Below are 135056 nucleotides of genomic sequence, written 5' to 3'. Positions count from 1 at the left end.
ACACTAAACATTTTGCTTACCCTTCTGGTTGTTGATGTTTTTTTCTTTTTATTTAATCCACATATGGGCAATGACAATTATGCTTCATCCCATAAATATAATTTCAATGGTGTTATTTATGAAATGATTTCGTATGATACTAATTTGAGTTCTAATTTTTAGAAATTAATCGGTAAATAAGTGATAAGAATGAAATATTTTAAAGACAAGTTGTGCATCTACCAAAATCACCATATTAACCAAGATATAACGCAAATTTATTTCGCTTATTATATGATAGGGACGGTTCTACGTCCATGCTAGCATGGGCTATAGTTTCGACGACTTGATATTTTATAGTCCAATATTAATACTCAGCTCACCAAAGCACACCTCCACTCCACACACCCCATCCTAGTGGTCCCACCCACAGAAAATCTCTTTTTTTTATAACCTTTTCTAGTGTACATAAAACGTCAATTCATTTTTTTTCCTTATAAATTTTGGCTACTTCTTCTCATTTTTATTTTTTAAGTTGCCTTGGATGGATTAAAATGGTTCTTTTTTTTTTTTTCTTCTTCTTCTTTTGTAATGGATAATAAATGCTTTCAATTATTTTCCTTTCATGAAGAAGTTTATCATGTAATTGTATGTAAGATAAATTTGGCCCACTCTATTTTCAAATTCTGAGTCCGTCCCCGTTAGATGGGGTATACTAATTACGTTTATTATTATGATAAGTTGTTAATTTATTATAATTTATACATTAACATGCAATTGTTGTTCAAATTAAAGCTTAACACTCTCAACGTGGCCAAAATTGAAAACGGTGTAGGTCTAGCAGCGCTTCCCTCAAAGCTGATGCAAGAGAGCCCAACCTCAGGTCAACAATTGAAATCAATCAATTAGAGTAAAGTGTTCCAACAACATTACACGAAAGCTGTATGCATCTCCTGCTGTCGTTGGTTTTTGTCCAAAACCATACTCTACATTGTAGTTCAATCTCAAAATCAGCAAACTAAAACCAACCATAGTAATTAATTGCTACCGATTATCAACCTACAATACTTGAGCAGATTTTAAAAGATTAATCATGTATATAGAAGCAGCCAGATGATCATCTTTTATGGTCATAGAAAAGATTGAGTCTCTCATATGGAGAAAACATGATAAGAGCTAAGCTACATCAACATCACAAAGAACAGAGAGTTCATAGGCTTTCTTGAAAAGTCTCGAGAAAATGACTTGTCTATATTAGTCGTATTCTCAATCCCTCTTAAGTTGAAGCTTCACTCTCCCCATTCATTTAATTTATTCCTAAACTAGCTTTTACAACAACAAAAAATTAACTCTTGCACCTTTTCCTTTTATATTTTGTTATGTTGGGAAACCTAGCAAGATACATGTATGAGAAGGTAACCAATATGATAGAGAAATAGGATGAATCTTTATCTGTCACTCACATATATACCTCAAAATATAATTACATGTATGAACCAAAATATAAGTCATGAGAAGAAAACTAAATGAGGAAGATAAGAACATCATATGACTAGAGTTTTTTTTTTTTTTTTTTTTGTCACCGTCAGTTATCAGAGTTTTGTCACTGTCAGGTCATCTGATCATATACAATATACATATTAGAGTAAATATATTAAGCATAAGAAACATTATGTTCTTGAGGAAAATTGTATTTCATTTATTTTGATTGAGTTATTAATAAATTGAGTTTGTTTTTTTAATGCTTGCAATGGCTAAGTCTACACTCGGGAAAAATGGGAAACTGGGTAATGGGCCTCTAGATGTGTAGCCTGTTGTATGTAAGAGCAATTCCACTGGTGAGCCCTTGTCAGGGCAAGAAGGGGCCTAAGCCCCATTTTGGCGTTTTAGCGGGCCTAAGCTGTCAGGGCAACAGTTGCCAGCTGGATCCCAGCAAATCGGGCCAGCCCAAAGGCAAAAACAACATGGGCTATTGCCTGGGTTTGCTGACATCAGTGATGAAGTCAACACCGAAAAAAAATTAAATACAAAATATTACAAAATATTTCAGAATTTTTTTTAATAAATACTTAGTTATATTCTTCACTTCTCACACCAAAACTCTATACAAATTCCACTCCTCATATCTCATATGAATAATGGTTGCCCTTGGGTTGCCATGACAATGGGTGGAACACCCCAAGCCTTTTGCAAGGGCTGCTACTATACACATGAATAGTAACAATTATTGCCTTACCATGACAAATGGGTGGAAGTGCTCTAACCGGTGCTTGTTTGGCACCAAGAAGTGTGTCGTGAAATTCCAAGTTTGCTTTTGGCCGAGGGTACCAAAACCAAGTGAAGCATATATTTGAGGCTTATTTACACAAATGCCTCTTGAAACTATGGTCAAATCTCACTTTTCCCTCCTAAACTTAAAGTGACCCACTTATTCCTCTTGACCGTGGTTTGGTAACCCACTTTATCCCATGTTGTCAACTCCATCCAAAACCCTGTTAAAACTGATGATGTGGCATGGGTGTTTGTGTAATTTTGGACCTATGGTTCATTATTCACCAATTGAGTGGGTGATATGGCAAGTGGAGGCCACCTCCACATAGATTAAAAAATAATTAAATACTTTAATAACTAAAAATTAAAAATAAACTTAAAAGAAAAACTTAAAAACCATCCTCCTATCCTCTCATTTCTGCACCCCAAACCCAACCCACACCCATCTACAGTCGCCACCACTCCACCATCCCCTTCCACAAACCCAACCCAACCCACCACCACACCATCCCTTTCCACAAACCCAACCCCACCCAGCACCTGCAATCACTTAGCACGACAGTGGATTGGGCTTGCCCCAAAAATCCCCAAATTAAAATTTGCCAAAAATGAAGAAGTCGACAGCGACAGGGTGGGAGCAAGATCTGATTTTCTGGGGTTGACCCGAGAAGATCTTGGGGTGAGGCGCGATTGTTTGGGAGTCAAAGTTGTATGGGGCAATTTTGGGTTTTTAAATTGTATGCATTTGTAGGCTGCCATTTTGGATTTGGGATTAAAATGCCCCAGCAACTCTGCCTGCTGAAATGGGCAGCCCCTCATCTAGACTACCATTCATCATGAATTCATAAACCAAAGTTTTGAAATCGTTTCCTTGAAAATCGATACTTGCACACGCGGTCAATAGTTTGACAAGATTTCGGTGCCTAATGTTTTTCAAGGCTTCACATTCAGCTATAAAGCTCTCTTGAACTCTGAACATTGAGTACTTTGACTGCAACAATTTCTTCTTTCTTCCTCATTGAGAATTCCCCTGTACACAGAACCAAAACTACCAGCACCAATCAAATTCCGAGAAGACAAACCATTAGTTGCTTTGAGGAGATCTGCATATGACACTTTCAAGAGTGAAACCCCCCATGCTGATCCTGAAGTTGGCTTCACTCTTGCTTTTCTTGATGGATAAAGAAGCACAGAGAGCAATGCTTTTTTTGATAAATAAAGAAGCACAAAGCACAAGAGTAAGCCAAGTCCAATAACTCCCCCAATAGCAATTGATGTAAGTACTTTCCGCCATGGAAATAATTCTGTCTTAGGTTCTTGCTTAGATTGATTGGAGATGCATCGGCGTTACGGCAATCCTAGCAGAAGTATACCACCACATAGCCTTTTGTTTCCCATGATGGAGTGGGAGTGGAAGGTGGAAGGTGGAGGGGAAGGAGAAGGAGGGAGGTACGAAAGGGAGATGATGACTTGCATGTTTTTTTTTAAAATAATTTTTTTTCATGGTTGTTGAAGAAAGGAGGAGGAGAGGGAGCGATTTGGAAGAGAGAGCAATGGTTGGTGCCGCTGGGTAGGGGGATGGGTGTGGGTGGGATCTGAGAGAGAGAGAGAGAGAGAGAGAGAGAGAGAGATATATATATATATATATATATATATATATATTTTTTTTTTAGTTCTAAATTTTTTAATGTTTTATTTTAAATTTGAAATTAGTTTTAAATATTAGAATATTTAATTATATTTTTATCCATGTGGAGGTGGACTCCACTTGACACGTCACTCTTCAATTGGTGAATAATGAACCATGGGTACAAAATTACACAAACACTCATGCCACGTGATCAGTTTTAATAGAGTTTTAAATGGAGTTGACGACATAAGACAAAGTAGGTCATTAAACCATGGTCAAGCGGAGTAAGTGGGGCACTTTAATTTTATGGAGCAAAATGAGATTTGATCGTAATTTCAGGGGGCATTGATGTAAATAAGTCTGTATTTGATGTACAAAAGACAGAGAAGTACTCAAATGTATATGCATGTACTTGTAATGTCTTATTTCTTTGGTAAATACCATAAGGTGTCCTCACACTCGGATGGTGGGATTAATCCTTGCTCGGGGTTCGGCTTCTCCCTGGTCACAAAATACTTCCAACGAGTTTCGAACTCCTGTCATTGAAGCATCAAATAACTCGCCAATTAAAGATAACAATTTATTAACCGCACCACACCTTGTGGTTTGTAATGTCTTATTTCATCCACAAGCATATTAAGTTTAACACTAATTCAATACGTTATTTTTTTATTTAACATATTGTGTCATATTTGTGTTGGTGTCAAATAAAAGTTAATTGGAACTTACTTGTTCATATGTCAATTTTGACTTGTGTAAAAAAATAATCACATGATGGGTGAAGTGTATGTTACACATGGGCCATGACCTCGTGGACACGCTGACATTTTTGCATGCCATCAAGTGTGTGTTTGGTTTCCATTCAGAATTTAAGCTTATCCATATACTTCAGTTCAGTTTAGTAAAGGAGGTAAGACTTGAATTGTGAATTCGAGTATTGCATTAATTGATAATATTGGTACACAAGGTAAGATTTTATACAGAACCTATGTGCTATTCTAAGTAAGCAGATCCTAGAATAAAGCTAATTATATTTACATCCTATAATCACTCTATCCCAAGAGTTGACAATATCGGAAGCTCCAATCACTCTCAATCAGATTGTGTAATTGATTTTCCTTTAACACTCCCCCTCAAGTTGGAGTGTGGATGTCAATGACACCCAACTTGCCTAGATGTGTATGAAAAATAGGCGCACGTAGTGGCTTAGTAAATAAGTCTGCAACTTGCTCCCCTGTTCTGACATAGGAAGTTTTGATTTCTCCTTTTTGAATCCTCTCACGAACAGTGTGACAATCGATCTCAATATGCTTTGTACGTTCGTGATACACAGGATTTGAGGCTATGTGTAGGGCGGCTTGGTTGTCACAGAATAATCTTGCCGGTTGGGGATGCTTAACACGCAAATCTTCCAATAAATATCGCAACCAACTTAATTCACAAGTAGCTGCGGCCATAGATCGATACTCCGCTTCTGCGGATGAACGAGCTACTGTAACTTGCTTCTTGCTTTTCCAGGACACCAACGAGTTTCCAAGGAAGATACAATAACCAGTCACTGATCGACGTGTAATGGGGCAACGAGCCCAATCTGCGTCACAGTAACCAATTAAATGTAATTCACTTTGGGAAGAAAACATCAAACCTTGTCCAGGAGCTCCTTTGAGGTATCGAAGAAGTCGATACGCTGCATCAAGATGATGTCGTTGTGGATCTTGCATGAACTGACTCAACGTGTTGACAGTATATGCTATTTTTGGTCTTGTGATGGTCAAATAGATCAATTTTCCAACTAAGCGTCTATACCTCGCAGGTTCGTGAAGTGAACTGCTACCTGCATGTGTTAATACCAAATCTGCCTCCATTGGAACCTTCGTGGGTTTAGCACCAAGTAACCCAGCTTCCTCTAATATGTCCAGTGTATATTTCCGTTGGCAAATTGTGATTCCAGCTTTTGAACGTGCGACCTCGACTCCAAGGAAATACTTTAGAGTTCCAAGATCTTTAATTCGAAATTGACTGCTAAGGAAAGCCTTTAGGTTCTTAATTTCTGCCTCATTATTGCCTGTAATCACCATGTCATCAACATATAACAATATAATGGTGAGTGAAGTACCCTTGACTTGAGTGAACAAAGAGTAATCTGCCTTAGATTGGCAGAAACCGATGGTACATATTGCCGAAGAGAATTCTCGAAACCAACTTCTGGACGCCTGTTTAAGACCATATAAAGATTTATGGAGTCGACACACGACGTTCTCCCCCTGTCGACGACAACCCGGGGGAGGCAACATATAGACCTCCTCTTGAAGTTCACCATGAAGAAAAGCGTTTTGGACGTCCATTTGATGTAAGGGCCAATCGCGGACAACAGCGACAGTCAATAGGCAACGCACGGTAATGAGCTTGGCCACCGGTGCGAAGGTCTCTTTGTAGTCGATACCTTCACGTTGGGTGAAACCTTTGGCAACGAGACGTGCTTTATAGCGTTCAAGAGTGCCATCGGACCGGTACTTGAGTTTGAAAACCCATTTGCAGCCGATGGGTCGTTGTCCAGGCTGAAGAGGAACAAAACTCCAGGTTTTATTGTCTTCGAGGGCCGTGAGTTCGGCCTGCATTGCAGCAATCTAGTGGGGATTTTGACAGGCCTGCTCATAGGTAGTAGGCTCCACCAAGTGGGAGATATGAGAAATAAAACACTGATATCCAGGAGATAAGCAGGAATAGGAAACATACCTATGTAATGGATGACGCGTGCTGGACATGGATCGTGAGGGGGCCTCTGTGGGCGTGAGCAAAGTTGAGTGATGAGCCACATAATCTTTGAAGTGGGCTGGTGGTTTGGTGAGACGAGTAGAGTGGCGAAGAGGGGCTTGGTGAGAAATGGGTGGTGCAGATGGTTGAGGAAGAGAGATGCTGGAAGGGATGGGTTCAGGTGATCTGTCGGCAAGTGGTGTGTCAGCAGGTGAGATAAGAATTGGTGTTGGTGGTGATGAAGGCTCGAGGTTGGTTTGGGAAATAGGGACAGCGGTGTGTGGTGAATCAAGCACCATGTGATGTAGGCCAAGAGTGGAGGTGGTGGGGTCATGTGAATTGGAGCCATGTGCTGGATGGATGATGGGAGTAACATGCATGTCTTTTTGGCCTATAGTTGGTAAGGAAGTGTAAGGAAATGTATGCTCATGAAAGATGACATCACGTGAGATAAAGAATTTATGTGTGGCTAGATCATATACCTTATAACCTTTTTGGCCAAGAGGATAACCAAGGAAAACACAACGGCGAGCACGGACGTCAAACTTATTGGTGGGTGTGAGGTTGGTGGCATAGCTAAGGCATCCAAAAACGCGTAAGTGCGTATAAGTTGGTGGTGTGTTGTGCAAAAGTTTGTATGGAGATTTATGAGAGAGCAAGGGTGTTGGCAAACGATTGATGAGATAACAAGCAGTTTGGATACTTTCCCCCCAAAATTGTAAAGGTAAGTTTGCCTGAAACCTAAGAGCACGACCAACATTTAAAAGGTGCCTATGTTTACGTTCAACCACCCCGTTTTGTTGTGGTGTGTAAGGACAAGAATGTTGGAAGAAGGTGCCACATGAGTCTAGGTAAGAACGCATGGAAAGAAATTCACTACCATTATCCGTACGAAGAGCTTTAATGTCACTTTGAAATTGTGTTTTGACCCAAGAGAAAAAGGATTTCAAAATTGTTTGTGTGTCAGATTTGAAATTCATAAGATGTACCCAAGTAAATCGAGTGAAATCATCCACAATAGTGAGAAAATATCGTGCCCCAAAGTGTGTTGGGTTCCTGTGAGGTCCCCAAATATCACAATGAATTAAGTCAAATGGTGCGGAAGTTTTAATTTCACTACGATGAAAGGGTAAACGAGTTTGCTTTGCTAAAGGGCAAACTTCACAAATGTGTTTGGAATCAAACATTATTTCAACATTATTCTTGGCTAACAAAAGTGAAGGTGCGGATGATGGGTGCCCAAGGCGCCGATGCCATAGGCTGGTGGTATGATGGATGTGGTTGGCGAGGTGAGGGTTTTGTCTTGGTGTAAGATAATAGAGCCCATCAAAATGTTTGCCCAGGCCAATCACCCTCCTCGTATCCATGTCCTGCACAACACAAAAATCCGGATAGAATGTCACTATACAGCACAAAGCTCTTGTCAATTTACTAACATACAACAAATTGACACGAAACTTTGGTACATAAAGAACTTTATCAAGAGATAGATCATGTGACAATTTCATAGAGCCAATATTTTTTATTTCTGCTTGCCCCCCATCTGGTAAACCAACGGAGTCATACTGAGCATCAATGATGTTGTGTGTTGGTGGTGAATGTGATATATGGTCGGTTGCTCCACTATCAACAATCCAATATAGAATCGAGTGTGGATCTGTTTGTGCGATATTGCATTTAGGCGAGAAGATACCTGTTGCGTTTGCAAGTGGTTGTCCATTACCATTACGGAGCATGGCAATGATCTGATTATACTCCTCGGTAGTGAACATAGGACAGTCAGAAGCATTAGACTTGGTGGTTGCAGCAGCGTTGATAGCCTCGACATTGTTGACTGTGGATCTCTTATTCTTGGGCTTTACGTTCTTGCCATGCCATTTGTGTCCTTCTGGAAACCCAATAATGTAGTAGCAATGGTCCACCAAGTGTCCATCTCCGTCGCAGAAGGTACATTTAAGTGACTTACGTGAATATGTGTTGGAGGACTGTTTGTTGAATGACGGCGGCGCTGGGGTTCGCTGCACTTGCATTGCGTGAGAGTTCATCCCTAGATCTCGGCGACTGGCCACATCCATCTGCCGTTCATGTTGGAGAATGAGGCCATGAACTCGGCGTGTGTCAGGGAGTGGATTCATCATTAGAATCGAGCCTCGTATAGTCGAGTAGGAGTCGTTCAATCCCATCAGAAACTGCATAACTCTTTCTTTTTCTTCCCGTTCAGCGAGTTCTTTCAAGCCTGCACAAGTGCAAGTGAGTGGGTCATGGCAGGACGCTAACTCGTCCCACAAGGCTTTCATCTTGGTGTAATAGGAAGATACTGAGAGCTGCCCTTGACGATTTTCAACAATTTCTTGTCGAATCTGGTAGATCCTTGAGTCACTGCTCTGTGAAAACCTGTCCTTGAGATCGTTCCAAACTGCAGCAGCAGATTCAGTGTACATGATGCTGTTGGCAATGTCTGAGTGAACTGAGTTCACAATCCACAGTGTTACCATATCGTTGCATCTTTTCCAAGCTGCATATTTTGCATCCTTGGATGATGGAGCTGTAATGGTTCCATCAATGAACCCAATCTTGTTCTTTGCGCTGAGACCCATGCTTATGGCACGGCTCCATTGCCCATAATTGTTCCCATCAAGTGGTTTGGAAGCTAGGATAAGTCCAGTATGGTCTGAGTGGTGTATGGTGTATGGGTCTGAGAATTCCATGGTATTCTCATCTGGTTTCATGTTTTTGGTTGGTTCTGTCATGGTGTTTGTGAGAGATCTGTGGTGGTTATGGGAGGACTACGGTGGTTATGGTGGCGGAAGCGTGATAGAGTCACCAAGATCGGTGCTCTGATACCAACTTGAATTGTGAATTCGTATATTGCATTAATTGATAATATTGGTACACAAGGTAAGATTTTATACAGAACCTATGTGCTATTCTAAGTAAGCAGATCCTAGAATAAAGCTAATTATATTTACATCCTATAATCACTCTATCCCAAGAGTTGACAATATCGGAAGCTCCAATCACTCTCAATCAGATTGTGTAATTGATTTTCCTTTAACAGTAAGGAGCTGTCAATTGATGCTTGTGTACAGTTGCGGTTCATTCCTCTCGAGAAGGCAATTTCCTTGCGACAGCTTCTTCCTCTATTGGGCTTGTTGTGAGCATGGGCTGCAGGGTGTGGGGTAGGCCTCCCCAACTGGGTTTGGGTCATATATAACAGTTGAGGCACATGACTATTGGTCGCTAAGATGAGCGAATAAGGGAAATGCGACACTGAATTATATATTATAACATACTATTAATTAGTACATAAATAAACATGCAAGCAATTTCCAGTTTGTAGTTAAAATTCATGCTTGGCACTCTCAGTCTCAACAAGAGTATGCTTGAAAAGGGTCTGCCGAGCGGCTTCAAGTTTGTGGAGGGCATCCCTCAAGCTAATGCGTCCCTCAGGCGAAGCAGAGGTGCAAGATAGCCCAACCTCTATAATTGAAGTCAGGCAATTACGTTCTAATTCATTGGGCGGATGCTGCATGAGGTGTAGCAGCTCAGAGTCTAGTACTTGGGCAATGTTTTGAGGGAAGGCTGAGTGCACCCATCTGATAATGTTTTCGTCTCCTGTGAAACTTTCATGGGTTGGGCTCTTCCCAGTAAACAGCTCCAACAACACTACTCCGAAACTGTATGCATCTCCGGCCGTCGATGGCTTTGGTCCAAAACCATACTCTGCATCATAGTTCATTCTTAATAAACCAAACAAACTAGAAGAAAAAGAAAAAAAAACAATCATAAAACATAGCTAACTAGACATATAAGGTAAACCAAATACTTCAAATGAGAACTTAATACTGACCTGGTGGCATATATCCTATGGAACCCTTTAGCACATCTGTGGAGCTGAGAACGTTATTGCTTGTTCTTTCTATCAGCAACTTGGCCAGCCCAAAATCTCCAATCTTTGCAATCATATCTCTGTCCAAAAGAATGTTGCTGGGCTTTAAATCACAGTGCGCCACTGGAACTTCACAATCATGATGCAGATAATCCAATCCACAAGCAACATCAATGGCCACATTCAGTCTCTCCACAATGTTCAATCCATCTCCGTTAGCATTCTTTCTCTTACCCTGAATCCAATCTTCCAAGCTCCCATTACTCAGATACTCATACACCAAAGCCAAAAAATCCATGTTCTTGAAGTCCAAGATGGAGCATGATGTGATCAGTTTGACAAGATTGCGATGCCTCACGCTCCTCAAGGCCTCACACTCTGCCAAAAAACTCTTCCACGATCCTGTCCTTTTCATATCAAGCACCTTCACTGCTACTTCAATTCCATCTCTTAGGCACCCTCTGTATACAGACCCAAAGCTCCCGCTTCCAATCAAATTTTCCGTGCTAAAATTCCCAGTTGCGACACGTAGCTCTTCATATGTGACCATTTGATGCTGCCCTTTTATTAACAAATCAGAATTAGTTTCCGTAACTCTTGCTTTGCTTTTGCTGACATAGAGCAAACAACCAACTATGACACATACTGCCAATGTTGCCAAAACAGTCGAAATAAGAACTGGGATCAGTACTTTTCTCCTATGACCGCCAGGATTCACACATGACGAATGCAGGCAAAGCTTTGGGTTGCCTTCAAGATGGACACTAGAGCTATTTTTAACAAAGATTCCACCTTTAGGAATTACTCCTTCCAAGTGATTAAAGGAGAGGTTCAAGTAGCTCAGGACCTGTAGGTCTTCAAGTTTGTCAGGAATGGACCCAGAAAGCTGGTTTGAGGAGAGGTCTAGAATCTCAAGACCTCTCATATCTCCAAGAACATTAGGAAGAGGACCAGAGAGTTTATTTCTAGCCATCAACAATCCTTCCAAGCTTGTACACTTTCCAATTGTGTTGGGGATCAATCCAGACAAGCGGTTGTCTGAGAGGTCTATAGTGACCACACTTCCTAGGAGCCCAATTTCTTCAGGCAAAGGACCACTCAGAAAGTTGTTAGACAAATTCAGAATGGTGCTCAAACTAGGGAGGTTTTGAAATATTTCTGTAGAAATGCTTCCATTGAGCAAATTGTTGGATAAGTCCATGGAAAGCAACTTCTGAAAGTTTGCAAAGGAAGGGGGTATATGGCCAACAAAGGAATTTCTGGATAAATCAATGTTGTTCAGCTTTCTGAGATTACCTAAGGAGTTTGTAATATGACCAGACATTTTGTTTGCAGCTAAACTAAGCACTTGCAATTCTTCCAGCTGGCCTATTTCAGGTGGGATTTCGCCAGAGATCAAATTGTAGCTTACATTCAGCAAAGTCAAGCTACTGAGTTGACCAATTGAGGAGGGTATGTGACCGAAAATGCGGTTCCCTCCCATGTACAATTTTTCGATAACCTTGGAGAGGTTTCCAATGGACTCTGGAATTACACCCTCTAAATGATTACCATCAATGGCAAGGAATTGGAGACGGGTGCTGTTTGTTAAGGAAGTGATGAAACTGAGACCATCACCACCGTAGCTAACAATCCGATTGAAACCAATGTTGTACATTTCAATGAATGGCAAATTCCCTAGGCCTGGTGGAACCGTTCCTTCAAGAAAGTTGTTGGACATTCGAATTGATCGAATGCCGGAGATATTGTGCAAAGACACTGGAATATTTCCGGTGAATAGATTAAAACAATTTCTGAAGTATAGAAGATTTGGAAGTGTGTGACCAATATTGCTTGGAATCTCACCCCACAGTTGGTTTGAAGCTACAGTGAAGAGAAGTAGAGAAGAGATGTTGTATATGGACAGGGCAACAGTCCCAGTGAGTTGGTTACCTGCAAGATCAAGTTCCTTGAGTTTGTAAAGGAAACCCAATTCACTGGGTATTGTACCACTGAGACTATTTGTGCCTAAGTTCAAATGTGTGAGGGTGGAAGAGAGGTTGCTTATGGATGGTGGGATTGGACCATGGAGTTTGTTTCGTGCCAAATTCAAGACTTGAAGATTTTTCAAGCTGTTGAGATTTTCAGGAAGTGTTCCTGTGATGTTATTTGAGGCCAGGTCAAGTGTTTGGAGGGCAGTCAATTGGGTCAGGTTTGATGGCAGGGGACCTTGTATGGTGTTGGAGCTCAAGTTTAGAGATGTCAAGCGGAAAAGGTGGAGAATTTGAGAGGGAATGTTTCCTGTTAATTTGTTATTTTGAAGTTGAAGGGAACGGAGGAAGGAGAGGTTACCAATATGGGGGCTTATGGAGCCTGTAAGTCCCAAGCCGGAAAGATGAAGAGCAACAACTCTGTTGCCAAGTTTGTTGCAGACAACTCCAGTCCAGTTGGTGCATGGAGATGAGTTTTGGTCCCAATAAGATGGAGGGAGACTGACCCCTGACTTGAATGAGATCAAAGCCTCCTTGTCCGTGGCAATGCTTGGCGTTGGTCTGGCTGTCTCAACGCTCACAAATATGCATAGAAGAAGAGAGAATATAATGGCAAATGTTTGAGGCAATAGATGGAATTGGGAAACCATATCTCTTAGGTTTCTTTTTTCTTTTTCTGTTTTTGAACTCTGATGGAATAAGACAAATTTATAAGCCCGAATCCTTGGTCGGTACTGTATATATGCTACGTCATTTCTGGTTGTCCAACGTTGAACTTGAATTTTGGTACAACGCTCACAAATATCTCTTTTCTTGGTTTGTTTCTGTTTTACAAGTCTTGGAAATGGAATAGGTGATGTGATATTTATAAGCTTTTGTGTTCCACTAGCAGCTTTTGTTTAATTTATTTGGTAAACAAGAGAAAAAAGTCTCCACTGGGTTGTGTTGGCTTCATTTTCTCCATCGTATCGTATTATCTGTTGACCCATCTCCACTCCATCCCCTCCCCTTGAATTAGTTAGTTGCAGCCTAATGGGAAATGGGAAATGGTCAATGGTCATTTCTAGACTGAAACAAGTCTAAGGGAAAGATATTTGTCAATTCGTCTTTGTCAAGTCCACAAACTTGTTCGTCGCACATACAGACGTCCCCAAGACACAACCGTGTAGATAAACTTTTCACAAACCTACAAGTTGCAACAAAGCGCACTAATGTTGGGGGAAGACTTTTCAACTTAAAATATTATTTTCACTCATCTCAATAACTTCACGTAATTTCTCTCAAGTCAACATCAAAGAAGATGAGACTTGTAATCGGAGAGGAAAGATAGGTGCTACAAATAGTATCATTGAAAAAAAATTATAATTATTTCTTCTTTACTACAAGTCTACAACTACTAATTTAAATTCAAACCTTAATGAATGTATAGTTTATTTTTAAGTGCTAAACTTTTTCTTTTCCTTCCTGTTAGACACCCTTTTATTTACACCTAATCCCCACGCATTCCCATTACTTTAACTTTCCAAATACAAAAAAAAAAGGAAAAATGATCATTCTTAATTTGTTTAAAGGAATCTCTGAAAACGCACTGTTTAAAATTATTTATGAGGGGGTTATTTTTATAACCTCAAAAAAGGGGATGACTTGCTCGCAGTCTTCTCCTGAGAGAGAGAGAGAGAGAGAGAGAGAGCAGAGACCCATTTTCTTGCTCAACGTAGTGAGAGTGATCTGAAATCTCACATGCATTGTTTGTAAACCCTAATACTCGGAGAGTTCAACCCAACATTTTCACAGCAAGGAAGAAAGCTTTTCGGATACAGCTGACATAAATATATTCAAATATTTAAATAGTATAGCCGCGCGGCTATACTTTTTAATTTAAATTGTACTCCTGGGCGGCTGTACCTTTAAATTATACCCTTTAAATATAATATTAAAAAAATATAGCTCGCAAGTCAAGAGAATCAATAGAAGGGAAAGCCGGATTGGACCATGGAGATTGTTTCGTGCCATATTCAACACTTGAAGATTTGTCAAGTGACTGAGATTTTTAGGAAGAGTTCTTGTGATGTTATTTGACAACAACCCATTATTCACGGTAAACCTGATCCCCCATTGACAAAACATTAATAAGCCCTAATTTAGACAATTCACAGAACTACTATACCCATAATCAAAATTAAACCCAAAAGTTCAGGCTTTATAGCCAATTTCACTATCCAAACTGTTAACTTATTATAATTTCTACATTCAACAACATGCAATTGTTGTTCAAGTTAATGCTTAACACTCTCCACGTGACTAACACTGGAAAGGGTCTGTCTAGCAGTTTCCAGTTTGTAAAGGGCTTCCCTCAGGCTAATGCGGGCATCAGGCAAGGCACAACTGCAAGAGAGGCCAACCTCCAGAATTGAGATCAAGCAATTACGTTCTAGTTCTGGGATGGTTCTTGGGTCTTCATTGGGCAGACAGTCTAGCATCCGAGAGTCTATCACTTTGGTCATGTTGTGAGGGATACTTGACTGCACCCATCTGATGAGGTTTTGGTCCCCTGTGAATCTTTCATGGGTTGGGCTTTTCCCAGTAAAGAGCTCCAACAGCAATACACCAAAACTGTATGCATCTCCTGCTGTCGATGGTTTTTGTCCAAACCCATACTCTACATTGTAGTTCAATCTCAAAGTCAGCATACTATATGACCAACCACTACATGGTGATATTAATTGCTACCGATTATCAATCTACAATACTTGATACATTAACAATACTTAATCGATGTTACGAATATTGATCAAACATCAATGCCACCATGCATAAAATTTCAATAATGTAGTATGTACTGTAAATTAGAACTTGACACAAAACACTATTTATTTTTTTTAACATGATAACTTAGTATGATGGAAGATCATGAAATATTAAACCTAACTAAATAACTTTTCAAGAGTGGAAATAATTCAGAATTGAATTATTTGAAGTAATGACCACCAAAGTTATATCAACTGCGGCCTCATTCAGTAACGTTTTAAGGGGTTGTTTTCATTTTCAGAGAATAAAATGAGGTAAAAACACGTTCGGTGACCCAAAAACATAAAACACTAAGAATGTTTTCATAAAATGAAAACAAGTTCATGTGTACTTGTAGAAAACAAAAAAAAAAGTTGTTTTCATTCTCATGGGAAACGTTTTCATAAAAATAACTCACATATTATTATTTCAAATTGTACACGTTTTTATTGTTTTTGTTTTCTGAAGATGTTTTCTAATTAATCTACCACACGCATTTTCATTTCCTGAAAATACAAATTTGTTTTCTTGTTTTCATTCTCTGAAAATATTCTAAAAAAACATTCTCCCAAAACGTTACCGGACGGCCCTAATCAAAAGAGGGCAGTTTGATTAGTACTAACCTGGGGGTATGTATCCAATAGAACCCTTTGGGAAATTTGTGGAGCTAAGGGAATGTTGAGTGCTCATTGTTCTCCCCATCAGCAACTTAGCTAGTCCAAAATCTCCAATCTTTGCGGTCATATCTGTGTCCAAGAGAATGTTGCTGGGCTTTAAATCACAGTGCACCACTGGAACTTCACAATCATGATGCAAATAGTCCAATCCACAAGCAACATCAATGGCCACATTCAGTCTCTCCACAATGTTCAATCCATCTCCATCTGCATTTTTTCTCTTGCCGTTTATCCAGTCTTCCAAGCTCCCATTACTCAGATACTCATAAACCAAAGCCAGAAACTCCATGTTCTTGAAGTCCAAGCTGGAGCATGATGTGATCAGCTTAACAAGATTTCTGTGCCTCACACTCCTCAGCGCCTCGCACTCCGCCAAAAAGCTCTTCCAGGAGCCTTTAATTTGTACATCAAGCACTTTCACTGCGACTTCAATTCCTTCTCTTAAATACCCTTTACACACAAACCCAAAGCCCCCACTTCCAATCAAGTTTTCCTGGTTGAAATTACCAGTTGCCATACGTAGCTCTTCATATGTGACCATTTGATGCTTCCCATTTAATAAGTCAGAAGATCTAGTTTCTCTACTTGTTGCTTCGTAGCCGGAGCCTTTGTGTTTCCCAAAATAAAGCAAACAACCAACCACAGTACATACTGCTAGTGTAACCAAAGCAGCAGCAATGAGTACTAGGACCAGTACTTTTCTCCTCTGATTGCCACTCTTCCCACATGGTCCGTGCCGGCAAAGTTTTGGGTTGCCTTCTAGATGGACATTAGAGGTATTTTTAACAAATACTCCACCATTAGGAATTACTCCTTCCAAGTGATTAAAGGAGAGGTTCAAGTAGCTAAGGGCATGTAGCTCTTTAAGTTCATCAGGAATGGACCCAGAGAGCTGGTTTGAGGAGAGGTCTAGAATCTCAAGACCTCTCATTTCTGCCAGGGCATTTGGAAGAGAACCAGAGAGTGTATTTCTGGCCATGGACAACTCCTCCAAGATTGTACACTTTGCAAATGAGCTGGGAATGGATCCAGATATGGCATTGTCAGAGAGGTCTACAGTGACAACATTTTGTAGTAACCCAATTTCAGGCAAAGGTCCACTTAGAAAGTTGTTTGACAAATTCAGAATGGTGCTCAAACTAGAGAGGTTTAGAATTTCTCTTGGAATGGTTCCGTTGAGCAAATTGTTTGATAAGTCCATGGAAAGCAATCTCTCAAAGCTTGCAAACGTAGGGGGTACATGGCCAACAAAGTAATTTCCAGATAAATCAACGTGGTTCAACTTTCTGAGATTACCTAGGGAGTTTGGTATTGGGCCGGACATTTTGTTTCTTGCTAAACCAAGCATTTGCAGCTCTTTCAGCTGGTCTATTTCTGATGGAATTTCACCAGAAATTGAATTGTAGCTTACATTTAGTAAAGCTAAACCACTGAGTTGACCAATTGATAATGGTATGTTACCATAAATTCGGTTGCCTCCCATGTATAACTGTGAGAGAACCTTGGAGAGATTGCCAATGGACTCTGGAATTACACCCTGCAGACGATTTTCGTCAATGGAAAGATACTTTAGACGGGTGCTATTTGTCAAAGAAGTAATGAAACTGAGACCATCATCACCATAGCTTACAATCCGATTGAAACCAATGTTGTACGTTTCAAGGAATGGCAAATTACTCAGGCCTGGTGGAACCGTTCCTTCAAGAAAGTTGTTGGACATTCGAATTGATCGAATGCCGGAGACATTGTGCAAAGACACTGGAATATTTCCGGTCAATAGATTAAAACAACTTCTGAAGTATAGAAGATTTGGAAGTGTGTGACCAATATTGCTTGGAATCTCACCCCACAGTTGGTTTGAAGCTACAGTAAACAAAACTAGAGAGGAGATGTTGTATATGGAAAGGGCGACAGTCCCAGTGAGTTGGTTAACAGAGAGATCAAGTTCCTTGAGTTTATAAAGGAAACCCAATTCCCTCGGTATTGTACCACTGAGACTATTTGTGCCTAAATTTAAATGTGTGAGGGTGGCAGAGAGGTTGCTTATGGATGATGGGATTGGACCATGGAGATTGTTTCGCTCTAAATTCAAGACTTGAAGTTTTGTCAACTTACCAACATGGTGGTTTATGGTCCCTGCAAGTTCCAAGCCTGAAAGATTAAGAGAAACAACTCTCTGAGTCTGCCCAATTTGGTTGCATGCAACTCCAGTCCAGTTGGAGCAGGGGGATGAGTTTTGGTCCCAGAAAGATGGGGGGAGATTGACCTCTGACTTGAATAAGATCAAGGCCTCCTTGTCTGTGGAAATATTGCTTGCAATGGCTGAGTCTATAGTCGGAAAAATATTTACAATAACACATGATATTATGGCAAACGTATGAGGCAATAGATGGAAGTGGGAATTCATAGCTATCTCTTAGGATTTCTTGTTGAACTTCAATTCTGCAGGTACATATATTACATGCTCCTCGTCAAATTTGGAGTGCTGCGGACCATTATTGGACTTAAATTTTGCTTTCAGTGATTTGGTCAGATCAGGTGTCTAGTGGGATTCTTTCAATTTCCTGATTTGTTGACTATTCTGACCCGGATTTCACTTCTAATCACCCATCAATGACATATCATCTTATGAATATATTTGTTCATAATGTGCTAGGCTTCCACATGATTTGATGCTTGCCATAGATCTCAAAGTTGATCAACAAGTATTAGGGGTACCAAAAACGAGTATAGCATATATTGGTGTACAAAAGGCAGAGGAGCATGTACTCGCAACCTCTTATTTGATCGGCGAGCATACTTAGTTTGACACTAATTTGATATGTTATTTTCTTGTTCAACAGTCATGTCATATTCGTGTTCATGTCAAACAAAACATAATCCGAACTTGTTAATTTCATGTCAATTTCAAGTTGTGTACAAACATTATCACATGATGGTTGAAGTGTATGTCACACATGGACCATGACCTCGTGGACACGCTGGGACACGCTGAAGAAGAAATTTAGAAGATAGTCCTGAAAAACGACCATGAAACTTTAAAAAAACTACAAATGAAGAGGTCATATGTTCAAAGTTTTTGTTTTTTTAAGGCATCTAACCAGAGTTTTGTCACTGTCATATCATTTGATCAGATTCAGAGAGATCGTACTAAATAAATTAAGCTCGATAAACATTTTATTCTTGAGGATAATTTATATTGATTGAGCTATTAGCAAATTCAGTTTTTTATTATTATTAATTAATTATTATAAATATGTTTATTCATAGAAGAGAAAATGAATAAAAAAGAAAATAAGATAGTTCAAGACTTTCTTTGATTTGAACTCGCCCAATCAAAAATCCTTTAATTCTTAAATCAAAAGAGAATATAATTGAAAATTGGTGTGGTTTCCATTCAAAAGCTTATCCATAATCATATCATTACTTCAGTTGAGCAGGGGAGCGGTCAATTGATGCTATACAGTTCGTTCCTCTCTAGAAGGGCAATGACATTACCGACAGCTTCTGCCTCTATTGGGCTTCTGTGAGCATGGGCTGCAGTGCAGGATGTGGGATAGGTCCTCCGACTCTTTTAGGCCCAAAACGAGAATATAGTTCTAGAGATTCAAAATTAAATAAGAGAAATGCTAGCAACCTTCTCTCTAACCTTTTCTTTTGGACTTTCTCCATTCTTCTCATGACAAGTGTCATTTTCCTTACACTTAAAACAATGCCATTAATGCATCACACAAGTTAGTTTTTGTTTTCCAAATTTACCATTTTAAAATGTATTGGCTTTTATATTTCCTTCAATTTATTCAAATTTTGTTACAACTTCTTTAGCACATTATTAAAAATTAAATAAGGAAAACGTCATTTTTAAGAATTTAAAAAAAAATATTTATTACATGACATTGTTATCATATTTATTTTGTTTTTAACAAAACACATGTTCTCTTTGGAAAAAAAAAAAAAAAAATTTTAAAAACTTCAGTTTTTATTTTCTTATTTAATTTTTTAACAAGGTGATAAGAAAGTTGTAAAAAAATTAGCTTGTTATTAAAATAAATTAATACATTTAATAAGGGTAAACTTGGAAAACAAAAATTAGTTTGTGTGATGCATTAATGACATTGTTTTAAGTGTAAGGAAAGTAACACTTGTCATGAGAAGAAGAGAGAAGGTCCAAAGGAGAAGGTTAGAGAGAAGGTTGCTAGCACTCCCCATGAAATAAAACTCATCTGCATTCTCATCTCTGTTATTGCCTTTATTGTTTGAAAAAGAAAAAGGGAAAAAGGTGCAGGAGTTTTATTGAAATTTGAATGCCTAGCCTCAATTGAATAGCCAGCTCCTGTATATCAAAGAGTAATGCTATATTATCACATTTTTATCTCATATTTTTATACTGCATGATGTGACATGTTCATATCATATGCTATACGTAAACTCCTTAACGGCAAAGATAAGAATTTTATTTGCAACACCGGCAGACTTTTAAACGTGTTTTTATTGGTCTAAGGCCTCGTTTGGGATTACTGCCGCTTAAAAAAAAAAACTGCTTCTACTGTACTTTAAAAAGAATCAGCTGTAAAGTTAAGCAGTTAAACGTTTGGTAAACTGTAATTTTAAAAGTGCCATGAGTATGAAAAATAGTGTCAGAGCGTTTGATAAATTTTACTGTAAAAGTGCTGTAACTATTTATAATGACTAAAATAGACATGATGCTGAATGTCCTTATATAAATATGATGTATTGGGAGATGAACATGTTATAGCAAATAATGTTTTTACTAAAAACATGCATAGTAATTACCTATAGGAAAACTTGGGCAAAACTACATACATCGAAAGCAATACACCAAGTCGTACAAGATGACAAGGATTCAACCATTGCTAGACTATTTTACGAGAGAATTTCCCATAAAGGGAATTAAAAGTTTGCAGCAAAACTAGTTTATCATAGAGGGAATTAAAAGAAAAATGGAGCTTGTCGTAGGGTGATGATGTTTATTATCAAGTTAACTGCATGCCAAAAAGGATCACAACCACAATGAGGAGATATGCATTGTGCACTCCACCTAGAATAAAACCACCAGGTATGAGCCCCATCACGATAAACTCTCAAGAAAATAAAAATAGCAGATCAGATGGGTCTTCAATGGTGGCTAATAAAAATACCAGTTATGGGTCTTCAATGGTGTCCACACGAAAACTTCCTGGCATGGACACCTTTATGCTTAAAGAAAACATGGACAACCAGTAGAAAAAATCTGGACATATATAAAACCATGGACGTATATAAAACCAGTAGAAACCATGGACAACCTTGTATATAAAACCAGTAGAAGCCAGTAGAAACAAAAAACAAAAAAACAAGAGCAGCACGTATATAAAAAGTATGAGAGATTGAAGAGATTGAAGAGATTGAAGAATCTAACCTTGTCAAAGAGATTGAGAGAGATTGAGCGAATGGTTGTCTCCAAACTTGGGAGGCTACGTGAAGAAACTTGGGAGGCTACGTGAAGATGAACTTTGGTGTCTGCAGATTTGAGAGAAATAAGTGAGGATAGATTTCTAACCTAATAAGGGTATTTGTGGAATTGAGAAAATTTCATTAAAGGGAACGCGCTGCTTCAATTAAAAGCAGCTTTAAAAAGCAACCCCGATGTTGCTTTTAAAAGTTGCCGTCAAAAGACCATTGCTTTTAAAATAAGCATGATATTTTATTTTTACCAAACATCTTAAATTGCTTAACTTTAAAGTTAAGCAGGTTTTTGGTGAAAAAAAGCAATCCCAAACGGGGCCTAACGCCTTAGGGAGGCATGCATTATATAAACCTTCTATTAGAGAAACAACATTCGAACAATTTTCTCACTCCTCTACATTGTGGTACTCCTCCTTCACATTGTTCTTTCAATTTTTAGTTTATTTCTCAAGGGAAAATTCAAGTTGTTCATTTGAACCAAATGTTGTGAGTGTTTACTAAGATATTGTCTCGGATGGGTGAAATCTCCTTTTAAGAATAGTGATCACACGCCTCAACCATAAACAATTATTCTAATGAAGCTTCCATGAAGACCAACTTCTACATTGGAAAAGATAAGATATTGTATGAAAGTATGATTTATTCTTTTTTTTGTTTTTTTGTTTTTATAATTGAATGATTTTTTATTGGGTGAGTTCAAATCAAATAAATTTTTTTAGTCTATCTTATTTTCTTTTTATTCATTTTTCTCTTCTATGAATAATAACATATTTATAATAATTAAATAATAAAAAACTGATTTTATTAATAATCCAATAAAAGTAAATAAAATACAATTATTATGATGAACAAATTGTTTGTTGTACTTAATATATTTAGCTCGATATGTATATCTATGACTTTGATAAGATGATTTGATAGTGACAAAAATTCTAATAAGAACACCTGATAGTGACAAAAACTTTAATAAAATGACCTGACAATAACAAAACTCAGTTGTTTATGTTGCTCATTATCTTCCTCTTTTGTTTTCTTCTCCTCACTTTTATTTTGGTTCATCCATATAAATTATATCTTGAGGTATAAATATGAGTGAGAGCGAAAGATTCATCCTATTTCTCCATCATATTAATTACCTTCCCATATAGGTAGCTAGTTAGGTTTCCCAAAATAGCAAAATAGAAAATGAAATATGCAAAGTCTATGAAAATAAAATTTTAAAAAAGCTACTTTAGGAATAAATTAAAAGAATAGGGAGAGTAAAGCTTCAAATCAAGAGGATTGAAAATACGACTTAGAGAGTTGTTTCTCTTTATCTTTCAAGCTTTACAAGGTCCACTTGAATTTGGCATGAATAATATGAGGGTTTATGTCAGACTGCCCATATTCAGATGAAGAGAAACAACTATTTGAGTCGTATAGTGTCAATCATAAGAGTCACATATGTACATATCAAGCTAAATATATTGAGCATAACAAACATTTTGTTTATCAGAATAATTGCATCTTATTTATTTCGATTGAGTTATTAATAAATTGATTTTTTTATATTTAATTATTATAAATATGTTATTATTCATAGAAGATAAAAATGAGTAGAAAGAAAATAAGATAGACAAAAAAAAAAAATCTTTGATTTGAACTCACTCAATAAAAAATCCTTCAATTCTCAAATAAAAAAATAGAATAAATCATACTATCATACAAATCTTTTTCAATTTAGAAGTCGGTCTAAGTTATTATATATGGATGATTTGAAAAACTATTGTATAGAGGATTTCTCATTATTGATTAATTTGATTTTATGTTTATCAGAAGGCTGAAACTGTCATTGTCAACCACTGTTATAAAACAAGATTGTCAAGATATAGCATATATGAGTTTAGTTAAGTTGGCTTAAGCGGATGTGCTCTTCACCTACATCCGAGTTCGAATCTCCCTTCCCATAATGTATATTAAATTAAAATAGATTATGTTTAGATATCGAAAGATTGTCAAGATATAATGTTGAATAATAAAGTTTAATTCGAAAGAAATTAACATGGCAAAAAAAAAAAAAAATCGTATAAAAGAAATTGTATGGATAAATCGAAAGAGAAAACAAGGCTGGTGAGCTAATGCATGATATATGATTTATCAAGCATTACCAGAAGGTACAAGGGGATTGAGGGAGGGTCCCACTCCCACGTATCACATAGAGTGAGCTTGCGGTGTTCGATTTCTGCGTCAACAACGAGGAGGATTTTCTACCACATATATATATGCGAAGTCGCAAATTAAGCCCTTCTTATTTTCTTTCTGAATTGTAAAGGGTTTGGGGAAGTTTTGATCAGAGTTGCCATATCAATTACAATGAAGCTTTTGTTTTCCTTGATGCATTCCCTTGTGTTGATTCTCTGGCGGCTGCTGGTTTTATCATGGTTTCTGAATTTCTAAAATATGGAATTTGTTTTTGCTTTTATTTTTGTCTCTAAGGCTGCTGATGTCGGTACATAATTCACTGATTGTCAGCATGGTAAGGCATGAAGGAAAAAGTGAAGTAACATATAGTGTTTACATACATACTGTCATGTTTGATGTTGATCATAATGCAGATGATTGGGTGTGAAGATGGTTGGCGGATTGAACTGATCAGACGACATACATATTTCCTGGAGTGCTCCTCCTCTCGGATGCGAAGGAGGAAACAGTTCATTACCTGGAAATAAATATACATATATCTAATTAATCAACCGTGGTTTACTCTTACTTTAATAATAAAAGAATGATACTCCTCAAGGACTTGCTGCTTTGCCATAAATTGTCCAGTAGTTATAAGTTCAGCAGGTATTGATATATATATTATTATCATGACAATAGAATATGTATATACATACCTTGCGCACATGCAAACGTTTTAGAGTTTCCTCAAGGATCTGCTCTCGGTACTCAGCCTCATGCAATGTCGTGACTTCAGAGAGATCGCCTTCAAAGATCCTGCAATGGACACTTAGCTTATAAGATGAATGCATATGCTTCCTAATTGTAAACTAATTATTTAAAAACATATATAGGAGAGTTTAGGGTTTCAAGGTGCAAACCTCAGTTGATTTTCCACTTCTTTTACTTGTGACTTGCAGCATAGGATTTCTTGTTGAATCTCCTGTAATTGATATCAAATAAATCAATTTTATGGTAATTAAAGAATGTATTAAGCTGCCAATCAATCAACTGCTTGCTTGCATGTGCTTTGACAGCGTAATTCTATTTCATAAGGTACCTCGAGTTGATTAGAATCAGTACTGATTCGGCTGCATCCATCAGAATGACATGGGAAATTGTAAATACAAACGTAAATGTTTATATATCCTACTTTCCATTATGCTGCCACGAATCTGATCTTCAAATATTAATAACCCTCCAAATGAGAACATCTCACATTAATAAAAGAACAGGGCCATGACCTGGTTGCTTGATATGTTTGATCAGCTTCCCTCCTCAACTTAACAAGAACGCGTTGGAGAAACTGAGCATTTAAACACACTCAAATGAATAATATTTTTTTTGGGGGTAAAAAACACTCAAATGAGTAAATAAAACAAGTAAAGATTGATATTAGAAAACCATAGAAGTTCATAAGATAACATGGGGTACTGCCACTGCTCTTCGGAATGATATATGTACTTAGCACTAGCTGCTTACCTCTTGATTATGGAGACTTTATAATTTTAAAGAAAGTTGATAGAAACCAAGAACAAGAAGCATCGAACAAGAGGAGGAAAAGAAAAGCCATTAGCACAAGCACTATAATGAAGATGACAAGTTCATACACAATCAGATCATCTCCTTACCGTCCCCGTTCATGCTCAGGAAGATTAACATAGAGTGCCAGAATCTCTTCAATGCTTCACAAAACAACAAAAGAAACAGGAAAAATAATCATTGTTTAATTTATTATTAGTAAACCAGTAAAATAAAATAATACTTGTCCAGCTTTACCAATATTGAGCAGCTTATACAAGATTAATCATGTATATAGAATTAGCCAGATGATTACCTTTTATTGCCAGAAAAGAGACTGGGTCTCCCAGATGGAGAAAACATGATGAGAGCTACATCAACATCACAGAGAACAGAGAGTTCATAGGCTTTCTTGATAAGTCCGCTTCTTCTTTTTGAGAAAGTGACTTGTATATTAGTCGTATTCTCAATCCTCTTGATCTGAAGCTTCACTCTCCCCATTCCTTTAATTTATTCCTAAACTAGCTTTTACAATTTCTTTTAGCTCTTGCACCTTTCCTTTTCTATTTTGCTATTTTGGGAAACTAGGTACGTAATAGGTATTCCTGTATTACTTGTTGCAGGTAAGGGATGAGCTTGAACAACTGTTGGATGATGACAATGATATGGCTGTGGGGGTGTTTAAGATTATTAAGCACCTGTCATGTCAACCGAAGTGTCAAAGAGATGTCCAAATTCAATTGCTGCTGCTTATATGGTTGAGAATCTCATGGCACAAAGGTTCTTGATGATATTATCATCAACAAATCCGATGGCTTAATTGAGTTTTGTTGTTGGTCCTTCGAATAAGCCAGCCTTGCTCCTCACTTGAAACTTCCTAGCACACCGACTCTTCTCTATCTAATCCATATAGCACCCAAAGCAGTTATAAAGATTCTGAAGGAGAAATTAAGAGGAAGAAGAAATGTAGAAGATATCCCTAAAAGACTGCTCTAAAAGCCACCATGGAATTGAAAAACACCAATTGAAGAGGTCATCTAACTTGAGTTTTTGTCACTGTTAAGTGTCAGAGTTTTGTCACTATCATGGACCAGAGTTTTATGTTTGTCAGGTATCTGATTGAGGATAGAGTTTTTTTGTATATTATGTTTTTACAAATATATTATTATCCATAAAGAGAAAAATGAATATTAAAAAAAAATGCCAAAAAACTTTCTCTGATTCTCAAATCAAAAGATAATAGAATTGAAGATGAAGTACATCCATATAATTACTATGTGAGCATAGGTTGCAGAATGTGGGATAGGCCCCCCGACTCTTTTTGGGCCATATAGCAGTTGAGGAACAAGGTCGGTAACTTTTGTCAGCTCCAAATTAAACATTTTACCAATTTTTCTTCACGGACCGACAAAATGAGTAAATTTTACTGTATCGAAAGAGGTAAAAGAAATCATTAAAAAGGATAAAAATTTCCTCGTTATCTGCATTCAACATGTTCAAGCATGAAGGAAGAGAAGTAAAATACTATCGTCTGAGCAAATATACACATATAATGTCATATTTGTTGTTGATCATCATGCAGATGATTTGGTGGTGTACTCAAGAAAGTTGGTGGTTGATTGATGAACTGATCAGACGACAAATATATTTCTTCAAGTACTCGTCCTGTGGGACGTGAAGCAGAAACCAGTTCATTACCTGGAAAGAAATTTAAATTTCTAATCATCAATCTACCAACCATGGTTACTCTCTTACTTTAATAATAAAGATAAATGAATATTTAAAATTTATTAATATAACTCTAACGACTAATTTGCATGTAGAGCTGAGAGAATTAAATTTCTATTTCAAGGATCATTAATTAATTTCATGCAAAAGAAGTACTTGTCTGGTAGAACTCATTCCACGGGGACAAGTTGACATCAATAACTTGTCCCAACTCTGGACGTTGCAAAGTAGTGTTGTTATTCTCATCTTCTAAACCACTGCCTCTGCCTGGGTTCATCTGATCTTCAAGATTTATGCCATGAAGGAGTGTTGATGAATCGGCCGCTGCTATGACTTCAAGTCTACTTTGCGCCTCACCTCTGAATTCCAACAACAACAACAACAAAAATTATATAATTTGATTAAAAAGAAGAAATTGATTAATTTCCATAGCTAATATATAAGATATATATAAACACCTTAGGGGAAGAAGGCCATTTGCATTCAAGAAGTTGAGGATCTGAACTACTTGTGGGTCTCTTTGTGGAAGCCAGTCAACCAGAATATTGTGTGGACTTGCTGTCACAAATTCATCAACATTTGTTGTAGCTGGAGGTGCATGTACCTACATACACAAATTCATATTTGATATTTTGTCCTTGACATTCTTAATGCATTAATTCTTCGTTCTTAATAATAATGATGCCAAATAACACACACCTGTAGTACTGTAGGAGAAGAATCATACTCTTCCAGGATTTGCTGCTTTGCCATAATTAAATTGTCCATACTCCATTAGTTATAAGTTCAGCTAGGCTTGATATTATAACGACAATATACATACCTTGCGCACATGCATACGTTTCAGAGTTTCCTCAAGGATCTGCTCTAGGTACTCAGCCTCATTCAATGTCGTGACTTCAGAAAGATCACCTTCAAATATCCTGCAATGGAAACTTAGCTTATAAGATGAATGCATATGCTTGCTAATTGTAAAATAATTATTTAAAAACATATATAGGAGAGTTTAGGGTTTCAAGGTGCAAACCTCAGTTGATTTTCCACTTCTTTTACTTGTGACTTGCAGCATAGGATTTCTTGTTGAATCTCCTGTAATTGATAGGAAATTAATCAATTTTCATGTACTTAAAGAATGTATGCCAATATCAACTGCTTGCTTGCATGTGCTTGACCTCGAGTTGATCAGAATCAGTACTGATTGGACTGCATCCATCAAAATGACATGGAAAATTGTCAATATATCGTTTATGTTTATATATATTCCTACTTTCTTTTATGTTTCCGCGAATCTTATCTTCAAATATAACTGAAATATTGACAATTTTAACTCTGCAAATTGTCTGATCAAAATGAGAACATCACATTATATAATAAAAGAACGGAGCCAAGACCTGGTTGCTTGATGGGTTTGATCAGCATCCCTCCTCAACTTAACAAGAACGCGCTGGAGAAACTGCAGATTTAAACACACTCAAATGATCAATAATTAAAAGAAGTAAAGATTGATGTTACATAAAAGTTCATAAGATAATATGGCTCTTTCGAAAGATATATATATATATATATATATATATATAGATTTATGTACTTAGTGCTAGCTGCTTACCTCTTGATTATGCAGACTTTATAGTGGTAAAGAAAGTTGATAGAAACCAAGAACAAGAAGCATCAAACAAGAGAAGGAAAAGAAAAACCATTAGCACAAACACCATATTGATGATGACAAGTTCAATACATAATCAGATGATGATCTCCTTACCGTCCTCCTCGTTCATGCCCAGGAAGATTAACATAGCGTGCCAGAATCTCTTCAATGCTTCACAAAATAACAAAAGAAACAAGAAAACTAATCATTTTTAATTTATTGATATTATTGAACTAGTAAATAGGTAATAGGATATAAAATAAAATAATTATTGTCATGCTTTACCAATATTGAGCAGCTTATATTGAGAAGCAGTCAGATGGTCACCTTTTATTGCCAGAGAAGAGACTGAGTCTCCCAGATGGAGAAAACATGATGAGAGCTACATCAACATCACACAGAACAGAAAGTTCATAAGCTTTCTTCATAAGTCCGTTTCTTCTTTTTGAGTAAGTAACTTGTCTATTAGTCGTATTCTCAATCATCTTGATTTGAAGCTTCACTCTTCCCATTCCTTTAATTTATTCCTAAGCTAGTTTTTACAATTTTTTGTAATTCTTCTCCCCTTTCCTTTTATGTTTTGCTATTTTGGGAAACCTAGCTAGCTACCTATATAGAAAGATAATCAACATGATGGGGAAAGAGGAGGAATCTTTGGCTCTCACACCCATATATAGTTCAAGATGGAAGGTACAAGAAGAAAACTAAGGGAGAAGGATAAGGAGATATGTAGATAATTGAGTTCGTCACTATTAGGCTATTTATGGAATTATCTGACATGTACACACAGATATAGCGGTGTAAGGTTAAACAACTAACGAGAACTCTTCAAGTATGACGGTGAAATCATGTGATAACCTAATTTTATGAGTCGGTCTAAATTATTACGTGTTTAGCGTTAATAATATCTAAACACTAAACCCATTAAACATGTAAACTTATTGTGTAGCGGATTTATCATTATTGATTATTTTGATTTTATATTATCAGAAGGCCGAACACATGAAATTAGATTGTCAACTAATGTTGAATACTAAAGTTTAAATTTTGAAGATAATCACAAAGAAGATTAAGAGGAAAAAAAAAATATATCAGATAAAAGAAATTTGTATTTTGTAACGAGCTATAGTTAATTTGTATATATCAAAGAGAAAACAAGGATGCAGAGCTAATACATGAGGCATGATTTATCGAAGGGGGACGAGGGGATTGTGGGAGGGTCCCACGTAGCACATAGAGAAAATGCGATGTGTCGTATTTTTCTTGCTTGCGCCGAACCTTTGATTCTGCGCTCACTCACACCCACGACGTCTATCTGCATGTTCCTCGACGACCATCCCGTTGCGTAATTGCAGAGACTCTGGTGAGAGTTTGTCTCTGGTTGGGCTTCAGGCTTCATAACTTGCCTTGAGATTTGAGGGTTTTTGCAGATCATCCCGTGCATGGAGGAGAAGCACTTGTCGATCATGCAAATTCTTGGCGTTTTCACTTTGGTTAAAATTAGTTTATTTTATTTTCAATTTTGTTAAATTATGTTCTTGCCATGCAACCATCTTGTGCCTAATCAACTCACCGTTTCCTAATTCAATGAACCTTTCATTTTCCTTCATGACTTCCCTTATGTTGATTCTCTTGCGGCTGCTGCTTTGATCAGGTTTCTGAATTTCTAAAATGTAGATGTCAAAATAGTCCCTGTGTTTTAATCACTTGGCCAATTTAGTCCCTGTATTTTTAATTTGGCCGATTTAGTCATTGTGTTTTACTACGTTAACTAATGTTGTCCATTCTGTTAAATTATTGTTAAAAAAGTTCATTAAAGTTTTAAAAATTAATAAAAAAACTGTAATTGTTTTAAATAAATAAAGAAATTACAAGTTCACTTTAATAATAAACAAAATAAAGGCTTGCAAGTCTCAAATTCTTCAATTGGTCACCACCGATTCAAGCCCTCAAATAAAAAACTTATCCTATTTGCATCAACGCTGCCAGTCTCTTCTACATGCCCATAATACAATCTATGAAGTGGATGAAAACATTAATTAGCAAGAGCAAAAGCGTCCTGACAACCATGAAAAAGAAGGATGAACATAAACAAATGGATTGTTAGCTCTTGCAATCATGCTTATCCTTTATCTTATTAAGCTTACCCACTAGCCTACTATTGCACTACCTTGTGCTTATTTTTGTTTTTATTGAAAAAAAGATTAACAAAATAAGAAAATTTTAAATAAATAAATAAAAATTTGGACACCCAACCTCTAAACCCTCTTCTTCTCTCCAGCAGCCGACACCAAACCACCATGAGCCATCCTACCCAACCACTTCCTCCCGGAATGTGGTGGCTGGCCTTTTATTTTTTAAATTGAAATTTTATGTTTTATTAAATAATTAATTTTTTAAATTAGTTTAAATAATATTTATGAATTTTTTAAACAGCAATTTAACGGAATGGACAATATTAACTAACAGAGTAAAACACAAGGACTAAATCGACCAAATTGAAAACACAGGTACTAAATTAGCCAAATAGGTAAAACACAGGGACCATTTTAACATTTAAGCCAAATTTTTTTATTTATGTTTATGGTACAAGGGATAGTACAGCCTAAAACAAAAGAAGCAGAAACATCTTTCTTAGAGCAACTCCACCCGTTTGCCCTTAGCCATGGCAAGGGTGGAGCTAGGGCGAGCACTATTCATTAGGGCTGGGCACGGTTCGGTTTGGACCGGTTTCGGGGAAAAAATGGAACCTGATCCGATAGTGCAGACCGGTTCGGTTTGGACCGGTTCTGCTCAACATCCATACAGAAATTCGAACCGAACCGGACCTATCCGGTTCCGGTTCGGTTCCTGTGGTTCCGGTTTTTTTAATTTTTATTTTTTTTTATAATTTAAATTTTAACAAATTTCAACACATCAAAATGAATCCAACTTCAACAAAAATACAATCCAAATTCAAATGAATCCAACTTAAACAAAAATTCAATCCAAATTCAATCCAACTTCAACATCATCAAAATGAATCCAACTTCAACAAAAATACAATCCAAATTCAAATGAATCAAATTTCAACAAAAATTCAATCCAACTTCAACATCATCAAAATGAATCCAACTTCAACAAAAATACAATCCAAATTCAATCCAACTTCAACATATAAATTACAACCCAAATTAAATCAAACTTCAACAAAATAAGTTCCAAAATAAATTACTAGCCAAATACAACCCAAATTCAACCAAATATACATTACAACCCAAATTAAATTCCTCCTAACATTGAAAAGTAGTTGGAGCTATGGTGCTAGGTGTGGATGAACTCATAATATCTACATAAAAAAACATAAACACATTAAAAAAACATATATAATATTTAAAAAATATATAAATTAATTCTATTGGACCGGTTCGGATTGGACCGGTTCCTTAGGATGGAAAACCAGAACCGGAACCGGTCTGAACCGGTTCGGTTTGGATTTTTCTCGGTTTTTGACTTTTTTGGTCAACACGGTTTTTTTCGGTTTTTTCCGGATTGGTTTGGTTCGGTTTTGCGGTTCAAATGCCCACCCCTACTATTCATGTGAATAGTGCTTGCCCTTGCAAATAGTAAATTGTGTCTCCACCCGTTGCCCTTAGCCATGGCAATTACTATTCATTTTTTTGTTTTTTTCACAAATGTTTTAATAAAAATAATTAATTTAGATAATATTTTTGGATAATATTTTTGGGTTCGTACATATCAATATTTATTATAAAATTCATATCTCAATCGGAAAATTTTTTGGTATTTATAGAAAAAAAAAAAGAGTATTTTTTTGGTATTTTTTTTATAAAAAATTCAATTTTTTTATTTTTTTATTGCACAAAAATTGGCTGCCGTTGGATTGGAGAAAAAAAATCTGATCGGAGAGCTCAGAGTGCGACACGTGGACTTTTAGTGTATTGTAGCGGGCACTGTAGCACTGCGGCACTGTAGCGGGTACTGTAGCGGGTACTGTAGCGGGTACTGTAGCTAGCTGACGTCAGCAACCTCGTTTTGGACCTGGGGCTAGTTTGGCCTTCGGGCTGGCCCTAGTTGGTGGGTCCCACACCAAACCCGGGCCTGGGCGCAACGCTGGAGCCACTTTTTCTTCTTGGCCTGCCCTCGCCTCGGGCTGGGCTGCACCGCTGGAGTGGCTCTTAAGGAGAGAACTAAACCTCTTTCCTTGAATTATTGAAACTTAATCATATTTGTATTAATTTCTATTTCTTGGCTAACTAAACTACAAATACTTTATTTTTGTACATTTTCCCAGCAAATAACTTTTTAAAATTTAAATTTCAAGCATCAAATTATCATACTTCAAAAACTCTTTTGATACACGCAAAGTTTATGCCAAGAGGCTAGTAGTTATTATGTTGAAGTCTAAATTCTAAATTCAAAAGTCAATGTTTGACCCTAAAAAAATTCAAAAGTCAATTCATAAATAGAATAGGCTCGTAACGTAAAGTGAACATGTGATTTTGCATGATGTTTGTAATTATTTATTTATAATGAAAACGTTTGGAATAACATTCTAAATTGAAGATGATAGATAAACACACATTTTAAATTGAAAAGTCGTCTCCCAACAATAATGCGCTTAAACGAATTACAAAACAAGACTTTTATCATTCACTTTGAGTATTTCATTCCTAAACTATCATTTCCCAATTGTAATTTTATTCTCCATTTATAAAAAGGATGAATACTTAATTGCTGTACGTTCATCATATAACACAGTATATGCCATGTGTTACGTAGTATATTATATATTGATAAGAATCTAATTAGGTCAACAAATAAAAAGAAAATAAATCTGTCCCACTTGAGGGTATACGCCGGGAGAAAATGGAATTTTATGACACAACTACAATTTTTTTTGTTATACTAATAGAGAATCAAATCTCTTCATATTATCATAATCATAACCCAAATCTTAAACTATCTTAAACTATTGTAATTATAACCCAAATTGCGGGATGCAAAATTCAAGTCCAGCATTGGACAACCACAAATGACGTAGCATATATATTGACCAAGGATTCGGACTTCTATATTGGGTATAATAGTAATAGTGAATCTCCCTTATAAATATGACTTAAAACTGGTATACCATAAGCATAACCTATTATTCCATTAGAGTTCAAATTCAAAAACAGAAAAAGAAAACATAAGAGATATGGTTTCCCAATTCCATCTATTGCCTCAAACATTTGCCATAACATTCTATGTTCTTGTATGCATATTTGTGAGCGTTGAGGCAGCCATTACAAGCATTGCTACGGACAAGGAGGCTTTGATCTCATTCAAGTCAGGGGTCAGTCTCCCTCCATCTTATTGGGACCAAAACTCATCTCCATGCACCAACTGGACTGGAGTTGTTTGCAACAAACTTGGCAACAGAGTTGTTGCTCTTCATCTTTCCGGCTTGGGACTTACAGGCTCCATAAGCCCTCACATCGGTAACCTCTCCTTCCTCCGTTCCCTTCACCTTCAAAACAACAAATTAACAGGAAACATTCCCTCTCAAATTCTCCACCTTTTCCGCTTGACATCTCTAAACTTGAGCTCCAACACCATTCAAGGTCCACTGCCATCAAACATGACCCAACTTATTGCGCTCCAAACACTTGACTTGGCCTCAAATAACATCACAGGAACTCTTCCTGAAAATCTCAGTCGCTTGAAAAATCTTCAAGTCTTGAATTTGGCACGAAACAATCTTCATGGTACAATCCCATCATCCATAAGCAACCTCTCATCCACCCTCACACATTTGAACTTAGGCACAAATAGTCTCAGTGGTAGGATACCGAGTGAATTGGGTTTCCTTTATAAACTCAAGGAACTTGATCTTGCTGTTAACCAACTCTCTGGGACTGTTGCCCTTTCCATATACAACATCTCTTCTCTAGTTTTATTCACCGTAGCTTCAAACCAACTATGGGGTGAGATTCCAAGCAATATTGGTCACACTTCCAAATCTTCTATACTTCAGAAATTGTATCAATCAATTCAGGGGAAAAATTCCTGCTTCTTTGCACAATATCTCCGGTATTCGATCAATTCGCTTGGCCAACAACTTGTTTGAAGGATCAGTTCCACCAGGCCTTGGAAATTTGCAGTTCCTTGAAATGTACAACATTGGTTTCAATCAGATCGTTAGCTACGGCGACGATGGTCTCAGTTTCCTCACTTCCTTGACAAACAACACCCGTCTCCAATTCCTTGCCATTGATGATAATCATTTGGAGGGTGTAATTCCAGAGTCCATTGGCAATCTCTCTGGAGTTATCAAAAAGCTGTACATGGGAGGGAACCATATTTACGGACACATACCCTCCTCAATTGGTCACCTCAGTAGCTTGACTTTGCTTAATGTAAGCTACAATTTGATCTCTGGTGAAATCCCACCTGAAATAGGCCAGCTGAAAGATTTGCAAATGCTTGGTTTAGCAGCAAACAAAATGTCTGGCCATATTCCAAACTCCTTAGGTAATCTCAGAATGTTGAACAACATTGATTTATCCGGAAATTACTTTGTTGGCAATATACCCTCTTCTTTTCCCAACTTTCAGAAGTTGCTTTCCATGGACTTATCCAACAACTTGCTCAATGGAAGCATTTCTAGAGAAATATTTCTAAGCCTCCCAAGTTTGAGCACCATTCTGAATTTGTCTAACAACTTTCTGAGTGGACCTTTGCCTGAAGAAATTGGGCTCCTAGGAAATGTGGTCACTATAGACCTCTCCGACAACCGCTTCTCTGGATCCATTCCCAGCTCAATCGGAAAGTGTTCAAGCTTGGTGGGATTGTTCATGGTCAGAAATACACTTTCTGGTCCTCTTCCTAATGCTCTTGGAGAAATGAAAGGTCTTGAGATTCTAGACCTGTCCTCAAACCAGCTTTCTGGGTCCATTCCTGATAAACTTAAAGACCTACGAGTTCTGCGCTACTTGAACCTCTCCTTTAATCTCTTAGAAGGAGTAATTCCTAATGGTGGAATATTTGTTAAAAATATCTCTAGTGTCCATCTTGAAGGCAACCCAAAGCTCTGCCTACATGTTCCTTGCGTGGAGAGTGCTGCAAGTAGTCATAGGAGAAAAGTACTAGTCCCAGTTACAATAATATTGGGAATATTGGCAGTATGCACTATGGGTGGTTGTTTGCTCTATGTTAGGAAAAGCAAAGCAAGAGTTGCAGCAACTTCTGATTTAGTAGTAAAAGGGCAGCATCGAATGGTCACATATGAAGAGCTCCGTGGGGCAACCGGAAATTTCAACCAGGAGAATTTGATTGGAAGTGGGAGCTTTGGGTCTGTGTACAAAGGGTGTCTACGAGAAGGAATTGAAGTTTCACTGAAGGTGCTTGATATAAGAAAGACAGCATCCTTGAAGAGTTTTTTGGCAGAGTGTGAGGCATTGAGGAGCACAAGGCACCGAAATCTTGTTAAGCTGATCACATCATGCTCCAGCATGGACTTTAAGAACATGGAGTTTCTGGCTTTGGTTTATGAGTATCTGAGTAATGGGAGCTTGGAAGATTGGATTAAGGGTAAGAGAAAGAACGCAAATGGAGATGGATTGAACATTGTGGACAGACTCAATGTGGCCATTGATGTTGCTTGTGGGTTGGATTATCTGCATCATGATTGCGAAGTTGCAGTGGCACACTGTGATTTAAAGCCCAGCAACATTCTTCTGGACAGAGATATGACTGCGAAAATTGGAGATTTTGGGCTGGCCAAGTTGCTGATAGAAAGAACTGGCAATAACGATCTCAGCTCCACAAATGTCCTAAAGGGTTCCGTAGGATATATGCCCCCAGGTTAGTATTAAGCAGCCCTCTTCTCATTTGAAGTATGTGGTTTACCTTATACATCAAGCTAGGTTTTATGATTGTTTACAAAGAATAAGAATGAAATCTTATGCAGAGTATGGTTTTGGACAAAAACCATCGACAGCCGGAGATGCATACAGTTTCGGAGTGGTGCTGTTGGAGCTGTTTACTGGAAAAAGCCCAACCCATGAAAATTTCACAGGAGATCAAAACCTTATCAGATGGGTGCAATCAGCCTTCCCTGAAAACATTATACAAGTACTAGACTCTGAGCTGCTACACCTCATGCAGCATCTGCCTAATGAGGGCCCAATTAATATCATCCCCGAAGCAGAACGTAATTGCCTGATCTCAATTATGGAGGTTGGGATCTCTTGCACTTGTGCTTCGCCTGATGGACGCATTGGCTTGAGGGATGCCCTTCGCAAACTGGAAACTGCTAGACAAACCCTTTTCAAACATACTCATGTCTGAAAGTGCCACTCATTAATTTCATAATTCAACGTCTAATAACCGGCTTGTAACTCAAGTGGTTAGAGCAACATATACTCCTATAGCCGAGATCATTTGTTTGATTCCCTCTTCCTTATTTATTGCTTGTATCAAAGAAAACATTTACGTTCTGATAATTTATGTGGTAGATAGTGGAATGCAAGATTTTGATTCCATGTGACAATGTAACTATCACAAATACATAACCAAACTTGAAAATCTTGCCTAAAACCAAAATAGGTATTATCATATCCAATACCATCTGAAGATAATGTGTACATATGACATGAATTAGCAACCCAAAAATGCCCAATAGTTATTCTCAGAGTTGAGAGAGTAGGTTCAGCATTGTTGGGCGTGGCCTGCACTTTGCAAGTAAAGGGTGAGCTCTAGGCATGGTGAGCCCAGGCCCTTCACTCATGTCCACCATCTCCTCACCAATCCTCTCCCAATCAAAACAGTGAATCAGTGATCCCAATGCCAGTCCAAGAATCCGATTTGCTAACCCTTCCCCAGGACAACCCCTCCTCCCTGTCCCAAATGGCAACAACGAGAAACCATCTCTTTCCCCTTGTACATTCAAAAACCTCTCTGGCCTAAATTGTTCAGGCTGTGACCACAACTTTGGATTGTTCTGTATGGCCCAGATATTCACCAACAGCATTGTTCCACGTGGAACATTGAAACCTCCCACGGTACAGTCCTCCGATGACTCGTGTGGGACCAGCAGTGGCCCTGCTGGGTACATCCGGAGGGTCTCATTGATGATGCCATGGAGATGGGGAAGCTTGGCAAGGTCTGATTCTTCAATTAGCCTGCTTTGTCCAATGTGAATATCAATTTCACTCTGAGCTTTAACAAGGGCTTCTGGGTTGTTGAGCAAAAGCGATAGAGCCCATTCCATGGTTCCAAATGAGGTCTCTGTCCCTGCTGCTAGCATCACCTGTGTGCAATTGTGCAAAAAGCCTTTAAACCAACCAGTTCATTTCATATTTCAACCTTGGGACACAAGTTTGATTATTTGATCTGAGTTTTGCATATAGCCCTTGTTTTGCGTTTGTTATTGGATTTCACAAATTGCGGGTGAGAGAGACTACTTACTTGCATTATGCCTCTTATGATTTCATCTGTATAATATTCAGGTTCATTTCCTTGAAGCGATAACAAAACCTCCACCATGGTCTTGCTCCTCTGTTCAGTAGCAGAGCCACTCTGTTTTTTTCTATGTTCTTCAATCAAATCCTGCATGAATTTATCCCTCTTCCTCTGCAACACCACCAGCTTCTTCTCCAGCCCACTTACTCCCAAAAAGTTCAAAGCTGGTACAAAATCTCCAATATTAGTAGCCCCACTCAATCGAAAGCTCTCTATCATAATTTCTTCAAATCGCTTAGCTTCCTCCACATCTGCCACATGCTCCCCATGATATCTCTTCCCAGCAATCATCCTCATCATAACATTAAGAGTCAGCTCAAAAAACGTTGACTTCATGTCCAAACTCTGAAACTCCCCACCACCCTTAGAGCCTCTAAAAAGCCGGCAAACCAGTGACCTGACTTCATCGACACGGATGCTATAAAACATCTGAAGGCGGTTCGACGACAATAACTCAAGGGAAGTTATGCGTCTTAGGTTGCGCCAGTGGGAGCCATATGAGGCCCAGGTAAGGGAGGTGTAGTTATATCCAAGGTGTTTTCCGGCGAGCAGCTTTGGACGGTTGGCAAAAACGATGTCGTTTTTGGTGAAGCATTCCTCAGCTGCAGAAGGAGAGGACACAACAATGACAGAGCGGGAGCCAAATTGGAAGTATGCGATGGGGCCATATTTGTTGAACAATTTGGCAAGTGTTCTGTGGAGGGGTTTCTTGAAGAGGTAGAGATGGCCTATGATGGGGAAGGAGAGAGCAGGGCTTGGTGGGAGTCTTTTGCTAAATTTCTGCAAATAGTTCTTGAGGAAAACAAAGATGACGAAGGGCAAAATGTAGTAGTAGAATGAACTTTCCATTGCTATTGATATGAGATCAGATAGTTCTGCACTACGATGAATCTGTTTGTTTTGTACTTCTTGATATCGAAATCAAATATCAACCTCTCATGTTATTTTCATTGTTGCGTCTAGGGGTGGACACTCAAACCGGCAAACCGGAAATCCGAGCCGAATCACACCGAACTAAACCGGAAAAAAACCGAGTTGACCAAAAACCGGTCAAAAACCGAACCGGACCGGTTTGGACCGGTTTCGGATCCGGTTCCATGTCTTCAAAAACCGAACCGGGCCGAACCGAACCGGTGAAACTAAAAAAATATATAATTTCAATATATATTTATATTTAATGCTATATTTTTAATTTCACTAAAAAAACTTAATATTTATCCAAGTTCAATGTCAAAATATCTCTCTTTTCTCACTTTAATATTTATTTTTTTATATGAAATTGAATAATTTGTTAATTTTCAAGTAAAAAAATAATATTTCAGTTGAGAATTGTATTACAAAATAATTTTTAAAAATAATTTTTATAATCCGGTTCAAAACCGAACCGGAATCGAAATCGGTTCAAACCGAACTGAACAGTTTTTGAATTTTTTTAATTAAAACCAAACCGAACCAAATTGCATGAATAGTACCGAATCGGTTCTAATTTGAGGCAAAAACCGGTCCAAACCGAACCGTGCCCACCCCTAACTTGCGTCATTAAAATTTATTACTTAATCTTGGATTTTAATCAACTAATGAAAATCAATAAGATACAACGAGACAGTATTGAACAAGACACCTATCCAACTCACATGTATTTTCATAATTAAAAAAATCTGAAAAACCCAACTAGTGGCAGCTGGCCACAACTGACAATAAATCAATTTTGCCCTACAAATAATAGAGTTCAAGCCCCTTGGTTGGTATGTTTGCTGATTGGATTTTTAATTTTAATTTTTTTTTCATTTTAGAATTAAGAAAGAGAAAATGGATTTGGTTGTTGTGTGGTGTCAAATGAAAATACCCATGTTTTTATTTAACTTTTTTAAAATGAAAAGCTGTCAACTTACTATATTATGAAAGTTTCACTTCTTAATAAATTTATGACTTATTTATGTACATGCTCTTTGTATTTTTAAAGTTGTGTTTGATTACCACTTGTATTTTAAAACGTCTCAAAATACTATCTACATTTTTAAAAACTGTCTTATGTGACCTATTCTGTCAGTATTAAGAGACATTTCGTTATATGGTGTGGGGCCTAAATACCCCCTTTTTTAAAACTGAATAACCCTTACTCTCCATTGTTAAGTGATTGAAAAGAAGTGGGGCCCACATCACGTAAAGGAATTTCTCTTAATACTGACGGAATAGGTAACGTGAGACAATTTTTAAAAATGAAGGTGGTATTTTGAGACGTTTCAAAGCACATGTGATAATCTAAGACAACTTTGAAAGCACAAGGGCATGTACATAAATAGCTAAAATTTATTAACCAAGTGCACTTTTTGATATTTTGAATATTTCACCATCTCTGCATCTGCCTTTATATATATATATATATATATAGATAAATATCTTGCTTTGTTGACAAAAAAAAAAAATATATTAGGATCTACTTTAAATAAATCAAGAAACAAAAGTTCTTAAATTATAAAATAAATTACAATACATACAAAAATACTAGAGCTATTAAATTAGCTCATCAAATAATGAGCTCGTATAGTAAATGAGGCACAAAGGGGTAGAAACCCATTGAAAACTATGGGTTAAGTTACTGTACAAGGCTGCCATGAAATAACGAAAATAACTAACACCTAACATTCAAAAAACAACTTGCCATTCAAATTTTCCGCCAACTACATGAAAAAACGGTTAGTTGAGCTGATGGAAGAACCTAACAAAACTACCAGACACAAAGCTACTAGTCTTCTTCCCCCCAATCCCAATTCCTCTCCTCCAGTAGAACAATTGAAACTTCTTCTAACAACCACCACTCTCTGTAGCTTTCGCTCTCTCTCTCTCTCTCAGCCCCATCCTTCTGCTCGAGCCATGTACCGTCCGATGTGGACGCATCCGACTCCTCCCGCCGGCCATCAGCGGTGGCAAGAGACTTGGGCGCGCCTCCTCACTCCTTTGACCCTTTGGATATGCGGCATGTATACATAAGTTTTTCATCTTCAATGCCAATTTCTCTTCCACTGACCCCTGCATCTCAAACAGAGCACTTCACTTGTTTTTTTGGCAGTTTCGGTGAGTCTCCGGTACGGGTATTATGGCGACCGTCGGATGGAGATTGGGCCGAACTCCTCTCGCTTGATGAAGGCTAGCGCTGTCTTTGTAGAACATGTTGAAGTGAGAGATGTTGACAGGAAAGGGGTCTCTCTCTATGCTTTCTCTGCAGAGCCTGAATTGAGCCACCAAACCAATTGGACTGTCTCCAATTACTTGATTGTTGGGTCCTATAGTCGCAAGGTATGTACCAATTGAAAATTTTAATTTGATTTAATTTGTGTAATTACGGTTTCTTAGCTCCCAAGTTTATGCATTGGCTCCAAATTATTGATTTGGATCTCTAGAGAGGTTGAAATTTTCTTTTCAGGGATTTTCCTTTTGGTTAAACAAGGGTTCAAGGATATCCATGAGAGTGGAAGCTCATGCCACTACATTAAATAAACTCCAAGTTGTTATGCTTAAAGGTAAGTTTCAATAAATTTTGTCACAGGTGTTATAAGTAAATGAGGTCCATAATGAACCCAAATTTTGAATAAATGAGGAACTGTCACATTATTTGGTGAACAAATTTAATGAGAGTAGCATAACTCTATTTTCTCTTTACGCTGCATCTAATTTACGTTTCGGGTCTCATCCTATAGCAAATGTATTCATGTTTTGACAGGGGAACAAAAGATTGAAATATTGCAGCCGGAACATACAAGTTCTCAAGATGGCCTTGCCTCTAAGGAACCCAAAATCGGTAACCAATTCTACATTTTCAAAACTAGTGTGGTACAAATAGATTGCATAAAAAAGGAAGTGTTTTAGGGGCATGGAAAAAATGATCACAAAACTTGCGTGCAAATGTTCATCATATGTGTGCTTGTTCAGGTAAAGAAGCTGAGTACAATATTGAGGAAGATGACAAGTACTACCTTGACATCATAAACACAAAACCTAGAGGCATAATCATAACACTGAATGTAAATGTTTCGTCAACGATGTATGACATTACGAAAGCTAAGGCCATCTGCTCAACAACAAAGGGTTCGTGCCGGCTCAGACTAGTATTCCCCAATACTCACTATGTCATACTAACCACACCTAACAATGTAAGGCCTGATCCCATACTTATCTCACCTAGTTACAAAATTTGGGGCAACATAACCAACAAAGTCATTGCAGGGGGATCTTGGTGATTGGTACATTGAGCTTTCATTTGTGGCCCGTGTCGTAACCTACATTGCAATTTTAGGTACAGAAATCAGAAAAATACCTAACTTCTGTTGATCTCCTAGTACTTTTTTTCAATAATCTTGTGATTTCAATCATTGATCTCAATTATGTTCAACTTTCAGGGTTTATTGTGGTGACTATTTTTCTTATATTGAAATACCTTGGCGCCTGTGATGGTGAGAGTAGTACTGTAGTAGAAAGAGTAGAGGAAGAAGTTAATGAGACTTACCCTATAGTGCCACAGAAGAATATGCGACGGACATATGGGACAAATGAAGAAGATGAAGAAGATCCAGGAGCATCTAGTAGCTCCTCAGAGGAATTATATGATGAAAAATTATGCATAATTTGTTATGATGAGCAGCGCAACTCCTTCTTCGTTCCCTGTGGTCATTGTGCCACCTGCTATGACTGTGCTCAGAGGTACATAAACAAAGAGTTTCATATTCTTCTTTTCACATGTTATTTTATTTTATTTTATACAGATTTTGACTAAAATGAATCTTGCAGGATTATGGATGGGGAGAATAAGGTGTGTCCAATATGTAGAAGGCTCATTCACAAAGTGAGAAAATTGTTTAACCCTTAAAGCAAAGGCCTTGATCGTGAATTTTTGTGATTAGAAGGTTGAGAGGATTTTATTTTTTTTGTGAGTGTGGAAAGAGAAAATTTGTATCTGTAGAGTGAGTGCCATCAAACTCTTGTGCTCAAATCCACTGCCTAATTTCTCAATATGCCTCATGAATTGTTCTTTCTCGGATCAAGCTGCACAGAAGAGAGTGACTCTGGTGTGAATTATTTATCGGCCGACACTAGTGCACGAAGGAAAAGCTCTGTTTAGTATACTCTAATGCTTGAGAAAGAGATCCATGAAAATGTTAGATGAGACCCTGTTAAGTGCTTATGTTAGATACTTGTTCATTGAGAGAATGTAGATTGCATCAAGTCTTTGAAAATTCAATCACTTGAAGAGAGTCTGTTTATAATTTCTTCCAACTTTCTTGAGAAGAAAGTAAAGAACCCACAAGGAGACTATTTTAATATTCTTTTTTATGCTGCCATGACATTGCTACATTCCTATGATATGGAATTTTGAGCTCCCACAAGACAATGGTGTGTGATATCTAATTGGACAACATCAAATGACAACAATCCAGTCAGTCACGGTATTTCTGTATACAATATATGTGAATCTAATATATGTGTGGCTGGGCTAGGCAGATACCTAAGGTGATTATACTTGAAGCCCTTAAGTTGATGAAGTGTCAGTTTGTGTCCAGCTGCTATTACTTGGGATTTTCAGCATCTCCATATATAAGTGATCTGGATGGACTACATATTGGAATCTCAAGCGGCTGTCTTGTTAGATAGCATCCCCAATTTTGTACACTTACTGTTGTATACTTTCCAACAACCAATAAAACTGCCCAGCAATGAAATGTACCAGATGATTTGATCATATATTAGCAAGTACATCAGTTTCAGCATTGCAGGCAATATTCACCATATCCATGGAAACTTCATTTTACTATTACATTTTGCTCTTCATCATCTTCCTTTTCCTCAAGAACTATTTGCAGAAATTTAACAAAAGACTCCCACCAAGCCCTGGTCTCTCCTTCCCCATCATAGGTCATCTCCACCTCATCAAGAAACCGCTCCACAGAACACTTGCCAAATTGTCCACAAAATATGGTCCAATATTGTACATCCAATTTGGTTCCCGTCCTGTCATTGTTGTCTCTTCTCCCTCTGCAGCTGAGGAATGCTTCACCAAAAATGACATTGCTTTCGCAAACCGTCCTAGGCTGCTTGCCGGCAAACACCTCGGATACAACTATACCACCCTTGTCTGGGCATCTTATGGCTCTCACTGGCGCAACATGAGACGCATAGCTTCCCTTGAGTTATTGTCATCTCACCGCCTTCAGATGTTTCATGGCATCCGTGCAGATGAAGTCAGGTCATTGGTTTCCCGGGTTTTTTGAGGTTCTAATGGTGGTGAATTTCAGAGCTTAGACATGAAGTCAACTTTTTTTGAGCTGACTCTTAATGTTCTGATGAGGATGATTGCTGGAAAACGATATTACGGGGAACATGGGGCAAAACTGGAGGAAGCTCAGCTGTTTAAAGAACTTGTGATAGAGACTTTTGAGTTGAGTGGGGCTACTAACATTGGAGATTTTGTACCAGCTTTAAAATATGTGGGAGTAACTGGGCTTGAGAAGAAGTTGGTGATATTGCAGAAGAAGAGGGATAAATTCACTCAAGATTTTATTGGAGAACATAGAAAAATGCAGAGTGGCTCTGTTTCTGAACAGAGGAGCAAGACCATGGTGGATGTGTTGCTTTCCCTGCAAGAAACTGAACCTGAATATTACAGTGATGAAATCATAAGAGGCATGATACAAGTAAGCTCTCCCAACCAAAATCTATGAAAACAACTCAATAACAAATGCAATGATTTTTTGGTTAAGGCCTTTTTTGCATAATTGCACACAGGTGATGTTATCAGCAGGGGCAGAAACCTCAGCTGGAACAATGGAATGGGCACTCTCACTTTTGCTGAACAACCCAGAAGCCCTTGCAAAAGCACAGACCGAAATCGATATCGAAATAGGACAAAGCAGGCTCGTTGAAGAGGCAGACTTTGCAAGGCTGCCCTATCTCCATGGCATCATAAATGAGACCCTGCGGATGTACCCAGCAGACCCAATGCTGGTACCCCATGACTCATCAGAGGAGTGCACAGTGGGAGGGTACCATGTTCCACGTGGAACAATGCTGTTGGTGAACATGTGGGCCATACAGAACAATCCTAAGCTGTGGTCACAGCCTGAACAGTTTAAGCCAGAGAGGTTTTTGAATGTACAAGGGGAGAGAGATGGTTTCATGTTGCTGCCCTTTGGGACAGGGAGGAGGGGCTGCCCTGGAGAGGGCTTAGCAATAAGGATGGTTGGGCTGGCCTTAGGGTCATTGGTTCAGTGTTTTGAGTGGGAGAGAATTGGTGAGGAGAAGGTGGATATGAGTGAAGGGCCTGGGCTCACCATGCCTAAAGCTCACCCTTTGCTTGCAAAGTGCAGGCCACGCCCAAAAATGCTGGCCCTGCTTTCTCAACTCTAAAGCACCTGTTGGGCTTTTTGGGTTTGCTATTTCAGGTCATGTTAGTTCTGTTTGTGCAGATTGTTTTGTTGATTGTCTTTATCTCTGTGTCATTTTAGCTTTTAAAGAACAGATGCATAATGTATTTTTCAAGAAGTAATAAATATGATGATTAGGACACAGCAATTTTTGTTCAATGTGGTGGTTCAGGGGTGAAATGTACATGAACAACCCAAATAAATGAGCATTATTGTGTGTAATGCAGACTAGGCTTTGGTTATGCACAAGTTTTCTTTTTGTAGCAGGTACTTCTATCAGAGAAAGTCCCCAGATAAGAAATAAAGGTTTCCTATATTCTGCAAAAGTTTCTCTCTCTCTCTCTCTCTCTCTCTCTCTCTCTCTCTCTCTCTCTCCCCGATGAGTTTGTCCTAGCAGTATAATCTGCTAATTGTCTATTAGTTGATGTTCAATTTGCATGGTAATAACACATTCCTAAACCCTTCACCTACCCATCATTGCTTACCATACAATTTACAGCCCACAACACTAAATATTTCATGTGTGCCTTCAGTTCATGACTGCAATTATGTTGGCGAATCCTTACTTAGTTAGGATTTTGGTTTCTTATTTCATTAGAATTTTGGTTACTTACCAATTATTATTTAGTCCTATTGTAATAGAGATTTACTTCATATTGTAATTTAGATATATTATTTCCTATTTTATTTAGGATTAACACATCTTTGTATTTGTATAAATACCTCCATATTGAAGAAGAATAAAAATATGAGCATATCTGAATATTTGCCCTACTTTGTTTGACTAATTCTACCTGAACAGACATATATATCACCCTCTCTTTCATCTTTATTCTCTCTACTTCACAAAAATGGAAGCAACCCAAGCGATTGTGATTATCAATTCTTAGCTCTATTTTATTCGGGAACGATAGTCTAAGGTTTAAGACCAAGCAATTAAAGCAAAACAAAATCCATTTGGAAATTATAAGAACCTAAGAATCAGCAAGAGAATCAAGAAAAGATAAGGGCTTGGATTGGATGGTGTTGTAGCATATTAGTAACTTTTATCATTATAAATCCATCCAGTGGTTGAGGTATGAGATTCGACAGCCTAGCTAGCTATTATCCTGGCCAGCCTTCAACACCATCTTTGACAATATTTGCAACCTTACCTCACTCACAGTGTTTCAAAGATCAAAAGGTGCAAAGGGAAAACGAAAGGTTCTTGGCCATGGCACCTCAATTCAAAAGGGTTTCCGAATATCCATATATTTAGCCAAGAGCAGTACATGCTCATGCTGGCTTTGGCAAAAGGCATAAGCCCGTGTGGCTGATCACTTGAAGAGTTCTATGCTTTGTGCGCCAAATGGCATGCGTTATCACCTATAACGAAAAGAGTGGTGCCTGTCCTCTTCATCAAGCTAAATTCAGCCTAAATTTAATGGTTTCTTTTTGACTTTGGAATGGTTCTATGCTTTATTATTTCAAATACTTTTTTTTATTAATACTGATGCCCAAATATTATCATAATTATAGTTGGTACCAAATCTTATGATATTGTTTAATTACATCATCTCATCATATTATTTTGACACAAAAGTGATAGTGTTTTATTAATTATGAAGAATGAAACAAGTACAAAAACCGGGGTATGACTTAGAGGTTTTTTTTTTTTTTTTTTTTTTTTAAATGAAAGGAATTTCATTCAATAAACAAATAGTATTGAGAAGAAAACAAAAAGATGTGCAAGCTTTTGCCTCTGTAAAAAATCTTTAGCATAAAAAACCCCCAAAAAAAGGAGGAAAATCCACCAAAGGAAAAAGAGCACCTCCCACTTGCCATCAAACACAAAGATCAGCCATTAGCTTCTAGATCTGCAGAAAGAAAACGAGTTAGCCATAATGGCTCCTCCTAAATCCATGTGAAAAAACCAGCGTTCCTAGTGCCATATTGAGCTAGCTCATGGGCAACCTTGTTACCATCTCGTTGTTGCCAGTTACACGAGAAAGATCTAAACCACCCTCTGCATCTCATTGATATCTTCCACTAGATTCCCTTTAGCTTCAAAACACTCTTCATTAGAATTGATTCTATCTACCGCCCCCTGCGCATCCATTTCTAGCACAATATCATGAAAGCCAAGATCATATGCGAACTGAAAACCTTCCTTTGCAGCAATTAGTTCCATAGCTTGTACACTAAAATGTCCCACCACTTGTCGAGAACAAGCAGCCATAAACTCCATATTTCCATTGCGAATCACTGCTCCAACTCCCTGCACTAACCCAACAAGTTTGATTGCCCCGTCAACATTAATTTTGTACTGACTATCCAATGGGGCATGCCAATTAACAGAACTCTAATTGCGCCCTTGCCTACTATAGGAGCGTAGGGGCAAGATTTACGTAGTAAAACTCCGTCTGATAAGCCAAAGCTTTATTAAACACTGATACACTCTCAAGACCTCGTCCTTGAAACAACAGATTGTTTCTGTCATTCCAAATATCCCAGCACAGAAAAGCAAAAAGATCCACCTCCTCTTTACTTGAGGCCACAATCACAGATTGCCAAAGTTCCTTGAAAGATGTAATTCTCCACTCATGTCGATTTGCGCTCTAATGTGATAAAGACCATATTTCTTTCACTTCATTACAAGCCCATATTGCATGAATAATTGACTCCACTTTCTTCCCACAACGTGGACATATTGGAGAATTCAAGATCTTCCTATGGTAAAGATTAGTACTGCATTTCACCCCCAGATAGATGGTCAGTCTGAGAGGACAATTCAGACATTAGAAGATATGTTGAGAGCCTGTGCACTTCAATTTCGGGGTGATTGGGATGAGAAGTTACCACTTATGGAGTTTGCGTACAATAATAGTTATCAAGTGAGTATCGGAATGTCTCCATTTGATGCCTTGTATGGAAGACAGTGTAGAACTCCATTCTATTGGGATGAAGTGGGTGAACACAGATTGGTCGTATCTGAGGATGTTGAATTGACCAAGAAACAAGTGCAAATCATTAGAGAACGACTCAAGACAGCCTAAGACCGACAAAAGAGTTATGCGGACAATAGAAAAAAGATCTTCAATTTGAAGTTGGAGACTGGGTATTTTTGAAATTATCACATTGGAAAGGTGTAGTGAGATTTGGGAAGCGGGGGAAACTAAGTCCTCGCTATATCGGACCCTATAAGATTATAGAGCGTGTGGGCCCAGTAGCTTATAGGCTTGCTTTGCCTGTGGATCTAGCACGATTGCATGATGTTTTCCATAACTCCATGCTTCGAAAGTATATTTCCGACCCTTCTCATGTTTTAGAGGAGCAACCAGTAGAATTGGAGGCTGATTTCACTTATGTGGAGCAACCAGTTCAGATTTTGGATTGGAAGACGCAAGTGTTGCGATCGAGAGAGATTCCACATGTGAAGGTCTTATGGAGGAGTCATACTGTGGAAGAGGCTACATGGGAACCCAAAGACCAAATGCTGGAGCAGTACCTTCACCTCTTCGAGTGACAGGTGCGTAAATTTCGAGGACGAAATTTTTATAAGGGGGGTAGGTTGTAATGACCCAAACCTAAAATTCATATTTAATTAGTAACTGATTATGAGGAAAGACAATTTTGCCCTTGGAATAATTTATTAACGAAAAGTTGACTTTTTGACCGAAAAGGAATTTGACAATTCTACAGACACCGTTGCGTAGCACGACGAAATGAGTTCATAGACACGAAGTGGGCTCGAATCAGAGCTTTAACGAAGAAAATACGGTTAAAATATCACGAGGGGCAAAATTGTAATTTGAAAAATCATATTTTAAACCCTCTCTCTCTCTCTCCCCCTCCCTCCCGTCGCGCGAGCTCCCCTGTCCTCCTTCGATTCGATTTTGTGACGCCGTCGCCGCCACAGACCACCACAGGCCACGAGACCGGTCTTGTTCAAACCGTCATCTCCTCCGCTTCTCGTCCCACCCGGTTTCCGTCGTCGTCAGCCACTCCAGCCGCCGGAAATTGTAGAAAACCGAGCGGGTGTGACCGGAATTTCACGGCCGTCGTTCTCCCTCATTTCTCAACCAAATCGGACGAGCCATATATGGATTTTGAACCTCTCGAGCTGTTCTAGCTGCCTGTTGGGTAGGAATTAATCGGTTCTCATTGTAGATATTGGATTTTTGAATTGAAAATTCGGTCGGTTTTCGGCCTCTGTGTTCGACCACTTCCGGTCAGTTTTTGGGATAGGTCCAAGAACAAAAGTGGTTCCAAATATGGTGTTATACCTAGGGTAGGAGTTTGGAGCCGTGAGTTTGAGATTTTCCGGCCATGCATAATCGCTTTGGACACCCAGCGCTGCCGGCGCGTGCGGCGGCGTGTGAGCGATGGTAGTGCAGTGGCACTGTGTCTTGATGCGATCCTTAGGTTGTCACGAGCGCGTAGGAATTCGCGGATCTCAATTTGGATACCGTTTGAGCCTCGAACGGATTTTCCATATTGTGCGATTTTCGGGTTCAATACTGTTGAGCCGTTGGATCGTAATCTTTTTCAGATATGTTACTCTAGATAATTTTAGAATCATGTAGGATTCAACGGATTGTGAATCGGAGTCCCGGATACTCCGAAATCGCGAACCCTAGGGCTAGGGTTTAGAAATTATGCGATTACACGATCGTGATCAAACCGACCGTCCGATCGACACCAATACCCTCGGGACATGTGTCCTAGATATATTGGACCTTCTAGCGGCTTCCGGATCATATTGTGAGGTCATGGACCCGTGGGGTCCCAGATTGATTTTTGGGACTTTAACGCTTTTTGAGTCCCAAGATACTGCTAAACTGGAAGGAAAGCTTTTGTGGGCATAGGGATAACTTTAACTTGACGCACGTACTTTTAGGAGCCGGGGGTCAGGGTTTTTAATTTAATACTATATTGTATTAATAGAATATTATGGTCATTGAATCAGGCACCCGGGCACCTGTTGACCCGCAGGAGGGACCTTCAAGAGGTCCAGTGAGCTCGGACTATCAGTGAGTGGACTCTTTGTTTTAATAAATGAATTTAAGCAGTTCAGTTTCAGTTATAAGCTGTTTTATTCTGTTAAATATTTTATGTTGCATGCTGCCGAGTGAAATCTCTTTTAAAGAATATAGGAAAAGATATTCTCGTTAATTAGCAGATAAATGGCAGCAGAATTTTAAAGGTTACAGAAAGTTAATTATTCAACAGCTTTGCTTCAGAAACTTTATATTTTCTTAAACCACCTTGTACCCAGATATTACATGTTGCCTTCGGATCATATTGGTTGCCTTCGGTTTAGTCAGCATGCTTGACAGTTGCCCCACGAGTTCTTTGGTACTCGAACTCGTGTGGAGCTAGTAATACGGATTAGGTGGACTACGGTCCCCTGAATCCTACGAGTTGCGGCTCAGACTGACCTCGTGTCACTGAGACCTGCGAGTACGTGTCACCCATGGTGATGCAAGGAATTGACGGAAATAAGGGTACACCTAGGTGATAGTTTTAAACTGTTTTCAATGCCTTAAGAAATTAATGTTTGTTGACCATGAGTATGTTTGGCTTATATATATATGTATTATTATATACGTGCATTGAATTCAGAAATAAAAAGAATAATTTAATTTGTATAACTGTTTTTACAGTGGGGTTAGTATGTTCATATGCTATTTTCTAAACTTTGTTTTGGGTCCACTCACCCTTTTTGTTGTTTTGCGCCCCCAAGCAGTAGACGTGCACAGGAATCCACCACCGGGTCATTTCCCATCTTCCGCGCCTTTCTTTTGATGTAGGATTTTTGTTTTGTAAAAGGATTGATTCCATTTGTAAATTCTTAGTAGTTGCTCTGATGTTTTGCCCTAAACTGAGACTTGAACTGTTGGAACGTATATATATGTATGCTGGCAGTTGGTTAGATATATATCCACTTATTTTGGCAGGTGTAAATGATATGGTATTGAGCCAGTTACAAGGAAAACTCTGCCGGTTTTTCGGTAGACGTCAACCTTGTTATTTTATCATGTTTTGTATATAAGGGCAAATAGGTCATTTGTGCCCGATATTCGTCAGGTGTCGGACACGCACAGGGTCTGGCTCGGATTCCAAAGCGGAATTTGGATCGGATCCTGTCACTTTTATTGTATTTTTTTGTTCCCTTGTGTTGGCTCTTTTGTGAAAAAACCTAGTATTTTTGTCCCCTTCCTTTAACCAAGCAACCCTGGAATGCTGCCTCCACATTACCTCCTATTTCTCAAGTAAGACAACAATGGTCCTTTCTACTAACACTTGATCTTGTCCCATTCTCCCCTGTAAAACCTCCAGTTCCTTATGGGCAGCAGCAAGCTGCTTTTGCACATGCCCAAAGGTTAATTTATTCCATTCTGCCAATTTCCCTGCACAATTCTTAATTTGCTCCTTCACGCCTCCCATAACAACAGTTGAATCCCAATCCTCACGAATAATATCTTCACAACCTTTCTTAAGTGTCCGCATTTGTTCAAAATGAAATCTTCTTTTTTTCTTTGCCTCCACGGTGGGGGTTTCATTCAATAATTCGCCAAGTATTGGATAGTGATCTGACCCTAGTGCTACTAAATGACATGTCAGAATATGACCATAATCCGCACTAATTCTCCCATTAACCGCACATATATGTCCAACCTTTCCTCCACCATATCCCCACTCAGATATGTTGTAGCCCAAGTGAAAGGATATCCTTGGTATGGGACACTACACAAGTCACAATCTGCCTGGCGAAAAGAGTTCATTTGATATGTTGGGCGATCTCTCATACATTTTTTCTCTGAAGCCATCAAGATTTCATTGAAGTCTCCAATGACTAGCCAAGGTCCACACACTGATTGTGAGAGACGTTGAAGTAATTCCCAAGAAAATCTTCAATTTTGAGTTTTTGGATTCCCATAAAAACGCAATAATTATCTGGGGTCTTAATTGATAAATATATGACCTATGTATGACAACAAATTCACCTCCTGAGGAGTTTGTCCACATCAATAATAAACCTCCCCCCAGATTATTTTGTTGTTTGGATAGAAGTTATGCTTGTAAATTTTGACAACTTACATTAGAGAGAGAAAAACGAATATTATTGGTTTATTTGTAATCATGAACAATTGTGATATATTTGTTTCATTTTATCAAGAAAAACTTCATTCAAGAAAGCAGTTACGAAGTTTTAATGGACAATCAATTCATGTTGATCGATACTACACAACTAATATAGACATAATTAGTTAATCAACTCAAGCTGAAGTGCTAATATCCGTATTACTCTTTCTTCTAATGTAATCAAACATATATTATGATTTCACACTCCCCCAATATCTCTTGTATTAAAAATAATAATAATAAACCCCAGTAATTTAAACTTCAAAGTAACAAAAGGGCATCAGCCATTCCAACACGTGGCAACCTCCTAATGCCCAGAAACACTAAATGCTGCATCTACAAGACGACTGCAACCAATAATAAATGCCTAATTATTTTGCACGTAAAGAAAGAAAAAACGACTATAAAATACAACGAAACGCAAAGCCTCCTCAACGATACTCTCAAGAGCCCACCCATATCGGTCGGTCCGTTTATCCACTAACGTAACCCATCCCATACAACTCAACAGGCCACAGTCCACTCAATCTCCAGAGTCCACCCCAAAATCCAACATTAAACGCAAAAACCAAAAACGGCGACGCTCCGTTTTTCGTTGACGACGCCAACCAACAAACCATGAGCGCTCAATTGCGCCAAGACGATGACGAGCCGAAGCTCCAAGATGCCAAGGACGAAGAAGCAAACCGCTTGCTACAGCCGCAGTCGCTGTCGCTGTCGTCGGCATGGGACGACGACGACGAGGTGGCATTCGAGGCCAGAGAGAAGATCCTGATTGCCGAAGACGTGGACTCAATCGACGCCGTCGATGACAATTCCACGGCGGTCCCGCCCTTCTCGTGGAAGAAGCTCTGGCTGTTCACCGGTCCGGGTTTCCTGATGAGTATAGCGTTCTTGGATCCGGGTAATTTAGAAGGGGATCTCCAGTCGGGCGCGATCGCCGGGTACTCGCTGCTCTGGCTTTTAATGTGGGCCACCGCCATGGGCCTGCTGGTCCAGCTGCTCTCGGCTCGGGTCGGAGTTGCCACGGGCCGGCACTTGGCGGAGCTTTGCAGGGAGGAGTATCCGAAATGGGCCGCGTTGGTGCTCTGGTTCATGGCTGAGCTGGCGTTGATTGGGGCGGATATTCAAGAGGTGATTGGGAGCGCCATTGCTATTCAGATTCTTAGCCATGGGGTTTTGCCGCTCTGGGCTGGAGTTCTCATTACGGCGTTGGATTGGTTGGTATTGAGTATTTACTTTCAGTTGATGTCGTTTTTCAAGTCTTATTTGGGGTTTTTGTCTTGTTCATTTGTTCTTGAACTCTGGTTTTCCTTGCATAATTTTGTCCATTTTAGTCCATCACCAAGTGGGGGAGTAATTTTGCTTTTCTGAAGCTTGACTTCTGGATGGAATCTTTAATCTTCTAGCTGATTTTCTGTTGATTGAATGGAACTTAGGCTAATTATTTGAACAATGAGCTTAGGTCAAATGACATTAGGTTGGAGTGGGTAGGTTGAAATTTATAACATCCTCACCATTTATTTTTCTTCGTCATAATTGCCGGGGTGCTAAGTCTCAATTTAAACCCAACTTAATTAAAATGAATTGTGGTTGGGATAGGGATTGGGGTTGGGATTGGGAGATTAAGTTGGGAATTCATGGTTTTGAAGAATTCTGTTACTTATCCTTGAAAATTGAAAATAATAAAATTTCTTATAATTGTATCATGTTAATTTCATGTCTTAAGTGACAATTTGCTCTCTTCTTCCATGGCGGATGGGCATGGGGGAGTAGCTGGTCAATTTGGCCCTTCATGGATAATTATGTTAACAAGGGTTTCTGTGTTCTCTTTCATGCAACAGTTTCATCTTTTTATTTCTTGAGAACTATGGGGTGAGGAAGTTGGAAGCTGTTTTTGCAGTTCTCATAGCAACTATGGGTTTATCGTTTGCCTGGATGTTTGTTGACACAAAACCGAGTGGAAAAGAACTATTAATGGGTAAAAATTGTATTTATTATGCTATGTAAACATTGAATCTAAGTAAACTATATCACCATTGGCCGTCCTGATACATATTTATCGGCTTCCTCGTGCTTGCAGGGATTCTGGTTCCAAGACTTAGCTCCAAAACAATTCGGCAGGCTGTGGGGGTTGTGGGTTGTGTCATTATGCCACACAACGTATTTTTGCATTCTGCCTTAGTACAGTCAAGAAATATCGATCCCAACAAGAAAGGACGGGTTCAAGAGGCACTAAACTACTACTCAATTGAGTCATCAATTGCACTTTTTATCTCCTTCATGATCAATTTGTTTGTCACCACTGTTTTTGCTAAGGGATTTTATGGTACTAAACAAGCTGATAGTATAGGACTAGTAAATGCTGGTCAGTATCTTCAGGAGAAGTATGGAGGAGGGCTTTATCCGATTCTTTATATCTGGGGTATTGGGTTATTGGCGGCTGGGCAAAGTAGTACAATAACTGGGACATATGCTGGGCAGTTTATCATGGGGGGCTTTCTTAATCTCCGTTTGAAGAAGTGGCTGAGGGCATTGATCACACGAAGTTTTGCAATTGTGCCAACTATAGTTGTAGCAATTATTTTTAATCGGTCTGAGGCTTTGTTGGATGTTTTGAATGAATGGCTTAATGTGCTTCAGTCGATTCAGATTCCGTTTGCTCTTATACCACTTCTTACTTTGGTGTCCAAGGAGCAGGTCATGGGGGTCTTTAAGATTGGACCTGTTCTTGAGGTAAGTTGTTAACTTCATTGTTTCTATCATTTTGGTTTTTAGCTTTCTGTGAACAGCCATATCTTTGGTTTGTTTTGCTCTGTCTATTCAATAAAAACTAGTCATGGTTGATATTGATATTGGATTGCCATCCATGTTTCATATTTGGATGGCTCTAAAGAAAAAGGAGGGGTTGAAGGAGGGAGAGATATTCATTTAGGAAGGGATGGAGGGAGAGAATACTTATTCATTTCAAGTTCTGCTAAAGCAGGTTCATAGCAGAAGCGTACGGTTATCAGCAGCTCATTTTGCACAGTAAAAGTTAATTTTTAAGTAAAGTAATCTGAAATTGGAATGATGTGGGTGGATATAAGAAAAGCATATCCTTCATAGCATTTGTTGGTCCAATTTGTATGTGGGTGAGCCTTTGGTTCAGATGAGTTGACTTTCATATAATTGAAAATATCAATTTATTTTGCAGAGAGTGGCATGGACTGTGGCTGCTTTGGTGATGGTGATAAATGGTTATCTGTTGTTGGATTTCTTCATTTCTGAAGTCAATGGACTGCTGTTTGCTCTTCTGGTCTGCAGTGGCACGGCTGCATATATAACATTTATTGTATATCTTGTTTCACGTAGTGGTGCTCTCCCGTCCACATTTTTCAGTTCATTGTCCAAGAAGTTTGCAGACGCGGGGAATTGATTGAACAAATCCATGTGATTGCACGAAGCTCTGCATATCTGAGTTATGCATGCTGCTGTGAACCAAAGCAAAAGCCAGTTAGGCGGCGCGAGGGTCTTTGATCTGCTCTTTCAGGAGTGAAAGCATTCTTTCGACGTAACGGTCTCTAACCTTGGTGCATATGTTAAAGTGAGTATACAAATTTAGACAACTGAAGGTCTTTTTGCATTATGGAGCTACACAGTCATCTTGGACAGGTTGATGTCTGATAACATAAAATATTCTTTTCCCCATTTTAGATGATGGACAAAGCATCGTTGCGACATTGCAGGATGAATTATGAATTACCTTGGCTGTAAAACATGTAGTGTTCCCCTCTTGAAACTTTAGAAAATTGGAACGAATTGCTTTATTATTCTTGAGGTCACAGTTTTATCGTGTACTGTAGTGAAACCGGTAAATCTTTGTTCCTCTGAGAAGATCAGTAACTTTATACAAAATGACGAAGTGAAGTTTGCAATACCGTTATTTTTTCTTTTTTAACGAAGATTGATGCAGAAAATTGTAGACTACTGATTTGTTGGTTTATTGGGCCGAGCCGGTGGTATTAGGGACTTTCTCCATTACGAAGTGCAGCTGTGCGGAGTCGATGCGGAGTTCTATTATTGATCATCAGATTATTTTTACGTTGTAGAATTAAAACATAACAGAGAGGACTCGTGAAATTATTTTTACGTTGTAGATTTAAAACATAACTGAGAGGACTCGTTTTCACATCCGTAAATATCAAAGCTTTTCAATCTTGTTATTAGTGCCAAAATTTCTCGTGATTAGAGCATCTACAATCATGCTCTTTATTTTTTTTAGTTATGTTACTAAATGAACCCTAAAATTAATTGAGTACATCATATGATTTAAGTATACTTTAATATTTAAATCAAAATGTAAAATTAACTAAATACACCCTATTTAAATATCCAAAATATCTCAAATACACCCTAACAATGCATCGCTGATTCACACATCCCACCTCTTTGCACTTTATAGATCCATATTTGAAGAGTGGGTTGAGATAATTTCATTTTCATTGTTGGTGAAGTTTGGCACAAAACAGTTAATATTTATAAAATCCATCATGAACATTTTTAGACTTCAGCTAGGAAATCCTTTTGGGATATTATTTTGATGAGCAAAATAAGATCTGTCCAGATTTACAGCAATAGTAATTTAGTTGTATTTTTTAAATGGTCAAGAGAGTATAAGATTTTTATTGGATTAATTTTATTCAATTATCCAGCGATGCTAGAATTGATGTGGAGAATGAATGTAATGATGTGATCTATACGTGACGTCGTGAGAAACTTTCCGTGGAAAAGGAGGTTGGGGAATAGGGGAAGGAAGAAAATTTGTTATTGGTAACTTTTTTTCAACCTAAACCAAAAAAATCAAAGTTAATATATCTTTTGATGACTCCCTCGACATGTTTGAAGCATACATGAAACTTGTTTGCATAAATGAATTACTAAATAATGATGAAACTAATTGTTGGAATCAATATTAAGGTTTTTGGAATTAGGGTTTTTCGCTTACGTTTGGTTATAGTTAAATATGGTAGGTATGGTGTACTTATTAAAATCACATTTATTTCACAATTCAATATATCCTTTTTGGTTATTTTATATTAGGGTAAATTAGTATGTCAATAATTAGTTTGTCAGTAGAGTGTACTCAATTAATTTTATGGTTCATTTAGCAGCACTTTAAAATTTAGTTAAAAACATATAAAAGCTATTTTAGGAGCTCTCTATAAAATTTTAACTCTAATCATATCATAGTCTTTAGTTTAGGGAGTCATAAATGCTATAATTCTTTTTAATTGGTTCATCTCTATAAAATATATATATATATATAGTTAGCATTAATTAAATGTTTAAAATACTCATAAAATAAAGCAGCATTAAATTATATGGAGCTTTTCTCTCTCCTCAGATTTAGGAACTCCTATAAGTCTCTACTAACCTTTGTTCTTTCTTCCACCACAACACCTTCTCTTCCCTGTGCTTTCATCTAATGCTTTCATCAACTGCTATTTGTGACTCTGTATATGCAATACGTCATTTCCCTTCTTGTCTGCATTGATTTTATATTTCTTTTTATAGGGATATCCTCACTGATTTGGGTTTGGCTTTTACTTGGTCTTTGTATGAACTTAGCTCATTTTTGTTTCGTTTTAAGTTTGGTGTAATATGGGGACAGGTTTATTATTGATGTGGACAACTAGTTGGGAGGCGAGGTGTTGCAAATGGGGAGCTAACTATGATCTCCCGATATGATTCGAAGAGTCATGTCTTCTTTGGATGATTTCGAAGTCATTTCCCTTCCACCCTCTTCCACAATGTCAGATTTTGCGGCTCTTGTCCACCTCTTTAATATATATTTATTTGACAAATACTCAGTTTGTTTCATGTTCATGTATGCCAACACAAATGCCTGCATAAGATTCCTTCAAATTCAAATTTCTTACATATAGATGAAGCAAAGTCTGCAACTTTGTCAACCATGACTTCACGCACCTTCAACTTGAAGCTAAGCTACCATCTTTTGTCCTCTCCATTACCTTATAAAAGCATAAATTGTCATCCTCTCTTCCCAGTTGAAGTAAACATGCCAAACATTTCCACAACTCTTTATGAAACTTATAGAAAATTTTAGGAGTATAAATGGCAGCCATTTGCTTCTCCATTATAGGCTGCTCATTGATATCAACATGATCAGCAATTATCTCTTCATGACGTTGCTGGGCAAGCGCCCTGTTAAACCGTAGTATGACATCCATTAAAGAATTTTTTTTTGAAATATATAGCTTGAAAAATGCATGAACACTCTCTACTCGTTGGCTACTTGACATTTCTGCTGAAAAAATATCTTTCACATATGTTGGCACCCATCTTGAACATATTCTATAGATTGAAGATAGCCACTCATCATCATTTAGTTTACCTTTGTGACTTTGACTCAAATTCTTCCTTTGTGCCTGATTCCCACACGCAACTTTGAAGTTCTTTATTTCCATCCTTATAAATGTGACAAACGCAATATCTATGGTACACACCTGGAAAAGCTTGTGAAACAACATTTCCCATGGCTGGATCCTAATATGTAATAATTATTTTGGGTGGACCAACAAGCATAGCTTTCTTAAATTGCTTAAACAACCAAAGAAAAGACTCGGTGGTCTCATTGCTCAAGAACCCACAACCAAAAAGAATAGTTTGACCATGATTATTAACCCCTACCAATGGGGCAAATACCATATCATACCGATTAGTATTGTATGTGATATCAAATACAACTACATCACCATAAAACTTATAAGCTCTTCTAGATGTTGGATCAGCCCAAAAATAATGTTTAAGCCTATCATCGTTGTCAGCCTCTATTATAAAAATGAATGATTCATTTTTTGCTTGGTGGCTAATAACATGCTCACTCAATATCTGTGCATCATGCCTCTTCATCTTTCTCTATATAAATCTTTCTTTGTATATCTAATGTTTTGCATCCCTCCTGCTTGCACTTGAAGAAGACTAAATTGTTGATGTGTTGGGATATTAACATCACCAAATTGTTGTGCCGATACTTTATTAACTTTAGAAATTTTGTGATGCAATCTCAACAAATGTACTATTTGAGGGGTTGTCAAAGCATGATTGTGGCCCTCCACAAAGTTAAAAATTATGTATTTTGTTCCTTCTCTTACCTTTAGAATCGCAATCTTAACCTCACACCCACTTCGTACTACGCTGCGTCACCTTTCACTTCCATTAGAAACTTGTTTGGAATATATTCCCTCTTTGTAGCACACATATTCTTTTCTTAAGATCTTATTAGAAGTTTTACTCATTTGCTGACAATAACTAGGAACACTAAATCCTGTTTCTTTTGCATACTTGTTATAGAAGTTATAGGCATGCTCAAGTGATTCAAACTCCTTACCAATTTTTGGTACATGCCTGATCTTCTACTTGAGGATTGAAAACTAAGTCCAAATTATTTTCATTAGTATCTTCCATAAATTTATATGTCCCGAGTCCTTCTTGTGGGCTTCTCATCTCTAAATTTTCATCTATTAAAGCAAAAATTAACGAAAATATTGGTCAATGGGATATTGGTAAGCAATAGCAAAGAATACTGTAGCAATGCTTAAACCAAAAGCCAAACTCGTAAGTGCATATCAAACCTAAATTAGATAAACTTTCAACCAAAAAATGAAATAGAATAACTTAGCCAAAACCATACAAAAACAAAGACCAATTAGTTGAAAGATTATCTAATTCAGGCTTAAACCAATTAGATGACCCATCATTCTTTTTCTTAAAAAAAGATAACAAATTTTTTGTTCTCTTGGGATTCCGATTGTGATCGAACATAATAAAAGATAGCCTATGAATAATATGTAGAAAGAATTTTAATCAAACATACTGACAAAAAAATCAAACAAATTCTCATAATAGCATCTCATCAAATACTAAACCAAATATTATAATTCATCCCAAATTAAACCCTAAAATACTCAATTTTAACAAAATCCCAAATCAAAGCCCTATAATAATTCATCCCTAATCAAAGTCCTAATTAATTTCAACAAAATTCCAAAATTATAATTCATCTCTAATTAGACCCTAGAATACTCAATTTTAAATTAAAACTATAATTGAGGATATATAGAAAAAGGAGAGAATGAGAATAATACTTGTTATTGACAAAAGGAGAGGAGAAGATGTTGCCAAGTTGTCCACCCAAGATAATAGACGACGTAGCCAATAGAGGGAGAATTTGACCCCCAAAAAAAAAGTGCGAAACAAGTTGATATCGAGTAGCAAACAGAGAGAGAAACAAGAAGTCTCATAGCCAAAAGAGAAGGAGAGAAAAGATATAAGATCACATGGATGGACATCATGTGTGTAAAATTTCCTTTAAATTTTTCTAACTTTGAGTTGGGCTTATAACACATATAGCTTTTTGTTTTTTGAAAAAATTTGGGCTCAAGCCTGTCCTGTGCACAGCACTGCCCCTGAATAGGGCCGCACCCCAAAAGCAAAGAGAAAAATTGTCGATGTTTTTTAATAAACCCCAAAACAGTGTCGATAGACATGAGCGAGAGCACGAGGTGAAATGACTACTCAAGGAAGGTCAATGATGGTTAGAACTAATCATTGGCCAACAGCAAGCAGACAATAATGGGTTTGTAGATTAATGGACGGATTGCAGGTCACGTGTCTCACAATCTACAAAAATAGTATGCATGAAGGGAAAATTGATAAGAGTTGATGTATATACCATTGCATTGGAAAATCAAATATGTTGTAGCGTTCCATGTGGAGAAATTATAGAATGATATCGTATCACCATATCATATAGTGATACTTTACTCTAAATCTGTCACTTGTCACTTTTTAAAGAAAACTACATTTTTTTATACAGCTAGACTTTCACATCCAATTTTACCCTTTACAATAAAATTAATTAAAGAAAAACCACAAAGAAGAAAATTGCACCAGACTCCTACCCGACTGAAATTACTAGTTCCCGTTCGCCGCCCCCTCTCTCTGAGTTTATAATCCTCCTTCCATCTCTCTACTGTACCAGCAACTACTTTATCTTACATTTGTTGTTTATTTCCACATTGAAATTCTGCCCATTTATTCATCTCCCTCAAAATAAAAAGAATTAAAAATCGAAAAAACTAGAATATTGTACGCCAACCACTGCACTCAGCTTTGCCTCCCCTGGCCATCGCCCCCAATCTCTCAGTTTCTCTCTCTCATTTAGAAGAATGAGATATGCATATTCCAATTGATCCCAAGTCAGCTTTTGGGCAAGTCATATTCAATTGAATGAGATCTGCATATTCAATTAAAAAGTCTCAAGTTTTCTCATATGTTATCGAGAGAGGACAGAGAGATGTAGGGAAGAAGAGAGAGAGAATGAAAGAGCAGGGTTCGGGGGTGGAAGGAGATAGTTTGGGTAACTTGTTCTTTTCTTTTTTTAAAGATTTTATTTGAAAGGGTAAAAGTATAATTTCATGTCCAGCTGTAATTAGTTTTAACTTTTAAAAATAAAAATAGACTAGTGACAGATTTTGAATGGGTGTATCACCAGCTGATGTGGTGATACCGTACTATTCTATAATTTCTCCCTAATGTGATGCATTAATATATGAGGAATTCTAGCCACCACATTTTTCTCACCACTTTAATTCTAGGCGTATTATTTTCATCACTTGACACGTGTCAACATGCATAACCATAGTTTCATAAATACAAAGTAAAAAATTAACCATAGTTATGTCTATGGACACGTGTCAAGTATTAAGAAGGATTGTGATGATACACATTAGGTTAACAATAACGCTACGGGCACCAACTTATTTACCAACTTTTAGATACCAACACACGTGGCACATGACATGGCAACCCATGTCATCTGCCATGTCATCTATTTTAATTGCATAATTTATTATATATATAAATAAAAGAATTTTACACTGAAAAAAAAAAAAAAAAAACCATTTAATATTTAGGCCCTTCCGTCTTCCTCCTTGGCTCCCCCACCCTCTCCTTTCAACTGCCACTAGTTGAAACTTCTCAAATTCAAAGCCAGGATGCCAGTGGTTTAGCGTTAAACCTCCTTCTTCCTCTCTGAAAAACCCCAGAAATTCAGCAGTCCTTCATTGAAAAATGGGTTCCAGCTTTTGTGAAGGATTCGTTTTGGGCAGGAATGTCTACTACACAGCGTAGTGAGAGCATGCATGCATTCTTTGATGGGTATGTAAACTCAAAGACAACTTTGAAGCAATTTGTTGAACAATATGAGAATGCTTTGCATAATAAGGTGGAAAAGGAGAAGCTAGCAGATTTTGCTTGTTTTAATTCACGGGTTCCTTGCAAGAATCGCTATGAATTTGAAAAGCAATTCCAAGATGCTTTTACAATTGACAAATTCAAAGAGTTTATGGATGAGTTCGCAGGTAAAATATATTGTGGATTATCATCAGTTAAGGAAAATATTGCCCTTGTAGAATTTCTAGTATATGAAGATGTCAAAGTTTGGGAAAGTAGTAAACGTGTTATTTTCAAGGTAATCTTGAATGAGGAAGCAAATGAGGTGAAATGCAATTGTCGGCTATTTGAGTTTAGGGGAATATTATGTCGGCATATAATTTTGGTACTGATTGAAAAGCAAATTTTTCGTATTTCTGAAAAGTATATTTTCAGGCGATGGAGAAAGGATATAAAAAGATGTCATACAAAAGTGAAAGTGAGTTATGCTGATTGGAGTTCCAAACCTGAAGCACATCGCTTTGAGAAGATGTGTAACTTGTTTTATGAGGTAGCAGACATGGCAACAAAGAGTGATGAAAAATGTAATATGGTGATGGGGTTCGTAAATGATTTGAAATTGAAGCTTACATCGAATGAAGTGGTTCGTGAAAGTAATCAACATGAGACCAATGTAATTGATGGGGCTACACAAGTTGACAAGCTTGAGGATACTTCAAATGAGGGTTGCAAAATTCTTAGTCCAAGAGTTGTTCGAGGTAAAGGTCGTCCCCCATCAAAACGGTTACAGTCAAAAGTTGAGAAAGTTATTCAAAAAAGAAAAGCAAGGAATATACAAATGAAGTCTAATGAGAAAAAACTGGAAAAGGTTAGTAGATATATTGTTCTTGTTATATTCGTTAAGTTTTTTTTTTTTTTTTTTTTCCTATTACTAATTCATATTTACATGCTGAAGGATTTGGGAGAACAAAAGGTTTGGGCGATGCTTTTGAAGCAAAAGACAACATTGTTCATACGGTATTGATTTGTGAATATATCTTTTTCAAATGTTGTTTGTTGTCGTACGGTATTGATTTGGAGTTCCTACGGTATCGTTTAAGTAATTTTTTTTTTATTACTAAATTCTTTGCATTACATACAGGACAATTTAAATTTGCATTGAAATGACAGAAGTAATACATTCCACCAAAGATGGCACAACTAATGTATGGCTGCTCATAGTGCTGGTGGAGTTTTTTCAAGTGTTGGTTGATGAAGTATTCCAACGGACATGTACTGTGATTATGGTTCACTAAGAATTTGAGAGTGAATACACCATTTTGTTAATCAAGTTTGTATTGGCGAAGTTGAAGTATGTTTGTTCCTGTCAATTAAGTGTTTTGGCAAACTTAATACACGTGAAAGAAGCATATTGAATGTTTTAATATGAATCGTATTCTAATTTTCCTTCTGGATTTTCATTGTGCTTTTTCTTTTCCTCCACTTTCTGATGTACAAATAAGAGGTCATATTGATACATCTAGATGTCATAAGAAATAGACTTCATATTTGTACAGCAATCCCATCCCCAATATGTACATTATCATTATTCTCAAACAATTGCAATCTCTCTGTCTGATAAGTATATATCATATATGGTTTTTTTTTTTTTTTTTTAATGAAAAAGAATTGAAATGATACAAGTGATGAACAGAGCCCCCTACATGAATTTGAGTAAACACGTCCTCAATTACAATGATTCAAGTGAGGAACAAAGCCTCCTACAAGACTCAATAAAGTCCAGCATTAAATCTTTACTCGGTAAGACTGCTTCAAAAGAAAAAAAAGCTATGGAGGACATGGTAAGCAGTCCGAAACCAAAACATGCATAAAATGGTGCGATGAGAGCTTTAATTCTTCAATGAAGGACTGCTGAATTTCTGGGGTTTTTAAGAGAGGAAGAAGGAGGTTTAACGCTAAACCACTGGCATCCTGGCTTTGAATTTGAGAAGTTTCAACTAGTGGCAGTTGAAAGGAGAGGGTGGGGGAGCCAAGGAGGAAGACGGAAGGGCCTAAATATTAAATGGTTTTTTTTTTTTTTTTTTCAGTGTAAAATTCTTTTATTTATATATATAATAAATTATGCAATTAAAATAGATGACATGGCAGATGACATGGGTTGCCATGTCATGTGCCACGTGTGTTGGTATCTAAAAGTTGGTAAATAAGTTGGTGCCCGTAGCGTTATTGTTAGGTTAAAGTGGTGAGTAAAGATATATCCAATCTTCTTTTGTCTTTTCTATTTAGTTTGGTGCCACATATATTCCACTTACACATTATGTGTTCAACTAACTTTTTATTATATTTACAAGCAAAATATCATTACTTTGCATTAAATACATAGATTTATGTGTTTGTAGAATACACGTGGCAGTCTATGTATTTAATATGTTCAACCAACTTTTTATTAGTAAATTTAGGTTTTAGTCACAAAAAAACTTTCACTTTTGGAAAAAGCCAAAGCTTTTTCAAAAAAGACATAAAACCCTCTTAACTTTCAAAATAAAGACATGCAAATTGAAATGATTTCTTAGAAAATCCAAAAATACATAAGGACAATTTTGTCCATTTTGGCTTCTTTTAAAAAATTTCTCTCTCTCCTTTAGTCTTTTCCAAAATTTCCCCTTTTTATTCTCTTTATTAGTAAAATATCATTACTTTGCATTAATTACATAGATTTATGTGTTAATGAAATACACTTGACTGGAATACATGTGGCACAAACTGAATGAGAAAGGCTGAGGAAATGTAACTAGCATTCTTCTTAATATTAGAGATGTCAATTGTTCTTAGTTCGCTTATATGATTGGTGATCTATGACATGAGATTATGAAATTATGTAGAACCCATTTTAGATGGGTAAAAATAAAAATAAAAAAATAAAAAAATAAAAAAATAAAACTCTACATGAGTAATGTTGCTATGTTACCCTACTTTTATTAACCCAACCATTATGAGTTTAAAGTGTATTTGTCATGATTGTTTGGTGTTTAAGAATTTTCCAATTTAGAAATGCACAACATGCGCCCACCATAGTATAATTTAGCACCCAAAGGAAAAGTTGAAATTTTTTTTTTCTTAATCGTTTCTTTCCGCTAGTGAAATGTGATATTTCATTAAAGGAAATGAAGGCTAACAAGAGTAAGATGCAACTCTCAAATCTAATCTCTCTGCAACTCTCTCTCAAATATGACCAGGCCATAGACCTTGTAGGCCGCCCAGCAGAAAGAGAGAGAGATGAATAAATAAAGGAGAGGGAGAGGGAGTTCGGATTTGATGGTGAAGCGGGAAGTCTCTGCCAGCAGGCCAAATCTGTGTGACATGCACACTGCCTTTTTGTATTGAAATACTAAACATGTTAGTATGGAACCTAATCAGATAGAGTAATGCTGTAAATATTTCCTAATCATATCGGCCTTTTTGGTTCATGGAAAATGAGGCTTTGAGATGAAAAATCAATTGTTTTTTCATATTTGGTAAGTTTAGACATAGGAAAACGTTGCCTTATACATGAGAAAGTAAGGGGAAAGTGAAACCCTCCTCCCCCCTTGGGTTTTGTTCTTCTCATCATAAGAAAGTTTGGAAAAATGAACCAACATTAAATACACATTTTTCATAATCATATTGTCCCCATTAATAATTTAGAATTACAATATAGTATTAAATGCATTCTTTTTTTATTTGATTTCGTATGGGTATAATTGAAAAATTAAACAAACTTTATTTTGCATTCCTACACAAACCAAACATGTGAAATGAAATAAAGTAGTATTTCTTGGTTATTTTCCCAGGATTACCAAACATGGTGGGAAATGAATCTCCATTTATCTTTCCTTGGGAAGTGATTTCCCCTCAAATCCGTTGCGTGAACCAAACGGGGCCATAGAGTAATGCTAGAACACAACTTGAAAGTGTTTTATGTTTTGTTTTGTTTTTATATTTTTTGCGCTCCTTTTTCATTCACAAATGGCATATTTACTAATCCGTAATCGAGTTAAGAGGAATTGCATTAAGCGGGAGTTGGAATCAATTTTCCCATTAAAGTTGTTTACTAAATTATCGTGAATAAGAATTGAAACTAGTTTGATTACTAAAATGCACTTATTCTATTAGGTTAAATTGGATGATAAATTTGAAAATTTAAAAATTGTGAGGATATAATGGATAAAAAAGATGGATTCTTGATGGGTTAGTTATCCAGCAAAGAGTCCAATTCCTCCAAAATCATGAGTTGAATTCCTAATTTTGTGTGGGGCTCACTTGCTTTTTCATTCCTTTATGTGAAGTAAACACGTGAGTAGTCCGTAATCGGAATTCAACTCCTCATATTGATTCCCATTAAGGAAATGCACTGTAGTTACCCAAACTCGGTGTTTGGGACCTTCGGACTTGGACCCAGCATATCGATTTCTTATGTTCGGCCATGAACCCATTCCAAGCCTCGGGAGCTTCATATCCAAAATTCACAAAAAATAATCATAAGTCCAAAAAATTCACTAAAAATACTATGAACACTTTGTAGCATGCCCTTTCATTATATGATCTCAAATCCACAATTGGACCCAAAAAAAAAAAAAAATTTCAAATTCCACATAAAACTAAAAACTGAAATAAGTTACCAAACAACCTGTGTTCAGTTTTTACTTTTAACTTTTTTGGAAAACTGAAATTAGATACCACACAAGTTTTCAGTTTAAAAAAAAAATGAAAAATGAAAAAAGAAAACTGAAATAGTTATCAAACTCACCTTAAGTGACTTAATGTTGACTTAACGAGTAAGTTGAATCAAAACAACTTTCAAAGTGCCAATTGGAATTAGAAACACCTTAAAACTAGGAAAATGCTAAGGAGACCATCTTTAGAGACCAACTTGTATACCATCTCCCTATATAGGCGGAACCCATTATATTGATGGGCTCCATCTCTATTAGAGAAATAGTACACAAAGTTGATTTCTAAAGATTATATCTCTAGCATGACTCTTAAAATTAATAGATTCCAACTATATTAATGGGCTCCACTATATTATTATTAGTGAATTCCAACTCTATTAGAAAGATGGTAATGGTCAATAGTCTCCCTACCATTAGTCATATTCAAATCATCTAACTTGTTTGCATCAATCATTCACAAGTCACACACATAACTTTTTAATTGGAAATTCACTCACAAAAGTACCTGAGAAGCTTTGGGGTTTTTTATATTTATTTTTAAACGAGACAAATAATAAAAACACAGAAGAAATGAAAGCCCACAACCAAAAAAGAGACCAAGACCATGAAATGCAACAAGGCTACTGGTCAATGAGAGAGAGAGCCCATTATTTTAGGTGACAGACATACGCCGCGTACACAGATATGCAACTTTCTTCACGCTTTCTCGCATGAAAAGTTTCCATAAATTGCATGCAAACTCAGAGGCCGAATAAAACTCTCCCAGTCCCAGTTTTAGTATCAGTCTACAACCCAATCACCTACGCTAAAGTCAGTCAAGCAATTTCCCAACCACTTTCAAACTCTTCCTAACATTTTCCTCTTCAAAATCCCCCAAATTTACTACCAAAACTCAAAAATATCTCCCTCATCAATATATATCTCTGGCTCCTCCACCCCTTTCTCTCCTCAATATAGAACCTCAACTCTCAAATTTTTTTGTAAACTTTCTGGAGTTGTTTATCTTCGCTGTTAAGACGGAGAATGGAGGGGTTTCGGTGTTTTCTGGACACGGCGTCGCTTCGTATTCCACAATCTCCGTTGCCGGAATGTGTGTCCGGAAGTTCATCGCAGAACCCCATTGGAGAATCCCATTTTGATAAAACCCTAGAAGCTGCTTTTTCTCGCCTCAAAATCTCATCTTTTTGCCGCCAGCCGCAGCTTTCTCGCTTTGACGGCGATTGCAGTAATGGGTCTGTGATAAAATACCCAACAAACGATCATGGGTTGGACGGGGAAAATTTTATCCCATTTTGCAACGACGAGCTGCAGAGTCTGAACTTAAATAGTGGCGGTAATGGGGTTCTTTGGCATTTGGGTCTTCAAAATTGCTGGGTTCAGTCTGATATTGATTGCTCGAATGGCTTTGTGTCCAATTTAAATCAACATTCTGATAATAGCCCACATTGGTTGCAAGCGTCTCTGAATGGCTGGTCTGTGGCTGATTTGCGTGGGAGGGTAGCCTTTCTGGCCACGGACCAAGACGGTTGTCGTTGCTTACAAAGAGCAATGGAGGCTGTACCAAACAAAGAATTGATTGATTTGATATTCTTGGAGGTTCTAGAACATGTGGCCACTTTGATGCTTGACCCTCATGGGAATTACGTTGTTCAGAAGCTTGTGGAGGTCTGCAGTGAAGAGCAGAGGACCCAAATGCTTTTAATGTTGACCAAGAAAAATGATTTGCAGCTTATTTGTATTTCCCTTGACACGCGCGGGTATGGTTGGTGCCTAGTTGTTGTTTGCATGTGTTAATAATTGTTGTAAGATTGCTGACCAAATAGTTGTTTTGGTAATTTTTTTTATTGTTGTCTTTATTAGTATAATTGTTTTCTTATATTTCGTGTGACAGGACTCGATCTGTACAGAAATTGTTGAAGTATGTTACCACCAAAGAGCAAATCACTCTGATTATGAGAGCTCTGAGTCCTGGTGTTGTTGCATTGAGTAAGAACAGCAATGGTCAACATGTGATCGAGCATTGCTTAGAGCATTTCTCTGTTCATGACAATGAGGTATGTTCTCTCCTGTTTAGGCGATTTGCAATTATCCGAATATTTTGTTCATGTTGCATTTGGAGTTGATGTTTTGCTAGTTCTGCTCATGTCATTTTCATGATGAGTTACATCTTGCAAGAATCCCCCTTCAGTAATTGCTTTTGATCATTAAAATTATGATTCTAAGCCAATCCACAGCTTGCGAAAAGCTGGAACATTAGCCTATTAAAGCAGGAAACATATCATCCATGCACCTGAAATTTATCAGCTATACCATCATGTCCTGTTGGTTAGAATATCTTGTCTTTGTAGTCGTTATAAAGGTAAACTATTGATAACACAATTTGAAAGTTTAATATGTAATTGGCTATTATTAGTCATGTTTCATTCAAACAAAGGGTGTGGTACGTTCATTGGGAATTTACTTTTAACTGCAGATGGGACTAGATTGAAGCCTGGCACCCTAATAAAACAACCAAAATTTTAGGCTTATTATTTCTAAAATTTCAGTGAAGCGCATGAGTTTTATATCCAAGGATCACATGATGGATTCTTGTAATTGAAGGTTATTTAGATTATCCTTATTCTTAATACGCATCCTTCTTTTTCATATTTACTTCTCTTATCAACGGTGTTCACCAAACTTCTAACAAAACATATTTTGTTCCACATAATATTTTGACATTTCTATCCTCTTCCCAAACTTTTTAATTTTAAAGTATCCTCATAAGCTAACCATCAAATGTAAGTTGACATGCATAATAAAGAGATCAACGCACTTGGTGATAAAATATTTGGTAGTCAACAAGCACCAATCTTTCTATGTTGCTTACACCAACGTTTCAGAAGCCCTTTGTAACTAGTCCATGAATCCACTTTCCTTAAGTACAAGGTAAAGGTGTAGTATCTTGACTTTCTGGCAAAAATTTTGTTGGCAGCATCTTCTGCATGTGGTGGCAAATAACTGTTGTGGAATCGCAAAAGATAAAAGCGGCTGTTGTGTGCTACAGAAGTGTGTTGAACACTCTAATGGAAAAAACAGAGAGCGTCTGGTTGCTGCGATAACAGCAAAAGCAATAGTTCTAGCAGTAGATCGTTATGGGTTTGTTCCTATGAAACATTATCCATACTTTTTAAAAATATCAATCATGATGTTTACTTATGTTCTCTTTTATTGTTCCTATACCCTAGAAACTACGTGCTGCAACATTTACTGGGGTTGAGGATGCCACAAATAACAGAAAATCTTCTGAGACAACTACGAGGCAGTTATATGTCTCTCTCTTGCAATAAGTATGGCAGCAATGTTGTGGAGAAGTGCTTGTTAGATTCAGGGGAAGAACAGTCTTCACAAATTATTTTTGAGTTGCTTACAAATCGGAACATTTCAATGCTTCTTTTGCATCCTTTTGGAAACTATGTCATCCAGACAGCACTGTCGGTTTCAAAGGTTAGATCATCTGAAACTGCATATCAATTAACAAACTGTTTAGATACACAGAAGTTCTTGTTATCCTTACAAATTTGTGACATATATTGTGTCAGAAAGGCGGGCCTGCGTTTAGATATTTTCACTTGCCCATATTGTTCAAATTACTTCATTTGATTAACCTGTCAACTTATCATCTTTTGATATGTCCAGTTCTCTTAAACCTAGATGATTTTGATTAAGCTCTAATTATTTGATTTAATTTCTAATTTATTGTACAAGAACAGGGTGTCTACCACGATGCTCTATTAAATCTGGTTCAATTAAACTCCCACGTCATGCGCGGCAATTATTATGGACAAAAGGTACTTGCTTGGCGCGATAGGAGCTTGCAACATATGTAGAGATGGACAAATACAAGGTATTTTTATTAACAAGAAATAAAAATGCAACTCTAGGGTGCCTGGCATTTTGTTGTTTCTGTTGTTCTGACCCGTTTGAACTTTCGATGGAGTGATTTCCTCACTGTCCTGTTGTGTTGTGTCGGTATCTTGCAGTGCTTTTTCTCCCTACTTTTCAATGTCACTCTTGTAGGGATGCAAGGATTCGTTCATTGGAGCAGCTGGATAGGAGCTAACTTTAGGTTTGTAATATCAAAATTCTTCAAAGGGATCAGAAAGGGATGATACAATCTGTGTTTCTAAACTGTAGAGTTCTGTGATCTTAATTCCCACTGTTTTGGTTTTTGGGTATAGGTTTTGTATATTGAGATCCCCCATTGTTGTACTCAGTGTTATATTAGAAATTGTTTCTGAATTCATCTAATCTTGTGTAAAACTCAGGGGATTGTTTCTCTTCTTGTTAGTTGTTCTTACGGATATAAAGGTTCAGTTTCGGATGCTATTGTGTTTGACATGCGGGAAATTTTCACTCTCAAATTATAAATAATAGCATGTTATCCTTTAAAGTTTATTTCATTGTTAGGTTGATATAGGAAGTTCATTTGTGAATGATTTTTTTTTTCTTTCACTTATTATGGTTGGATCAACAATTCAACTTTATGTAAGGGCCGTAAAACGAAGACAATTCTTGTGCCGACAAAACAAAGGGGAGAAATTATCGAATACTACAGATGTACCACGTGGCGACATAGTGTTTTAAGGCCATTTCCGACTCATATGGGGCTAAACTTAAATTTCATACTTAATTTATTGGATTTGCAGATGAATTATAACTGGATTATATATAAATTGGATTAAGAGAGGCTGAATTGGAACCGAAGTACACTAGAGAAGATTGTTGTCTTCTGATAATCGACAAAGGTTCGTATTAGTAGAAGATTCTTTGGATTATTTTCGTCTTGCTCTTTCTTAATCAAGCCTTGACCTGACGTGGCGCTTTCCAGTTAATTAGTTTTGGCCGTTCAATCAAATTTGCCGCCAGTTCCATGCCAGAAAGGCCGGAAGCTCTTATAAAGGTGTATAAACATTTCAAAGAAGAAAACAAAAATGAAAAGGTAAAAAATTCAGTTTCGAGAAATTTCTTTGTTTACTGATCTTGAAGCAAAGCAGTGTGCTTCAGTTCAGTCATTCAGTCATAGTCGCCAGCCATGGCGCAGACCTCGCTCCTTCTCATCTACGCCGTCGGATTGTATCGCACCACCGGAGAGCCTTCGAAGGCCGACGTCTCCAGAGATCGGAGCCAAACGCTCACATGAGGCTCTACGATGACCTCGCCAATGGGTTTCAAATTTACTCTCTTCTCCTGTGAACTTAACTTTCCGTACATAACTTCTCAAAATTCTGATATTTCTGACTAAAAACAGGTACTATTCGACGCGGGTGTGGATTGGGACGCCGCCTCAGAAATTCGCTCTGATTGTGGATACGGGAAGCTCGGTGACTTCTGTGCCTTGCTCTGACTGTCAACGGTGCGGTTCGCATCAGGTTCGGATCCATCTTTTCCGTTCAGTCATAAAGTTCGTACAATTAGATTTTACTTGTTTATCGTTCATCTCTACTTTCCCCAATTTGCTATCCATCTAGTATTTGCAACTAGTACCTTGCTAATCCCTACAATTGCATTGAGGAATTGGTGGAGTGCCATTCAGGATTTTGGGGGTGAGCTGGCTAGCGATAGAATCTCAACAATTATGGCATGTTTACTTATCATGAATGGAGTAAGCTATGAATCGGGAATTTAGATATGGGAATTAAGGAATTAAAATTGAATCTACTACTCCCCTTGATTACTTATGTGTTACCTCTTCCATTCCTCATAAGTAAACATGCAATTAATGTACAATGTAATCCCCCAATAATAAAAAATAATAAAAAACCAAACGGGTTTTTGATTTCTTTGGTAGGAGCTGAAAAATCGTGATTTGCTACTTCTTTTATCGATCAATTATAAGTCTGCATTGAGTGTTGCAGGGTTTATTCAACATGTGTGAAAGTTCTAATTCTTTACCTTGTAGTTGAAAATTCTCCCTATATTTTGATATTTTTAGTATTAGCTCATTTGTCTCCAAAGCTAAATTATTGTTGTTATGCAGGACCCTAGGTTCCAGCCTAATTCATCTAGCACGTACCAACTTGTAAAGTGCAATGCCAAATCTAAAGGCACTTATAAAAGTAAATATGATGAGGAAAGCTCTAGTATTTTCGTGCTTGCTGAGGACGTCATTTCTTTTGGCAATGAAACTGAACTTGTGCCAGGGCGTGCTGTTTTTGGTTGTGAAAATGTTGAAACCGGTTATCTTTACAGCCAGCATGCAGATGGCATATTGGGTTTGGGTCGGGATCCTGTTAGTGTGATAAATCAGCTTGTTGACAAGGGTGTTATTAGTGATTCATTCTCATTATGCTATGGAGGGATGGGTGTAGGAGGGGCCCCATGATATGGTATTTCTGCATTCAGATCCTTATTGCAGGTACATACTTTTATAATAAACATTAGCTTCTAGTTAATGTATTTTGTGTATCTCACATATATGCTTTGGTTTTGCTTTTGCAACAGTCCATATTACAACATTGAACTGAAGGAAATCTATGTTGCTGCGGATCCTTTAAAATTAAACCCGAAGGTGTTTGATGGAGGTGATGGAACAGTCTTGGATAGTGGAACTACATATGCATACCTTCCCAAGGATGCTTTTCTTGCGCTTAAGGATTCTGTAAGACTTCATATTTTAAGTTTCATCTCTGTGTTTTAAACTTTTTATGCATCTGAATTCTAGCTTATTTTGATACCATCATATATATTGCTAGTGTATACTGATTACAATGGAGGATTGATGAAGATTCTAGAAAGAAAAGACTAGAGAAAATGCTCTGAATTCTCAATTTTATTTTTCACTAATCAAATATACATTGTGTTTACAGCTTATATAGGCAATGAGGTTACTTAATGACTAAGCTAATCAGTTAACTAATCTGCTAACAGATGCTAACAGACTGACACCTAAGATAAGATAACAACTCCTAACTAAAATGCCAGATCAGCAATTACATTTAATCACATGTCTTAATATCTAACATGTACTCCATTGAATCATCAAATGATGGTAACTTTCCTTTTGGGTAATGTGCAGATTATGAGGGAGATGCATTTCGTAAAACAAATCCCAGGTCCTGACCCAAAATATCATTGTTTTGCAGGTGTTGGAAGATAATTGCTGTAGAAAACTTGCACAACTTGAGTTTTACGGCTCTTGATTTATTGATTGGCTTAGGTTTTCATCTGAAAGTTTAACATAGAATTGTGCTTTGTAGGGATGTCACTCAGCTACACAAATTCTTTCCACCGGTTGATATGGTATTCAGTAATAGACAGAAGTTATCATTGTCTCCAGGGAACTAGATAATTTATTGTTCTTGAGCTTTTTCTCTTTAAACCAAATAACCCATTTTATCTCTTATATCTCACGTTCTCTCGTTTCACTTTTCTCCCTCGATCACATTGCACATGCGTTATGTGTGCCCACGATCCTTTTTCCATCATTGTATTTATTAAATGTGCACATCTTGATGTATTGTATTTTCTGTCCCCTGTTTCTCATCATGTGCTCCTACTTCTCAGCATACAAATGTTAGCGGCGCTTATTGCCTAGGAATTTTGGAAAGTAAGGATTCAACTACTATTTTAGGAGGTATGTAACAGTTGCAAAATCACTCATCTCATATAATATAATGTTCTACAATTCTTTTGCACACAACAAATTCCCTTCCCATGCTCACTTGGTATTTGTTGAATTGTATAGGAATTGTTACACGTAATACCCCTTCAATGATGCTTCACCTAGGCTACGTGTTTACTACTAAAGTTTCATTATGCTATTGATTTTAGCATTGAGAGGAGTTTTCATTAACAATTTTTATGCAACGAAAAAAGGCAGCTTGGATCCCTAAATTCTGAAAATCATAAAGAGTTCAATAAAAAGTTCAAAACGGGTAGGAGGGAAATTTGAAAACCAAACATTAATAACAACTATTCTAGCTTATGTAAAATGCAGTTAACATATTTAACTTTAAAAAAGGGGATTAACATGGGAAAAATATTTTTGTCTTAGTAATTGAGAAAAATATATATATATTTTTTATAATGGCTGGAAGCCCGTATATCGCAAACATTCCAAGGATTTTCTTCTCACTCTTTCCTAATCAACCGTTGACCTGACGTGGCGCGGACCAATTAATTAGTTTATGCGCAACCCAAAAAGAAAAGGAGTTCAGTTTTTACGGCTTTAATTCAATCGGCCGCCAATTCCATGCCCAAAATCCCGAAAACTAATTAAAACATTTTGAAAAAGAAAAAAAGAAAGTAAAATCAGTTTCCAAGATATTTTCATTTGTGAGCGGTGCCTTTCAAATCGTGCGAGCACAGAGGACTTTGGTCCTCTGCGATTCAATCGTAGCAGGCAGGCATGGCTCGTCAGACTTTGGTCCTTCTCATCTCCTCCATCGTCTTCAATCTCTGCGGCTTGTTTGCTTCAGGCTCCGATGATCACAGCCGTCCAATGATCCTTCCTCTCTATCTCTCATCCCCAAACGCTAATTGGCACCACCGGCAAATCTTCGACGGCCGACGTCTCCAGAGATCGGAGCCAAATTCTCACATGAGGCTCTACGACGACCTCCTCGCCAACGGGTTTGACTCAGCTCCCAAACTTTCCCTAATTTTCAGGTTTTTGATGTTTTCGAATTGTACTGAACGGAAGGCTCTGTAACTTGGAATTTGAAATAGGTACTACACAACGCGGCTGTGGATTGGGACACCGCCTCAGCAATTCGCTTTGATTGTGGATACGGGAAGTACAGTGACTTATGTGCCTTGCTTTGACTGTGAACAGTGCGGTAGGCATCAGGTTCGGCTTCGCTTGCAGCCTTACTTATAGTCATAAAGTTTTGTGCAATTAGGTTTTACTTAATCGTACATTTGTAGATATGTTGCTCAATTTAATATCCGTCTAGCTTTTGAATTGTTTGAGTACCATTTAGGATTGACTTAAGCTGACTAGCGATAACAATTGCAGTCCACGGTTCTTGATTAAAATTCAGTATAAAGTTTTGTGTGCTTCTTGAAAACAAGAAGGTAGGGACTAAAACAATGTGAAATCACATTCATTAATTTAGCTGCCAGTTTAGTAATAATTTCTCTTTTTTTCCTTGTTTGGAGCTGAAGAAATCCGTTTTTCCTACTTTTGTCAATCATTCTGCATAAGTTGAAGGTTTATTCAACTTGTGTGTAAAGTTCTACCTTCGTACCTTGCAGATTCTCCCTATGTTTCAATATTATTAGTATTAGCTCATTGGTCTTGAAACTAAAATATTGTTGTTATGCAGGACCCAAGGTTCCAGCCTGATTTATCTAGCACATACCAACCTGTAAAGTGTGATATCAATTGTAACTGTGACAAGAAAGAAGCCCAATGCACTTATGAGCGGCGCTATGCTGAGATGAGCTCTAGCAGTGGCGTGCTTGGTGAGGACGTCCTCTCTTTTGGCAATGAAAGTGAACTTGTGCCACAGCGTGCTGTTTTTGGCTGTGAAAATATTGAAACCGGTGATCTTTACAGCCAACGTGCTGATGGAATAATGGGTTTGGGTCGTGGTCGGCTTAGTGTGATGGATCAACTTGTTGACAAGGGGGTTATTAGTGATTCATTCTCATTATGTTATGGAGGGATGGGTGTAGGCGGGGGTGCCATGGTTCTTGGCAGCATCAAATCACCCCCTGATATGGTATTTACGCATTCAGATCCTTTTCGCAGGTGCATCCTTTTTTAACACCCTTAACTGGGACTTAGGTTTCCTGAATAATGTATTTTGTGCATCTCACGCATATACTTTAGTTTTGGAATTGCAACAGTCCTTATTATAACATTGAGCTGAAGGAAATACATGTAGCTGGGAAGCCTTTGAAGTTAAACTCGAAAATATTTGACGGAAAGCATGGAACTGTACTGGATAGTGGAACTACATATGCATATCTTCCAAAGGATGCTTTTCATGCGTTTAAGGATGCTGTAAGCCTTCACATTTTGAGTTTCTTCCTCTCTTTGTTTTAATGCTTATAAAGTCTAGCTTATTTTGACACCCATTGAAACGGTCAAGTTCACTCTGACCAAAAGGGTAAAAGGAAAAGGTGGGTTTTACTTAAGGAACAAATTATTGAACTGTTTTCCTCCATAAATTGGTTCAGTTTGCAATCAATCTATACCCCCTTTGAACCATCATGTGATGGTAATATTTTCTTTTGGGTTAATGTGCAGGTTACGAGGAAAGTCAATTTCCTTAAACAAATCCATGGTCCTGACCCAAATTATCAAGATATTTGCTTTTCAGGTGCTGGAAGGTAATTCCTGCAGAAAGTTTGCATATCTGGAGTTTCATTCGTCATGATTTACTAATTAGCCCAGTTTTTCATCATAAAGTTTAACATGGAATTGTGCTTTAGGGATGTCACCCAACTATCAAAGGTTTTTCCACAGGTTGATATGGTTTTTACCAAGGGACAAAAATTCTCACTGTCTCCAGAGAACTACCTGTTCCCGGTAACTTGATTATTTATTGTTCTTAAGCATGTCTTCTTGAAATAAGTTATGAGCCTCTTTATGGTGGAAAATCTGATTGAAAATGGTTTTGAGGCTTTTTTTTATTCCTGACATTTATAATTCAGATTTCTTATCTATAATATTATTAAGAGAGCTGTCCTTGTGAATCATCACGTAGGAAATGTCATTTATCTTCAGTCATATTGCATTCACGTTGTGTGCGTGGGTCCTTCTTGTATTTATTTAATCATGCACATTTTGATATATTGTTTTTTTCCTCTGTTTTGCTTGTGTTCTTAATCCTCAGCATACAAAGGTTAGCGGGGCTTATTGCCTCGGAATTTTTGCAAATGGGGATTCGACTACTCTTTTAGGAGGTATGTGATATTTACAAAATCACTCACTCTCTCTCTCTCTCTCTCTCTCTCTCTCTCTCTCATTTGGTCGGATGTTGTTCTACAATTTCTTTTGCAAAATCGTGTCTTGCTTAAACATTTCAAATAATAAATATCCTCCCCATTTTCTGCCCAAAACATGCATGTCCAAGCATTTTCACAATCTAAAAATGGAGCTAGCTCACTTTGCATTTCTGGATTGTACAGGAATTGTTACACGTAATACCCTTGTGACTTATGATCGAGCAAACGACAAGATTGGCTTTTGGAAAACCAATTGTTCTGAACTATGGAAGAGATTGAATTATAGTAATGCTCCGCCTCCAGTACCTTCAGCGTTTGATGGCCGAAATACAAGTGTAGAAATTTCTCCTAGCATTGCTCCTAGTGGATTGCCTGATACAGTTATTCCAGGTACAATGGGTTTCAAGTGTTTAAATAGCTTTTATGGTACTTTCAAATAAAAAACATAGTTATCAAATATCGAACCATATTGGATATTGATCCACATTCAGTCACTAGTTCACTGGTACAGCATCAGGTAGACAGATGAAGAGCTAGATTTTGTGAAAAATGGTAGTAGTAATTGCATTTATGAACAGAAAAAGGGAGGATTTTTTTCGTTTATTGATATGTCTATTCAAAATTATTGTTGTGCATAGGGCAATATGCTAGTGTCCGCATGTGGTCCAGCCCATAGTGGGTTCAAGAGCTATGATTTAAACCCTAGTGTTTAGGCTGTTAGTATAATTTCTTACACTTGACATTTCTGTTAGGTTCGCTGGACTCATTTCTAATCCAAGTCAACATCTTTCTGAATATACTTAAGTAGTTATCTTCTGTTATCATGAAATATGAAGCATTTTTCTTATGGGGGGTTGGGGAGAGGAGGGATTGTGCACATGCATAAATTTTAACCTTATACTCCTCTCGTGCATTTAAAATTTGCTCTCCCTCTGCAACTTTGGCTATTTTCTTCCATGGCATCTCAAACATTTGATATGTAGGTGTACTTCAAGTAGGGCTAATAAGTTTCGATATGATGCTCAGCATCAACAACACTATCAAACCCAATTTCACAGAACTCGCAGAGTCCATTGCTCATGAGCTGGAACTTAATATTTCGCAGGTATGGTTGAGCTACTTTATCTTCGACCTAGCATCCTGTCAAAAATCTTCTTCCTCTTAATATCTAGATCCTAGGTGCTCAACTATGCATAAGACCATGTATGATATCAAGAATTCAGCATCCAGCTGTAAGAAAGAATCAAGAGAAAATTACTCCACTCTCTCCCATGGTATCCCGATATTTAAAAATAATGAAAGGCTTTGAAGTTCTATGGCTGTCAAGGTCTTTCTTTGTCATTTGATCAATGATTAGATTAAACTTGGGCTCAATTTTCTTTGGTAACCAACTCAGCCCATCCAATTGCCACCCTTGGTGGTCTGTAGTTCCTGCCCTTACAGTGTGCCAGTATCTCTTATTATTATTTTGCCTTTGTATATCTGGATTTCTTTAACATCCACGAAACGAACTCTTTTTCAGGTTCGCTTAATGAACTACACCCATACAGGAAATAACTTCGTCATTAGGTGGGCGATCGTCCCTGCTGAATCTGCAAATTGCTTTTCTAATACCAAAGCAACGGTAATAGGACTACTGGTGCCAGAGTACATCTGCTTACAATTGGAGCCTTTTCCATATGCCAACTGCAGTTTTAAGCTAATTCTTATTTAATATTGCAGGGCATTATTCGGCGGTTAAAGGAACATCAAATGCATATTCCTCAGAAATTTGGAAGTTATCAGCTGGTCAAATTGAAGGTTGAGCCTCAAATGAAGAGGTATGCTCTACTGTGTCTGTTCTTTTTTGTCTATTTTATTTTTTTTGTGTTTTTGGTACTTCTTTTCTCACTCCATAATTGGTTCTCATCTTTTGCATTCTTTTCACTGGAATCAAACATCTCATTCTAGTATTAGATTAGAGGCCAATCAGGTTGATTTTGTTGATTTTATTTTTCTCCTTCACCTTGTGTTTTAATCGTTTTCTTGGTAAGGTTGTATTCGAATCTTTTGTAGATTGATAGTTGCAGTGCTGGATTCCTTTTCCGTGTCCTGTTTCCTCAACCATTTTAACTTTAGAATTTTGCTGCAATCTTTTATGCAAATTATGTGTCATCTTTAAAATTGGATTCTGTTTGAGAATTGCAGGTCATGGTGGAAGCAACACTATTGGGCGGTGGTAGTTGCAGTTATAGTTACCTCCGTTCTTGGATTATTAGCATTAGGGACATGGTTGGTTTGGAAATATAGATTGCAAGACATCGTTTCGTATGAGCCCGTTGCTGCCAGGGCCATTGTTCCTGAGCAAGAGCTTCAACCACTTTAAAATCAAAATTTTCGAAACAATGTAGTTGGAAGAACTTCTATTACTCACTGTGGTGGATATTCTGTTTCAGACAGCTCCAAAAGCATACGCATGTGGTGGGTGCATTGAAGAATGGGAGGAGATGAAATCTGCAATCCCTCTCAGTTACTGTACAATGGAATTTTAGTATAGGAAAGTGGAAAGACAACAAATGGGTGACAAAACAAACAGGCATGATTTTGTGGATAGATGAAAATAGTTGTGTAGATCAATCAACTGATGGACTTGTACGGCGAATTGATTTATTGGTGTACCCTGGCTTAATGGCTGCCTCCCAACAACCGAAAAGAGTGATAATAATTGGAACCGTGGACTGTTGTTGCATTATCTGTTTTTTTTTCTTTTCCCCTATCAATAAAATCTCTCTATTTTCGCATGTACATAAACATGCATATAATCTGACTCTGAAGTAGTTGGATTTAAGTCCAAGTCTTCCCTTTATTGACGTTTAATCACACCTCTGAGTCTGACTGTGTAGTGAAGGCAAGGCATTGGATCAGGCAGCACAATTTCATTTTTTCTGGCAAATATTTCTTAGCTATCTAACAAACTAACAAAGATACTCAATTTCAGGCCAAAAGAGAAACAGACATAAGTTTCAATATAATTTCATACTCGCTTTTAGCGGGAGTATTTGTGAGAATTGAAAATTTGTCCTTGGAGGGCAACCCGTTACCCCACCCCACCTTTCTTCTCCTAAAAAAATTGGGAGCTAGCTGGATAGAGGGGCGACTGGAGATCTTTGTTTTCATGTTGGACAAAACAACCGCATCTACACTACCCGTACGTCCTTGATTTCATGTTTAAGGCTGACTCAAAATATTATCATAATTGTATTTTTTTAATTTTATTATACAAGCGATAGGGGGAGGGGATCACAGTTGTAATTTAGTAATATTATAACACTGTAAAACTGAAAACACAGAGAAAACCTAAATTTGATATAGAGAGTTTGGGCCACAAAATAATTTACTCGTTGAATTGAATGTGTTTGAAAGTTGAAACAGAGTGTATTATATATTGAGAGCAAAAATTGTTGAGAGAAGGCAAAGAAAGAAAATATATGTGAGTAATTAATTTAGGGCTCAGATGGGTTGGGCGCGACAGATGTGGTGTGGCAAGTACCAATCTGACTGTCAAACAGGTTGATTAGGGCCTGATGATTAACGTACGATGCATGTGAAATTACAATTTAGTAAATTTAAGTTTTAGTTAAAAGAAAACTTTTATTTTTGGAAAAAGTCAAAAAAAATTCAAAAAAGATAAAAAAAACCTCTCAACTTTCAAATCAAAGACATGCAAATGTAAAAGATTTCTTAAAAAAATTCAAAAATAAATAATGACAATTTTGTTTATTTTGAATTTTTTAAAAAAATTTATCTCCCCTCTGATCTTTTTCAAAGCCTCCCTTAAAATTTCATACCCACAAACAACCTCGAAAGCGAACCATTTAAAACGACGCGTTTAATTAATACGAATTGTGTCCATATCAAATATAATTTAGGAGCAGATGCACCTGCCAACTCTTCCCGTATGAAGCAATTAATCATTTAATAATTAAGGCACCAACCAACGAAGCATTACGTAGAAGCATCAAGTGGTGCCACAATCAGGGCCCTCCATCCCTCCCTTCATCTTGATCAAGATGAGCATCCATGATTGATTGATCAAATCAAGAAGAGTATTACACTTGTACCAAAATCATAGAATGCGGAAGGATAAGAGCAGCGCTAAAAGCGTGCTAGCTAGCTCCTAAGCTTCTCCAAACAAAAAAACAACTATCAAGGAACATTAAACCAAAATGAGATTAAAATCCAATAACAAATCCACCATAATCATAATATATAATTATAATATAACAAAGATTTTTATTACAACATCACGGCCTCCACTTATTCACTTAACTTTGTATGGCATAACAATTTCTTTTTTGAAAGGAAGCGATGTATTATATTTATAAATTGAACACAAAGACTGGACAATATATATACCCGTATAATTAGTTCTTTATACGTATGATATACAACCTGAATTGAAGAGAGTACTTACTTAGCATATTTATATATAATGCAATATCAACTTTTGTTAATATATTTTTTTTGTGGGGTTTTATGGGTCCGAAATCAATTAAGATTTGGGGAGTGGTAAATTAAGGGCATTTGGGGTTGCCCTTGGAGTTTTTGAGGTCCCTGTAGCAAGGGCACTCGTCCTTGTTTCCGTAAGTCCCAGATGGAACACAGTGGCATTTCTCACAGCAGATTCCACAGTACTTCAAGCACCGCTCCTGATATCCGGCTTTCGAACATCTCACCCCACACTTGGAGTCACAGAAAGCTGCCCAAAAATAAACAGGCATCTAATTAATTTCATAGTTTTAGAATTAACAAATTAAAAAAAGAATATATATATGATGAAGCCAAGAGACACATAGTTAATTAAATTAAATGGTGGTAATGGAAATTTGGGAAGAGTAATATATAATTAGTTGAATTGAAAGTAGGCATATATCGTACATGAACCAGCCATTGTAGCCTCAAATACAGAGGAGCTGAGAAGAAGACAAACAAGCAGGAAGGTTGCAAAGCCGAGCTTCATTTTTGCGAAGAACAGAGGTTGAAGATGGAAGAGGCTGGGCTAATGTGTTTTTGTGTTTTTGTGTGTTTGTGTTTGTGCGCGTTATGGAAGCGGGGATGAGGAGAGTATTTATAATACGCGGGGTAGGTAGATGAAATGAAGGGGTTGATGTTAGATTAACTTAACTATGCAAATTAAATTTGTGTAAAACTTTGGTAATTGTTTTTGGATTATTTAATTTGGCCAGCTGGAAAAGAGTGTATCCCCGCAAAGAAGAAAACGAAGGTTTTAGTCAATTCATCCCTTGCTTGACCACAAGTCAAAATTAAATGTTTTTAAAATGCCCATAAGCCTCCTTCAAGTGACATCAGATTGGATGTGGACTTAAATATGCCAAATTCTTATGTAACCTAAAAATCCCATTTCTATCTTTAACTGAAACGTGAAATGAGAGAGAGAGAGAGGGAGAGTGTTTTAATCCCCTTTTTAAAATTTTAAATTTTTATATATCTGTATGAGCTGTACAAATAATAGTCGTTCATGTATTTTTCACATATACACCTAAATTGTAAGTTTCAATCTATAGACCTAATTATGCATCTTGTCACACTAGGAAATTTCTAGACAACCTCAGAACACCCCTTCCAAGTCCAACTCCGAGAGAGAGAGAGAGAGAGAGAGAGAGAGAGAAATGAGGCATAGCCTTTTTTGTTTAAGTGAACTCTAATGTGTATGGAGCTACAGTGCCATCATCATAGCAGAATTTGTCGGTCCTCTCTTTTGCCACTTTTAGTGTGCTTTGTCATATGACATGTCGGTTTAAGATTGCTTCTTACCAACACCAAGTCAATATACATTCAAAACCCTATATCTGCACCTTCTTGCCAGACTCCACTAGAGTTTTCTTTTTCTTTTTCTTTTTTCGGGGCCGAATCACTACTCTTTTAATGGAGTTGTTCATAAAGAATTTCCAAAGCTTGCAAGCTGGAAGACTTAGCTGGCCTGATGCTGACTTCATTTGGGCTAAAATGCAATGTAAGGCCCTACAGAGATACTTGGAAAGAGGCTTTAGAATTAGACCTAATTGGTTGTGTTCATAGGGAAGAAACACATCACCCAAATTTGATGAAAATATCTCTCATTTGATCAAACACTATCACTTGCAAGCAAAGATGCATATGTATGTATATATATGGCAGTCTCTTCCCCACACGGTTTAAATTGCTTGTGGGCTAAGTGGTCCATCCCTTTAAGCCAAGGAATCAAATCATTATCAAAATATTGAACACAGGTCCGAATCAGACAAAAGGCCTCTTCTCAGGAAAGTTTATTCTTGCCCACTAGCATCTAGTGGAGCTGGAGCCAGACGGCACAATTTTGGTAAAATACAGCTTAGCGTTAGGGCCCAAAAGCTACATGCATATTCGTCCTGTGCAGTATTACCAAATTTTGTTTGTCTTTGGATAGTAATCAACAATATCACAATTGGATGGTTGAAATCTGCCAATCCAATTCATGAAGTCTGTCTTTCTCATGAAAAAACTTACTTTTTAAAAAAAAACATAAAAATCAAAGAATTCGTTTTCCATTGCCGGTTTTGAGGGGAATATCGATTAGATAATTGTTCCAAACTCTCAATTTTCAAGATTAATAAGAACATCAAATGATCGAAATATATGTATTATTTTACGCAAAAATGTTTATCCTCGAAAGATCCAGCTTCCCTCCTCACCCAACTTGCCCTTCAGCTGTATACTTAGGGAAGTGTTGGAGGTAGGTAGGGGACCAACATGCATTATTTGTTTCATAAGCAATCTCTCAAAACTCATTTGGGATACATGGTACAAAGTACCTGAAACCACCACCTGAGTATTGGAACACAGCTTTAAAACGACACAGTATCAAAGGTGAAAGGTTGCTTTCTTGCCAGTTGCCACACTTGATGAGTGAACATCCAAATAAGGAAAATGTGTGGTTGTCCAAAAGATGTGTTCTGGTACGTACATACGTGCCCCTTTGGGACTAATTAGGGTTGCCAAATTGTGCGATCGACTGATTAAATGGGGCCATGCACCCTTAACCCATATCAAATTCCCGGCTTGCAGCTGAAAAATGGGGCACTTTGGTTGTTAAATAAACATAATTATTATTGTGGTTAGCAAAGGATATGATGGATCATGGCTTTATTTATATGTCTTTATACCAACTTAAATATATTTTCATGATTTTGAGGCCATTGATGCATAAAACATCATCAATTCTTGCATTTTAGTGGTCTTCATTATGCACATAATTAGTTTTTTTATAAATTAAATGCACATAATTAGTTTATTGTACATATATTGTAATGAATGTATGTGTGTATCAATGAAGTTGATTTACTTAGAATTATCAATTGGTTAAAAGATCTTTGGCCAAAACGACATCACTGGGTGCGTTTCGTTGTGAAAGCCAATATGTGCAAGCCATTTGCTTGTTTCAAGAAGATATTTGTTGGACTGGACCCAACTCTTTTCATGTATGGGCCGGCCTCCATGATTGTAAGACTTTGAGAAGGCTCATTAATCTTGGGGTTTTTTATATTTTAAATATTTGATATACAAGCAATATTATGAGAAGACGTGCAAAGTCGGCCGCAAACTCTAAGACGCATGAGTAAATGCTCTTAATTATAAGATGTTGAGTTTTAATTAGATTTAGTTATCTCTAATCAACAGAAATAGATATTAGTCCAAAGCACTGAAAGTCATATTAAACCTAATAAAGAGCAATTTGTTTTTATGTTCTTTGGAGGTGACAGGAATAATTTTCAACAGAAACGAACCAAAAAAAAGGGACTAAGTTAGAATAGCTTTGACAAATTATAGCATAACATTGACTGATCCAGTTTCCAATCAAAGCCGTTTGAAACGGAAATTTGAAACGAGAATGCCAAACCCAAAAATCATGGTTCTCACTTACCCCATGATCCATGAATAAATAAATAAATAAGGAAAATAAACTGATTTCCGTGATTGGCGAGGTGATTGAGGAGATGGTGTCTGCCTTTTAAACTTAAACTAATGAAGTGGAGGACAGTTTTGTTTTATTGTCAATCTATCAATCAATATAAATATGAGATATCGACGAAAGAAAAAGTAAATGAACATTTGATCAAAATAAATATGAGATAATGTTGACCAACATTTGATCAGTCGAGTTTCTGGAACTAAAGTTTACAAGAAAATAATTTGTACATTTAAAGGGACCCATTTCTTGTCTTTTCAATTAGAAGGGTCCCATTTCGTTAAAAAGATGAACTTGGTAATTGACATTAAATAATTATATTGCTGGGAAGTGGGAAGTTGGCCTAAATTTTGAGGTCAATACATATAATTGCATTTGCAAGGGACAAATGAACTCTCATGCACAAAGATTTTGGTCCTGGCTTAACCCCAATTTATTATTATAATGTCCATCTCCACATGCCAAGAAAATCTATTTAATGTCCCCACGAACTGAAGTTACCGAACCACCAAGACTTGTTACCAAGAATTGTCTGTCACCCTGCTCAAGTGTCAAGCTCCATGGCAAGTGATGACTAGGTGCTGCTGATGGCGATCATTAAGCACATGGGTCGCCTCAAGAATTGAGTATAGGGTGGTAAGTTTGAAACTGGCAAAAAAATATAGAAAAGTTGATAGAAGTTTAAAAATCCAATCAATAGTTGGGCTTAGTTCTCGAATTATTATTTGTTGATACAAGTCTTTTGATTAGTTTGCCACATAAATTACATTCCATTTTTGACATGTTGATTCAAACTTTTGTATTTAAATTTTTTCTTCCTATTATATACCTATTGTCTGAAATGAGTAAGATAAGAATTTATATGCCATTAATGATTATATTTGATCATGTACAATTAAATAAATAATTACATTTTGAATGTAAATGTCGAACCTTCATTTTTTTTTTCCTTGACTTAAATTCCTGTTTAACGTGGATTTTATTATTGCACATACTTTTAGGATTATTTATTCTTTTGGATATACAATTTCTCTTTGAATTTAGCTTATTAACTAAATGCATGTTTTTCTTTCTTCTTCTTCATCTCTATCTTCTTCTTTCTCCATTTCTTCTTTGTTCTCCATATTACAAGATTCCTTTCCCCTTTTGTTTTCTTCAAAAAGTTGTAGGTAATTATTTTTATTTTTTTTTCACCCTATGGTAGAGGTATAGTATATACTTTTGTAGATAAATTATCCTATGGTGTAGGTATATTGTCATATTGCCTATTGCATAGATACATATGTGTTTTTTCATATTTTAGACAATGTATTTTATGTACATTTTTTTTATATAGGTTACATACAATTTTATTTGTCTATTTTTGTATCTACTTATATGTAGTCTTCTAATTTATATTCCTAACTTATAGGCGGTATTCTAATTTTTGTTCATGACTTATAGGTTACACGATTTATCACTAAGTTTTTTTCGTTGCTAAGAAGAACACTATTTACCTGTATGTTAGGAGAAATTATACTGTGATACGGTACTACCACGTGGCAGTGCCATGTGGTAGTACGGACTAATACAATTATGACATCTGGCATTACGGCGTTAACAGTCGTTCTAATGAAACTCCTCTCTCTCTCTCTAATAACAGTAATGCCAGATGTCATAATTGTATTAGTCCGTACTACCACATGGCACTGCCACGTGGTAGTACCGTATTACAGTATAATTTCTCGTATGTTAGGTACAATGTGGGTGCTTGCCTAATTGATTAGTATAATATGTGGCCTTTACTTTCATTGATTAATTTGTATTTTACCCATATATTAGGTAAATATTATCAATGACAGAATTCCAAATTTAAATTCTGAAATTTAATTACGGGTAAATAATTCATTAAATTTAGATTTTCAATGTTTTCCTTATTTACCTCAAAGGGTAAAATCAACACAATAAAAAGAGTAATAAAATCAAATGATCTACATCTAAAACCAAAAACACGTAGACTAAACCCAATGACAGCTAATCGTTTTGGACCTAGATCTAAAAACCCAAAAAAAATAAAAATTCAACTTTATATATGCAACTGAGATGAAAAAAATTTAATATAATAAAAATTAAAACTCAGTAAATTTTAAAGTGAAAATTACCCAAAAAAGAGAAGAAGAAGGGTATTCATAAACCTATATTAATAACAAGTCTGCATGATTAACCAACTTCATAAAGAGAGTATTCATGAGTGGTCCTTTTATTTCATGGTGAATTTGTCAACAAACATTCCCTTATGGCACTAATTAATGGCAAAGCTGAATGAGCGACCATAACAAATAAGATGATGCCACGTGTTGCTATGCATGAAAGGACAAAAATACCCTTTCAATGCCGAATTGGGTCCAGATAAATGATTAATTAAAGAGTGGCCTTGGGCCCAATATAGAACGAGAAAAGGAAAAACTCAAATCGAAAACAAATTACTTTCGAACTTGGGAAGAGATTAACAGCTCAGTGCAAATATTAGAAAGATATAAATTTAGTCTTACTGTTTAGGAATTTCATCACGTTTAGTGAAAATTAGTCCATCCTATCCCATCTCATAAAAAATTAGTCCACTCCAATCAAGCATCTCCTTGAACGAAAAACAAAATTAGAGCCTGTCTTATAAAGTCTTTTCCAACTCATTTGGCGCTAAACCCAAACTTTCCCTTAACAAAAAGTAACTATTTGGGTTTTACCGAGACTCAAACCATTTTTTCTTCCAACCCTCCAAACTCAAATTTTAAGTTCGCAACTTTATTAAATTATTTAAGACTGGTTTAAGTATATATATATATATATTTATTTATGGATAACTTTTCTTCATTTGATCTTTTTAAAGAACTTCATAATTTTATTTTTTGAACAATTTGACCTTAAAAAGTTGAAATTCCACAAATATAATTTGTGTGGACATCTTCAACAAGAATTAAAGGAGATTGATGAATTGACAAAGGAAAAATAAATTGAGAAATAGAAAAAATATTGTTTTGCAGGTTATTTGAGAAATGGGTGGGTTTTGAGTGAGTTTTGGGGTTGGATTTGATTTAGATTAATTTAAAATATTTTTTTGACAATTGGATTTAAATTTCAGCTCTTGGATCTTTTTTTTTTTTTTTACCATTAAAATAGTTTGGCTTTAATATGGATCGTTGATTTGAGTTACTACTGAAATTATAAAAAATCAAAATAAGATGTTTGAATTGTTTCCGTTGGATTCCAACGACAACTTCACCAGCTGTTGCCACATGGTGAGACAACAGCTGCAGCACAGCAGCATTACGGGGCCAGAGAATCTTCCTTGCGCATGGGCTGCATCTGCCTTGAGTGGGCTTCACCAAAAAGTTTTCTAGTTCATGCAATAGCTGGACTGATATTTGGCTCAAGTTTGGGTTTTTCCAAATTTTGACCCTATAATTTTCTTGGGTTATTGGAGAGAATGGGCTAAAATTTGAAATATTTTGGATTTGGCTTTATGAGTTGGAGATGGCCTAATAGTATGTAAGGGACACAATATATTCATTAAGCTTTAGCATATATTGCTTTGAGTTAATTTCAATGGAGACTTTGGAAAAGGCCAAAGGAGAGAGAAATTTTTTAAAAGAAGCCAAAATGGACAAAATTGCCCTTATTTATTTTTGGATTTCCTAAGGAATATTTTACATTTACATGTCTTTGATTTGAAAGTTGAGAGGTTTTTCTGTCTTTTTTGAAAAAGTTTTGGCTTTTTTCCAAAAATGAAATTTTTTTTTATGGCTAAAACCTAAATTTACTTAATTGGTTTCAATTAGGCTACCGATTTATGCGTATGACGTTCAAAATTTACTTGTTTTCCAAGTTAATTTAGAAAATATTGCCGAAATTTTTAATTTTTCAACGTGCACTATCCAAACTTAAAAGGTCATTTCACAAGTCAATGAGGTACACCATTCTTTCTAGTAGCGCATAAGTTATCATTTTACCAGCTTGAGCAACCAATCTTTTTTGGCCGTTGAGAAGCTTATATGATTATTACTTTGAAGCAACCTTTTTATAGTTACACCCATTTCAAACATCAACAAAATTGATTTCGCACTTCACATTGGAATTTCTAATGTCCTGCTTTAACTTTTGCACCTGCCTGCTCTATGTAAATATTCAATTATATTTATTTATATCAGTCCTGATTTTTTGGATAATAAGAGCTCAAGAGATTTGTGGTCATTCATCGTTGTATGTAAATTCAATGGTTCACTCACTCTTACATTCATTTTAAGAAACTTTTTGAACTATTGAATTAATATTCAACAATGGATGACCACACTATTTTGAACTCCTGTGGTCCAAAAGATCGAAATTGTTATTTATATATAAGAAAAGAAATAGAGTTGAAATTTGTAAAGCGTCAGGCAATTGTTTGGAGCATGCTTTACTTAGCAATCGTAATTTTGTAGCACGCTGATCATAAAATACAAAGACCCATCAATTCATTCACACTCATTAATGCATGCAACATGATCTCTTTTTTAATCTACCAATAATAACGTGCCAACAAAGCAACAAGCCAATTGAAGCCAACAACTAAAGACCAGATCACTTGCCGTTTGTTGGACCGAACCCCAAGACACTTGACCGTTGCTAACGGCGCCAAACCCAACAGACAGCCTCCTGCCATATCATATAGCTCACGAGAAAGATTTTGCCCCCAATATTTTCCAATTCTCTATGATCAGAAAACTTTTTCTTAAAAAAGAAAATATTTGTCAGAGCGTCGTCGTATTGTAGCAGCCCTACAGGCTATGGTCTTATGGACACTATTGTCCTACTATCCCCGAGAGGACGAAACCCCAAAACTAGGAGAGGCACCGAATGAGAAATTTGGGAATTTGGGAAATGACCAATATGTCCTGACCTACCCGCTCTTTCTTCTTCTTGTTGCTGGTTGGCCAAACCCCACCAGACAAAGAAAAAGTAAAAAAGTGAAACTCACTATTTTCCATTAATTATTAGTAGAGACTAGAGACAGACACAAATAAAATAGAGAAAAATAAAAGAAGAAGAAAAGAGAGCGCAGAATCAGAATTCTCAGAATGTGATTTGTCTATCGCGGCAATATCTTTCCTTTGTTTAATCATTGCTGCCCTTTAATTTCCTTGAATCTTTTCCTTCCTCAAAAATCAAAAGCCAGAGTTGCTTTCAGTAAGCTTCGTTCTCACTGTCTCAGCTCTATACTCTCTCCATCTCTCTCTCTCTCTCTCTCTCTCTCTCTCTCTGTGTCACTCTCTATAGCTTCAAAACACAAACCCAACAAGGCAAGTTCTGCCGCTATTCTGCCATTCTCATTTTTCTGCTTCTTCTTTACAATTTTAGTTGAGGGGCAGAGTTGTGAAATGGAGAGAAAGCAGGGGTTTTTTTCGGCTTTGAAAGAGGAGGTGGTGAGGGGGTTGTCGCCGGGGAGGTCCAGGGCAAAAAGTCCGGCGAGGAGTGGGTCCCCAGTGTCGAGTTTGCTGAGGCGCAGGAGGAACCACCACGTGGCGCCGCCTGAGCCGTTGATGATTCCGAGATCCGGGAGCGTGAGGCCCGCCGAGGCGTTGTCGCCGTTGAAGGAAGGGCCGGATGGGACGGACGGTGGAGATTCGAGGATGGAGGGGAAGTGGGGCCACTGGATGAAGGGACAGCTGTGCAGGGCTCCGTCGGTTTCGTGCTCAGCTTACAAAAGGTCGGATCTGAGGTTGTTGCTTGGGGTTCTGGGTGCGCCGCTTGGCCCGGTGCACGTTAGCACCACCGAACCTTTGCCTCACCTTAGCATCAAAGACACTCCCATTGTTAGTACTTCTCTTTCTCTCTCCAAGCTACATCCTTTTTTGCAATTAAATTAATTTTCTGCATGTTGAAATGTTAAATTTTCCAAATTGGGGTCTAAAGTTTATGACTTTTTTTAATGAGATAAAGTTTATGACTCTGGCAGCTATAAACTTGTCTTAGTTTGTGTTCATTTTTATGAAGATCAATGCTTTTCTTGTTTTGGGTTGGTTGGTTTGTGAGTTATTGTTTGATACATTTTCCAGTTCCTGAAATGAAAGAAAAGGCTCATCAATGATTTTCCTGTGCATGCTTGATTTTTTAATATAAAATTTGGTAGGACATGTTGATTATTTCCTTGAAATTTTTATTAAAATTAAGTTACTTTGATTTCACGCATATTGATTTGATTAACATGGAGGAAAAATTTAAAGAAAAAGATGGTATGCAAACCAACTTGATGTTGAGCACTTTACCTCCCTTTTTCTTTTTTTAATACTAAAAATACTCTGCACAACTGGTTTAGATGGCCTTTCTTTTCTACCAATATACACTGTGTGCAGCATTTTCCTTTATTCCTTTTACCACAAATACCCCCCTTACAATCCGCATTAACTCATAATGTAGTTATCAATTACTTAATGCATTTTAAAGAAACTGCACTGGAATGTTGAATCTGAGTATTTGATGCCCATTTTCCAGTAAGGATGTGAGAATTTGTCATTTCTGCATTTACTGGACAGGATCATGACCTTTATTCATCTTCATTTCAGTTTTCGGAGACCCTCTCAACATGATTTTGTAATATCTATTGCAGGAATCTTCATCTGCTCAGTATATATTGCAGCAGTATACGGCAGCATCAGGAGGGCAAAAGCTTCAGAACTCGATACACAATGCTTATGCTATGGGTAAGGTCAGAATGATAGCTTCAGAGTTTGAGACAGCCAACAGGGTTGTGAAGAACCGGAATTCCTCCAAAGCAGCAGAGTCTGGTGGCTTTGTCCTGTGGCAGATGCATCCAGACATGTGGTATGTGGAGCTTGCACTTGGTGGCAGCAAGGTTCATGCTGGTTGCAATGGACAGCTTGTGTGGAGGCACACACCTTGGCTTGGTGCACATGCTGCAAAAGGCCCTGTTAGACCCTTGCGACGTGCACTTCAGGTAATGTGCCGATCCAGTTTTGTTTGGCTCAGTTTTCATTTTTCCCCAATTCGAGATATAATTATTGTGCTTAATTTATTTATCTTACAGGGACTTGACCCAAGAACCACTGCCAGCATGTTTACCAATTCAAGATGCATTGGTGAAAAGAATATTAATGGGGAGGAGTGTTTCATCCTCAAGCTTTCTACGGATCCTTTGACACTGAAAGCCAGAAGTGAAGGGCCTGCAGAGATCATTAGGCATGTTTTATTTGGCTACTTCAGCCAAAAAACAGGGCTCCTTGTACACTTGGAAGATTCCCATTTGACCCGCATTCAGAACAATGGAGGTGATGCTGTCTACTGGGAGACCACAATTAACTCATTTCTCGATGATTACAGGCCGGTTGAGGGAATTATGATTGCTCACTCAGGACGTTCGGTAGTAACCTTGTTCAGGTTTGGAGAAACTGCACTGAGTCACACCAAGACCAGGATGGAAGAAGCTTGGACAATTGAGGAAGTGGCATTCAATGTCCCTGGCTTGTCAATAGACTGTTTCATTCCCCCTGCCGAGCTAAGATTTGCTTCTATGAGTGAAACCTGTGAGCTCCCTCAGGGTCAGACTGTAAATAACACCATGGCAGCAGCTGCGTATCGAGCCAAAGTTGCTTCACTCGAGAGGTCTCATCAAGGCAGTGTCAATAATGTTTTGTGGAAGATGGATGCTTAGGACAGGGGATGGCCAGATTATTCCACGGGGCAAAGGGTCTCTAGTTGTATGGACTGACACTATCAAAGGTAGGTTTTGGTAACATAGGGGGGCTGAGTTGAATGCAGAACTTCTGCGTTGGATCAATATATTTTCAAACTTGTACATAGTGAGTGGACGGTTGTCCGTAGATTTTCTCAGGTGCCTGGAAATTTTTTGTACTCGAGCAGAAAATCATTGCGGAGTCGGGGCTTGGGTTTTTGGTGGAAGATTGAGCTGTCTAAGGGAGCTCATTTACTGACGAGAATATCATGGAACACTTCTCTTGAGATTCTTGAATACTTCAACTATGTGATGGCCTTCAACACGGTACCTGCAGATCAATTACGATTTATGTAAAATTCATATTATCTAGGCTTTGATGCAGATTTGTACTTAATTTCAGCTTGACTTGAAGGTTTTGCATTGTACCTTTTAATGGCATGAAGTCTAAAGTGATAGTGCAGTAAGATCAATACACAAGCTGGATTTTCTTCTTGGAATTGAAGTTAGACTATCGAAACAGAACTAAAATAGAAGAAGAGGCAGATGTTTTACAGTTCCAAGTATTTTATAATCCCATACACAAGTACAAGCAAATGTTGAACTCATCCTTTCTTTGCGAGGGATTTGTCTGATCAATCAAAGCTAAAAAAGTTCCACCGCAAACGTTCGAGTTATGTAGTTTGGGCCAGTCTAAACGATCTCAATTTTGAACACGTGATCCTAACTTGGCCTACACAAGTATTTTAAATTGTGATCAATTAGACTCATGTCTAGCCCGTTACCCAGCCCACGGAACTTGAAACCCTTTCACTAAATTTGATCAATTCATTTGATGTCCAAAATTTGCAACTTTCTTCTATTAATTTCTTATAATTTTTTATAGAATATTTTAGAATAGAATTGGAATATAACTTTCATTCCGATTTTTTTTTTTGAATTGGAATTGTAATCCCGTGAATCCAATCCAATCTGTCCGAAAATCAGCCATAGCGAAATATCTTTTGAACGTTGAAAGCAAATGGACAATTTAACATTCTCTCAAAGCCCGCAATATAGTTTTGTCGCATCTGGATTTTCTGTTAGTCTTCATCATCATTACGAGCTTTAGAAACCAAGGCAGCTATTTTCCACGCCAATCGTACGAACAAGAAATAAACTAAACAACAACCAACACATATGTATGTATGCAATGCAATGCATCCCAATCCCCAAGTGCACGAGTCTTAGGATTAATTAAGCATATTGTTTAATCCCCAATTACCATTACTACAGGATTAAACTCCATCTAAATCTGCTCTTTTCAAGCTTCTCATGCTTTCCACCTATATTTAGTACGTTTATATAGAAGCATGTGGTGGTCCCTCTCTTCCCCTTAGCAAACAAAGAGCCCATCTGTAATCACATTCACAATACTCTTTGCTTGCTGCACTATTATATATATAATTAAAGAGATATAGGTTTTGGCTTTTGAACAAGAGTGCTAGAGTAGCACACTGTAGACCTGTTGACAAGGGACTTAGAACGAAAACCCAGGCTCCAGACAACATCATGTCTAATGTGCATTGAAAAGCATACATTTTTTGTTCTAACAAGTGTTTATTGGTTGGTTTTATACTTGGTAGATTTTTGAGGATCTGCTGTCTTGCTTACGCGATCCTTAATTAGCTTTATTAAGGACAAATTAGCATTTTAACTAGATAATTAATGAAGAAAGAAAAGAACTGTTTCGAAGAAATGGCTATCCTTCCAGAATGAAAAAAGGTACTTAATCCGGGGAGGGAGGACCACTTAACTTACTTTCTATGTGGGATGCATTTTCCTGTATGGTTACCTACTCCGCATATGCTTCTTGTTGCTCTTGTATGGCTGCCACTCAGCCAGCAATTTGGAAAATATGTAGCCACGCCCATCCAACCCACAAATTAGAAATCCAATATCATTACAAGATTCATCAACAAATTCATGTCGGAGGTTGAAGCCAAATTGATCAAGTGACAAATTTTTTATGAAGCAAATTTTCAAATCAAAACTGCCACGTGAACTATTAAAGGACGCATTTGCTTTAAACATATTTACCTGATGAAAAAGATAGACATGTAAACATATACAACATTACAAAAACCTTTTAGCACTAACCTTTCTCAAAACAAAGGCACAGAGAATTCAAAAGTACTAAAAGATTCTTCAAAATTATTAATAAGGTTTTAAGTACTATACATGCGCCGTTAATGTCACTAACTACAACACCTGGCCACTTGACTCAACTTAATTTCAACTTTTCTTTCCAACTCCCCTTTTTCTTCTCCACAAAACCCAAACCCTAAACTCCACCTTTGTCCCTCAGTCATGGATTCCCTGAAGCAAAAGGAGCAGGCTTGCACGAGACCATTTTGTTTCTTCTGCACCATGAAAGAACCAGACTCCTTTAAGAGGAGAGCTGGAATATCAGCCTGCTTCAAGGAACTACCACTCGGAGAAGACCAAGGAAATGTTCTGGTGCTGAGCAGTCTATGGCAAATTGCTATGACTCACCCTGATGACCCAGAGTTCCCATCCCTTGGAATCTTTGAGTGCATGGCAAAGCTAATCTTCAAAGGCATCAACAACAAGTGTTGGCTTCAAACAGACCAAAACATCTACATCCCTTACTATGCAGCTCATGTCATTGGCTCTTACACCATGAACAAGGCTGAGTTTGCCGAAAAGGCGGTAGCTTCGGGCGTAATTCCACCATTGCTTGATCTTCTGAGAGGAAAGATGAGTTGGGTTGAGCAAAGGGTTGCTGCTCGAGCGCTCGGTCACCTTGCAAGCTATGAAAGAACCTCTGAAGCTGTAGCACAATATGAAGAAGAGGTGGTAAGATCAGCCATGAAAGTAGCTTCTACATGTCTTCATGTGGTGTATGTGAGTTTTGTAGGAGTGAAGGATAAGAGAAAAAGACAAAAATACCACTGTGATTTGCTCACAAGAGGTGTTGGTGGATTAGAAATGGAGATTTGCAAGGCTGAGGAGTGGGCAAGTCAACTCCAATGTTGGTCTCTCAATATTTTAAATTGTTTTGCTTGCAAAGAAAAGTCTTTGAATCTCATTTGCAAGCAAGACTTTTTGAAACAATTGTGTGGAATGTGGGGTGGTTTGGCCAATCGCTCATCACCAGCTGGTGTTGGACTTATTAGAATCTTGTGTTACAGTAAATATGGGAGGAAAAAAATTTCTGAGTCGAGAGAAGTTATAGAGAGCCTCTGTAATATCTCGAGGTCTTCAGATGATTGGCAGTACATGGGAATCGATTGCCTTTTGCTGCTCCTCAAAGACCCAGATACGAGGTACAAAGTTATCGATATTGCCGCCTTGTTTCTTGTTGATTTGGTTGAGCTAAGAAGCCTTGGAGATAGATCAAACTTAGGTGAAACAATCACAAAAGCCCTACTTCTAACAAATTACAAGCAGGGAAAATTGAACAAGAACAGGAAAATTGAAAAGAATTTAGAAGAGCTGTGGAATTTGAAAGTGGAGAGGAGGAAAAGGGAAAGAGGATTGTGTCAAGAAAAAATTGAGAAAAGAATGGTTTTGGTGGATGTAATAAAACAAGAAGCAAATCATATGTTTTGTTTGGGAGAAATAGAGGAAGCCATAGTTAAGTATTCTGAAGCATTAGAATTGTGCCCATTAGGGTTGAGAAAAGAAAGAATGGTGCTTTATAGCAACAGAGCTCAGTGTCAATTGCTGATGAGGGACTCAGATGCTGCCATTAGGGACTCAACCAGAGCTCTATGCTTGTCAACTCCAGTGAATTCTCATAGTAAAAGCCTCTGGAGAAGATCACAGGCTTATGACATGAAAGGGTTGGCTAAAGAAAGCTTGATGGACTGTTTGGCGTTCATCAATGGCTGCATCAAGTCTGAGAGGAGCAGGCGGGTGAAGATTCCACATTATGCTGCACGTATGATCAGCAAACAGATGGAGGCCACGTGGCTCTTCGCGACTGCCCGGTCAACGATGGCAACTCGTCAAGACTTTCAAGTGATGAAACAAGTACAAGAATCAGAAGGGAAGGGTAACTTATGTGAAAGTGGGGATGACAAGCAAGACTACCGTGATGAAATTATGAGAGTTATGATGGAGAAAAAAGGTAACTAAGTGAAACTAAATTTAGTGCTCATATATCATTATGAGACCCAGTACAAAATATGATTGATAAGTTTTGAAATTCAAATGCATCTGTGCAGGTATCGATCACTTTTGATTTTATGTTTTTCAGGTCTGTCCACCATTTTAGAAGAACCTTTAATTGTAAAGGAAGAGAGTAGGAGGAAGATGGAAAGGACAAGAAGGGTGTAAGGGTTGTGTTATGGCTCGATCAATGTAAGTCAATTGGGTTACCAAATGTTTTAGACCGATATGGCCACAAGATGTTATGTGTAAGGTGTTTGCCCAAGTTAAACAAAGCTGTTCAGAAAATGAAACAACACCATTTAAAAATAATAATAATAAATTATACAAGTGATATCGGAGGATGTGAGTTTTTTTTTACACACACTTCACCGGGTAAGCGAAGTGTAAGGTAGGCTTTTCTAATTGAATTAAAATGTTAACTAAGTGAGAGAATATCCGGACTGAGATGATCTAATGACATACTTTGTATGTGATAATTAGATAATAGTACACGTACAGTATTTATATGTAAATAATACTGTTTCAATAGAAAGGTGGAGAGGACCACTTGAGCATATTGATTTAACAAATTTTCAAATGAAGAGCAAGACGAAATGGAAAAGGGAAAAAGGAGTACCTAATCCCTCAACTTGACTTTGTGGTTTTGCACATGGCTCTTCTAAATTTAGTGAACTTTATGATCTTGAATTTTTTATAATCATAATGATATTATTTCTACTGTAGTTCAAATTAAGAAAAGATTACAGGAGCTTATAGTTCTCGTATTAGTGAGACAATAAGGGCCCGTTTGATAACTATTTCAATTTGTATTTTGAGAGAGAGAATGAAAGAGGAGGTTCCTTTTATTCCTCTTGTTCCCTCTTGTTGTGAACATGATTTGTCATCTTAAGGTAAAATTTGAACAGATACCTATAACCAATTTATTACCGTGAGAATCCTTTTCATGATTAGGGACAAGGGAAAAAGCGATGTCATGATTTTGCCATTACTTGCTATAATGTTCATTAGGTAGCAATGCAACTAAGGACAAAATTCTCTACTTCACAATATGCAGCAAGTTTCTTTTTGAGGTAGAGCTGTACATTTCTGACTTCTTTGTCAATTGAAACGTAACGGCTATAAAATCTAGCGGCTCATATTCAATACTGTTTCCTACTTCTATCATCAAATCGACATACCAATTTAAATGAAACAATTTTTTTATTAAAAATAAATAAAAGCTTAATCAACCTGCAATCAGGTATTAACAACATTAAAGCCCAATACGGCGACGGATTGTGGAAGAATGGAGGAGGAGGTGGAGCGTAGATGTACAAGACTAGAACGTAAACGAAGCGGCTAGGAGGAGGACCACATGCAAACAAACACTTGGCATGAATTGGAACCACATATTTATACACAACATGTCATACCTTGCGTCATATGTCGAAAATATCGAACCTTTGTCTCCCTTCCCTCTCTCTTTCTATCTATACATATAAAAAAGAAAAAAAGAAATAGAAGCTGAAGAAGAAAGACACATAAAATACTTCATGCCCAGTGAACACTGATAGTTAGTTGCTTGCTGCTGCTGAAGAGTGGAGTCTTTTGATTTCTTACCCTAGAAATCAAAATGAGCTGGTGGTGGGCTGGAGCTGTTGGGGCTGCGAAGGTCATTATTTAATTCAATTTTTAAAAAATCATATATTAGCTCATCTCTCCCATCTTATTTATTACTCAATTATTCGTTGATTAAATATGTTGCGATTTGGTCAGAAAAAGTTGGAAGGAGCTGATACCACAGCACCAGAAGGCTACCAAAGCGTGGCGCTAGTGATCGGCGTGACGGGCATCGTGGGCAACAGCCTGGCAGAGATCCTCCCGCTCCACGACACGCCCGGCGGTCCCTGGAAGGTGTACGGCGTCGCGCGCCGTCCCCGCCCCGATTGGAACGTTGACCACCCCGTTGACTACATCCAATGCGACATCTCGGACCCGGAAGACACCCAAGCCAAGCTCTCCGAATTAACCGACGTCACCCACATCTTCTACGTGACGTGGACCAGCAGAGCCAATGAGATCGAGAATTGCGAGGCCAACGGCGCAATGTTCCGCAACCTCCTACGTGTCGTGATCCCAGTGGCTCCTAATCTCCGCCACGTCAGCCTCCAAACGGGCACCAAACACTACCTTGGGCCGTTCGAGTGCATTGGCAAGATTAAAGCCCATGACCCGCCTTTCACCGAGGACCTGCCGAGGCTGGACGTGCCCAATTTTTACTACACTTTGGAGGACATATTGTTTGAAGAGGTCCAGAAAAAAGAGGGCCTGACTTGGTCCGTCCACAGGCCCTATAACATTTTTGGGTTTTCTCCTCACAGCTTGATGAACATAATTGGGACGCTTTGTGTCTACGCTGCTATATGCAAGAAAGAGGGCAAACCCCTGAAGTTTCCCGGCAGCAAAGTGGCTTGGGAGTGTTATGCGATGGCCTCGGACGCTGACCTGATAGCGGAGCAGCACATATGGGCGGCGGTGGACCCGAATGCCGCAAACGAAGCGTTTAATATAAACAATGGGGATGTGTTTAAGTGGAAGCAGTTTTGGAAGGGGTTGGCGGAGCAGTTTGGGATTGAGGAGCATGGGTTTTATGAGGAGGAGGAGGGTGAGGGGAGGTTGAGCTTGGTGGAGATGATGAAGGGGAAGGAGGGCGTGTGGGAGGAGATTGTGAAGGAGAATGAGCTGCAGCCTACGAAGCTGGAGGAGGTCGGAGTGTGGTGGTTTGCTGACTATGTGTTGGGTGGGGAGGCTGTTTTGGACAGTATGAATAAGAGCAAGGAGCATGGGTTTTTGGGGTTTAGGAACTCCTACAAGTCTTTCATTTCATGGATTGAGAAGATGAAATCTTACAAGATTGTACCATGAAGAAATGTATGATATCATGGTGATCATATATGTATATATGTTTTCTTAATGAATTGATGAAGACCTTGTAGATATAATTAAAAGGGTTTTATTCTTTTTGTAAACATTGAATTTACAACAAATTAATTGAGATACAGAGCTAGTTCCAAACAAACGGTTGCGCCTGAATGCTTAGCATATCTCAATCAAGGCACAAACAATCTATTCCAACTTTTTGGCCTCGTGATTGCATTTAGCCGCGTACAGGCCAAGCAAGCATGCCAATAACCCATCAATGTGTTTTCTCTTTGTATGAAATTATTTATAAAGAGAAACTTTCGTGTCAACTTATTTACCATGTGTGTGGCAATAAGTGATGTAAGTTCCCTTCAGTTTAATCATTGGCATATGTTACAAAATCTTGAATTATAAATAAAAATATGCAAGAATTGTTATGTTTGTTTTTTGTTAACCGAACGTTTGCCACTCAACCACACCTAATATGTTCTCATATTTGTAACTTTTCACTAATTGGAACATATAATTACAAATCTAAGGTGCTCATCGTCCAAATTGTTTTCTGGTTTGGTTTATAGGCTTAAGACAGAGTCTCACGAAGATTGAATCTCCCAGTTGGTTGAGTTTGAGATAACTGAGAGATTCGATCTCAGTCTGATGAAGCACAATTCTATGCACAATTATGAAAGTATTAACCAATATGTCTATTAGTGTAACGTATTTGCGACACTAGAACCGGAAGAAACGGATTGAACCGTGCCCCTAAATTCGAATTTTGATGCCTATAGAATATAATTATCTTTCATAAATATCAGTAATAGTGTCTCAGTTATTTAGCATTCCTGACGTCAAGAAGTTATTTTGAATGAATTGGATGTATATCTAGAGGGATCTATATCTAGAAGGATGTCATAGCTAATAGCTTGCGTCATATGCGAAGAAAAAGATGGGGCCTTTTGTTCTCTTCCCTATAAAAACAGAGAAGCCACAAAACAAAACACAACACCGATTGTCACTTGTGGCTTCTCTTCTCTTCTCTTGAGGGCTTTTCATTTCAACCCAAAAATCAGAATGAGCTGGTGGTGGGCTAGAGCTGTTGCCGATGCCAAGGTAAGAATATATTACCATAATTAGCTGCCATCTTAAAAAATTAATTTGATTAATATGTTTAGCTAGCAACAAACTTATGTTTCCTCGCATTTAACATGAATTTTTCAGAAGAAATATCAAGGAGTTGACACGTCATTACCACAAGGCCAAAGGAGTGTGGGGCTTGTGATCGGCGTGACGGGCATAGTGGGTAACAGCCTAGCTGAGATCCTCCCTCGCCCTGACACACCCGGCGGCCCGTGGAAGGTGTACGGCGTCGCCCGCCGTCCCCGCCCAAAATGGAACGCCGACTATCCCGTTGACTATATCCAGTGCGACATCTCGGACCCGGAAGACACAAAGGCCAAGCTCTCTAAATTAACCGATGTCACGCACATATTTTACGTGTCATGGGCCAACAAAGCCACCGAGGTCGAAAATTGCGAGGCCAACGGGGCCATGCTCCGCAACGTGTTAGGTGTCGTGATCCCTGTGGCGCCAAATATCCGCCACGTGTCGTTACAAACTGGCACCAAACACTATGTTGGTCCGTTCGAGTCATTTGGCAAGATCAAAGCCCATGACCCGCCTTTTACTGAGGACCTGCCGAGGCTGGACGTTTCCAATTTCTATTACACTCAGGAGGACATATTGTTTGATGAGGCTAAGAAGAAGGAGGGGTTGAGTTGGTCGGTCCATAGGCCCAATACCATTTTTGGGTTTTCTCCTTATAGCTTGATGAACGTAATTTGGACGCTTTGCGTCTACGCTGCTATATGTAAGCATGAGAAGAAGCCTTTGAAATTTCCCGGAAGCAAAGCGGCTTGGAATTGCTTCTCGGTGGCTTCGGATGCGGATTTGATCGCGGAGCAGCATATCTGGGCGGCTGTGGATCCGTATGCAAAAAACGAAGCGTTTAATGTGAACAATGGGGATGTGTTTAAATGGAAGCATGTTTGGAAGGTGTTGGCGGAGCAGTTTGGGATTGAGGAGTATGGGATTGATGAGGAAGAGGGTGAGAGGAGGTTGAGCTTGGTGGAGATGATGAAGGGGAAAGGTGGTGTGTGGGAAGAGATTGTGAAGAAGAATAAGCTGCAGCCAACAAAGTTGGAGGAGGTAGGGGTTTGGTGGTTTGCTGACATCGTGTTGTGTGTTGAGTCTGCGTTGGACAGTATGAACAAGAGCAAGGAGCATGGCTTTTTGGGTTTCAGAAATTCCCAAGAGTCCTTCACTTCCTGGGTTCAAAAGATGAAAGCTTACAAGATTGTTCCATGATGTGTAAGTTGTGTTTGATAGATCTAGGGAGAGAAACAGCTCATGTATACAAATAAGTAGAAGAGAGTTTTCTCGTTTTATAATATGGTTTATTAGTACTTTATGCTTGTAAAAATAAGATCTGAATGTTTCAAATTAGTTAATAAACAAATCCTACTCCCAATCTAAAGAATTTACTGGCCATGCTAAGCAATTAAAAGAAGAACAAAATAATGTTAACAAAACGCGTACACGTGCCATGGCATGTAGGGTTCTAACTTCGTAATCCCACTCAAGAAAACACAAAGTTTTATTACAAATTTGCGCGATAGTATTATATAATTTTCCAAATTTACAAACAAGTCTAAAGATAAAGATGAAACATAAGTCTTTATTTTCTGCAAAACAAGAAAACCAGAACCAGTCAACAGCAACACACACTTTCCCAATTTTGAGACCATCTCTCAAGGCACAATCTTGAAAGCTTTGTTTTTATCAATCCATGAAACAAAGGATTTCCTGGAGTTTCTGAACCCCAAAAACCCATGCTCTTTACTCTTATTCATGCTAGTCATGAGACCTTCCCCACTGAAAAACAAATCCAGCAGCCACCACCCTATCTCCTCCAACTTTGTGGGCTCCAGCTGGTTCTCCCTCACTATCTCCTCCCACACACCCTCCTTCTCCTTCATCATCTCCAACAAACTAAACCCCCCACCCTCCTCATCAAACCCGTACTCCTCAATCTCAAACTGCTCAGCCAACACCGTCCAAAACTGCTTCCACTTAAAAACATCCCCATTGTTCACATTAAACGCTTCGTTTTTCGCATTCGGGTCAACCGCCGCCCATATCTGCTGCTCCGCGATCAAATCCGCATCCGAAACGTCCGAGTAACAATTCCAGGCCGCTTCGCTTCCAGGAAATCTCAACGGTTTCTTTTCATGCTTACATATAGAAGCGTACACACTCAGCATGGCTACAATGTTGACCAAGCTGTACGGCGAAAAGCCGAAAATAGAACCGGGTCGATGCACCGACCATGTAATATTCAAATCCTCTTTCTTCCCCACCTCTTCAAACAACACGTCCTCCAGGGCGTAGTAGAAGTTCGGGGCGTTCAGTCGTGGCAGATCCTCCAAACAAGGCGGCTCCTGGGGCTCCACTTTGCCGAGCGACTCGTAGGGTCCGAAGTAGTGTCTGGTCCCTGTCTGCAAACACACGTGGCAGAGGTTTGGCGCGTTCATGATGACGACACGTAGCACGTTGCGGATCATGGCGGCGTTTGCCTCGCAGTTTTGGGGCTCCGTGGATCGGCTGGCCCAAGTGACATAAAAGATGTGGGTGACGTCAGTTAATCTGGAGAGCTTGGATACGGTGTCGTTTGGGTCCGAGATGTCGCATTGGATGTACTCCATGGGGTAGTCGCTGTTCCAATGCGGGCGAGGACGGCGTGCGACTCCGTAGACCTTCCATGGACCGCCGGGTGTGTCTGATTGTGGGAGGATTCGAGCTAGGCTGTTGCCCACTGTGCCCGTTACACCGATGACCAGCCCCACGCTCTTCGGGGTATGTGGTGCCTCATGATCTTCTTCATGTTTCCTCTGCAATTTAAAGTTCATCATTAATTAAAATGATTTTGAAATTGAAACACACTTAAGTGGAGGAGAAAAGAGAACGAAGATATTAAATAGAGCAGGCGAGTGGAACGTCCGTTGCCACATACTTTTTTATATATTTTTTTTTGTTGGGAAATTTACATAAATATCTCCTTAACTTTTAGTGTTGCAATTCACTACCTACATTTAATTTCATTAAAGTTTCCGTTAACTTAATATTTCTTGGAGAGCAATTTCGTCAATTTACTTTAAGTGCTTTTGGATGAGGAAAATAATTTGAGATTTTAACAAAATTCAGAATTTCTAAATTGATATGAACCAATTCCTATATTTAGATAAAAAAAATAAAAATATAGAAATTCTGTGTAGTAAAAAACATGAAATTTAGAGGTAATAAATCTCATGTTCCCAGGCCAAGTTGATGGATTTCTCAGTATATGACCATGGGCCTTAAAATTCGGACCAATTATTGGGCCATGGGTATTATCGTAATTCCAAGAGTATGACTTCATCTTTGTGGATGATGCACCAGTAGGGGTGAATATGGTCTGAATTGGATCGGTTTCACCTAAAAATTAAGGTCGAATTAATTACAATATAACTATTTAGTTTAGTTTGATTTTGACAAAAGTCATGAAGAAAACCAAACCATAAATGAAACCAAACCAATTTAAGATGGTTTGGTTCGGTCGATTTGGACATAAGCCTAATTCTCTTTCTCTTTGCATTTTTCAATATTGTTAATCCAATTACAATCAACAAATTCACAATTTACTCCATACTTAAATCATTTTCTAGAATATAAAACCATCGTAAAGCTTTGCACGCCTTAAAACTTCAGATTTCAATTACTTATATAACTCAGTTCAAATATTCATATATTGTTATTATCAAATTAGAATATTATACATATAAAAATAATATAAATAATAAATATACATAAAAACTGTATGATTTGATTGAGGCTTATTTATAAAAACTCAAAATCAAATCAAATCAAATCAAACTCAAATCATATACAGTCCGAATTTTAAACCGTTTAATTTTTAATAAACTTTTTATAGTCAAAACCAATCCAAATTGATAATTACGATAATTATGATTTGATTTGACCAGCTTCATAATGTTACAACCAAACCAAATCAGTCAGTACGGAAGGATCATGATTAAATATTACTAAAGCAAGGAGGGAGCATGATTACTTTGGGATTTAGGAATTTCAAAGCCATTCATTTCCTGTATTGAAAAGATGAAAGCTTAAAGATTCATAATTTAGCATTTTCATAATTTAGTTAAAAGTAAAGACATGGCTCAGCTGAAATGCTTTTTTGCCCTGCAAATATTTGTAATATACTTTGGTAGAAATGGTTGCTGTTTAAAGCAGAAAATATGTCACATTCCATCCACCATCACTTGCACGTTGTACATTAATCGCTGGTACTTCAAAAACAAGCACAAGTTTCTGCTACGAATAAATTTTTTTTTTTTTTTGGGGGTTACAATAGGAGGAAAGAAACCCCTTGGGGTTTTGACACCTAAACCTAGGTGTCAAGCAGGGGAAGGGGTAGGCCACCACTGTGGTACCTGCTCTCGACCTGCTACGATTATTTTAGAATTCATGTAGAACAGGAACAAGCAAACCACAACAAACATATTTTCCAGACCCAAAAAAAAAAAAAACCATCACAACATCCCCAAACCTCAATTCAAGATCAAGGCACAATCTTGAAAGCCTTCATTTTATCAATCCAAGTGACAAATGAATTCCTGGAGTTTCTAAAACCCACAAACCCATGCTCCTTGCTCTTGTTCATACTACACAACAATCCCTCCCCACCCAACCAAACATCCACAAACCACCACACCCCAACCTCCTCCAACCTTGTGGGCTGCAGCTGATTCTCCTTCACTATCTCCTCCCACACTCTCTCCTTCCCCTTCATCAGCTCCACCAAGCTCAGCTTCGCCCCCTCCTCCTCATCAATCCCATACTCCTCAATCCCAAACTGCTCAGCCAACACCTTCCAGAAATGCTTCCACTTAAACACATCCCCATTGTTTATGTTAAACGCTTCGTTTTTGGCATACGGGTCCACCGCCGCCCATATGTGCTGCTCCGCTATCAGATCCGCATCCGAAGCCACCGAGTAGCAGTTCCACGCCGCTTTGCTTCCCGGGAACTTTAACGGCACTCTCTCGTGCTTGCAGATGGCGGCGTACACGCAGAGCGTGCCGACGATGTTCATCATGCTGTACGGAGAGAAACCGAAAATCGCATCGGGTCGGTGGACGGACCAAGTCAAGTCCTCCTTCTTCTCCACCTCAGCAAACAACAAATCTTCTATGGTGTAGTAGAAATTCGGGTAGTCCAATCGGGGCAGGTCCTCCGTGAAGGGCGGCTCGTGGGACTGGATCTTCCCGAACGCCTCGAACGGCCCAACGTAGTGCTTGGCCCCGGTCTGGAGGCACACGTGCCGGAGATTGGGTGCGTTTGGGATGACGGAATTCAAGACGTTGCGGAACATAGCGCCGTTAGCCTCGCAGTTCTCGGCCTCTGTGGATCGGTTGGTCCAGGTCACGTAGAAGATGTGGGTGACGTCGGATAACGGAGAGAGCTTGGCCTTGGCGTCGTCGGCATCGGAGATGTCGCACTGGATGTACTCGACGGGGTGGTCGGCGTTCCAGTTCGGGCGGGGACGGCGTGCGACACCGTAGACCTTCCATGGACCTCCGGGGGTGTCGGAGATCGGGAGGATTTCGGCGAGGCTGTTGCCGACTATGCCGGTGACGCCGATCACGAGACCTACGCTCTCGGGGCTTCGCGGTGCTTCGTCTTCGTCAAATTTTTTCTGCAAAATTCAGGAATAAAATGTTAATTACGCAGAAAAAGAAAAAGAAAGGGGAGTGATTTATGTGAATCTAATTAGAAAATTGCCTTGGCAGCGCCAACAGCTCCAGCCCACCACCAGCTCATGATTTTGGGTAGAGTTGGGAGAGAAGAAAGAAGAAATGAAGAGGAGGGAAATTGATTGGAGAAATTGGGAGTTCAGAGTTAGGATTGGGAGGGCGGAGAAGACCAGTAGATAAGCTGAGATTGAATCTGAGTACACCTGTCAGTCTCTTAAATTGTTAATCAAATTTCACAAAAAATAGCTGAATATTCTACCACATTCTCGAGTGTGCTTGGATACGAGCTCATCTACTACCCACTGGGAATTTGGGTAAAAGCGTCTTTTCGCGCAGGATGAATATAATTCTGCCATGTCATTAGTATTACCCGCTGATCTGGAGCCTTTATCATTATCACCTTATGTAATATAATTGTTGACCAAAATAGCTCAATTATAGGTTTCAACCAAAAAAAAAAAAAGATAAAAAAAAGAAGATATATCTTGATGATGCCAAATATTATATTCTCATAGAATAATGCTATTCTTATTATATTTATATATTATATTTCTATATCTTATATGGCAGTTGAGATGAATAATTAAATTAATTAAAAATTTTTTTTTTATTTTTTATAATTTATTCTAATATTATTTTTTTATTAGAATATATTTTATTGATTTAATTGACGTGACATATAATGTGGATATGTTATATTATATTGTATAAAAATATGATAAGTGTAGCATTACTCATTTTGATAAGGTGATACAAACTCAATCAACATGTCCATATTCACATCTTTACACCAAAAAGTCATACCAACATTAAACTTACAAGTCATAATCACACAGCAACCAAACATTTCCAATTAAAATACAACACTATGAATTCAATCATGGCACAATCTTGTGAGCTTTCATTTTATCAATCCAATAAACAAAGGAATTCCTGGAGTTTCTAAACCCGCAAAACCCGTGCTCTTTATTCTTGTTCATGCTAGACAACTGAGCTCCCCCACCCAATACAACCTCCACAACCTCCCACAGCCCCACCTCCTCCAACTTTGCGTGTCGCAGCTGATTTTCCCCCACAATCTCTTCCCACACTCCACCTTTGTCCCTCATCATCTCCACCAAGCTAAACCCCTCATCAAACCCGTACTCCTCAATCTCAAATTCCTCCGCCAATTGGGTCGGAGATGTCGCATTGGATGTATTCAACGGGGTGGTCAACGCTCCAATCTGGGCGTGGACGGCGTGCGACCCCGTAGACCTTCCAGGGACCTAAGGGCGTGTCATGGAGGGGGAGGATTTCGGCAACGCTGTTGCCCACTAGGCCGGTCACGCCAATCACCAATCCCACGCTTTTGAAGCTTCTTGGCGCTTCATGATCATCATACTCATGCTTTTTCTGCAAAAGAAATTAATGTTAATCGCAGTTAATAAGATTTTAAAAAGAAGAAGTAATTAAGTGGGTAAAAGGTTTTGCCTTGGCAGCGCCAATAGCTCCAGCCCACCACCAGCTCATTTTGGAGTGGAGGCTTTGCTCTTCTGTTTCAAGTTTAAAAATTTACAGCAGCAGCCGCCAGCGTCACCCATGACATGTGTTTGCTTGATGGAATATAAAATGGGATTAATTTGGTTGGATCCTTTGTCATATGATATCTTTGCCTGAAAAAATAGTTCTAGTTAAATAACACGTTATGCGAATCATGCAAATCTACAATATTTATTAAATAATCATGCAATTGCATTCTTTACTAGTTTAGGGTTTGCAGGCGGCTGTCCTTCAAATCTGTAATAATATCAAGTTTTCTTTGAGTGGTGGCCCAAGCCTAGCAATGGGCCTAGTTGGGAGACACTGGACGGCTTGCCCATGGGCCACGGCTATTTCCCAAGTTCAGATAAAGATGAGGGGAGAGAGACTTTTTAGTTTTTACCCAAAAACAAAAAGAAAGAAAAAAAATAAAGAAGAAGAAGGGAGATTGAACTGAAGAGCACACAGCACTCCAGTCGTTGTAGGTAGCTGCAATGGTGCTTACCAACTTCAATGGAGCTGGCGTTGGATTTGGTATGATTTCAAAAAGCTTTGTTTTGTGGGTTCTGATTTTTATGTATCCCGTGAGCTTATTATGACAAACTCAGTCGTTTTTCTTTAGGATTCGGTGTTGGCTGCGGGTTTGGCGTTGGATGGGGTTTCGGAGGTTTGTTCCTCCGCCTCTATTAATTTTTTCTCGCTTTCACTTTCCTGTTGATTTCATGTTTTATTTGCCTGAAATTATTTAAACTTTAAACAATTGGCTAGTTTCACACTGGGGCTTATCTGATCAGGAAGGAATAAATTATTATTGCCTATTTTCGGTCCATTCAACACTTCAAATTTTCATGTAGCTAAAATTCGGAGCAGTCATAGTTATTCAGAAGATTCACACACAGTTCGGTGCCCAATTTCATTGCAGGGTTTTAGATTCATTAGGCGTTTCTTTAGATTGTGCAATGAAAGAATGTTACAACATATCATCTTAGCTGCAGATTGGGCAGCTACAAGCCAAATGGTTTCAAAGTGGTTATGTCTATTGCAAACCCATTAAACATATTAGGTGTATTGAAAAAAATAGAATGAGAAGTATGTTAAATCATCCCTCTATCACTCACCAGTGGTTTATAGTTATCTTATCAGGATCACCTTATCATCTTGGTGAATCTTGTGTTCTTGTGGTTACTTATTGGTAGATAGAACGGGTTGGGTTCTCTGTCCTATCTTTAAGGAATGGAAAGTTGTGATATGCCTGGGTCTTATGATCTCATCTTTCCTTAGGTTCATCCTCTACTTAAAGGAATAGTAGGAATCGGTTATTCTTGTTGGACCAGAGTTAGAAAGTTCAACAGTGTCAATATCTCAATTGAAGACAGGCTAACCCTGTTTAGGAACCTCAAAAGTAGTTAGATGATCAACTGATGGCCCATTGTGCGTCCCTTCTCATCATTTTTATATATTAATGCTTGGTTACAACTTACAACTTAATGTATGTGTACCAGGAGGGTATGCCGGAAGAGTTTGGTGTGCTTAGACATGTTTTTTGCAACTGGAAACAAGATCTCCCACTCCGACCCCCCCGCCACCCTCTATTTTTCTTTCTTTGCCCCACCAGTGCAAAAATGCCATGGTTTTCCTGCTTGGCCAAAATTTAGGTTTCTTGTGAATGCTGTCATGCGTTTGGACCAACTAATTGCTTCTCTAATTACTTTATCATATTCAATGGAAAGTATTGAACTGGTTTAAGTTTCTAAAAGATTGAGGCTGCATTTAAGCATCAATTAACTTATGATATTACTATACATATTATTTGTGGGGACATTGGATTATCACATTAAGTAATTCGTGTGCTTGTGCATATAAACTTATTTTCTTAATACCTTTGTTATTCGTCCTGCTGCAATGTATATAGCCCTTGTTTGCTAATTTACAATTTTGTTTTTGCTACAGGCACACCGTTGAATTTCTTGGGTCTTGGTGTAGGTATACCCTTTCCCTTTTAGTCCAACTGGAATTTTTAGTTTATGTTTTCGGAATGCATTCAAGTACACCATGGTGCGTATATCATTAACGTAGCATTTTGTTTTCTAAGGTGGAGGTTGTGGGGTTGGTCTAGGTCTTGGATGGGGATTTGGCACCGCCTTTGGTAGTCAGTATCATTCATCTGGGGTCACATTCCAGGGCGTAGACTTCGGCAAGAAGGATCATGATGGTTTTGCTTTACAGAAAAACCACCAGGACAGCCGTGCTTCACGGTAGCTTTCAGTTTCAGCACAATGTGGTCCAAGAGAATAAACTTGTGTGTATTTAAAGCATTTCGGATGTATGCAGTGTAGAGAAAGGTGGAGATTGTTTTGATGTATGTAGTCCGTCCTTCATTCGAGTTTCTAGAATATATTTCGAGAGAATTTGTACAACCATTGAGGATCGAAATGAAAATTTATTTACCGTTTAAAATACATAGGCAGAATATTTCTGCTACCTTCCACAACTGTTTTTTGGTCAGATTGAAAAGCAAGGATAAGAAATCTAAATTTTTATATACTACACAAATGGTACCAGTACATTATAAAAAAAAAAAAATTATATTACAGGATGCATTAGCAATATCTTTCAGCTTACAACCCCGTTCCAGCTTATCTGAAATTTTTGTTCTATAATACAACAGAATTTACCCTCCTTCAAGGATGTCGAAATTGAAAAACAAAACAAAAGGGAAATTCTCTGAAGGTTGTAGGTTGTGTTCACCGCTAGACGCTTCAACAATGTGTGAAAATAATATTGTAATCTTTTGAACACAATATTCAACATCTATGTCCAACAATTGACAGCTTGACTCTCTCTTCGCGCTGTCATGAGGTACCAAAAACTGTGGACAAGGGAAGGGCCACGGCTCAGATAGCACGCAATGCAATTAAAACTGCAAGGAACGAAAAGAGCAAACTCATGAATACAAAGATATCAGTTACTTAAAGGGAAATGACAGAAAAGAAAGATTCTGTTGTATTTCACATAAAAATTATTAAGAATATGCACTTAATAGATGAATTAGCAAACAAAACAGAGAAGCTTACCAATCAAGCAAACAAGAGCAATCCAAAAAGCTACACGAGCAGGCCAACTATATTGCACGTAGTACTGAGACCTTTGAAGTTGTCTCTGAATAGCTCCGTACCAGCCATACAATGGTTTATCATAACAGTCGTCGCAACTATCCAAACAACTCTTACTTTTTTCATAACAAGCATTGATGCCCTAAATGGAAAACCAGAATTTTAATCATTAGTAACACAACAATAAATATAAAGTTCCAGTAGTAAATTAAATCGAAGGACTAAAGCATGCATACCCCAGACAACTGAGAAGATGGCAACAATGCAGCATCAGCATCTTCATGACGGTCCACTGCCTTCCACTTCCTAAACCCATTCTTTGACCACTTCAACTTTGATGCGGTTTCCATGGAACTAATAAACCCAGAGAAACTGGGAATCTTTCGTACAGGTTGCTCAACCATCATCGCAGAAGAACTTGGTAAGTATGCATCGTCAAAAACTGCAATCTTCCAAACACCAATGTCAGCACTAGCACTAGCTGTCCTCCTATGCCCATGTGGCTTCTCCTCCCTAGTCTTCTGGGAACCCCACTCGGCTGAACCACATGAATTCTTCGAACAGCCTGGTGCCGATTCTTTATCTGTCACTCGTAGGTTTTCACTATCCCTGTCATTACTCAAAGCAATAACTCTCTCTTTAGATGCAGATGGTCCGGAAAGAAAAAATGCAAGCTCATTGCACTCCCCTTCATCCAAACGCACCCAAGGCTGAGAAGCCTTGCCTTCAGAAAGGGCAACCTCCTGTAATGAGATTTCAATTTTGGAAATCTGGTCCTCAATGGCAACAATGAATTCATGGTGCCTGTCTCTTGCATCTTCACATGAGCTTCTAGCATAACTTGACCTGACGGCTCGCGCAAACTCCTCTAACTGCATTGCCAACACAGAATTTAATCAATTATTCACTACACTAATATGGGCATAACACCAATTAATAAGGTTTGCTCTGCCTAAATGTCCACACCAATAGCCAAGAGAGAGAGAAGAGGACCTGCCATTTGGTAGTTCCAAGGGTTGTACGGAGATCCCTGTGAAGTTCCTCGGGATCCCACATACTGGAAGTGTCTTTCTTGGCATGAATCCATGTTCTATATGTAGATTCCATCCTTCAAAACCACATAAACATTAAATTAACAAATCAATGACAGCAACCAAAACCAAACTGAATATCATTCCCAGCATTCAATGCACCTTTCATCGCGAAAAATAAGTGCATATAGAAAAACCCTAATTTCGTCTTTCCCAGCATACAGATTGCAGATAAACACAATTAACTCAATGAGCACGTGCACAAATTGCAAATGTTGAGGAAATGCAGGGAAAAAAGAAAGGAATTTTGGATTCATTGGGGCAAAAAACGAATCTGCTGAAAGCTTCCTAACGCTGGAAGTTGATTTAAATTAGCTGGAAGCTACCAAATCCAAGATGTAAACCAAGGTTGCAATAAAACAAAGAAAAATTCAAAATTTATTGGGAAAATGAAAAGATTAAAAATGAAGCCCTAAAGAAGACATAAATGGACAATTAGAAATGCTACCTGTCTGCGGATTCTTGAACTTCTTCGGCCGCCGAGAAAAATGGATCTTTCTCCCACCGATCAAAACTTGACGCCATTAATAAATCACCCCCACGATTCGTAAACTTGAATGTACTCACAAATTAACAACAATCTTGTTTTGTTTCAGACAAGAAATGAACCCTAGCTCAAAACACGTTCAATTTCCAGATGAACTTGGGCACAACATTGACAGTGGAAGAAAATACAAATGCAAAATAGATAAAGACGTTAAAAAGATCAATGGGTTGAGGAGAGATTCCGTTATTTCAATGAAGCAACTGCAATTCCAGGAAAAAGAAGGTTTGGGGGGGGGAGAGAGAGAGAGAGAGGAGCTTGAAATTGGTGCGAATATAAAACTAACGTTTTAAAGCTTTATTTGTTTTTTTCGGAAACTCCGCAAATAAGTGAGTTCCTAAACGACGTCGTTTCCACCGTCAATGGGTGACATTCGAGTTTGGAGCGTGGTCAAAATTGGTCGATTGAGATGGTGACGCTGATCCGCCACCGCGTGAGTTATTGTGATCCATTGACTATAATAGCCTTGGAATTATGATTATGACATTGGCAACTCTCTCGAAGGCTTTAAATTAAGCATGATGATTATGATTAGGTTGATTTAAGTATTTTTCTTGGCTTTTTCCTTTTGTTGCCAACAATCTTCTTGACTTCTTTGGAACTATTTGTGCTCATGTTTTTTTTATGAATAAAAGTTTCTTTATAATGAATACATTTTTAATATTTAATGTTGTTTTATTTACTTTATAAGATGGCATTTTTTAATCTAATTTTTAGTTTAAATTGAAACTTCATTTTTTTTTATAATAAGTAATAGATCGACACATGTTTTAAGGATCAAATTTAGTGACCTAATATTATAGCTAACTGAAGTGGCTTCATTCCATTCTATTGCAATGGATTTTGTGTGTTTTGATAAATTTTTTAATGTAATCGTCACACTTGTCATCAATACATTATAATGTGTCTTTATTAATATTACACTTTATAATATAAATCCGTTATTAATTCATATTATAACATATGAATATATAACATATGACATTAAAAAATTATAGAGTAATGCTACATTTACCATATTATTATCCCACACTTTTATACCACATGATGTGACATATCCATATTGACAGGACCCGACCCAATTTCCACTTTGAAATTCGAGCCAAGTCCTGTGCGTGTCCGACACCTGACAAATGTCGGGCACAAATGACCTTCTTACCCTTCTGACTTCAATTTCTCTTTAAATTTCCTTAGATTTCTGCCGAAAATTCGGCAGAACCTCCCCTGTATTTTTTTGATTTATCCCAAAATTTTCACCTGTCAAATAATCTCAGAAACCCTACCAACAGCCAGACTAAGTCAACAAACAGATTCCAACCTCAATTCCTTATGTTCAACATGATATCAGAGCATTTTCTAGGGTTTTCAAGGTTGCAAGGATCTTTTGCAAAACTTTACCTTGGCGCAGAAACTATGATTGGCCCGGTGGTGGATCCCGCGTACTTCTACGGCCTGGGGGCGAAAAACAGGTTGAAAATGTGAGTGGACCAAAGCAACAATAATGTTCTTCAAAACAATTCTCATAAACATAATATCCCCCATGGTAAAATAAATTTAGCTAAATAAAAACTGAATACTTACTTATTATATCACGCGTAGTCAATTCAAGGCATTCTATATCAGTCATATTCAAACTTGAAAGTTTCATACAAACCACTGAATTCAAAGCTTTCATAAAAGTACTGAAATCCAACGCGTATAAAAACTCTGTACTCAGATCTTTCATAATTGAACGAATATAAAGGTATCTATACTTGAAAAATCAGAAAAACTGGCTTAAAATAACTGAAAACCATAGTTAAATAAAAGAAACTCAAAATCCTTTGAAATACCACCAGTTTGTACCCCTGTCATTTCCGTCAATTCCCTGGCAGGTCTCGGGCGTCACACAGGCTTACCCGAGCCGCAAACTGGCGAAATCAGGGGACTATGATCAGCCTGTCCCGCCGGCAGATTCCCCGATGACACCAAGTCAGCTCGAGTCGCTCTGGCAGGATGCAGGGGACCGTAGTCAGCCTGATCCGCAATCCTGGCAGGTCTCGGGGACACAGAGTCAGCCGAGCCGCAATCCTGGCAGGTCTCGGGATACCAAATCTGCCGAGCCGCAAATCCTGGCACTCACGGTCCGAGCGTCCCCGAAACTCGTGAGGCAAAGTCAAGTGCACTGACTGAACTATAATCAGACTGGATGTCCGTAGACATCGGTCCGACTCTGGGTAATCACCATAAAGAAAAACGGGTACGAGGTGGTTTAAAAATAAAGTCCTTTAGAAAAATCTGAATCACAACTAAAAAACTCAAGTCGTGCTGCGGTCTCAACTGATTCAAAACTCAAACTCTGTTTCTGTAACTGGTAAATAAGCAGCACCGACTTATAGAATTATTACTGTACTGATCATATTCAAAATCATATTAAAACTTACTCAAAGACTGAATGAAGAAACTTACTCAAATAAACTCATTTATAAAACTCATTTATATAAAATCATTTATAAAATCTATTTTATATAAAAGCACATCAATTCATATAAAAGCACATCAATTCATTTATGAAATCTGAATTATGAAAGAAGGTCCACTCACAGATGGTCCGAGCTACTTCGACCCCTCGGAGGTCTCCTTTTAAAATCCTGTCGGGCTCCTGGTACCTGATTACCCCGAAAAATTAAATTAATAAACTGCTGAATAAAACGAAATTCAACTAAACATCCTGCCCCCGGCTCCTAGAAATACAAAACTTATTCCAGTTATTCCTATGCCCGCCTCAGCTTTTTAATTAGTTAGGCTGGCCTCAAGAGACCCAGAACCTTGATAAGCGATGAGCTGCCCGATCGGCCGATCCGGGACCCCATGGATCCACGGTCTCTAATGGCCAATCTGAGCTTCCCGGAGGGTTTCTCATGGGGCGGGAACCAAGTTCTGCGAAATTGGTCCGAATCGGACGGTCGGATTGGCCAAAATCGCATTATCGCTTAAAACCCTAACCCTAACCCCAGGGTTCGCGATTCCGGAGTATCCGGGACTCCGATTCGCAATCCGTCGAATCCTACGCGATCCTGAAATCACGTAGACCGACATATCCAAAATTCAGCCCGATCCAACAACTACACGATACTGTACCCACGGATCGTGCGATATGGAAAATCCGTTCGGGGCTCAAACGGACTCCGAATCGAGATCCGCGAAATCTCACGCGCTCGTGGCGACACGAGGACCTCAAAACTGGCCAGAGCCGTACCACCACCCTGGCCCACGCGCCGCCACACGCGCAGGGCAGATCGGGTGTCTAAAGGGATTCGGGTGTGCCGAAAAATCGTGGAACCGAGACTCCAAACTCCTACCCTAGGTAAAACACCCCATTTGGAGTCACTTTTGTTCTTGGACTACCCCCAAAAAGTGACTGGAAATGCTAGTTTCGAGCGGCCAAAGTTTCGGCCAAACTTCAAGTCGAAAATCGAGTGATCTAGAGATCGAATTGATCTAAACCCAGCCAACCAGCAGATAGAGCACGAAAAATAGATGAAAATCCATACCTCACTCGACTGATTTGGTTGAGAAACGGAGGAGATCGAGCGGCTGGAAGTTCGGATGGCATTCGGACGAACCGTCGACTTCCATGGCCGATTCCGGCCGATTCCGACCACGGCAGCGGCGGAGGTGGGTAAGGAAACGTCGGCCGTCGTGTGCTGGTTTGTTTGGCACCGGTCTCGGAGATCAACTCCAAGCGAGGCGGCCGGTGCGACGTCGGGAAGGGAGGAAGGTCGCGGGCGAGGGCAGCTGCGGGAGGAGAGAGAGAGCTGACGGGGGAGAGGAGAGAGAGGGATATAAATATCTGACTTTTTGACCAAATTACCATTTTGCCCCTCGCGGTTTTTAGACCATAACTTCTTCGTTACGGCTCCGATTCGGGTCCACTACGTGTCTATGAACTCATTTCGCCGCGCTCTACGCAATGGCGTAAGCGAAATTCCCAAATTCTTTCCCGATTAAAAAGCCAAATTTTCCCCCATTAAAATATGCGAGGGCAATTTGGTCATTTCGCTAAAAGATATTTTCCTTACCTTTTTAGATATTTTCTTTCTTTTTGATATTTTGTTTTGGGTTCTTACACATATCATATGTTACATCAATTAAATGAATGAAGTGTATTTTAATAAATAAAATTAGAAAAAACAGAAACTAATATTTTACATGATGTGGTATGTACATATCAGCTACCACATCATGTGGTATAAAATTGTGGTATAAAAAATGTGGTAAGACTAGTATTATTCAATATATATATATATATATATATATATAAGAGTGTGATAGCAAAAAAAAAACATAGTAACATAATTGAGTGTTATTCCAATCAAAATGTGAATTGCATCTGAAAAGTACAAATTTGATTTCTTTGACAATGGTCAACTGCTACCAAAAAAGGAAATCTTTTAGCTACTAATTTCCTTGCAGTTGTGCATGTATTGAGAGAGATTTTTATGAAACGGGGATATCATTATTTTACTACTCTCGACTAATAATACTATGACACGCATGATAATACTTTCATGTGATATAACATTATTGGTCGGGAATAACAAAACAATGTTATCCATGTTGCAACTAACTTTTTCTTGTGTATTGGATAAGATAATTGTTAATGTGTATTTTTTTAGAACATTAGAAAGTAGTTAATATATAATCACAAAAATAAATAAATTAATAACGTGGTCAATATATAAATAGAATAGCTATAATGGGAAGAAATCATAATTTTTGAAAGCTGAGTGGGGGTAAGTCCAATTTATCCTTCGTTAATAAACCTTGACCAGGGTTTGAAAGACACTGCACCACTGAGACAGACATGGCGGAAGGCGAGCAACTATGCGAGGCGGCGAGGAACGGCGAAGCCGAAAAGCTGAAAACTTTAATCGAAACCGGAGCTGACGTTTCGTACTTCGACGGCGACGGCCTTACCCCGCTGATGCACGCGGCCAAGCTGGGCCACGGAGATGCCGTCAAGACTCTTCTAGAAGCTGGCGCGCCATGGAACGCCCTATCTCCTTCCAATCTCTCCGCCGGAGATTTTGCCATGGACGCAGGCCACGAAAATGCCTACGACATCCTCCTCAATGCCGGTACGTGCTTAACATAGAAACTAGAAATTTACTCTAAGTTGTTCTAATTTGGAGTTGTATGAATGAAAAATGAAATGTGTTTGATTAATTTGAGCTAATTAGGGATTCAAGCTGAATTGGTACTGGGAACGATTGCAAGGAAAAAGAATAAGAATGGGGATGACAATGGAGATTACTTGGAAGACAGGGTGAGCTTCAGCGAGGACAAGCTGATGGACTCAGACAGTAAGGCGGTGATGATGGCTTGGGAGAAGCCATTAATGGAGGCACACGCGAAAGCTGTTTGCTCAGGAGGTGGGCATGTACTGAACATTGGATTTGGGATGGGCCTCGTGGACACGGCCATCCAGCAATACTCCCCTGTTTCGCACACCATTGTTGAAGCTCACCCGGAGGTTTACGAGCGCATGGTTCGAACCGGTTGGGCTCAGAAGGACAATGTGAACATAATATTTGGGCGCTGGCAGGATGTGCTACCTCAACTTCAATCTTATGATGGTAAGTGGAATTGAAATGGACCAATTCAAATTGCTGTTTAAGCTTCAAGCCTTCAATTTTTTGAATTTTTCAGTCACAATATTTGAAATTTTTGGGGTTTTTCGTTTGTTGGTTCAGGGATTTTCTTTGACACCTATGGAGAGTACTATGAAGACTTGAGAGAGTTCCACCAGCATCTTCCTGTGTTGTTGAAGCCTGGGGGAATCTACTCATTCTTTAATGGTCTTTGTGGAGGTAATGCATTCTTCCATGTTGTGTACTGTCACTTGGTTTCACTAGAGCTTCAGAATTTGGGTTACTCTACGCAGTTCATTCCATTGCCTGTTAAGGATTGTTTAGGAGAACAAGTTTGGGAAGGTGTTAAACAAAAGTATTGGCAGCTTGATACTTATTACCTCCCTGTTTGTCAGTCCGTAGACGATTTAGAATGACATTTGGGAGTTTGTTTTATTTTACTTTTTAAACTTATTGTAACTTCAAGGTATTTCATTTTGATCGATTTCGTGATGTTTGCATTGAAGACTGCTCTATGATTTTATAGTTATATACAATGTTATCGTAAGTCTCTCTAATCCACCCTTCCCCCAAAGTGCTGATTGCCTGTAAGGAATGCAGAAGACCAGTATAATGGATGAGTTTCTCGTCTATGTTCTGGGTAACCATGGGGCTTATAGTAGCTACTGCTTACCCAGGGAGATTGTAATCGGAAACATTCTCCATATCAACAAGGTTTGCCTTTTTTGGTGATTAAAAATAGCTTTGTTGGAGAGTTTAGCCTAAATGAGGTTAGAAGCTATTGGCTATTACCATAAACATTTGGCAGATTTACCTCTTCCAAAGCTTCAATTGTGGCAAGATTGTGTGACTAGTTAGTTTTTTCATTTATTTTTATTTAATAAATAAATTTTCCCTCAGTCTCTGGTGATATCCAAATCAAAATTCTCAGCATATCTTTCCAGGAAAGAAAAAATTGATGTATTAAGCGATACAACTAAAGCAAAAATAAACTGAAAAGAGAAAACCTACCACTGCAGAATTTTATTTCGCCACGCTGCATGATTCAGTGCATTTCTAAGCACCTTATCAGCAACCACGGATCAGCAGAGGAGGCACTACATCCTCTGATCTGGAGTTAGATTAGGTTCAACAATGGTACTAAAATTAAAACCAGCTGATAGCAATAGGACTACTCACTATATGTTTCCCATCAGACCATTCCAAGTGAGCAAAGCTTTTTGTACCAGATGGCATAGCACTGGTCACAAAGGTTACAGTATACATCTTCTTCTCATATGCTTGAGCGAAACTCAGTGATTTTGGTTCAACCCAGATCTTCACTGATGGTGATAGGGCAGAAACAGATACCTTGTATGTTCCTGGGGTACCCACATTTGTGAGAGTCCTTGTGTATATTTTAGTGCCTGCTCCCCTGTTGCCTGAACTTGTGTTTAGAGAAACAGCAAAAGATGGATAATTTAGATCTCCAGCCCTGTAATTCTTGCTTGAATCACAGGTGAAGTCTATGTGGGTGAGTATCTTGATATCTCTTGTTGTATAATTCAAGGCACAAAGGAAGCTTAGGTAGTCCTCGACACCAAGATCATAAACAAGGCCTGGGTCAAGGGCTGCCACTGGGTCCACATGCCCGGCACCGTAATCGAATGGTGTTGCAGCATTTCTGGTGGCAATATCTTTGAGTGGTTTTCCATTTTTGTATGTGGTATAGGATGTGGTCATGAGAGCAGACTTAACGGCTGCAGGGCTCCATTTTGGGTGAGCCGCCTTGAGAAGGGCAGCTAGCCCACTCACATGTGGGCATGACATGGATGTACCTGAAATGATGTTGAAGCTCACCCTCCTGGTGTCTTCATAAAATCCAGATGGTGGAACTGCACCAGACCACCCAGCTAGGATATTCACTCCTGGTGCTATTAGGTCCGGTTTGAGTACGGTTGGAGAGATTAGATTTGGTCCTCTAGAGCTGAATGCTGCCACCACTGGCGAGGGCTCCACACCTAATTGCGTTTTCCCAAAATCAAATGTGGCTTTCGGATTATCATGGGAGGCAATATATCGTTTTATTGCATCACCAGCTTTCTGGCCAACCACTACTGTAGGCAAAAGATACGAGTCGGCAACAACCTCTTCTCCATAAGCTTTAGTATTTGCCAAAATCATCCCTAGACCACCAGCCTTTTTTACCACCGCACTCTTCTCAGCGTTGTAGGTTATCCCTTTATCACATACCACAATTTTCCCGGCAACCTTTCCAGGAATCAGACTGTCAAGACTGCATAGATCACCATCTATGGAGGTACTTGCATTACCAGCATAAACAAGTGGAAGTAATCCACTAGATAGTGATGGTCCGGCATAGATTGATATACCTCTATATTTTTTTCTATTTCCAAGGCTAACATAAGCCGGGAAATCACGGTCTAGTGTTCCAGCACCCACGGTGGTTATCCAAGGTGCATTGTGGGACAAGCTCCCCTTAGCTGGCCCCCTATTTCCGGCTGAACCTGACACAAAGATTCCCTTGGCCATGGCAGAGAAAGCTCCGATGGCCATGGCGTCTGTGTAATAATTATGGTACCGTGTACCCCCTATGGACAAAGATAAAATGTTGACGCCATCTTCAACAGCCTTATCCATTGCGGCTATAATATCAGAGGAGTAACACCCACCAAACCAGCAGGCCTTGTATGTGGCTACTCGAGCTTGTGTAGCCATACCCCTTGCTGTCCCCGAAGCATAACCAAATAGGCTAGCTCCCGGGACTGCAGACCCGGCTGCAGTGGTCGAGGTGTGAGTTCCATGGCCACTATCATCTCTTGGTGATCTTGATTCTACTCTTTCATCAATGGGTTGTCCCATTGATGCTTCATATCCTTTTGGGAAAAATCTCGCACCAACTAGCTTTCTATTGCAACTTGATGAGTTGAAGTTTGTTCCTTCCTCGCACTTCCCTTTCCAGCTCTTTGGCACTGGCCCAAGACCTTTATCATCGTAGCTCTTGATCTCAGGCCAGACACCGGTGTCAATTAAGCCAATAACCACCCTACTTATTTTACCTGATGTCGGGAAGATGGCCTCGTTTCTGGCAAAGGTTATTCCAAGGAACTCGGGTGTCCGAGTTGTGTGAAGTTCATATCTTAACTCAGGTAAAACAGAAACAATCCCTGTTTGTTTTTCAAGCAGCTCAGCTTCCTCAGCAGTTAGCCTTGTGGAGAAGCCGTGAATTATGGTTCTGTAGGTGTAGAGCACGTCTGCTGACTTGGACACCAATTTCAAAAATGAGCCATACCATTGGAAATGGTCGTCGCCAAAACTCGCAGGCATTTTGGACTTGTCCATGCGAATGATGTAGGTCTTTTTCATCTGCTGCTCTCTCTCTTCTGCTACCACGCACGAGATGTGAGAGAGAGCCAGAAGCATAAGCGTTAGTGGAAGCATGCAAATGGGTATCTTCATCTTCTCACTTTTAGCAAGCCTGAGTTTCATTTCCTTTTGCTTAAATGGGAAATGCAGAATTATTGCAATGCCAGTGCCAAATTATCTATATAAAAAATAAAATAAATTCAAGCGATATTAAAGGATGGGAATTAAATGCTAATGGAATTTAAACTCACTTAACATGGCTACCGTGGCTAGTTAAATATTCTGCACTTGAGTGCCAGTGAAATAAACTCAGAAGTTTCACAAGAAGAAAGAAGGAAATAAAATCAGACGTGTTGACAAAATACGATTTTGTCTATAAAAAAATTCCAATACTGAGGGATCGATCAATAGAACTCACATGGCTTGGCACTAAGAGATCGATCCCCTATTTAAATAATATTTGAAACTCACATGGCATCTCCAGAATTTGGGGTTCTCCCTCCACATAGTGCATTCCATTATATAATGGAGATTAAAATAGCTTTGTTAAAGAGTTTATCATCTTCAGCTGTGACACTGGATGATCCCATTTTGAAAATGTGTTGAAATCTTCTCTTTTAATTTAATAATATTTGGTGATATTGTACAGTGCTAAGTCAAATGTAATTGCTATGAAGGACACCACATCTATTGCCCAGTCCTGACTCCTGTGAACCTGAATGCCATTTTTCACCTGCTAATTCAATCTAATTCCCTTTTGGGGTTCATATTTGTGAGGATTCAAGTGTGGTAAGAATTCCTGACTATTCCTCCTTTTATTATTATTTTTCTCTCAAGTCTGCAGTAAGTTTAATTGTTCTTGTTTCCTGGGATTTTAGTTTTACATATTCGGGCAATTATTCACTAAGTGGCACCCCTCTCCCGTTGGTTGTAAGAACAATGCCTGATAAATTTAGTCTATCTCTGAAGGAGATGGTTCCGTTATTGGAAAATTTAGTGTGTCTGTTCTTCTGGGAGATGAATGAGATTGATGGTAATTAGTGTTGAAGAGGTGATTGTTTTGTTGCTATGTGAATCCAACAATGGCGCAACAGGATAGAACATGACCGCAACAATGAAAAATACGCAAAACAAAATTCTGGACATGTGTTTTCCAGAAAAAAAAAAAAGAAAAGAAAAGAAAAAACACTCACACACAAAATTGATGTGTTATTGGAGGCAGCTAAGACAAGAAAAAACTGAAGAAAACAGCCACCACATAGACATAGAGGATCAGCAGAGGAGCCGCTTTCTCCCCGGATCTGGAGTTAGATGTTCGACGATACGACAATGCTACTAAAATTAATACCAGAAGATGGCAATAGGACTACTCACTGTGTGTTTGCCATCAGACCATTCCAAGCGACCAAAGCTATTTGTACGAGATGTCATATGACTGGCCACAAAAGTCACAGTATAAGTCTTCTTCTCGTATGGTCGAGTGAAACTCAGTGATTTTGGTTCAACCAAGACCTTCACTGATGGTGTCTGTGTAGGAACTGAGACCTTGTATGTTATTGGAGTACCCACATTGGTCAGGGTCCTTGTGTATTTTACAGTGGTTGTTCCAGTAATATTATTATTACCCTCTGGGTCTGCAGTGAATATGCCAACACTAAAAGATGGGTAATTAAAGTCTTCAACACGGTAATTCTTGTTCGAATCGCAGGTGAAGTCCATGTGAGTGGCTTTCTTGATATCTTCTGTTGGATAATGCAGGGCACAAAGGAAGCCTAGGTAATCTTCAACTGTAAGATCATAAACAAGGCCTGGGTCAAGGGCTGCCACTGGGTTCACATGCCCGGCACCATAATCGTATGGTGTTGCAGGTTTTCCAGTAGCACCATCTTCGATTGGTTTGCCATTTTTGTACGTTGCATAGGATGTGGTCATGAGAGCAGATTTAATGGCGGCAGGGCTCCATTCTGGGTGAGCCGCCTTGAGAACCGCGGCCAGCCCACTCACATGTGGGCATGACATAGATGTACCTGAAAGAATGTTGAAGCTCACCCGCCGGGTGTCTTCAGCGAGTCCACTTGGTCCAACTGCACCAGTCCACCCAGCTAGGATATTCACTCCAGGTGCTAGTAGGTCTGGTTTGAGTAGTTCTACACAGATTGGATTTGGTCCTCGAGAGCTGAATGCTGCCACCACCGGTGAGGGGTCGACACCCAACTCTGTCTTCCCGGCAGAAAATGTGGCTTTTGGATGGTCGTGGGAGGCAATATATCTTTTTATTGCATCACCTGCTTTTTGGCCAACCACGACTACAGGCAAGACATATGAGTCGACAACAAGTTGTTCTTCATCATAACCTTCAATGTCAGCCAAAATCATCCCCATGCCGCCGGCCTTTTTGACCACCATACTCTTATCGAACCTGTTAGTTCCTCCCTGATCACACACCACAATTTTCCCAACAACCTTTTCAGGAATCAAGCTGTCAGGAGCGCATTGATCACTTGTGGAGTTACTTGCATTGCGAGCATAAACAAGTGGATGCAATCCACTAGATAAGGGTGTTAAGCTGTAAATTGACGCAATCCAAGCTAACATAAGCTGGGAAATCCCGGTCTAGTGTTCCAGCATCCACGGTGGTTATCCAAGGTGCGTTGTTAGATGTGCTATCCGCTTCTGGCCCGCGATTTCCAGCTGAACACGATACAAAGACTCCCTTGGCCATGGCAGAGAAAGCTCCAATAGCAATAAAGTCAGTGTATAAATCCTCATACTGCGATCTCCCAATAGACACAGATAAAATGTGGACACCATCTTCAACAGCTTTGTCCATTGCGGCTAGAATATCAGAGCTCAAGCACCAACCAGACCAGCAAGCCTTATATGTGGCCACTCTAGCTTGTGTAGCAATCCCCCTTGCTGTCCCTGAAGCGTAACCAAATAGGCTAGCTCCTGGAACTGCAGATCCGGCTGCAATGGTTGAGGCGTGAGTCCCGTGGCCATCAACATCTCTTGGTGATCTTGATTCTACTTTTTCATCAATGGGTCCAAGATTTGATGCTTCATACCCTTTTGGGAAAAACCTCGCACCAATGAGTTTTCGGTTGCAGCTTGAGGAGTTGAAGTTCTTGCCTTCCTCACACTGCCCTCTCCAGCTTCTTGGCACTGGCCCAAGCCCTTTGTCATCGTAGCTTTTGATCTCGGGCCATACGCCAGTGTCAACCACTCCAATAATCACCTTGCTGAGTTTCTCTGATGCCGGGGAAGACGGCTTCGTTTATGCCGCCTAACATTCCAAGGAACTGGGGCGTCCGAGTTGTGTGGAGCTCATATCTCAACTCAGGCATAACAGAAAGAATTCCGGATTGTTTTTCAAGCAGCTCAGCTTCCTCAGCAGTTAGCCTGGTGGAGAAGCCGTGGATAACATTTTTGTAGGTGTAGAGCATGTCTGCCGAGTTGGACAGCGATTTCAAAGAGGAGCCATACCATTGGAAATTGTCGTCGGCAAAACTTGCAGGCATTTTGGACTTGTCCATCTGAATGATGTAAGTCTTTTTCATCTGCTGGTCTCTCTCTCCTGCTACCGCTAGCGTGCACAAGATCTTGTGAGAGAGAACCAGAAGCATCAGCGTTAGTGAAAGCATGCAAATGGATGTTTTCATCTTCCCAATCGTTGAAAGCCTGAGCTTCTGAATTTTTCCTTTTGCTACTTCGGGAAAGGCAGTATTTGCAGTGCCAATGGCATTGACAGGTTCGCATGGAATGGAATGGCGCAAATTTTCTTCTCCGAGGAATAATAAAGAAATAGAAATTGTAGTTGAGGGCCAATGAAACGACTCGGACGCCAATAAACACTCACGTGGCATGGCACTGAGAGATTCCTTTTGGAAATTATGCAGCTTGGATTGAATAGAATGAAACTCAGGTGAGATTGGAATTCGTATCATATTGTTTTTGCTGGAACTTGGATTGGATAGAAGGAAAATGCTAATGCTGCATTGCATCATTCATGACTGGATCTGGATATGGATAAACTGCATCATTGGTTTGGTCGCATTAAACTGACCCAACTCTAACACCCCAGACGAGAAAAAAGAAGACACAAGGATATGCTAAATGAAATTAGGGGAACCACTCGGACACCAATAAAATAAAACTCACATGTATTATGGATATGGCACTCAGAGTCAGAGATTCCTTATTTAAAACTTCAGGTTGCATTCGAAATATAATATTATTTCCGCAACATATCATACATACGGATACGGCACTATTTGTGCTCTAGCCGAGTTTTTTTTGGATATAAATTAGAAAGAATATGCTGCTAGTGCTCCCATCCCATTCATGACTGGATTATATGGATAAGCTGCATAATTTTGTCGCATTAAGTGGGCCAATTCAACTCTTCTCTTAACACCCAAGAGAAAAGAATAATTTAAGATGGGTTTTATTTTATTTATATAGACTTGTTTGCTTTGTAATAAACTCTCACTTGTTATTAGAAATCAAAAACAACAGCTCTCACTTATGATGAGAAGAATAAAGAATGCATCAAAATTACACATTATATATTAGGCTTGGTACGCATCAGTTTGGAATGGTAGAGAGCTCTTTTATTAATCGTACCGAATTTTTCGATAAGCCAATTTCTCTTTCATTAACTGAATATTAGGACTTTTAACCCTTTGAGGACTATCCACAAACCCATATCACAATCCAAATCACCAAAATCTGCCACAACCCATATCAGATTTCAGAAAAGAAAAACCAGAAACAAAACCCATGACTTTATTCTAATTTTGGCAAGTATAAAAACGTAGTTTTCAATTTGAATAAAAATCATTATGTTATGTAATGTGAGCCTTTTTATTAATTTGTGATTGAGATTGCACTTTGGAATCATTCATATGTAACACGTTTGATAAAGTATTGATGAATGTATTAGTTACGAAAGTTGCGAGACTTACAACTTCAGTAATAGCATATTTTTCCCACGTATTCCACATACTGTTACTGGTAATTAGATTTCTTCTGTAAGAAAAAAAAAGGAAAGAAAAAAAAACATTTGTCTGGACTCAAAGGCTGGCACAGGGGCAGTCAATTAAGATACAGCTCTCTGCTGCATTCCCTGTTCAGGTTGATGGGGATCCTTGGTTTCAGCAACTATGTATATTGGCTATATCCCATCATTGCCAGATGTCTCTCTCTCTCTCTGGACAAAAGGGTGTTGATTAGTTTCATGAAATTTAGGCTTTACTTGCGCTAGTTCCTATAGGTTCTCTTCCAACGACATTCAGTTTATAGATAAACCTTTCTCTACTTTGTCATATTGTCTCATGTGGTTGTAGTGTGCAGGTCTTCATGTTGAAGAGGGCTGCTGAGGAGCCACTTGGTCATGCAGCTGCCATTATCACTGATGTTCTTGAGAATGCCGAGACCAACCATGTAATAAGTACTGTGCAGAAGGAGCTCTTCTTCAAGAAATGGCGCTGAGGCTGACTTAGAAGTTTCCTCTTGCTGCTTGCTGCTTGCGAAGCTCTACTTCAAGAAATGGCGCTGAGGTTGACTTAGAAGTTTCCTCTTGCTGCTTGCTGCTTGCGAAGCTCTACTTCAAGAAATGGCGCTGAGACTCACTTAAAAGTGTCTCTTGCTGCTTAGATTAGTAATCAAAGTTTTGATTGTATCTTCCTTTTCTTTCTTTCAGAAATATTCTCTTGGGTGTCTGGACACTTTGTTTGGAAATTCGACTCGAGCCTTGTGTGTAGAAGGGTGAATTGAAGCATGAATGGCTTTGTTAACTAGGTGAATTAGAGCTCGGAGCTCATACTATTTAAATATATTTTAATATTTAACAAGTATAGCCGGTCGGCTATACTCTTTAAAATTATATTAACATTTAAACAGTATAGCCGGGCGGGATACTGTTTAAATATATTTTAATATTTAAATGGTATAGCCGCGCGGCTATACGCTTTAAATTTATTTTAATATTCAAATAATATAGCCGTTCGAATATACGGTTTTAATATATTTTAATTTTTAAATGGTATAGCCGCCCGGCTATACACTTTAAATGTATTGGAATACAAATTAGCTCTCAAGAAACCCAAAAAGCAGAAGCAGGTCTTTTTCATCTGCTGCTCTCTCTCTTCTGCGTCACGCACAAGATGTGAGAGAGAACCAGAAGCATAAGCATGCAAATGGGTGTTCTCATCTTCCCAATCCTTGCAAGGCCGAGCTTCTGAATTTGCTGCGATATGGGAATTTTTCCACTTACTACTTTGGGAAAAGCAGTATTTGCAGTGCCAATGGCATTCATAGGTTCTCATGGAATGGAATGGTTCTTGGCTATTTAAATTTTCTCCAATTGTGTATCAAAGGAATAAAGAAATACGAATTGTAGTTGAGGGCCAATAAAACTCACATGGCACTGAGAGATTCCTTATTTAAAAATACACTTTTGGAAACTCACGTGAGATTGGAATTAGTGTCATATTATTTTCCCCAAGATATGGCACTGTCTGAGCTTTAGCAGCGTTGAGTCTTTGTAGCAGATTTTGTTTGTTGGATTGCATAGAATGAAAATGCTAGTGGTCTCATTCATTCATGACTGGATCTCTATATGAATAAGCTGCATCATTGGTTTGGTCGCATTAAATGAGCCAACTGAACCAACTCTAACACCTCATACAAGTAGAAAAACTTGTATGAAACGGGAACAACACTGTTTTACTATTTTTCGTTAATCACAGACTAACACGTGTGTTAAAATGATCACGCATGACATATCATAATTGATTGAGGATAACATAATAATGTTATCCTCATTTCATGTAAGCAAGAGAAAAAAGAAGAAGAAGGATATGCTAAATGAAATGAAACCACTCGGACGCCAATAAAACTCACATGGCACTCAGAGATTCTTGAGTCGTTCTATGGTAAGAATGCAATATATGGATTATAAATGTGGACTTCTATATTAGCCACATAATTTATCTGAATAGTAATCTCACTTAAATTTAATGAAATGATCTTGTGACTAATATGAAGGTACGTATAAGGGATTTATATGGCTCTCTCATTATAGAATTTCACAGAGATTCCTAATTTAAATAGGCCTGTAGCGCTTCCAAACCCGTTTCTTTAGTGCTTAAGTGGGCCAATATAAAGACTTGTTTGTTTTGTAATAAACTCTCACTTGTTAATAAGAAAAACATAAACATAAATTTTCACTTATGATGAGCAGAATAAAGAATGGAAGAAGTGAGATCAAAATTACATACTATATATATTGAAGATATATAGTCAACTTTTCTGTTAAGTCTTGTACAAATTAGTGCCTTTAACTTAGGATCTAATTTACCTTACTTGGGTAGTTTTTTTGGCTTTATATATTGTCTTTCCTCTGTATTGCAAGAAAACATATATACGAAATATCATTTTACAATTATGCCATTTTTCTTTTTCATTATCATAATTTTTACTATTCAGTTCAGTTAAGATTAGTCTTCGGATAAATTCAATTAAACCTCTTGACATTTGAACCATCTTTTTGCCAATTTTCTAATTTAATTCTTTGCTTGAATAAGTTAAAAAGGCTTCAAATTTTTTTTTTTCCTCGTTAGTGAAATGGGGCCCAAAATGTACAGGCAAATTAATCTGGGTTTCTGACAACGCCAGCCCAGTCTGCCTGCAAAATAGCTGTTAAGCAATCAATCAGATTAGTTTGAAGACCCAAACCCAGCTCCAAGCTCAACATTTGGGCTAAGCAATCAGTCAATCAGATTTTGGTAGATGAGGATCAAAGATTGCTTGCTAGAAGAAGACTACTCGTCGTGGCTCACTAGTGCTCCGGCGAATGAGGTAGCCAATTTTATTGTTGTTCACTGAATTCGGATTAGTTTTATCATAAAAGATATACATATCAGATATTCTCTTTTTCTCCTTCAATTTCAGACTAATTCTCCTTTGAGATTCATTTTTTTGTGATGAAGATTCAAGTGGGGTAAGGATGACTCAAAGTTCCTTTCTTTTGGTATATATGTGGTAAGCTTTGATTAATTTTGTTTCCTTAAGGTTTTGGTTTTATGTATTTGAGGACAAATGGAAACAAAATAACAGCTTTCTTCTGGGTGATGGGAAGAAAAGGCAACCACCAGTGCTTTTGGTGATAATAATTGTAAGTTAGCTGGACTGATATCAAGTGATGTGTATTTTAGAGCAACTTATGTATAATGTACCGTTCTGGCTTTGCTCCAATATCAAATCATGCCAAATTGTTGAACTCATTGATGAAAGATTATGAATTCATGACAATCATGAGTCCTTGTGGCTTTTTTTTGGGTCCGAAGAAAAAGAAGAGAAAAGAAGGCCTCAATGGCCAAGAAAATGAAGATAAGGTTATCTTAGCTTTAGTTATAACTTATATATCATATATGAATACAACTTGGAATCCTTTTCGAAGCCCCATGTCTATACAGTTTCCTGTACAATTAATTTTCCATCTTTGCATTCCCTTTTAATTTCAAGAGTGGAAAATAGAAACACATCAACTGGCTATATGTGCTCAGTTGTTAGGATACCAGAGAGCTACAGGACAAGTTCACAACATACTAAGAGATATACACTTAGTTTTTTTTTTTGGGCAGGAACCATGCAATTCTGATCTGGAGTTAGATCAGTTCTTCAATGCTGTTAAAATTATTCCCAGCTGAAAGCAATAGGACTACCTACTGTGTGTTTCCCATCAGACCATTCCAGCCGACCAAAGCTGGTTGTACCGGATGGTGAAGAACTAGCAACAAAAGTCACAGTATAAGTTTTCTTCTCGTATGCTTGACTGAAACTCAGTGATTCTGGTTCAACCGTGATCTTCACTGATGGTGTCTGTGAAGACACTGATACCTTGTATGTTGCCGGGGTACCCACATTGGTCAGCGTCCGTGTGTATTTTACAGTGGTTGAAGCTCCAGAACCACCCCCTTTGCCTGAAGCTGTTTCTAGAGGAACAGCAAAAGATGGGTAATTTAAATCTCTAAGGCTGTATTTCTTGCTTGAATCGCAGGCGAAGTCTTTATGAGTGGTTAGCTTGATCTGGGTTGTGGTATAATTCAAGGCACAGAGGAAGCTTAGGTAGTCCTCGACAGCAGCATCATAGACAAGGCCAGGGTCAAGGGCTGCCACTGGGTCCACATGCCCAGCACCATAATCGAACGGTGTTGCAGGATTTCCAGTTGCTATATCTTTGATTGTTTCTCCAGTTTTGTAAGTTGTATAGGATGTGGTCATGAGTGCAGACTTAATGGCAGCAGGGCTCCATTCTGGGTGAGCTGCCATGACGAGGGCGGCCAAACCACTCACATGTGGACATGACATGGATGTACCTGAAATGATGTTGAAGGTGACCCGCCTTTTGTCTTCAGCTAATCCAGTTGGTCCAACTGCACCAGTCCACCCAGCAAGGATGTTCACTCCTGGTGCTATTAGGTCTGGTTTGAGTATTTCTGGAGTGATGAGATTTGGTCCTCTAGAGCTGAATGATGCCACCACTGGTGAGGGTTGCACATCTAACTCTGTGTCTCCCAGAGCAATTGTGGCTGTTGGATTAGAACCTGAGGCAATATAGCTTTTTATTGCATCACCAGCTTTCTGGCCAACTGCTGCTGTAGGCAAGAGATATGCATCTGCAACAAGTTCTTCTCCGTAAGTATCAGTGTTCGCCAAAATCATCCCTAAGCCACCAGCCTTTTTGACCACCAAGCTCTTTTGGACTCTAGGAGTTCCCCCTCGATCACATACCACAATTTTCCCGGCAACCTTTGAAGGTATCAAACTTTCAGGACTGCATAGCTCACCACTTGAGGAGGTACTTGCATTGCGAGCATATACAAGTGGAAGTAATCCACTAGATAAGGGTGTTCCCCTATAGAGTGATATACCTCTGTATTTCTTTTCATTTCCGAGGCTAACAAAAGCTGGGAAATCGCGGTCCAATGTTCCAGCACCCACTGTGGTTATCCAAGGCGCAACATTGGACAAGCTCCCAGAATCCGGTCCACCATTACCAGCTGAACATGACACAAGGATCCCCTGCGCTGCGGCAGAGAAAGCTCCGATGGCAACAGTGTCTCTGTAATAATCGGACTGTGATCCCCCAATAGACAAAGATAAAACGTTGACACCATCTTCAACAGCCTTCTCCATTGCTGCTGTGATATCAGAACCGAAACAACCACCGAGCCAGCACGCCTTATATGTGGCTACTCGAGCTTGTGGAGCCATCCCTCGTGCTGTCCCTGAAGCGTAACTGAAGAGGCTAGCTCCTGGAACTGCAGACCCGGTTGCAGTGGATGAGGTGTGAGTTCCATGGCCATCATCATCTCTTGGTGATTTTGATTCTGTCTTTTCGTCGATGGGTCCATTTGCTGCTTCATACCCCTTTGAGAAATATCTGGCACCAATTAGTTTCCGGTTGCAGCTTGAGGAACTGAAGTTTGTTCCCACCTCACACGACCCTTTCCAGCTACTTGGTACTGCCGCAAGACCCGTGTCATCATAGCTCTTGAGCTCGGGCCACACACCGGTGTCTACAACTCCAACAATCACCTGACTCACTTTATCTGATGCTGGCAAGAAGGCTTCGCTTTTCCCCAATCCAAGAAACTCTGGCGTCCGAGTTGTATGAAGCTCGTATTTCCTTTCAGGTAGAACAGAGAGAATTCCTGGCTGCTTTTCAAGCAGCTCGGCTTCCTCAGCAGTCAGCCTTGTGGAGAAACCATGAATTATGGTTCTGTAGGTGTAAAGCATGTCTGCCGAATTCGACACTGATTTCAAAGATGAGTCATACCATTGGAAATGGTCATCTTCAAAACTTGCCGGCATTTGGGACTTGTCCATGTGAATGATGTAAGTCTTCTTCACTTGTTGCTCTCTGTCTTCCGCTACCACACAGATGTGTGAGATGGCCAGAAGCATGACTGCTAGCGGAAGCATGAAAGTGGATGCCTTCATCTTCTCTCTGTCTGCAAGCCTGAACAGGGGAGGTTTTCTTTTACTTCTCTTTCTCTTAGTGATGTTTTGTGTTGGGAAATTCGGTGACAATGGAAGTGAAAGTTCACATAGCACTGAGAGATTCTAATTCAATTGATACCCCCTCCCCTATTTAAATATTATCTACTTGAGTGGTGGACAATCAATCATAAGGCCTGAGCTTTTCTTTTCCTTTCTCGTTTTTCTAACAACCTCTTCTCATTGCAGATTTGATTCTTATGCTCTCTCATTCAGGTCTGAAAAGGGATTTGGACTTGCATAATTGACGGTATTATGTGGGCACCCAACCACCTAAAGGAAAAAAGAAAAAATGATGCTAGGAAAAAGAAGACCCAAAAAAAAAAAAAAAACTGATTTAAGACTGGTTGGTCATTGATGATGCAGTGGCTCAATTATTTTGTGGTGGTTAATATAGTGTAGTATAAAAGCCTTGAGGGTAAGGTGCTACATAAGCCTACCCCGCCTGATGATATTTCGTATGGATGGGGAATTTTTAGCTAAATCTGTCAACATTCCTTTTATTTTACAGGTTCTTTACAAAGATAAGGCAGTTTGCTAGGGACTTGTTCCCTAAATTTAATTGTCAATTTATGGACATCACACCATCTCTCTGTCGTCGTGTTTCACAAGAAAAGAAAGAGAAAAAAAC

General features: G+C 38.4%; 22 protein-coding genes, 1 long non-coding RNA gene and 4 pseudogenes across 26 annotated transcripts; 15 read left to right on the top strand and 12 right to left on the bottom strand.

Annotated features, from left to right (window-relative positions):
- Nucleotides 1-9880: 9880 nt before the first annotated feature.
- LOC117618639 (probable LRR receptor-like serine/threonine-protein kinase At3g47570) lies at nucleotides 9881-13143 on the bottom strand. Its single transcript, XM_034348307.1, has 2 exons — nucleotides 10485-13143; nucleotides 9881-10357 (listed from the first exon to the last, which is right to left on the bottom strand). The coding sequence occupies exons 1-2, from the start codon at nucleotides 13141-13143 to the stop codon at nucleotides 9975-9977; spliced, it is 3042 nt and encodes a 1013-aa protein (XP_034204198.1). The 3' UTR covers nucleotides 9881-9974.
- Nucleotides 13144-14768: 1625 nt separating this feature from the next.
- Nucleotides 14769-18364, bottom strand: LOC117618542 (receptor kinase-like protein Xa21). Its single transcript, XM_034348151.1, has 2 exons — nucleotides 15904-18364; nucleotides 14769-15152 (listed from the first exon to the last, which is right to left on the bottom strand). Exons 1-2 carry the CDS (start codon nucleotides 18362-18364, stop codon nucleotides 14770-14772), a joined length of 2844 nt encoding a protein of 947 aa, XP_034204042.1. The 3' UTR covers nucleotide 14769.
- A 5556-nt stretch (nucleotides 18365-23920) lies between these two features.
- Nucleotides 23921-25644, bottom strand: LOC117618537 (agamous-like MADS-box protein AGL104). Its single transcript, XM_034348138.1, has 8 exons — nucleotides 25460-25644; nucleotides 25254-25307; nucleotides 25105-25120; nucleotides 24867-24928; nucleotides 24683-24713; nucleotides 24504-24565; nucleotides 24300-24399; nucleotides 23921-24121 (listed from the first exon to the last, which is right to left on the bottom strand). The coding sequence occupies exons 1-8, from the start codon at nucleotides 25642-25644 to the stop codon at nucleotides 23921-23923; spliced, it is 711 nt and encodes a 236-aa protein (XP_034204029.1).
- A 1580-nt stretch (nucleotides 25645-27224) lies between these two features.
- Nucleotides 27225-29028, bottom strand: LOC117618532 (annotated as a pseudogene).
- A 4688-nt stretch (nucleotides 29029-33716) lies between these two features.
- On the top strand, nucleotides 33717-36850 carry LOC117618527 (annotated as a pseudogene).
- A 168-nt stretch (nucleotides 36851-37018) lies between these two features.
- LOC117614512 (cytochrome P450 81Q32-like) lies at nucleotides 37019-38916 on the bottom strand. Its single transcript, XM_034343349.1, has 2 exons — nucleotides 37970-38916; nucleotides 37019-37811 (listed from the first exon to the last, which is right to left on the bottom strand). Exons 1-2 carry the CDS (start codon nucleotides 38870-38872, stop codon nucleotides 37191-37193), a joined length of 1524 nt encoding a protein of 507 aa, XP_034199240.1. The 5' UTR covers nucleotides 38873-38916; the 3' UTR covers nucleotides 37019-37190.
- Nucleotides 38917-40795: 1879 nt separating this feature from the next.
- On the top strand, nucleotides 40796-43359 carry LOC117615264 (E3 ubiquitin-protein ligase APD2-like). Of its 2 annotated transcripts, none has more exons than XM_034344317.1 (8): nucleotides 40796-41000; nucleotides 41094-41320; nucleotides 41448-41544; nucleotides 41745-41822; nucleotides 41954-42174; nucleotides 42248-42317; nucleotides 42421-42721; nucleotides 42809-43359. In XM_034344317.1, the coding sequence occupies exons 1-8, from the start codon at nucleotides 40898-40900 to the stop codon at nucleotides 42885-42887; spliced, it is 1176 nt and encodes a 391-aa protein (XP_034200208.1). In that variant the 5' UTR covers nucleotides 40796-40897; the 3' UTR covers nucleotides 42888-43359. The 2 variants fall into 2 exon arrangements, with proteins under 2 accessions (XP_034200208.1, XP_034200209.1); XM_034344318.1 differs by having other exon boundaries at nucleotides 40889-41004.
- A 218-nt stretch (nucleotides 43360-43577) lies between these two features.
- Nucleotides 43578-45525, top strand: LOC117615265 (cytochrome P450 81Q32-like). The gene is made up of 2 exons (XM_034344319.1): nucleotides 43578-44709; nucleotides 44801-45525. Exons 1-2 carry the CDS (start codon nucleotides 44320-44322, stop codon nucleotides 45419-45421), a joined length of 1011 nt encoding a protein of 336 aa, XP_034200210.1. The 5' UTR covers nucleotides 43578-44319; the 3' UTR covers nucleotides 45422-45525.
- Nucleotides 45526-48149: 2624 nt separating this feature from the next.
- Nucleotides 48150-48943, top strand: LOC117618513. The gene is made up of 2 exons (XM_034348084.1): nucleotides 48150-48387; nucleotides 48564-48943. Exons 1-2 carry the CDS (start codon nucleotides 48150-48152, stop codon nucleotides 48941-48943), a joined length of 618 nt encoding a protein of 205 aa, XP_034203975.1.
- Nucleotides 48944-52990: 4047 nt separating this feature from the next.
- Nucleotides 52991-56483, top strand: LOC117614924 (metal transporter Nramp2-like). Of its 2 annotated transcripts, XR_004583931.1 has the most exons (5): nucleotides 53014-53786; nucleotides 54411-54547; nucleotides 54650-55302; nucleotides 55763-56152; nucleotides 56263-56483. XR_004583931.1 is itself a non-coding variant. In XM_034343861.1 (4 exons), exons 1-4 carry the CDS (start codon nucleotides 53185-53187, stop codon nucleotides 55982-55984), a joined length of 1614 nt encoding a protein of 537 aa, XP_034199752.1. In that variant the 5' UTR covers nucleotides 52991-53184; the 3' UTR covers nucleotides 55985-56483. The 2 variants fall into 2 exon arrangements, 1 of the variants encoding a protein (XP_034199752.1); XM_034343861.1 differs by having other exon boundaries at nucleotides 52991-53786; nucleotides 55763-56483.
- Nucleotides 56484-62743: 6260 nt separating this feature from the next.
- On the top strand, nucleotides 62744-63829 carry LOC117618507 (protein FAR-RED IMPAIRED RESPONSE 1-like). The gene is made up of 2 exons (XM_034348072.1): nucleotides 62744-63673; nucleotides 63761-63829. Exons 1-2 carry the CDS (start codon nucleotides 62744-62746, stop codon nucleotides 63827-63829), a joined length of 999 nt encoding a protein of 332 aa, XP_034203963.1.
- Nucleotides 63830-68204: 4375 nt separating this feature from the next.
- Nucleotides 68205-71949, top strand: LOC117621811 (pumilio homolog 12-like). The gene is made up of 6 exons (XM_034352358.1): nucleotides 68205-69274; nucleotides 69409-69571; nucleotides 70492-70655; nucleotides 70745-71003; nucleotides 71270-71403; nucleotides 71540-71949. Exons 1-5 carry the CDS (start codon nucleotides 68541-68543, stop codon nucleotides 71384-71386), a joined length of 1437 nt encoding a protein of 478 aa, XP_034208249.1. The 5' UTR covers nucleotides 68205-68540; the 3' UTR covers nucleotides 71387-71403; nucleotides 71540-71949.
- LOC117618498 lies at nucleotides 71389-74834 on the top strand (annotated as a pseudogene).
- A 934-nt stretch (nucleotides 74835-75768) lies between these two features.
- On the top strand, nucleotides 75769-81311 carry LOC117621801 (aspartic proteinase-like protein 2). The gene is made up of 12 exons (XM_034352349.1): nucleotides 75769-76130; nucleotides 76227-76347; nucleotides 76826-77253; nucleotides 77352-77508; nucleotides 77755-77837; nucleotides 77940-78036; nucleotides 78344-78413; nucleotides 78639-78845; nucleotides 79439-79560; nucleotides 79978-80079; nucleotides 80178-80275; nucleotides 80643-81311. The coding sequence occupies exons 1-12, from the start codon at nucleotides 75907-75909 to the stop codon at nucleotides 80818-80820; spliced, it is 1887 nt and encodes a 628-aa protein (XP_034208240.1). The 5' UTR covers nucleotides 75769-75906; the 3' UTR covers nucleotides 80821-81311.
- Nucleotides 81312-82666: 1355 nt separating this feature from the next.
- Nucleotides 82667-83529, bottom strand: LOC117621342 (peamaclein). The gene is made up of 2 exons (XM_034351763.1): nucleotides 83373-83529; nucleotides 82667-83193 (listed from the first exon to the last, which is right to left on the bottom strand). Exons 1-2 carry the CDS (start codon nucleotides 83452-83454, stop codon nucleotides 83009-83011), a joined length of 267 nt encoding a protein of 88 aa, XP_034207654.1. The 5' UTR covers nucleotides 83455-83529; the 3' UTR covers nucleotides 82667-83008.
- A 7902-nt stretch (nucleotides 83530-91431) lies between these two features.
- Nucleotides 91432-94644, top strand: LOC117616017. The gene is made up of 3 exons (XM_034345215.1): nucleotides 91432-92267; nucleotides 93062-93409; nucleotides 93500-94644. Exons 1-3 carry the CDS (start codon nucleotides 91833-91835, stop codon nucleotides 94121-94123), a joined length of 1407 nt encoding a protein of 468 aa, XP_034201106.1. The 5' UTR covers nucleotides 91432-91832; the 3' UTR covers nucleotides 94124-94644.
- Nucleotides 94645-96407: 1763 nt separating this feature from the next.
- Nucleotides 96408-98608, top strand: LOC117614583. Its single transcript, XM_034343445.1, has 2 exons — nucleotides 96408-98279; nucleotides 98409-98608. The coding sequence occupies exons 1-2, from the start codon at nucleotides 96494-96496 to the stop codon at nucleotides 98486-98488; spliced, it is 1866 nt and encodes a 621-aa protein (XP_034199336.1). The 5' UTR covers nucleotides 96408-96493; the 3' UTR covers nucleotides 98489-98608.
- A 1210-nt stretch (nucleotides 98609-99818) lies between these two features.
- On the top strand, nucleotides 99819-103689 carry LOC117618489. Its single transcript, XM_034348049.1, has 4 exons — nucleotides 99819-99974; nucleotides 100079-101224; nucleotides 102140-102334; nucleotides 102443-103689. The coding sequence occupies exons 1-4, from the start codon at nucleotides 99936-99938 to the stop codon at nucleotides 103586-103588; spliced, it is 2526 nt and encodes an 841-aa protein (XP_034203940.1). The 5' UTR covers nucleotides 99819-99935; the 3' UTR covers nucleotides 103589-103689.
- A 168-nt stretch (nucleotides 103690-103857) lies between these two features.
- Nucleotides 103858-108408, bottom strand: LOC117618478. Its single transcript, XM_034348038.1, has 4 exons — nucleotides 108122-108408; nucleotides 106902-108035; nucleotides 106771-106781; nucleotides 103858-105193 (listed from the first exon to the last, which is right to left on the bottom strand). The coding sequence occupies exons 1-4, from the start codon at nucleotides 108158-108160 to the stop codon at nucleotides 104032-104034; spliced, it is 2346 nt and encodes a 781-aa protein (XP_034203929.1). The 5' UTR covers nucleotides 108161-108408; the 3' UTR covers nucleotides 103858-104031.
- Nucleotides 108409-108967: 559 nt separating this feature from the next.
- LOC117621529 (protein TRIGALACTOSYLDIACYLGLYCEROL 5, chloroplastic) lies at nucleotides 108968-112105 on the top strand. Its single transcript, XM_034352079.1, has 4 exons — nucleotides 108968-110148; nucleotides 110237-110281; nucleotides 111565-111597; nucleotides 111707-112105. Exons 1-4 carry the CDS (start codon nucleotides 110109-110111, stop codon nucleotides 111871-111873), a joined length of 285 nt encoding a protein of 94 aa, XP_034207970.1. The 5' UTR covers nucleotides 108968-110108; the 3' UTR covers nucleotides 111874-112105.
- On the bottom strand, nucleotides 108972-109681 carry LOC117618468 (3-oxo-Delta(4,5)-steroid 5-beta-reductase-like). The gene is made up of 3 exons (XM_034348028.1): nucleotides 109652-109681; nucleotides 109432-109488; nucleotides 108972-109361 (listed from the first exon to the last, which is right to left on the bottom strand). The coding sequence occupies exons 1-3, from the start codon at nucleotides 109679-109681 to the stop codon at nucleotides 108972-108974; spliced, it is 477 nt and encodes a 158-aa protein (XP_034203919.1).
- On the bottom strand, nucleotides 112039-114701 carry LOC117621521. 2 transcript variants are annotated; one of them, XM_034352056.1, is made up of 5 exons: nucleotides 114267-114701; nucleotides 113721-113835; nucleotides 112964-113599; nucleotides 112689-112869; nucleotides 112039-112534 (listed from the first exon to the last, which is right to left on the bottom strand). In XM_034352056.1, the coding sequence occupies exons 1-5, from the start codon at nucleotides 114341-114343 to the stop codon at nucleotides 112509-112511; spliced, it is 1035 nt and encodes a 344-aa protein (XP_034207947.1). In that variant the 5' UTR covers nucleotides 114344-114701; the 3' UTR covers nucleotides 112039-112508. The 2 variants fall into 2 exon arrangements, with proteins under 2 accessions (XP_034207947.1, XP_034207956.1); XM_034352065.1 differs by having other exon boundaries at nucleotides 113725-113835; nucleotides 114267-114638.
- A 4412-nt stretch (nucleotides 114702-119113) lies between these two features.
- Nucleotides 119114-120826, top strand: LOC117619808 (protein arginine N-methyltransferase 2). Its single transcript, XM_034349880.1, has 3 exons — nucleotides 119114-119482; nucleotides 119585-119980; nucleotides 120098-120826. Exons 1-3 carry the CDS (start codon nucleotides 119209-119211, stop codon nucleotides 120409-120411), a joined length of 984 nt encoding a protein of 327 aa, XP_034205771.1. The 5' UTR covers nucleotides 119114-119208; the 3' UTR covers nucleotides 120412-120826.
- A 76-nt stretch (nucleotides 120827-120902) lies between these two features.
- On the bottom strand, nucleotides 120903-123454 carry LOC117637600 (subtilisin-like protease SBT1.7). The gene has a single exon (XM_034372531.1). The coding sequence runs from the start codon at nucleotides 123452-123454 to the stop codon at nucleotides 121142-121144; it is 2313 nt and encodes a 770-aa protein (XP_034228422.1). The 3' UTR covers nucleotides 120903-121141.
- Nucleotides 123455-124553: 1099 nt separating this feature from the next.
- Nucleotides 124554-127119, bottom strand: LOC117615563 (annotated as a pseudogene).
- A 3874-nt stretch (nucleotides 127120-130993) lies between these two features.
- LOC117621855 lies at nucleotides 130994-131646 on the top strand. Its single transcript, XR_004584937.1, has 2 exons — nucleotides 130994-131221; nucleotides 131315-131646. It is a non-coding gene; the product is annotated as an uncharacterized LOC117621855 (long non-coding RNA).
- Nucleotides 131647-131747: 101 nt separating this feature from the next.
- LOC117621844 (subtilisin-like protease SBT1.7) lies at nucleotides 131748-134812 on the bottom strand. Its single transcript, XM_034352392.1, has one exon. It carries the CDS (start codon nucleotides 134366-134368, stop codon nucleotides 132059-132061), a length of 2310 nt encoding a protein of 769 aa, XP_034208283.1. The 5' UTR covers nucleotides 134369-134812; the 3' UTR covers nucleotides 131748-132058.
- Between the last annotated feature and the right edge of the window lie 244 nt (nucleotides 134813-135056).

This window comes from Prunus dulcis, chromosome 1 (assembly GCF_902201215.1).
Source record: "Prunus dulcis chromosome 1, ALMONDv2, whole genome shotgun sequence".
Taxonomy (NCBI): Eukaryota; Viridiplantae; Streptophyta; class Magnoliopsida; order Rosales; family Rosaceae; genus Prunus; species Prunus dulcis.
Note: the sequence above shows the minus strand (reverse complement) of the source record. Positions and strands in the feature narration are given on the sequence as shown.

What these genes read in the sequence shown, in the direction of transcription:
- LOC117618639 (XM_034348307.1), bottom strand. Translation starts at nt 13,143, where the DNA reads ATGGTTTCCCAATTCCATCTATTGCCTCAAACATTTGCCATTATATTC. An exon ending in CATAGGATATATGCCACCAG is followed by an intron (nt 10,358 to 10,484) that starts GTCAGTATTAAG and finishes ACTATGATGCAG; the next exon opens with AGTATGGTTTTGGACCAAAG.
- LOC117618542 (XM_034348151.1), bottom strand. Translation starts at nt 18,364, where the DNA reads ATGAATTCCCACTTCCATCTATTGCCTCATACGTTTGCCATAATATCA. An exon ending in TATTGGATACATACCCCCAG is followed by an intron (nt 15,153 to 15,903) that starts GTTAGTACTAAT and finishes ACTACAATGTAG; the next exon opens with AGTATGGGTTTGGACAAAAA.
- LOC117618537 (XM_034348138.1), bottom strand. Translation starts at nt 25,644, where the DNA reads ATGGGGAGAGTGAAGCTTCAGATCAAGAGGATTGAGAATACGACTAAT. An exon ending in CAAACATATCAAGCAACCAG is followed by an intron (nt 24,714 to 24,866) that starts GTCATGGCCCTG and finishes TGATGGATGCAG; the next exon opens with CCGAATCAGTACTGATTCTA. An exon ending in GAAGTGGAAAATCAACTGAG is followed by an intron (nt 24,400 to 24,503) that starts GTTTGCACCTTG and finishes TGTCCATTGCAG; the next exon opens with GATCTTTGAAGGCGATCTCT.
- LOC117614512 (XM_034343349.1), bottom strand. Translation starts at nt 38,872, where the DNA reads ATGGAAAGTTCATTCTACTACTACATTTTGCCCTTCGTCATCTTTGTT. An exon ending in TCATAAGAGGCATAATGCAA is followed by an intron (nt 37,812 to 37,969) that starts GTAAGTAGTCTC and finishes AATTGCACACAG; the next exon opens with GTGATGCTAGCAGCAGGGAC.
- LOC117615264 (XM_034344317.1), top strand. Translation starts at nt 40,898, where the DNA reads ATGTACCGTCCGATGTGGACGCATCCGACTCCTCCCGCCGGCCATCAG. An exon ending in TTGGGTCCTATAGTCGCAAG is followed by an intron (nt 41,321 to 41,447) that starts GTATGTACCAAT and finishes TTTTCTTTTCAG; the next exon opens with GGATTTTCCTTTTGGTTAAA. An exon ending in TACTAACCACACCTAACAAT is followed by an intron (nt 42,175 to 42,247) that starts GTAAGGCCTGAT and finishes AAGTCATTGCAG; the next exon opens with GGGGATCTTGGTGATTGGTA.
- LOC117615265 (XM_034344319.1), top strand. Translation starts at nt 44,320, where the DNA reads ATGAAGTCAACTTTTTTTGAGCTGACTCTTAATGTTCTGATGAGGATG. An exon ending in TCATAAGAGGCATGATACAA is followed by an intron (nt 44,710 to 44,800) that starts GTAAGCTCTCCC and finishes AATTGCACACAG; the next exon opens with GTGATGTTATCAGCAGGGGC.
- LOC117618513 (XM_034348084.1), top strand. Translation starts at nt 48,150, where the DNA reads ATGGTAAAGATTAGTACTGCATTTCACCCCCAGATAGATGGTCAGTCT. An exon ending in ATTCTATTGGGATGAAGTGG is followed by an intron (nt 48,388 to 48,563) that starts GTGAACACAGAT and finishes CACATTGGAAAG; the next exon opens with GTGTAGTGAGATTTGGGAAG.
- LOC117614924 (XM_034343861.1), top strand. Translation starts at nt 53,185, where the DNA reads ATGAGCGCTCAATTGCGCCAAGACGATGACGAGCCGAAGCTCCAAGAT. An exon ending in CTCATTACGGCGTTGGATTG is followed by an intron (nt 53,787 to 54,410) that starts GTTGGTATTGAG and finishes TTCATGCAACAG; the next exon opens with TTTCATCTTTTTATTTCTTG. An exon ending in TGGAAAAGAACTATTAATGG is followed by an intron (nt 54,548 to 54,649) that starts GTAAAAATTGTA and finishes TCGTGCTTGCAG; the next exon opens with GGATTCTGGTTCCAAGACTT.
- LOC117618507 (XM_034348072.1), top strand. Translation starts at nt 62,744, where the DNA reads ATGTCTACTACACAGCGTAGTGAGAGCATGCATGCATTCTTTGATGGG. An exon ending in ATGAGAAAAAACTGGAAAAG is followed by an intron (nt 63,674 to 63,760) that starts GTTAGTAGATAT and finishes TACATGCTGAAG; the next exon opens with GATTTGGGAGAACAAAAGGT.
- LOC117621811 (XM_034352358.1), top strand. Translation starts at nt 68,541, where the DNA reads ATGGAGGGGTTTCGGTGTTTTCTGGACACGGCGTCGCTTCGTATTCCA. An exon ending in TCTCTGTTCATGACAATGAG is followed by an intron (nt 69,572 to 70,491) that starts GTATGTTCTCTC and finishes TTTTGTTGGCAG; the next exon opens with CATCTTCTGCATGTGGTGGC. An exon ending in CAGCACTGTCGGTTTCAAAG is followed by an intron (nt 71,004 to 71,269) that starts GTTAGATCATCT and finishes GTACAAGAACAG; the next exon opens with GGTGTCTACCACGATGCTCT.
- LOC117621801 (XM_034352349.1), top strand. Translation starts at nt 75,907, where the DNA reads ATGGCTCGTCAGACTTTGGTCCTTCTCATCTCCTCCATCGTCTTCAAT. An exon ending in CAGAGAACTACCTGTTCCCG is followed by an intron (nt 78,037 to 78,343) that starts GTAACTTGATTA and finishes CTTAATCCTCAG; the next exon opens with CATACAAAGGTTAGCGGGGC. An exon ending in TTCGACTACTCTTTTAGGAG is followed by an intron (nt 78,414 to 78,638) that starts GTATGTGATATT and finishes TGGATTGTACAG; the next exon opens with GAATTGTTACACGTAATACC.
- LOC117621342 (XM_034351763.1), bottom strand. Translation starts at nt 83,454, where the DNA reads ATGAAGCTCGGCTTTGCAACCTTCCTGCTTGTTTGTCTTCTTCTCAGC. An exon ending in GGCTACAATGGCTGGTTCAT is followed by an intron (nt 83,194 to 83,372) that starts GTACGATATATG and finishes ATTTTTGGGCAG; the next exon opens with CTTTCTGTGACTCCAAGTGT.
- LOC117616017 (XM_034345215.1), top strand. Translation starts at nt 91,833, where the DNA reads ATGGAGAGAAAGCAGGGGTTTTTTTCGGCTTTGAAAGAGGAGGTGGTG. An exon ending in GCATCAAAGACACTCCCATT is followed by an intron (nt 92,268 to 93,061) that starts GTTAGTACTTCT and finishes TATCTATTGCAG; the next exon opens with GAATCTTCATCTGCTCAGTA. An exon ending in CCTTGCGACGTGCACTTCAG is followed by an intron (nt 93,410 to 93,499) that starts GTAATGTGCCGA and finishes TTTATCTTACAG; the next exon opens with GGACTTGACCCAAGAACCAC.
- LOC117614583 (XM_034343445.1), top strand. Translation starts at nt 96,494, where the DNA reads ATGGATTCCCTGAAGCAAAAGGAGCAGGCTTGCACGAGACCATTTTGT. An exon ending in AGTTATGATGGAGAAAAAAG is followed by an intron (nt 98,280 to 98,408) that starts GTAACTAAGTGA and finishes TATGTTTTTCAG; the next exon opens with GTCTGTCCACCATTTTAGAA.
- LOC117618489 (XM_034348049.1), top strand. Translation starts at nt 99,936, where the DNA reads ATGAGCTGGTGGTGGGCTGGAGCTGTTGGGGCTGCGAAG. An exon ending in GAGCTGTTGGGGCTGCGAAG is followed by an intron (nt 99,975 to 100,078) that starts GTCATTATTTAA and finishes CGATTTGGTCAG; the next exon opens with AAAAAGTTGGAAGGAGCTGA. An exon ending in AATCTTACAAGATTGTACCA is followed by an intron (nt 101,225 to 102,139) that starts TGAAGAAATGTA and finishes AGGATGTCATAG; the next exon opens with CTAATAGCTTGCGTCATATG.
- LOC117618478 (XM_034348038.1), bottom strand. Translation starts at nt 108,160, where the DNA reads ATGAGCTGGTGGTGGGCTGGAGCTGTTGGCGCTGCCAAG. An exon ending in GAGCTGTTGGCGCTGCCAAG is followed by an intron (nt 108,036 to 108,121) that starts GCAATTTTCTAA and finishes TGAATTTTGCAG; the next exon opens with AAAAAATTTGACGAAGACGA.
- LOC117618468 (XM_034348028.1), bottom strand. Translation starts at nt 109,681, where the DNA reads ATGTCATGGGTGACGCTGGCGGCTGCTGCT. An exon ending in TGACGCTGGCGGCTGCTGCT is followed by an intron (nt 109,489 to 109,651) that starts GTAAATTTTTAA and finishes TTTCTTTTGCAG; the next exon opens with AAAAAGCATGAGTATGATGA. An exon ending in GCTTCAAAAGCGTGGGATTG is followed by an intron (nt 109,362 to 109,431) that starts GTGATTGGCGTG and finishes ACACGCCCTTAG; the next exon opens with GTCCCTGGAAGGTCTACGGG.
- LOC117621529 (XM_034352079.1), top strand. Translation starts at nt 110,109, where the DNA reads ATGGTGCTTACCAACTTCAATGGAGCTGGCGTTGGATTTG. An exon ending in TGGAGCTGGCGTTGGATTTG is followed by an intron (nt 110,149 to 110,236) that starts GTATGATTTCAA and finishes GTTTTTCTTTAG; the next exon opens with GATTCGGTGTTGGCTGCGGG. An exon ending in TTTCTTGGGTCTTGGTGTAG is followed by an intron (nt 111,598 to 111,706) that starts GTATACCCTTTC and finishes TTGTTTTCTAAG; the next exon opens with GTGGAGGTTGTGGGGTTGGT.
- LOC117621521 (XM_034352056.1), bottom strand. Translation starts at nt 114,343, where the DNA reads ATGGCGTCAAGTTTTGATCGGTGGGAGAAAGATCCATTTTTCTCGGCG. An exon ending in TTGGAACTACCAAATGGCAG is followed by an intron (nt 113,600 to 113,720) that starts GTCCTCTTCTCT and finishes TTGGCAATGCAG; the next exon opens with TTAGAGGAGTTTGCGCGAGC. An exon ending in TGCTCTTGTTTGCTTGATTG is followed by an intron (nt 112,535 to 112,688) that starts GTAAGCTTCTCT and finishes CGTTCCTTGCAG; the next exon opens with TTTTAATTGCATTGCGTGCT.
- LOC117619808 (XM_034349880.1), top strand. Translation starts at nt 119,209, where the DNA reads ATGGCGGAAGGCGAGCAACTATGCGAGGCGGCGAGGAACGGCGAAGCC. An exon ending in CGACATCCTCCTCAATGCCG is followed by an intron (nt 119,483 to 119,584) that starts GTACGTGCTTAA and finishes TGAGCTAATTAG; the next exon opens with GGATTCAAGCTGAATTGGTA. An exon ending in TCAACTTCAATCTTATGATG is followed by an intron (nt 119,981 to 120,097) that starts GTAAGTGGAATT and finishes TTGTTGGTTCAG; the next exon opens with GGATTTTCTTTGACACCTAT.
- LOC117637600 (XM_034372531.1), bottom strand. Translation starts at nt 123,454, where the DNA reads ATGAAGATACCCATTTGCATGCTTCCACTAACGCTTATGCTTCTGGCT.
- LOC117621844 (XM_034352392.1), bottom strand. Translation starts at nt 134,368, where the DNA reads ATGAAGGCATCCACTTTCATGCTTCCGCTAGCAGTCATGCTTCTGGCC.